This window comes from Muscardinus avellanarius (genome assembly GCF_963383645.1).
Source record: "Muscardinus avellanarius genome assembly, chromosome: 1".
Classification (NCBI taxonomy): domain Eukaryota; kingdom Metazoa; phylum Chordata; class Mammalia; order Rodentia; family Gliridae; genus Muscardinus; species Muscardinus avellanarius.
The window spans coordinates 118,510,306-118,649,187 of NC_137786.1; the positions used below are offsets into that span (position 1 = coordinate 118,510,306).

Genomic DNA, 138,882 nt, shown 5'->3' on the forward strand with positions numbered 1-138,882 from the left:
GCAAAGTGTGATTTTTCTCCAGCTGAAGCCGGTGTCCCAGATTCCTGCAGGCCTAGAATTCTCGCTCAGAATGAGTTCCTGGGCCAGGCAGGTGGAGTCTGGGAGTTCAGGGAAGCATCTTAGTCCCCATCTGCTTTCCTTGGGGGAGTCCCATGCCCCACAGCCGGCAGCCAAGTGCAGCGTGCTCTGCCTGACCCCATCCTCCCTGGAGGAGGAGCTGGAAACCAGGCCACCTCTCCCTGGCCATCGTCTTTGCTCCGCTGCCTCTTGCGCCTGTTTCTGGAGCCTTGTGGCTACCTGACCCCAAGGAATCCAGGCTCCCGCCTCCCATAAGCATGACCTTCCTCCTGCCCCTCTCCAAACCCCAGATGGCCTGCTCTCGGATAAGCTCTTATGAAAGAGGGGCAGAGAAGTAGATAAAGCTCACCTTCCAGGTACTGCCTCTTTGTCCAAATGCACACCTGGTACCTCTGCAGGGGACCTACTCCCAGAGACTTGGCTCTCAGTTGGTTAATGGTGGTGCTTTGCACTCAGCCCCACACTGCTCAGATAGACCACCACACCAGCAGGGTGCAGTGGAACATGTCTGTAATCCCTGAACTCAGGAGGTTGACACAGGAGGATTGCAGGTTCGAGGCCAGCAACTTAGGCATTCAGCTTAGTAAGGCATTCAGCAACTTAGACCCTGTTTAAAAGGAAATATGGGCTGGAGGTATAACTTGGAGGTAGAATGCCCCTGGGTTCAATTCTCAGTACACAATAAAAATGAAAAAAAGACCACCACACTGCTGGCCTGCCATTCCCGTGGCTCCCTCTGTCCTTCAAGATCTCACTGGCTCCATCTCACCTGATCTGCATTGGCTGAAAGCTCTGTACCCTACTGTGGAATAACTTAGGTCGCTTACAGTGCCCTTCTGGCATCTCCATCTTCTCCGGTGACTCCAGCAGCAGGGAAAACCAAGACCAATGGCAGGCATGTGTCAGATACTTGGAAAAATGAATGAATGTGGAAAAGACAAGCACATTAATGAATGTAAGATGTAAGCTTCCCGACGGCAAGCTGTTGCTCTCCCTGGAATGTCTTTAATGGGAAATTGTTGGCTGGGCAGGGTTACACACACTTGTAATCCCAGTACTTGGGAGGCCGAGACAGGTGGATGTCAGGTTCGGGGTCAGCCTCAGCAAGTAGTGAGACTCTCATCAACCCTGTTTCAAAATAAAAATAAAATATGGGAGGGGATGTAGTTCAGAGGTAGAATGCCCCTAAGTTCAACTTTACAAATGGACGGAAGGAAGGAAGGTTGGAAGGAAGGAATTATTATTATTTTTTGGTACTGGGATCAAACCCAGAGACATTCTACTTCTGTGGTACACCCCTAGTCCTCTTTATCTTTTATTTTGAAACAGAGCCTTGCTAAATTGCTCAATTCGAGTCTGCAATCTTCTTGTCTCAGCCTCCCAAGTACTGCATGGTGTGTACCACCATACCTTGAAAAAGCCGGGCATCAGCCGGGCGTGGTGGCGCACGCTTGTAATCCCAGCATTCGGGAGGCTGAGACCTGGAGGATCACGGTTCGCGGACAGCCTCAGCTACTTAGTGAGGCCCTCTGCAACTCAGTGAGACCCGGTTTCAAAATAAAGAATAAAAAATAGGGCAGGGGGTGTAGCTCGGAGGTCGAATGCCCCTGGGTTACATCCCCAGACCCGCAAAAAAAAAAAAAAAAAAAAAAAAAAAGCCGGGCATGATGGTGCATGCCTGTAATCCCAGTACTTGGGAGGTTGAGACAGGAGCATCACATGTTCAATGGCCAGCCTCGGCAACCTAGTGAGGCTCTCTGCATCTTAGTGGGATCCTGTTTCAAAACAAAAAAATAGAATGGAACTGGGAGTGTAGCTCAGAGGCTGTGCCCCCCGGATTCACTTCCTAGTACACACACACACACACACACACACACACACACACACACACACACACACACCTGGCAAGAGGTAATGGCAGCACGCAACAAAAGGTAGGAGAGATGCCTGGAGGCCCCACCTCTCCAAGGGCAGCTTCCCACCAGAGCTCTCTGGAAGTGGCTAGCGCCAAGTCCTCATCCAGAGCTGGTTAGAGCTGTGCAGGACCCTGTGGGCAGGGGAGGGGCCCAGGGGGACATCCTGAAACCCTCTGCCAAACATCTGCTCCTGGGGAACCTGTAGCAATTCTGTTCTCTTAGTTTGGTGATCTAATTTGGAATAATTTCCAAAGCACGTGGTGTCTCTTTCCAACATCATCTGGAACTTTAGCCTCCTGAGAGGACAGGCAGACGCGGCACCGCTGACCCATTCCTCCTCTGACCCTTGTAGGTGCTCTGGGGTGAGTGGCTGAGAACTGCGCGTGGGCCTTTAGCCAATTCGAGGGCTCCTCTGTTGGTCCCAGAGCCCCAAGCCCTCCTCCTCTCTTGTCCTCTTTCCCCTCTGCCCTGCCAGGTCACACAGCTCACAACTAACCCACCATAGCTTCACCGCAGCAAAGCGGGCAGAAAAGCACAAGTCCATGGCAGCACATGCCCGTAATCCTAGTACTTGGGAGGCTAGGAAAGGAAGATCACAGTTTTGAGGCCAACCTCAGCAACTTAGTGAGGCCCTGTACAACTCAGTGAGACTGTTTCCAAATAAAATAAGAAATTAGGACTGGGGGAAATATAACTCAAAGGTAGAATGCCCCTGGGTTCCATCCTCAGCACCACAAAAATAAATAAATAAATAAATAAATAAATAAATAAATAATAGTACAAGTTACCCACTGATCACAGAAAGTTTGGGTGAAATTTAATAATAATAATAATAATAATAATAATAATAATAATAATAATACCATAGCCGGGTGTGGTGGCTTATGCTTGTAATCCCAGCATTCGGGAGGCTGAGACCAAAGGATAGTGGCTTGCGGACAGCCTCAGCTACTTAGTGGGGCCCTCTGTAATTTAGTGAGACCCTGTTTCAAAACAAAAAATAAAAAATAGAACAGGGGGTGTAGCTCGGAGGTCCAATGCCCCTGGGTTCCATCTCCAGGCGCGCGCGTGCACACACACACACACACACACACACACACACACACACACACACACACAGATTTCAAGGCTTAATGCTTATGTACATATTATTTGAATTCTGTGTGTAGAAGGAGGGGTACTGGGGATTGAACTCAAGGCATTCTACCTCCAAGATAACCCCTAACCCTTTTTTTTTTTTTTTTTTGTGATACTTGGGAGGGAACCCAAGGACATTCTACCTCGGGTGACACCTCCAGCCCTATTTTTTTAATTTATTTTGAAAAAGGGTCTCACTGAGTTGCAAAGGGCCTCACTAAGTAGCTGAGGCTGTCCGAGAACAGCCATCCTCCCATCTCAGCCTCCCAAATGCTGGGATTACAAGCGTGCACCACCACCCCTGGCTATCCCTGGCTATCCCTGGCCCTTTTAATGTTTTATTTTGAAACAGGATCTTACCAAGTTGGTGAGAGTCTACCTAAGGTTCTGAGGCTGGCCTCGAACCTGAGATCTTCCTGTCTCAGCCTCCTAAATGCTGGGATTACAGATGTGCGCCATCGCCTTTGGCTAGCTCACTTAACTTTTATAACAGTGTTGTGAAGCAGATACTTCAGCTTCATTCTGCAGATAAGGATCAGCCGAGCCAAGCAATCTTTCTGATATCGTAATCAGGGAATAGTTGATGCAAAGCTAGAAGCCGGGTCTTCTGGCCCCCAAAGCGCACCGTGTCCTCTTGCCATGCGAGACCCTGACGCCTGGTAGGGGAGGCTCCCGCATCCCTGCCTTCAGCACGTCTTCTGTGCTGGTGTCCTCTCTCCACCCCAGCTCCCCAAGTAGCATTTAGGGAGCTTCCTGTGCAAGACAGTTATAAGCAGAGACGGCTCCTCTCTGCACTGGGAAGGCTTGAAATTGGTTTGCTTTATTTTATTTTGGCACTGGGGATTGAATCCAGGGGTATTCTACCTCCAAGCTACACCCTCAGCCCAGTTTTATTTTTATTCTGAAACAGGCTCTTCCTAGGTTGATGAGTATCTATCTCATTTGCTGAGGCTGTCTTTGAGTTTGCAATCCTCCTATCTCAGCCTCCCAATCTGATACTAGGATTACAGGCATGTACTGCCACACTCGACTTGAGATTGGTTGTGATGTGCGCACGATCATCCCATGTTGTCCAGAACGAGCAGTTTCTCGAGATGTGGAATGCAGGATCTTCAGTGCTGAAACCAGGAGTCTAGTATTATTTCACAACTCGAAGGTGGTCCTTAGATCATCAGCAGTGGCTTCCTAGGGAGCTTGATAGAAATGCCGAATCTCAGGTCTCACCCGGGCCCCCTGAGCCGGAAACTGGGCTTTAATAAGATAGCCACAAAGGCATTTTAAATACTGTAGCCATGAGACAGGAGAATCGCAGGTTCAAAGACAGCCTCAGCTACTTAGTGAGGCCCTTTACAACTTAGTGAGACTCTGTTTCAAAATAAAGAATAAAAACCAGGCTGGGGTGTAACTCAGAGGTAGACTGCCCCTGAGTTCCATGTCCAGTATTGCAAAAAAAAATAATAATCAAAAGAATAAAAACTATACCCTGGTGTGGTGGTGCAGGCCTGCAGTTCCAGTACTTGGGAAGCTTAGACAGGAGGACCACAGGTTTGAGGCCAGTCTCAGAAACTTAAATGGGTTCAGTCTGCCGGGCGTGGTGGCGCACGCTTGTAATCCCCGCGCTTGGAAGGCTGAGACAGGAGGATCACACAGGTTCGAAGCCAGCCTCAGCTACTTAGTGAGGCTCTCGGCAACTTAGTGAGACCCTGTTTCCAAATAAAGTATAAAATAGATCTGAGAGTAAAGCCCAGAGGTAAATAATAATAATAATAATAATCATCATCATCATCATCATCATCATCCTGGGTTTCACCCCTAGTACCACAAAAAAAAAAAAATGGGTTCAGTGTGTCATCTTCTGTTTACCTTCTTTGCTCTTCAGCTTGACCACGAGAAGCTAAAATTGCAGCTACAAGCAAGGTAGGAAAGACTGTTGTTTCTTTTTTTTTTAACAATTTTTTTATTGAACATAAATAGTATACATTTACACTATATTTGATGCCCTCTCCTCCCCCCCACCCCCATTTTCCCTTCCCCCCTCCCACCAATGGTTGTCCAGGTTAACCATGTCTTATTCATAATTTTACACATGCTCAGGTGTAGACCCTCATTAATCAAGATCGGCCTTTCTCCTCTCCTATCTTTCCATTAAAGCTTAGCTAGTATTTCCCCTCTAATATCTGGAGTCCCACTGGTATTCTTTGTGTTTTCTAGTTTGGGCATATTAGAGGAAACATGTGTATCTTCTCCTTCTGTGCTTGGCTGATCTCACTTAACATGATGTTCTCCAGGGCTTTCCATCTTCTTGCAAATGATATAATTTTGTTCTTCTTTATGGCTGAATAGAATTCCATTGTGTGTATTTCCCACAGTTTTGCTATCCATTCATCTGTTGATGGTGATCTGGGTTGGTTCCATATTTTGGCTATTACAAATTGTGCTGCTATGAACATATGTATGCATATGTTGCTGTATTTCTCTGAATTCAACCCCTTTGGAAAGATACCCAGGAGTGGTATAGCTGGATCATATGGTGGATCTATTCCCACCTTTCTTAGGAATCTCCACACAGATCTCCATAGTGGCTGAACTAGTTTGCACTCCCACCAACAGTGTAAAAGAGTTCCTCTTTCCCCACATCCTCGCCAGCATTTGTTGTTTGATTTCTTTATGCTTGCTACTCTGACTGGGGTTAGATGGAATCTCAGTGTAGTTTTGACTTGCATCTCCCTGATGGCCAGTGATGAAGAACATCTTTTCATGTATCTATTAGCCCTTTGTATCTCTTCTTTTGTGAAGTGTCTATTTAGTTCATTTGCCCATTTCTTGATTGGGTTGTTTGTTTTGCTAGTGTAGAGTCTTTTGAGCTCTTTGTATACTCTGGATATTAGCCCCCTATCAGAATGGTGGCTGGTAAAGATCCTTTCCCATTCTGTAGGCTTCCTCTTTAGGTTATTGATAGTTTCCTTTGATGAGAAGAAACTTTTTAGTTTGATGTTATCCCACATGTTTATTCTTGCTTTAATTTCCTGAGCTTTGGAGGTTTTGTTGAGAAAGTTACTGCCTGTGCCAATATGTTGTAGTGTTGAACCTATGTTCTCCTCTACTAACTTCACAGTCTCAGGTCTAATTTCTAAGTCTTTGATCCATCTTGAGTTGATTCCTGTGTTAGGTGAGATATAGGGGTTTAGATTCATCTTTTTACAAATGGTTAGCCAGTTCTCCCAGCACCACTTGTTGAAAAGGCTGTCTTTTCTCCAGCGTATGTGTTTGGCTCCTTTGTCAAAGATTAATTGACTAAAGATGTGTGGGTTTGTTTCTGTATCTTCTATTCTAATCCACTGGTCAGTATATCTGTTTTTGTGCCAGTACCATGCTGTTTTTACTACTATTGCTCTATAGTATAGTTTGAAGTCTGGGATTGTAATGCCTCCTGCGTGTTTCTTGTTATTGAGAATTGCTTTGGCTATTCTAGGTCTTTTCTTTCTCCATATGAAGTTCATGATTGATTTTTCTAGGTCTCTGAAGAATGTCGCTGGTATTTTAATGGGAATTGCATTGAACCTATAGATCAGTTTTGGCAGAATGGCCATTTTGATGATATTTATTCTGCCTATCCATGAGCACGGGAGATCTTTCCATCTTCCAAGGAAAGACTGTTGTTTCTGAGACTGCAGAGTGGCCGTGGACTAAAGGAGGCGCAACCCACATTTGTCAAGCTTCTCTCCATTGCAAGTCACGTGCCCAGTAGGGAGCTGGAAAGAAGGGCGCCCGGGGGAGCAGTGACAGCTCGGCCTGGAGATGAATGTGCTTGTCCATTCAGTTCGAGCCGTTTCAGACCACGTTCTGCTGTGACATCAATCCCGCCCCGACACCGAGAAATCAAACTGTCACTTTGCTCATAATACAGGGGAGTGTCTCTGACCTAGGTCAGAGACATTATTTCCCCTGGGATTTCAAAGGGCTTGGTTGCAGGTGGCTCTGACAAAAAGATCAGAATTGCAGTTAGGACAGCTCTGCGTGTGGTCCCGCGGGCGGCGACGGGGCCATGTGTGGCCCGAGTCCCTCCTCATCAGTGCTCTGGTTGGGGACCAGATTGACAGAGGAAAAAGAAAATGCTGAGTGATGTCAGGCAGGACAAATTTTCTGCTACAGCGCTCGGAACAGACAATAATGGAGATGGGAGGATGGCAAGAGTGTGGGCCAGTAGGTTGGAAGATTCTTTCACTAATAGTGGAGCAAAAATTCGAATACCTGCAGGAGTAAGCACAGCTGCTTGAGGGCCAGGTGAGGGGGTGGATTGTGGGAGCCTGGGGCACAGAAAGAGCGGGAAGGGCGTGGGGGTGGAGGCTCTTGTGAAATACTTGCTCAGTCTGGTTCTAAAAACCGCACAAACTCGTGGTTTCCGTGCCAACTGGGCACACATGTCATTGCATGCTGAGAAGTGACAGTCGGTGCTGGGTTGGATGTGCTCTGTCCACCAAGCGTGTGTTGGAAGCCTGGTCTCTGGTGTGGTCTCGTTGAAAGGTGGAGGAGCTTTTAATGGGCGCTGTCCTCAGAAGGCACTGAGGTGTTGTCACCGCTAACTAGTCCTGGTTAGTTTCTGTGACTCTGACTTGGTATGGAAGAGCAGGGCTCACCGTGCATCTCTCTCTGGCTCTCTGCCTCATCATGTTAGCTTTGTGTTAGCTTTCGGTTGCTGTGACAAAATACCAGAGAAAATCAACTTAGAGGAGAAAAGGTTTATTTTGGCTCATGGTGATTTGGGACGTTTCAGCCATGGTCACTTGCCGACCTTGATTTTATGCCCCTGGTGATGCAGAACAGAAGCCCTTGGTGAGGGGTGCCGGGAGGGAGGAGGAGGAGGAGGAGGGCAATGATAAGAAAGATGTCCAAAGGCGTGCCTCTCAAGTAGACCCCACTTTCTGGAGTTTCTGCCTTGGCCTTCCAGGAGCACTGCCAGCCTGGGTCTCTGGGGGACATTCTGAGTCCAGACTCTAACGTACCTCTCGGTCCCTCTTGCATGGACACCCGCCATGTTGCCATCCACTGTGAGGCCCTCAGCAGAGACCAAACCCAGGGAGCCTGCCCGTCTTGGACTTTCAGGTGTAATTAGTCATAAAAGAACTTCTTTTTGTCATACACTACCCATTCTTAGTGTTTCATTATAGAAGAAAACTAAGATAGAAAGGAAGGAAGAAAGGAAGGAGGGAGGGAGGGAGGGACTCACTCTGAGGCCCGACCCTCGCTGCGGTGTGGCGCTCTGCAGCAGGCCTCTGCGGAGAGCCGCAGACCAGTGGCTTCTTGTTCTTTCCTCTACAGGTGTGTGAGCTGAGACTTCTCGCCTTGAGAGCTCCTCTCACCACACCACTCTCTCCAGCCTCTCTGCTGCTCCTGCCCACAGCCATCTGCCCCCCAAAACAGCCACCGAAGCCATGCAGGCTGACCCAGCCCTCGCCTCTGCCCCCACATATGATCAGGTCTTTTTTTTTTTTTTTTGAGGTCTTGGGGAATAGAACCCAGGGGCATTCTACCTCCAAGCTACACCCCTATTTTTTATTACTTATTTTGAAACAGGGTCTAACTGAGTTGCAGAGAGCCTCACTAAGTGGTAGATGAGGTCCACGAACCGTGATCCTCCTGTCTCAGCCTCCAAAATACTAAATACTGGGATTATAAGCCTGAGCCACCACACCCGGCTTTGCCACGCTCCTTTTTTTTTTTTTTTTTTTTTTTCGGGTCTGGGGATAAAACCCAGGGGCATTTGACCTCTGAGCTACACCCCCTGCCTTATTTATTTATTTATTTATTTTTTTTTTATTTTTTGTGGTACTGGGGATAGAACCTAGGGCACTGTACCTCTGAATTATAGCCCTAGCCCTATTTTTTGGTCCTTTTTTATTTTTTATTTATTTTTATTTTATTTTTTATTTTTTGTGTTTGTGGGGATGGAACCCAGGGGCATTTGACCTCTGAGCTACATCCCCTGGCCTATTTTTTATTCTTTATTTTGTGGGGTTTTTTTGTTTTTGTTTTTTTTCTTTTCATGGTACTGGGGGTACAACCCAGAGGCTTTCTACCTCCGGGCTATACTCCCAGACACATTTTTTATATTTTATTTGGAAACAGGGTCTCACTAAGTTGCTGAGAGCCTCACTAAGTAGATGAGGCTGGCTTCGAACTTGCGCAATCCTCCTGTCTCAGCCTCCCAAGCGCGGGGATTACAAGCGTGCACCACCACGCCCGGCTTTATCTTTATTTTGAAACCGGTCCCACTGAGTTGCAGAGGGCCTCACTAAGTGGCTGAGGCTGTCCAAACTGCGATCCTCCAGGTCTCAGCCTCCCAAATGTTGGGATTACAAGCATGCACCACCATGCCTGGCTCTATTTTATATATTTATTTTTATTTTTGTGATACTGGGGGGTGGATCCTCCTGTCTCAGCCTCCCAAGTACCGGGATTACAAGCGTGTGCCACTGCACCCAGCTGGAGTTCCTTTTGTAAGGGCACACCACCCTCACAACCTAATCACCTCCCAGAGGCCCTACCCAACACACCAGCACCAAATAAATAAATAAATAGACAAACAAATAAATAAATAAAGTGCTAATGGGTAGAAGGAGGCTGTGCGGCTATGCTTCAGAAGAAAGACAATGTCTTTCAATCTTCCTGGCTCCAGTATCTTTAGGCAATTAACTTCAACCCCTCCCAACCTCATTTTCCATATTGTAATTGGGGTTGGCACCGCATGCTTCAGGGTGTGGTCATATCATATGAGGTGCTGTGTGTACAAGAATGTCTAGCACAGAGCCTTTCACAGGTTAATGTTCTAAAATACCACTTTGTAAATGAGAAGGGGTGCTCATGGGGTGCTCATGCTATTTGCAAGGTGATCATGATAGTACTCATCTTCATGTTCTCTGTTGGTGGTAGTTTATAGGAAGAGCCTCTCAAGTTGCTGAGGCTGGTCTTGAACCTGTGATCCTCCTGTTTTGGTGTAGCCTTTCAAGTACTGGGATTTTAGGCAAATGTGCCACTATTCCTGGCTCCAATAAGTGTGTGTGTGTGTGTGTGTGTGTGTGTGTGTGTGTGTGTGTGTGTTGCCTGGAATTGAATCTAGGGGCATTCTACCTCTGAGCCACACCCTAGTCCTATTTTATTTTATTTTATTTTGTATGTTTGTGGTACTGGGGTTTGAACCAGGGGAATTCTACCTCCAAGCTACACTGTCAGCCCTATTTTAATTTTATTTTGAAACAGGATCTCCATAGGTTGATGAGTCTCACTACTTACTGAGGCTGTCCTCAAACCTACTAAGATTATAGGCGTGCACCACCATGCCCAACTCTTTTGTTTTGAAACAAACTAAGTTGTAGAGGTCCTCATTAATTGCTGAGGCTGGCTGTGAACCTGTAATCCTCCTGTCTCAGCCTCCCAAGTACTAGCATTACAAACGTGTCTACGCTTGGCAATTCTCTTCTCTTTTACAAACTGAACACCGCCGTTTCCTTTCACCTTTCCCCTGGTTATCACAATCACAGTGCTAACCATCACTAAGCGAGGTCATGTTCTGTGCCAGGCACCCAATATGTAGGCGGAGTTCATCTCCATATCCTTAAAATAACTCTATTTTATGGAGGAGCAAACTGCTGAAACTTGGAGAAATAATTTGTCCAGTGCCACTCAATTAGCAAATGGCAGGAAGCAATGGGCCGAGCCTGGGTTTCTGTGACTGTGAAAAACCTGAAAAGCGCCAGGGCGCAGGATGGGCTGAAGGCAGTGGGGATCCTCGTGCGAGGTGACGGAACTTGGAAGGTCCCCTCCAGAACCGTCTTCATCATGTTGACATGTTTGGCCCCTCCTGCAGGATGACTTGAGAGTCGCCCACGAGTTCTTTCTGGCAGCTGATCTGTGCATGGCGTCGTTCTGAGTTATCGAGGACATTTCTCTGTGGATGTCTGAGTAGTTTTTGAAAAACAGTTTTAAGTCAGGAGTGGTGGCATATGCCTACAATCCCAGTACTTGGGAGGCCGAGACAGGAAGATTATAGGTTATAGGCCAGCCTTGGCAACTTAGCGAAACCCTGTTTCAAGAATAAAAGGGCCGGGCGTGGTGGCGCATGCTTGTAATACCCTAATCCCAAGCGGAGACTGGAGGATCACGCAGGTTCAAATCCAGCTGCGCTGGCTTAGGAGACCCTGTTTCAAAATATAAAATAGGTCTGGGAGTGTAGAAGGGCTTCCAGGAACCCCAGTACCACCAAAAAAAAAAAAAAAAAAAAAAAGAAAGAAAAAAAAAAGAATAAAAGGAAAGGAAAGGTCTGGGGGTGATTGGAGATAAAAATGTCCCCTAGGTATAACCCCTAGTAGGGAAGGAAGGAAGGAAGGAAGAAGGAAGGAAGGAAAAGACAGCTTTAGTGAGCTGTAATTGACAGATGAAAAATCACACATATGTAAAGTATACGATTTGTTAAGTTTGGACATACATTTATGCCTATGTAACCATCAGTATAAATAATCAAGATATTTCAACTACGTGGCATAGATACTAGTAATAAAATTCTGTGGCTCTGCTCTTCATGGAGTGTACAGGAGAGTGATTCACAAAGGACAGAGTAAGCCCATCTGTAGAACCTGTCAGCCTCTCTTGGTGCTGTGTAGGATTTATTTATTTATTTATTTATTTATTTATTTATTTTTGGTACTGGGTATTGAACTCAGAGGCATCTACCTCTAAGCTCCATCCTCAGCCCTATTTTACTTTTTATTTTGAAACAGAGCCTCACTAAATAGCTGAGGCTAGCTACAAACCCGCGATCCTCCTGTCTCAGCCTCCCAAGTACTGAAATTAAAAGCATGTGCCATTATATCTGGCTTATTCTTTGTTTTGAAACAGGGTCTCACCAGGTTACTGAGAGTCTTACTAAGTTGCGGAGGCTGGCCATAAGCCTGCAGTCTTCCTGTCTCTGCTTCCAAGTACCAGGCCCACAGGCGGGCCTTCCGTGCCTGGCTGCCGCCGCCTGGTTTTCTGGTCTATTTCTGTCGTGAGGCCGGCACTTACGTTTATTTGCAGACTGTTCAACTTCTCCGTATTCCTGTGAACCCTGTGTCTGAGTTCAAGAATAAATTTGCCATCAAGTTCTGGGGGCTGAAAAAAGAAGTGAAAGGCTGGGCATGGTGGAATATGCTTGTAACCCCAGGACTTGGGAGGCTGAGACAGGAGGATTGCAGGTTTGAGGACAGCCTCAGCTACTTAGTGAGGACTTCTGCAGCTTAGTAAGACCCTTTTTCAAAATAAGTAATAAAAAATAGGGCTGGGGGTGTAGCTCGGAGGTAGAATGCCCCTGGGTTCCATCCCCAGTACTGCAATTAAAAAAAAAAAAAAAAAAAGTAAAAGGCAACCCAAGAGACTTGGTCCTCTCACTTAGAATTCCTGGCTCAAGGCCGGGCGTGGTGGCGCACGCTTGTAATCCCCGCGCTTGGGAGGCGGAGACAGGAGGATCGCGCAGGTTCGAAGCCAGCTGCGCTGGCGTAAGAGACCCTGTTTCAAAAATATAAAATAGGTCTGGGAGTGTAGCCCGGAGGAAGAAGGGCTTCCAGGAACCCCAGTACCACCAAAAAAAAAAAAAAAAAAAAAGAATTCGTGGCTCAGCAAGGGTGAAATGAACCCCCCACCACCCGGGGTCTCCCCGATGCCCAGGAGATGGGTACCGAGTCAGTGTCCACTTCCTGCCTGCCCTTTTCTTTTTCCCTTGTGCCCAGATCCCACACCCCAAACACACATTAAAGGGAGCAGAGATACCCTAAAGAATGGTGGGTTTCAAGAGAAGGGCTCTGCATTCAAAGACAGAGGCTTGCTGTAGGATAGCCCACGTGAGCGAAATGCCATCTGTGCTCCGGAGCCGCCTAGCTCCCTCCTTCAGGTAATCTCGGTGACTTTGAGCCCCACACGTCCCGTGTCAATGTTGCAGACGCAGGTATGCACACACCTGCCTTCCTGCACTTCTACTCCCTAAGCCCTCTGCAGGCTCCATCGCGGCCCTAGTCCTCTTTCTGCTTCTGCAGCGTTTAGCCCTTAGCACCCAGAGGATTCTTGTTAAATGAATGAATGACACACTTGTCTTAAGTCTCAGCAAAGGACTGGGCTCAGCACGGCTTCACTCTGTCTCTCTGCATCCCGTATGGATCCCATATGGGATACACAAGCCGGCCACGTATGAAGTATATGATGTTGACTCTGGATGTCATGCAAACAGCCAGGGAGATGCTTACACAGTCGTCTTGACACAGGCTTTTAACTCTGCAAAGTTATGCATGGCTTGACAGAGCTTGGGGGAAGGGGGACTCTAGGAAGAGCTAAGGCTTCCACCTTCAACAGCCCCAGCCGGTGATAACGGTGATAACGAGCCAGGAGAGGACCCACATTCAGAGCAGGTGATAGCGCTGAGCAGAAAGAATGAGCTCAGGTCTCCAGTGAGCAGCCCCTGGACTCATCTCAACCTAGGAAGGAGGCCCGCGGAGCAGAGGATGCTGTGGGCCACTGGTCTTTCAGCCCCTTCCAGGCATAGCTATTTCTTCTCTTCCTCCTCCTCTTTTTTTAGTTTTGTTTGGATATGGGGGCTTAAACCCAGGAGCATTCTACCTCTGAGCTATACCCTCAGCCCTTTCTGTTCTTTATTTATTTTTATTTTTATTTTTTGAGGGTTGGGGATTGAATCCATGGGCATTCTACCTCGGAGCTACACCCCCAGCTCGATTTATTCTTATTTTGAAGCAGGGTCTCACTAAGTTGAGGAGAGCCTCACTGAGTAGCTGAGGCTGGCCGCGAACTGGATCCTCCTGTCTCAGCCTCCCAAGTACTGGGATCACAAGCATGTGCCACCATGCCCGGCTTATTCTTTCTTTCTTTCTTTTTTTGGGGGGGTCTGGGGATGGAACCCAGGGTTATTCAACCTCCTAGCTACACTCCCTGCCCTATTTTTTATTCTTTATTTTGAAACAGGGTCTCACTAAGTTGTGGAGGGCCTCACTAAGTAGCTGAGGCTGTCCACAAACTGCGATCCTTCTGTCTCAGCCTCCCGAATGCTGGGATTACAAGCGTGTGCCACCACAGCCGGCTATTCTTTATTTTGAAATAGGGTCTCACTGATTTGCTGAGACCTGGAATTTGTGATCCTCCTGTCTTGGCCTCCCAAGTACTGGGACTGTAGCACATGACACCATGCCAGGCTCAAATGCATTCCTTCAGAACAAGTGTGAAGAACCCAAATGGTTGAGGTTCCTTAGGCCACTCAAAAAGGAATCTATAAATTGGGCCTGTAATCCCAGTACTTGGGAGGCTGAGACAGGAAGATCACAAGTTTGAAACCAGTCTCCGCAACTCAGCGAGACCCTTTTACAAAATAAAAAATAAAATGACACTCAGGATGTAGGTCAGAGGTAAAATGTCCCTGAGTTCAATCCCCAACACTATACACACACAAAAAGGAATCTATATAAGAATTAGACAAAATCTGACTTAAAGTATAGACATACCTCAATTAGCATGTCTCACGCTTTTAGATTTCTGAGATCCTCCTATCTCAGCCTCCCAAGTACTGAGATCAGAGGCATGTGTCACCTTGCTTGGCTCAGAGTAAACTCTTCTGTACTTACTCTGCATCAGTCCAGATGGCAGACACCTCCCTTTGAAGTTTTCTTTGATATGGGGAACCCATCAAGTTCTGTTTCCCATTGACAGAACTGAGCTTTTGGCCCTTGTCAACAAATGCAAGGACCAAGTAAATCATAATCCAGCGGAAAACACAGTGCTGCCTGGTGCACCTCTCAGGCCTGAGGATGGAGGCAGAGCTACTGCTTGTTCAACACAGAGCCCTTTCTCCTCCTTCCCCAGCCTGCACTTTCAAAAGCCAATCACCCCACTGTAGCATTTCTCAATGAGCTCAAAGCAGATGGCTTAAGCCAAGAGAAAAAATATAGGGTTGAGTAACAAGGTAGAGATTAACCCTCAAACATTCATTAAAAAAAAAACCCTAACTGCTTTATAATTTTGAGATTAAAAGAAACATGGGGTCATAAAGAAAAGAAAAATATAAAGGACCTTATATTGCTCCCTGTAGACAGAAGGGCCTTCCTCAAAAGGCAGATGAGCCAGCCAGGTGTGGTGGCATACCTGTAATCCCAGTCCTTGGGAGTCTAAAGCAGGAAGATTACAAATTCAAGGTCAGCCTGGGTAATTTAGTTAGACCCTGTTTTGAAATGAAGAATGAAAAAAGAGCCTGGCTTGGTGGTGCGCGCTTGTAATCCTAGCATTCGGGAGGCCAAGACAGGAGGATCACAGCTCTCAGACAGCCTCAGCTACTTAGTGAGGCCCTTTGTAACTCAGTGAGACCCTGTTTCAAAATAAAGAATAATAAATAGGGCTGGGGGTGTAGCCTGTAGGTCATATGCCCCAGTACTACTAAATAAATGAATAAATAAATAAATAAGGGCTGGGGGTTTAGCTCAGTGACAGAGCACTCTCCGGTTCAATCCCCAGAACCACCACCAAAAAATAAATAAGAATAAAATAATAATAATATTAAGAAAAAGATGCTTTACATTCTTTGCATAAAGTTTCCCCAGAGACAGATGCACCTTCTAGGGACGCTGGAGGCAGCTGTGGGAGGCTCTGTTATTCTTTTTCAGTGCTTATCAAAACAGATGAAGGAGACCCAGCGTCAGGGAGTGCGATATATTTCAGGAGAAAGTCCTGTAGCATGATAGTTTTATTTTGCTTTATACTGTAGGTTGAACCCAGGAGTGTTCTACTCCCAAGCTATACCCCTAGCTCTTTTTTTTTTTTCTTTCCCTTTTTCTTTTCTTTTCTTTCTTTTTTATTTGGTATTGGGGTTTGAACCTGGGACTGTCTACCTTCAAGCTATACCCCCAGCCCTTTTTTATTTATATTTTCTATTTTTTTTTTATTTTTTGTGGTACTGGGGATGGAACTCAGGGGCATTCTATCTCCAAGATCCACCCCCAGCCCTATTTTTTATTCTTATTTTGAAACAGGGTCTCACTGAGTTGCAAAAAGCCTCACTAAGTAGCTGAGGCTGTCCGTGAACTACGATCCTCCTGTCTCAGCCTCCTGAATGCTGGGATTACAAGCGTGCGCCACCACGCCCGGCTCCCCCAGCCTTTTTTAGTCTTTATTCTGAAACAGGGTCTCACTAAATTGCTTAGGCCGTCCTCAAACCTGTGATCCTTTCTCAGCCTCCCAAGTACTGGGATGACAGCTGCGCGCCACTGTACCCGGCTTGTAGCGTAAGATGGAAAGGAAGGGACAGAATCTGTTCAGGACAGAATGTGGTGAGCCCCGACGATCTTTGAGGTGGCATCCCTTCCTGTCCACTGTCTTGCTTCCTCGAATAGGAAACAGTTAGAATTTCCTATTGTGCAGAGCGCAACAAAAAAAATGTAAACTACTTCCTATTCCTGAAGAGCTAGAAATTAGGTGGAAATATAAGATGGCTGCTGTGGTAGAGGAAGCATTCAGGCACGTGTGGGAAGAGCAGGCTGTGCAGGAGAGTGTCTAGCCTCTACTTTAGGTGGAAAGATGTTAAAGTTTTGATTTCTAAACCTAGGGGTTTTTTCTCTTTCCTCCTCTTCCTTATTCTCATCCTCCTTTTTTTTCCTTTTCTTTTCTTTTTCCTTTTCTTTTTGGTACTAGGGGTTAAACCCAGGGGCATTCTGCCTCTGAGCTATACCCCTGGCCCTTTTTATTTATATTTATATATTTACTTATTTTTTATGGCACTGGGGATGGAACCCAGGGGCATCCGACATCCGAGCAGCTATACCCCCAGCCCTCTTTTTTATTCTTTATTTTGAAACAGGGTCTCACTGAGCTGCAAAGGGCCTCACTAAGTAGCTGAGGCTGTCCACGAACCCAGATCCTCCAGTCTCAGCCTCCCGAATGCTGGGATTACAAGCGTGCACCACCACGCCCGGCTACTTATTTATTTTTTAACAGGGTCTCACTAAGTTGCTGAGGCTGGCCTCAAACCTGTAATCTTCCTATTTTAGCCTCCCAAGTTTTGGAATCACAGGCATGCTGCGCCAGAAGCCTAGAACTTGAAGAATGTGGTGGGGGAGTGGGAAACCCAAGGTGACACCATTTTTTACCAGAAACTCTTCGAGGTAAACAACCCACCTGACCAAAGTCACAAAGCAGTACATGCCCCATAGTCAAGGCTGAGCTCCCTTCATTCCTCCCCTCAGCTCTGCGGATGAGATCATGTGCCCTGGCTGTTTTGCAATGAGCCGGGCATGATGCAGCCATTCCCTGTGGTCATTATGTACACACTTCCATCCGGCTTGTACAAAAAGGAATGTCAGCCCACATCTGCATGTGTGTGTGATGCGCTCATGCAAGACTGCGTTGTCAACAGCAGCAGCACCATGGTCTGGCTCCCATGCCAATACTTTAGGAATATCAGGCTAGCAGCAGGGACTCTCCCAGAAACGGTGGCTGTGTGGTGGCAGTCCTGTGCCACAGACAATGGCCTGTGCTCTAATACCAGCCTGTCCCCATAGAGGGACTGGGATCATCCCACCTACATCCTGCCCAGAAAGGAGATCGCCCCAAGAGGATGAAACACACCAGATCTGCCCTTACTGGTAATTATTCGGAGGATGTCTGGAAGAAGAGGGTGTTGACTTTGAGGACATGACAAAGAGGACAGTGAAGGTCCTGGTCCGTGTCCAGGGCAGGGGGTGTGACAGCTCCTGCAGAGTGACATACAAAATGGTGGAGAGAAAGAGGCCGTGGACCCTACAGCTCACCCTCCAGGAGTGCTGGGCATTGTATGTCGGGCACACGGCACAAAGTCTGCTCCAGCAACTTTAAAACCATCCATAGGCTTGTCCCAGTGGTCCCATTGTTAGGAACCTATGCTGAGGACATAATCAAATGCAGTGTTCATAGAGCTGGGTGTGGGGTTCAGAGGAGAAGAGTGCTTGGCTAACATGTGCAAGGCCCTAGATTTGAATCCCAGCACTACCAAGAACAACAGCAGAAACCCCTATGGTTCCCAGAAGTTTGTGTACAAAAGCATTTATTGCCTCAAAAACACTGGCACAAATTAAATGCTCCCTGATAGGAAAGTGGCTGAGTGATTGGTTATTCCTGAATCCATACCATTGAATTGAATGATGTTAAAACAGATACCAAAGAAATTTTATTACTTGGATAAATCCCCCTGATACAGTGATAAGACTGTAAAAAAAGACTACAGAACTAGCCATATAGTGAAATCTTACTGTGCCCATGTATAAATGCATGGGTAAAAAGACTGGAAAAAAATCCATACCAAAATATTAAGAATGATTTTGTTGATTCTTATTATTTTTATCATTTTTGTACTTACTATCCACAGGTTTTTGTACTGGAGCTTGAACTCAGAAGCATTCTTTCTCTGAGTTACACCTACAGGCCTTTTTATATTTTTAATTAATTAATTTATTTATTTATTTTTGCAGTACTAGGGATTGAACCCAGGGCATTCTTCCTCCAAGCTATACCCCCAGCCCTATTTGTGTGTGTGTGTGTGTGTGTGTGTGTGTGTGTGTGTGTGTGTGTGCGCGCGCGCGCGCACGTGCACGCGTGGTACTGGGGGTGGAACCCAGGGGCTTTTCTACCTGCGGGCTATACTCCCAGACCCATTTGGGGGGGGTGTCTTGGGATGGGCATTTGACCTCTGAGCTACACCTGCTGCCCTATTTTTTATTCTTTATTTTGAAACCAGGTCTCACTGAGTTGCAGAGGGCCTCACTAAGTAGCTGAGGCTGTCCGCGAACCGTGATCCTCCAGGTCTCAGCCTCTTGAATGCTGGGATTACAAGCGTGCGCCACCACGGCCAGCTCCTAGACCCATTTTTCATACTTTATTTGGAAACAGGGTCTCACTAAGTTGCTGAGAGCCTCACTAAGTAGCTGAGGCTGGCTTTGAACCTGTGCGATCCTCCTGTCTCAGCCTTCCAAGTGCTGGGATTACAAGCGTGCGCCACCACACCCAGCTATCCTCTGGGAACTCTTACCCATCATCCCCTAGCAGAGCCAATGGCTATTTGTTCTACTTCCCAAAGACTTTTGCTCACAGCTCCATTTTAGCAAATACCGTCATGTGTTGTGATAAATGTATTTGGATGTCTCCCCACATGAGACCATATGATCGCAAGGATGAAGTCTGGTTCATTCATCTTGCTGTGCCCAGTGCCTGGCACAGAGTCATAACCCAGTGACCAGCAGACTTAAACTGGTCACCAAGTTGGGACCCAGGAGACTGCAGGAGTAGAAAGGCCAAGCAGACAGTCTTTTGTGAGACAATTGAGCTAATCTTCAGCCTCAGAGCAGCAAGAAAAAGGAGCTTTGCCAGGCATGGTGGCACACACCCTCAATCCCAATACAAGTATACTGGGAGGCTGAGACAGGAGCGTCGCAGGTTTGAAGACAGCCTCAGCAACTTAGTGAGACTTGTAGCAACTCAGTAGACCCCATTTCAAAACAAAAATGTACTTAAAAGGGTTGGAGGTATAGGTCAGAGTAGAATGCTGCTAGGTTCAATCCCCAGTATCACAAAAGGAAAGAAATAGAGGGAGAGAAAGAAGGAAAAGAGAGAAAAGCTTTGTGTGCTGCAAAACAGGTTTGTTAGCCCACAGGGGGTTCTTCCATAGATGGCTATCTTTTCAGTGGATGAATCTCTTAAGAATAGGGTGAAAACCTCCCTATTTAAGAGATGTTGGGCAGCATCTCTTGGACACTGGACGATGGACAAGATGACCCTGGCCAGGCCTGGGCTTCAGTGTGTTGTCTGAGGAATTCACTGGATGCTGCGCTTCCTCCTGGAGCCCACTGTGATTCTGCTGTGGTCCTGGGCAGGTTTCCATGTCAGCTGCACTCCAAGCCCAGATCTGCAATTTGAACCTACAGCCCTGCAGACAAAGAAGGCTGTGTTAAGAGTGGACCATTGCTTACAACCTCAGCAGGGCTCTTGGCTCCACAACACTCATTAGCTTCTAAGTTCATATAAATATATACGAGGCCTGTGGATTCCCCTGGGAGTCCCGGAGGCCCCCACAGCCAAAGCAAACTCTCTCCTCCTCTCTCTGCACCTCCTCCTGGAGCCCAGAGCCCAGTTGCTCCTGGGGAGCCCCGGTGTAGTAAGGATACTCCACAGCGGGGGCTAGCAGCTCGTTTTTGGAGTACAAAAAGTAGACCCTTAGTGTTTGGGGACCAGAGCTCTGTTCTGTCTCGCTATCCTTGTGGTGGTCCTTCATATCCTGGGTCTCTGAAGACCAGGGACTTCCCCTCTACCATCTCCTGTGGTCCAGTCCTGCATGGGGACAGCATAGCCCAGGCCAGATGGCAGGGTGGGAGGGGAAGGAAGGGAGGTGAGACCTAGGTTTATGTTCTAAAAGTGTCCTGGGTTGACTACTTAACCCAAGATCAACAGGGCCGTTGGCTTATGTGATGGGAAAAAAATTCAGAGATATAGTTAGAGTTTTATTTAGAAAAGTAAATATACATTCAAGGGAGAGTGCAGGTCACCTCAAAGGTGAGAGAACTCTTCTTTTATAGGGTTCCTTAAGGGGAAGCCAGGAGGAGCTGTGTGAGCTGATCTCAGTCCGGTGGTCACAAGGCAGTGTCCGGGGGTCTGCTCATCCTCAGGGTTCTTAAGCTGATTGTGGTCTCCATTACCTGATCAATAGATATTTATTCTTTATTTTGAAACAGGATCTCACTGAGTTGCAAAGGGCCTCACTAAGTAGCTGAGGCTGTCCGGGAACCTTGATCCTTCTGTCTCAGCCTCCCACATGCTGGGATTACAAGTGTGGGCCACCACGCCCAGCTCCAGGTTCTCATATTAAAGTTATATTTTCTACCTGTTTTTTTTTCATCCTGCATCAAAAGGACTGCCAATCTATTGACATACACAAAATAGAGAAGGAAGAACAAAAAGTAAAAACCCCTGTCATGGCGCCAACCCAGAAAATTGTGAATGAGAACATAATTAGCAGTACATGATCTTTTTTAATTCCCCAGGGATAAGCCGGGCGTGGTGGCATACCCACTCAGTGAGACCTTGTTTCAAAATAAAGAAAAAAAAATAGGGCTGGGGCTGTAGCTTGGAAGTAGAATGTCCCTGGGTTCCAACCCTAGTGCGCAAAAAAAGAAAGGAAGGAAGGAAGGAAGGAAGGAAGGAAGGAAGGAAGGAAGGAAGGAGGAAGGAAGGAAGGAAGGAAGGAAAATTTCCCCAGGGATGGGGCAGGCAAGAAGGGAGTCCTGCTGGGCCAATCCCAGAGGGCTCCTGGAGGAAGTAATTTTTAACAGAAAAAGGATGGGGCTGGGAGGGTTCCTACTGTTGGGAAGGGACAGTTGGCCACTGTCTTCTGCTCCTTCTGGTGGCAGTGTAGGGCAGTTGAGTGGCAAGAAGAAAAGCATCCCCAAAGTTCCTGAAACCCCAACCACAGTCCAGCCTCATTCCACGCTAAGGAGCTAAGTCAATTCAAGTCTAGAAGGGAAGAAGGGTTTTCAAGGAGGAGCTACACAATGAAGTCTGCTGTAGAAGCCAGCTGTGGACAGGGAGAGCCAGGGAGCGTGGCTGCCCGTGGTGCTGGCTGGCTGAGCTGGGGCGCCCTGGCCCCAGCATCAGGCTGTGATCCCACAGTGCGGTCCTGGCCAGGGGCCTGGTCCTCCTCTGCAGCCTGCTTTGTGGGGAAAGCTCGTGCACTAGCAAGTGGACGAGGGGTAGCAGATGAACTGGAAAGAGGCGATGTCGGAGGGTGGCAGATTGCAGCCCCCACCAGTGTTTACCAGCTCCCATTCTCAGGCAGAAGTGGCTCCAGGCTGTGTTCTTCATTGACTCAGCAGGTTGGTGTCCCTCAATTGGTTTAAGAAGAAGATTTCTTACGCCGAGCATGGTGGCTCACGCTTGTAATCCCAGCATTCGGGAGGCTGAGACCAAAGGATTGCAATTCGCGGACTGCCTCAGCTATTTAGTGAGGCCCTCTGCAACTTAATGAGACCCTGTTTCAAAATAAAGAATAAAAAATAGGGCAGGGTGTGTAGCTCGGAGGTCAAATGCCCTGGGTTCCATCCCCAGACCCACAAAAAAAAAAAAAGAGGGGGGATTTCTTTTCTGGTGTGGTGGTGTAGTACTTGGGAGGCTGAAGCAAGTTCAAGGCCAGTTTCAGCAATTTAGTGAGGCTATCAACAATTTAGCAAAAACCTGTATAAAAATAAACAAATAAATAAATAAAAAGGATGCAGGCTCAGAGGTAGAATGCCCCTGGGTTCAATTTCAGTAAAAAAGGCTTCCAGGGGGAGGGAATGGGATGGGGATTGGATGAGGACAAATTGGATGATGTGTGCTTGTATATCCTTTCAGATCTGGTATTCCAATGTCATGTATGATTACAATGCACCAATAATAAAACAAATAAAAAAAGGCTTCCAGCCAGGTATGGTGGCACCCACTTGTAATCTCAGCATTCGGGAGGCTGAGACAGGAGGATCATCGATTGCAGCCAGCCTCAGCTACTTAGTGAGGCTCTTTGCAACTCAGTGAGACCCTGTTTCAAAAATAAAAGAATAAAAAATAGGACTGGAGGTATAGCTCAGAGATAGAATGCCCCTGGGTTCCATCCCAGTACTAAAAAAAATAAAAATAAAAAAAAATGGCTTCCTGCTTTTGGAAAGATCCTTCCTAGGAGATAGTCTGTGTCTCTACCCTGGATCAGATGAGAGAGCCCAGCCCCTCTGCATTCGCTTCCTGTGGACCCAGGCAGTTCTCCCATTCTACAGCCACTCTCAGGGAGGCAGGTTCCCAGCCAGGGAAGAGCTTCTGCTTTCCCTCAGACCTACAGTCCAAGCCTCAGCAGCTGAGTTTGAGGGATGCCTAAAAGTCCTCAACTCAAACCCCAAGCCCAGAGGGCGTGGGTGGTTCCTTGGAGCTGCTGCTGTGATCTGCAGCTGCACTGTTACTACCCTAGAGGAGGTACCGAGTGGAGGCTACAGCACCACCCCGGACACAGCCAGACCCGCATCCATCCCAGGCCTCATTGCAGCGCTCGTGCTCGCTCCCCCATCCCCCTGGCACTTAGGATTGAATCCAGTGGCATTCTATCTATGAACTACACCTCATCTCTGTTTTATCTTTTATTTTGAAAAAGGGTCTCGCTGTGTTGCTGAGGGACCTCACTAAATTGCAGAAACTGTCCTCGAACCTGCAATCTTCCTGTCTCTGCCTCGGCCTCCCAAGCACTGGGATCACAGGCTTGCGTCACCATACATATTGCATCTGTTTAATTTGATGGGTATGAAACCTCAGATACCTTGTTTAGCTTCTCTGTTTCCTCAGCTGCCCAAAGCAAAAGATAACAACACTTTGTCATAGGATGATCTAGATTATTGATCATAATAGCTATCGTTTATTGAGTACTTACTGAGTGCTAAGAGCTGTGCTAAACACTGCCCAGTACCCCTGCATACCTGATGGGTTTTTTTTGTTGTTTTTTTTTTGTTTGGTTTTTTTTGCAGGTCTGGGGATAGAACCCAGGGGCATTTAACCTCCGAGTTACACCCCCTGCCCTATTTTTTATTCTTTATTTTGAAACCAGGTCTCACTGAGTTGCAGAGGGCCTCACTAAGTAGCTGAGGCTGTCCGTGAACCGAGATCCTCCAGGTCTCAGCCTCCCAAATGCTGGGATTACAAGCGTGCGCCACCACGCCCGGCTTATACCTGGTGTTCTGCCTGGCCACAGTAATGCCGTAACCACCCCTCCACTCAGACCCAAGTGGCCTGCAGTAGCCATGGACAGACCCCACCTTTGGTAGCAAGCTTCTGAGATGTTGAGACCCCAGTTTCTGAAAGCAAGACAAGAGCTCATTCAGGCCGGCACCTGTTCTCCTGCACCAGGGAGAGGTCCTGGCCTTTGAGTCCAAGCACAGCCTGCTCTCATCGTGTTTAAACAAGGCCAGGGAGGCAGGAAGGCGGCCTGTGGTGGGGAGGAAGGAACAGGGCTGTTTGGGATTCCTTGGAGACTCTGGGCTATGGTAACTGTCAGGCTGATACACAAGCTCTGTCAGGCCAGTAGCTCTTAGCGTTCCGGCTGCCTCCCCCGATGACCATTTATAGTCAATCTCTCTGAAGAGAGTGCTGCCCTGGGATTGGGCGAAAGAGAAGAAGTTGGAGAAGAGACACCTGGAGGTGGGGAGGCAGGCCCTAACTTCCCATGGCCAACCACCATCAACTTCCAGAACTGGGGCTCAACTGCTCCCCCTTGAGGCTGGCAAGGGAAGAACAAGCCAGTTGAGAAAGGTTGGAAGGTGGGACCAATGGCCACAAGTCAGGAGTTTTAAGGTGAATACTAGCCCAGCATGGTGGTGCACACCTGTTATCCCAATACTTGGGAGGCTGAGACAGGGGAATGGAAGGTTAGAGGCCAGCCTTGGCAATTTAGTGAGATCTTCAGCAATTAAGCAAAATCCTTTTTTTAAAATAAATAGGGCTGAGCCGGGCGTGGTGGCGCATGCTTGTAATTCCCGTGCTTGGGAGGCAGAGACAGGAGGATCGCGCAGGTTCGAAGCCAGCCGCGTGCACTGGCTTAGGAGACCCTGTTTCCAAATAAAAAATGTAAAAAATAGGTCTGGGAGTGTAGCCCGGAGGTAGAAGGGCTTCCAGAAACCCCAGTACCACCAAAAAATAAAAATAAAAATAAAAATAGATAAATAGGGCTGAGCGGGGGGTGGTGGCGCACGCTTGTAATTCCAGCATTTGGGAGGCTGAGACCGGATCACGGTTCGCAGACAGCCTCAGCTACTTAGTGAGGCCCTCTGCAACTCAGTGAGACCCAGTTTCAAAATAAAGAATAAAAAATAGGGCAGGGGGTGTAGCTCGGAGGTCAAATGCCCCTAAGTTCCATCCCCAGACTCTCAAAAATAGATAAATAAATAAATAAAAAGGGCTGGGGGCTTTGCTTGGAGGTAGAATGTCCTTGGGCTTGATCCCAAGAACAACAACAACAAATTAGATACATAAAGGTAGTCTGTCCATCCTTCCTTCCTTCCCTCCTTCCTTCTTCCTCCCTCTCTCCCTCCTTTCTTCCTTTCTTTCCTTGATGGGGTCTTGCCATATTGTCCAGACTGGCTATGAATTAATGATTTCCCCATCTCAGCCCCCAAGTAGAGGTATGTACCATCATCACATCCGGCTTTAGGGGACTCGTTATGGGACAAAGCCACATAGCTTTTTGGTAGGGAATTCTGTCCATAAGCTTTTTCCTCTCATTTTTTCTTTTATTTTTTTCCTTGCTATTTAACTGAAGATCTTTTAAAGCATATTAGAACTCACAAATCCTTGTCAGAGCATGAGAAAGGGAGAAATAGCCAGAGTGTTGACAGTCCAGTTTGGCTGGCTGTGTCACCTTAATCTTCATGTATCTGCTTGGAGAGAGGGCACCAATTCCATGGGTTCTAAGTAGCCGCTACTCCCCCTTTAGTCTCTAGAGTGATGGAAGATTAAGGGGAGGGTTTGAAGAAGGTTCCTGTGTGCATAGTTGGATAAAAAGAACACCATCTTCGAAGCCAGCTCGATGGACCTCTACCAAATCAGGAAGTTGCAAATAACGATGCTAAAAGGAGGAGAACTGGCTGGTTGCCAAGGCCACAGGGATTCAGAACTTTAAGATGGTTACCATGGACACCATGGACCAGTGTGCACCTGCCAGAATGCAGAACTGGTATTTTGTTATTATTCCAGTGTCTTAGTTAATCATGAAAGGGGCTTTAAGGGGATAAGGATAATTAGGGTCAGAAAAGGACAATGGACATTACTAAGATAAACTAGTACCAGCTATCAGGTTAGGGGGTTCACACATACTATTTTCAATTTTGTGGTACCGGGGATGGAACTGAGGGTCATTATTTTGAAACAGAGTTCCAGTAAGTTGTGAAAGGCTTTGCTAAGTTACAGTCTGGACATGAACTTATGATCCTCCTGTCTCCTCCTCCCAATTACTGGGATTACAAGTATATGCGCCATGCCTAGCTCTATTTTACTTTTTAATACTCATAACCCTGAGGGGTGAGTTTCATTTTTGTTCTGCAGAAAATAAAGGAAAGAAACCAAGGTTCCAGGAGATCGAGTAAATTGCTTAAGGTTTCAGACTTAACACATGGTGGAGCTGGGAGTCAGACTTCTTCCTACTGGCAAGCTGTTTATAGCAGCCTGTTGACATCAAGCCTTGTTTGAGAACACCCTCTTGAGAGACCCAGTGTCCTAGGAGGCCAGCTGACAGGCCGGAAGCTGCTGTGGGCTGTAAGGAGCCTTCCAGCAGCCTGGTAAAAACTAGGGGAGCGGCTCTAGCCTAAAGAGGTATCTGTTACTATCAGAACAGCTTGTCCCAAAACCAGTTTTCTAGTTCCTTTTCCTAGAGCTTTGTACAGATCATGATCCTTCCTTAATAACATCCTTTCTTCCTTGGCCAAATGAAAATCACTTGATTATGTTACTACCAGTCTGGTTAGTTTTGATACCCGATCACTTTAATGAACTTTAGGGGTTTATTATCACTTTTAGAGAATCTTTTAGTGCAAACTATGACTTCATCTTTTCACCCAAATTTATTGAGCACTTACTATTTGCCTGACACCGGATTAAACAGCTGCATAAGCAAGTGCAATGTTATGTTCAAAACATCCTGACATTTTAAGTGCTTGCTTTGCAGATAGCCACTCTTCTTCCATTGGTTTTTCTTTCATTACAAAATAAAATCAAGGCCGGGCATGGTGGCGCACGCTTGTAATTCCTGCGCTTGGGAGACAGAGACAGGAGGATCGCGCGGGTTTGAAGCCAGCCGCGCTGGCTTAAGAGACCCTGTTTTCAAATTTAAAAAAATATAAAATAGGTCTGGGAGTGTAACCCGGACATAGAAGGGTTTCCAAGAACCCCAGTACCACCAAAAATAAATAAATAAATAAATAAATAAATAAATAAATAAAATCAAGCGGGATGTGATAGCGCATGTAATGCTTGTAATCCCAGCATTCAGGAGGCGCAGACCTGAGGATCACCGTTCGCGGACAGCCTCAGCTATTTAGCAAGGCCCTTCACAACTCAGTGAGACCTGTTTCAAAAAATAAAAAGACTAAAAAATTAGGACTGGGTGTGTAGCTCTGAGGTAGAATGTCCCTGGGTTCCATTCCTAGTACCCGAACAAATAAAATAAAATCAAAACTAGGCATGGCGGCCCACGCTTGTAATCCTAGTACTTGGGAGGCTGAGACAGGAGGATCACAGGTTTGCAGCCAGGCTTAGCAATTTAGTGCAGTTTGCAGCAACTTAGTGAGACCCTGTTTCAAAATAAAGAATAAAAAATAGGACTAGGAGGTAGAATGCACCTGGTTCAATTCCTAGTACAAAAAAAACAAGGCAAAAAGAAGAAATAAAATCAAGTTAGATGTGGTGGCACATGCCTGTAAAATGGCGCTGGGGGTATAGATAGACCACCTCTGCGTTCAACCCCCAGTCCTGCAAGAAAAACAAACCAACAAATAAATAAATAAAATTAAAAAAATAATAAAACCAAGCCAGGCATGGTATGCATGTCTATAATCCCAGTGCTCAGGAGTCTGAGATAGGAGGATCACAGGTTCAAGATTAGTCTCAGTAACTTAGCAAGACCCTGTTTCAAAATAAATAAATACAATAGGCCTAGGGTATTGCTTAGAAGAAGAATGCCCCTGGGTTTAGTCCTTGGTACCACAAAAAAATAAGATCAGTGAGATTCTACTAATTGTAAAGCCTTAAGTATTGGAAAAACCAATGGAAATCTGTCTAGGGCGACAAATAGTATAATCCAGAAGGGCTTAATATCAGTAACAGGAAGGGTAACTTTTGGGAGGTATATCACTATTTTTTAATTTATTTTGTGGTACTAGAGATTGAACCTGGGGGAGTTCTAGCTCCGATTTACACCCCCAGCCCTAATTTTTTATTTTTTAATTTAAAATTTTCAAAGTAATGAGTCATTTAGAAATATCAGATAGTACATCAACAATTATTTTTTATTTTCAACAAAGTTTTAGAGGGTTCAACTAAATTGCTGAGGCTGATTGTGAACCTGCGATCCTCCTGCCTCAGTCTCCTAAGGATTGGGATTACAGGCCTGAGCCACTGCACCGGGCAATGAATTACTACTGATTTCTTCAGAAATAAAGTATTTAGTACTGGACATGGAGTAGAGAAAACACTTAAAACATGGTAGGATGGGTTGGTGTATGACTATTGCCATTATTATTATTGACAAATAAGCATTTGATGGATTAATTTTGATTTCTTTTCTTATACAACATAACATTTGGAGCCAGGCAAAGTGACACGTGCCTGTAATCCCAAGAGTTGATAAGCTGAGACAGGAGGGTGGCAGGTTCGAGGCCAGCCTCAGTAATTTATTGAGGCCCTAACTATTTATTTATTTATTTATTTATTTATTTTAATCTGCAGTAGTGGGGATGGAATCCAAAGGCATTCTATCTCCAAGCTAAACCCCCAGCCCTATTTTTTATTCTTTGTTTTGAAATAGGGTCTCACTGAGTTGCAAAGGGCCTCACTAAATAGCTGGGGCTGGCTGTGAACCGGAATTCTCCTGTTTCAGCCTCCCAAGGACTGGGATTACAAGCCTGCACCACCATATCTGGTTGAGGCCCCCAGCAATTTAGTAAGACCCTGTTTCAAAATAAAAAATAAAACAGGGCTGGGGGTATAGCTTTGGTAGTAGCTCAGTGGTAGAACGCCCTTAGGCTCAATCTTCAGTAACACACATGCATGCACACGCACGCACGCACACAGATGCACACATGCACACACCCACATATATATGTATATGTATAAAAAGAGATTTGGGCGATTTTGTCATTTCTCCATTTGACAGAGGGAATCTAGTGAGGTAACTTAAATGGCTCCAGTACAGTGATTTGGAATAAAGATACAACAATTGGGCTGAGACCCCCTGGCTTCCTCTAGCTGTGGCCTCAGGATGCACCACGTGGTCTGGTGTGCTCAGCCTCAGTGCACACCTGTTCTCATTCTCTGGAAAACCCCTCATACCCAGGCCTGGAAGCAGCAGCCTGTAGGACCCTCCCCCTGCTCCCCACACACAGCGTGGCCCGGGGCCTGGCGTCCAGTGCTTTTCTCCCTCTGCTGTGCATTCAGGTAACCAGGCAGGAAATTATAACCCCGAATATAGCTGTCACTGCTGTCTTTGTGGGCTCCTGCCACCCCTGTGCTGCATGCTTCCTTCTCCAGAGTAGAGGCCAGCTCAGCCTCCTCAGAGTTGCCCTGCCTACGCCCCTCCCCCTTTCAGGTCTATTCTACATGCATCTGTGAAACTAATCTTCTTAAAATAGCTGCCTGCTAAAACACCTCCCGTCACTCCTGGCTAGCAAACTGAACACAAACGTCTTCAACTGAAGGTTAAGACTCTCTAAGATTGGTTAATTGATTTTATTTTATTTTGTGGTACTGGGGATTAAACCTGGAGGCATTCTACCTTTGAGCTACACTCTCATCCCTATTTTTAATTCTTTATTTTGAAACAAGGTCTCACTGAGTTGCAAAGGGCCTCGCTAACTAGGTGCTGAGGCTGGCCGTGAACCTATGATCCTCTGGTCTAAGCCCCTCAAGTACTGGGATTACAAGTGTGCACCACCACGCCCAGCTCAACCCTCTAGGCTTTAGCATATGCTTTTCCAGTGGGACCCCCAAAACCACTGACTACCCTGCCCCGTCTTCGTCATTCCTTTGCTTTGGCGCGTTGGGGAACCTCTTCCCTGATGCTCCTTCCTGCTTCCAACTGTGGATCTTAGCCTCCCCTTTCTTAGCACCCAAACTCTCTCCTTCAAGGTGTAGGTACCCACTTCCACAGCTGGGGCTGATCTTGCTTGCCCCGAAACTGCCGTACTCCTTGTCTAAAGATAGTTATTTATATTATTTAGAGTTTTATCTTCCCTTGAGTGTAAGATTCTTCCTCTCTGTAAACCCCACAGCACCTCTCAGTGTCTTGCTCCCAGCCAGCACTCAATTAATTCATCCCAGGTGCCTGAAAGATCTATTCCCCGGTTCCTTTTAATGGGTTTATGTTCAATTTGCATTATTTATGTTCCTGTGTTGGATGGGCTTTAACGTTCCAAACCACCTCAAATCCTTTCTGGAAATTGGTGAGCTGTAAATCATAATCAGCTGCAAGAGTAGTCACTCGGGAGGTGTTTGTCAAGCGACTAAGTAAGCGCGTGCCCTCTCCGAGGCTGGGAGTGCGCAGGCTGCTGACTGCTCTTCCCACTCGTTTGTGCCTCTGGCCCGTGCACTCATCTGTTCTGCTGCCAGCTCTTCCTGCATCTCTGCAGGGTTCTGCTCAGTTCTGGGGCGAGCTTCTCCTGGGATGGAGCTGCCCTGCAGCGTTTAGTGGCATCGGGCTTAATGCCCTCCACCGAGCTGTGAGCTGCTTCAAGCCAGGGGCTGTGCTCTCTGCACAGTGATCCCACGTCCATGCACTCTGTGGGGCTCTGCAAATGTGCAGGAGTGCAAACCCGCACACCGCACACGGTGGTTCTCAAATTGGAGTGTGCACACATTGTACCAGCCTGAGGAAGTTACAGATTGCCGGAACCCACCCTCAGAGAGTCTCCAGCCAACAATTCCCAAGTGTAACAAATTTTCAGATGATGCTGGTCTGAGAACTACTTTGGGAAGACTACTGCTCTGGTGAGATAGACTCAGGCATTCTGTATTTATTTTATTTATTTGCTTAGCTATTATGTATTTGTGTGTGTGTGTGTGTGTGTGTGTGTTACAAAAAATGTAACCCAAGGGGTTTCTACCTCCAAAGCTATACTCTCAACTCTTTTTTTTTTTTTTTTTTTTTGCAGTGCTGGGGATGGAACCCAGTGGCATTCTACCTCCAAGCTAAGGGAGGTAAATAAATAGAGCTCCAGCCCTATTTTTTTTTTTATTCTTTATTTTGAACAGGGTCTCACTGAGTTGCAGAGGGCCTCACTAAGTAGCTGAGGCCGTCTGCGAACCACAATCCTCCTGTCTCAGCCTCCTAAATGCTGGGATTACAAGTGTGTGCCACCACGCCCCGTTCCCCCAGCTCTTTTTGATGTTTTGTTTTGAAATGGTCTTACTAAGGTGTTGCCTTACTAAGTCGCTGAAGCTGGCCTCAAATCTGTGATCCTCTTGTCTCAGCCTCCAAAGTACTGGGATCACAAGTGTGCACCACCACACCTGGCACCATTCTGTATTTAAAGGGAAAAAACTCAGTGCTACTCAGATGTAGGCTGAACATGATTAATTTGATACTTGGTACGGCCTTGATAAATATTTAGCAGGTTAAAATATTTGTTCCATCCATCTTGGTTCTACCTCCCCAAGTTTATTATAAGTTGTGGTTCCATACTAGGGCATGGAGTGCTACTCTTGCAAATACCACTGGGCAGAACTTAGGACCAGGCACTGAGTGGACACCCAGTGCACACCTGTGGCCTGACACCTGCCTTTCCTTTGCAGTGTTGCTGGCAGAGGGAAGCGGAAGAAACCTAATGCTGCCTGTTAGAGTCAATAGGAAAGCCAGGAATGGTGAATCAGTCCTGTAATCCCAGTAATTGGGAGGCTAAGACAGGAAGATTGAAGATTCACAGTCAGCCACAGCAATTTAGCAAGGCCCTGTTTCAAAATATAAAGAGCTGCAGAAAGCCTGATGTGGTGGTGCATGCTTGTTATCCCAGGACTTGGGAGACTGAGACAAAAGGTTCAAAGCCAGCCTTCACAACTTAGCGAGGCCCTCCGCAACTTAGTGAGATCCTGTTTTCATGTTTCCAAATAAGAAATAAAATCAGGCTGGAGGTTTAGTTGAGAGGCAAAATGCCTCTGGGTTCAGTGCCACACACACGCACGTAAATAAATAAATAGCTGGAGATTGAGTTCAGAGGCATTTTGCCTCTGAGCTATAGCCCTAGCCCCTTTTATTTTTTATTTTGAAACAGTGTCTTGCTAGATTACTGAGGTTAGCCTTGAACCTCTGATATTCCTGTCTCAGCCTCCCAAGTTCTGGAATTATAGGCATGTGCTACCACACCTGGCTGAAATAAATTCTTACCAGCAGGGTCTATTTTGTGATTCTGCAAGCATTTGGGAACTTATAAAAAAATAAAATCATCATTACCAGTCAGGATATCTTAACAAACATGGTAGATGTAAAAAGGATTGAAACTGCTGGGCATGGTGGCGCACGCTTGTAATCCCCGCGCTTGGGAGGCGGAGACAGGAGGATCGCGCAGGTTTGAAGCCAGCCGCGCTGGCTTCAGAGACCCTGTTTCCAAATAAAAATATAAAATAGGTCTGGGAGTGTAGCCTGGAGGCAGAAGGGCTTCCAGGAACCCCAGTAACACCAAAAAAAAAAAAAAAAAAAAAAAGGATTGAAACTACCCAGGCATAGTGGCACACATCTGTAATTTCAGTACTTGAGAGGCTGAGACAAGAGGATCACAGGTTCACAGTCAGCCTTAGCAACTTGTGAGCCTCTTAGCAACCTAGGAAGACCCTGTTTCCAAATAAATACAAAATTGGGCTGGGGGTGTAGCTGGGAGGTAGACTGCCTCTGGGTTCAATCCCTAGCATATCTCTCTCTCTCTCTCTCTCTCTCTCTCTCTCTCTCTCTCTCTCTCACACACACACACACACACACACACACACACACACACAGGGTGGTGCATGCTTGTCATCCCAGTGCTTGGGAGCCTGAGACAGGATTACACGTTCGAAGCCATTTATATGTATATAAATGTAAACTGGCAGCAGTGGCACAAACCTGTAATCCCAGTACTTGGGAGGCTGAGACAAGGAGGATCACAAGTTTGATGCCAACTTCAACAACTTAATGAGACCCTGTTTCAAAATTTAAAAAAATAATAAAAGGGTCTGGGGGGTATAGCTCAGTGGACACACACTCCTGGGTTTAATCTCCAGTACCAAAAAAAAACAGGTTTTTTCTCTTCCCCTTTGGGATAACCATTGGCAAGGGGAGTGATGCCACAATAATGAATAGACTGAAAGTGTTTGCAGGCTCTTGTGGAGGATACCTCCCTGTCCTTGCAGACGCAAGGCGCACAGCTGTCCTCTGCAGGCTGCCCTCCTCTGCCCCGCCGGCACACCTGGGCCCCTCACCAGCAACCCAGCACTTACCTCACCACCTTGTAATTGTCAGCCGCTCATCCCTTTGCTGCCAAGTGTGAGATAATTATTTGGAGATTGACGCAGGAGAGAGGAGCCAGTGTAAATTAAAACCGATGCGCACATCCATTGTAAGCACCCCTGACTGCATCCAACCAGCAGCACGTTCTCATGCGGTCATTTGGATGCTTCGCACTCTCAGACGCTTCCCACGCCCGCGCAGGGCACCACTCGCTGCCTACGGCGCAGGGGCTGTGTGGGACAGGAGGGGACGGCGTCTGTCCTCCTCACCTGCCACCTTTCTCTTCCCCCTTTCCTTAGCGCCCTGTGAGGGCGTGCCCTGTGGCAGCACAACTCTATTCTCACGGTGGACTGTTGCTCTCACACAGACCCATTGGAAATCTGGTATAAACACATTCTGGGAGGTCCACCAGCGGATAGTTTTCTTTCCTACAGAAGCAACTATTATTAAGAGTTCCTGGGGAGCCGAGTGTGGTGGTGCACGCTTGTAATCCCCACGCTTGGGAGGCGGAGACAGGAGGAACATGCAGGTTCGAAGCCAGTCTCTCTAGCTTAAGAGACCTTGTTTCCAAATAAAAATATATAAAATAGTTCTGGGAGTGTAGCCCAGACCTATTTCCATGAACCCTAGTACCACACCAAAAAAAAAAAAAAAAAAAGTTCCTGGGGAGATACTGTTTTTTTGTTTTGTCTTGTTTTTTACTAGGAAAAGGGAATTCTGCCTCTGAGCTATACCCCAATCCTGTTTTATATTTTATTTTGGAACAGGATCTCCCTAGATTGCTGAGAGACTCACGAAGTTGCTGAGGCTGGTCTTGAACCTGCCCTCCTCCTGTCTCAGCCCCCCAAGTATTGGGATGACAGGCGTGCGCCACCATGCTCAGCTGATACTAAATTTTGATAGGCTTTCCAGACAGTACTATAATCATTTTTTAAAATAATGCACATATTTAATATTTTGGCATATTTTGGGTATTCCCCACATTCTACAAATGTTTTAGAAACAAATCTGCATAACAGCTACTTAATGAACTTCTTAAGGGAACAACTGTCTTTTGTATTGGTATCCCCAATGTCTCACACAATATCCAGAACGCAGAGGTAGCTTAATGAATTATATGCAAACTAGCAATAATCATAGCTAATGTTCATTGAACACTTCCTCTGTGCCCCAAACTGCGAAGCCCTTTGTGCATGATTTTATCTAATCCTAATAACCACCACCATTTGCACAATGAATTACCAGCACTACACTTTGTAGACTGCGCTAGTTGGGGGCTCAGGAGGGAGAAAGTACTTTGCCCATGTTCTCCAACTAGAAGCAATCAAGCACATTTTGGAACCAGATAGATCTGTCTAGTTCTAAATGCGTGTGTCTTAGGGTTTCGGCCCTGAGTGTCCCCGGAGGCTGTGTGTTGAAGGTTCGGAGCACAGTGCTCAGAGGTAGGGCTTCGGGGCAATGATTGGATCGTGGCACTCTAACCTCATCATTGGATTAATCCATCGATGGGTTTATAATTTGAGGGCATTATTGGAGGTAGTAGAAACGGTAGGAGAAGGTGTGGCCTAGTCAGAGGAAGTCCTAACTGGGAGCATGCGCCTGGGGCTATATTCTGTCCCCCACACTTCTCTCTTCTCTTCTCTCCACTCTCCCCCCTCCCTCCCTCTTCCTCTCTTCCTCTCGCTATGAGGTGAACAGCTTTGCTCTGGATCAAGATTTCTGCTTCAACACAGTCCTGCAGCAACTGGGTCAGGCGACTGTGGACCGAAACCTCTGTAACTGGGAGCCAAAAGAAGCGTCTCCTCCGTTAAGCTGTTTTCCTCTGGTCTTTTGTCATAGCCCCAGAAAACTGATTAACACACTGAAAAATATAAGGTTAACAGTTGAAGCCATACCTTTTATAGTAAGTACTATAAAAGTTCAAGTAGTCTACTGGCTTTGTGAACCTATTTTTCTTTTGTGGTACTAGGAATTGAACCCAGGGGCATTCTACCTCTGAGCTACACCTACAGTCCTATTTTATTTTTATTTTTTTATTTTTTTATTTTATTATTATTATTAGTGTGTGTGTGTGTGTGTGTGTGTGTGTGTGTGTGTGTGTGTATGCATGTGGTACTGGGGATGGAGCCCAGAGGCATTCTACCTCCGAGTTACACCTCTGGTTCAATTTTTTATTCTTTTTATTTTTTGAAACAGAGTCTCACTGGGAAGGGCCTCACTAAGTAGCTGAGGCTGTCTGCGAACCACTATCCTCCGGTCTCCGCCTCCTGAATGCTGGGGTTACAAGCATGCACCACCACGCCCAGCCTTATTTTTATGTATTTAAATTTTTATTGGTGCATTATATTCATATATCATAATGGGGTAAAAAACTTGTGTGGACATACATGTACACATCACCCATTTAACCCCTACCCAATTCCCACCCCATTCCCTCCCCATCCCTCCTTCCCATGCTTGGCTTAGTGGTTGACTTCGATATGTTTAAGTACATTGTGTGCTTTAGAGATTTTCCTCTTCCCCTCTCCCATCCCCGCATTTAGGTTGTCTTGTTTGCTCCTCTATAAGATTTCCTTTTTTTATATAGAGTTCCTCTTATGACCCATTTCTCCTTAGCTTTCGCATATTAGGGAAAGCATCAGATTTCTTATTTTTTGTGACTTACTAATCTTGCTTAGCATAATGTCCTCCAGTTCCATCCATTTCCCTGAAAATGGTGTAATTGTGGGTTTTTTTATGGCTGAGTAAAATTCCACTGTGTACATATCCCACAGTTTTGTAATCCATTCATCTGTTGATGGATATCTTGGCTGGTTCCATAGTTTGGCTATGGTGAATTGTGCAGCTATGAACATAGATACACATGCATTCGTTTGGTAGTTTGGTTTCTTTTATTTTGGGTAGATACCCAACAGTGGTATTGCTGGATCAAATGGTAGGTTTGTTCCCATTCTCTGAGGATTCTCCATACTGTTTTCCAAAGTGGTTGCACTAATTTGCAATCCCACCAACAATGTCTTAGAGTTCCCACTTCACATCTTTGCCAGCATCTGTTGTTGTTTATGTTTTGAATGATGGCCATTCTAGTTGGAGTTAGGTGAAATCTCAGGGTAGTTTTGATTTGCATCTCTCTGATTGCCAGTGATGTTGAGCATTTTTTCATGCATTTATTGGCCATTTGAATTTCTTCTTTCGTGAAGTGTCTATTTAGTTCACTTGCCCATTTCTTATTGGATTTTTTTTTTAGTGTTGAGTTTCTTGAGTTCTCTGTATATTCTAGATATTAGTCCTCTATCGGAGGTGTAGGTGGCAAAAATCTTCTCCCATTCTGTTGGCTCTTGGTTGAGGTTCTTGAGTTTCCTTTGCTGAACAGAAGCTCTTCAGTTTCATGCAATCCCATGTATTGATTCTCCTTTTAATTTGTTGAGCCTTTGGGGTCTTGTTGAGAAAGTGTTTATCTGTGCCTATGTGTTGTAGTGTTGGACCTATGCCCTCTTCAAGGAGCTTCAAGGTCTCTGGTTTAATTTCCAAGTCTTTGATCCATTTTGAATTGACTCTTGTGCAGGGTGAGAAGGTGGGTTATTTTATATTTGAAACAGGGTCTCAGACTGTCTCAGTTGATGACAGTCTCACTACTTGCTAAGGCTGTCCTCAAACCTAGGATCCTCCTCTCTAAGCCTCTCATATACTGAGGTTGCAGCCATGTGCTCCTGTGCCTGGCTTCTGGCTTTGGGATTTACTGCAGAACTAAAACAATAGACCCAGTGGCACGACACATGTGAGAAAACAATGAACAACTCTCTCTCTCTCTCTCTCTCTCTCTCTCTCTCTCTCTCTCTCTCTCTCTCTCTTCTCTCTCTTCTCTCTTCTCTTTCTCTCCTGGGGATTCAGCCCAGGAACATTCTACCGCTCAGCTATACTTCTAGCCCTTTTTATTTTGAGACAGGTTCTCACTGAATTCCTGAACTAAATTGCTAAGGTTGGCCTCAAACCTGTGATCCTCCCTGACTCAGCCTCCCAAGTAGTGGGATTTATAGGATTCTCTTAGACTAGGATTAAAAAAAAATTAAACATTTCTAGTTGTACTGGGATTGAACCCAGGGGTGCTTTACCAGTGAGGCTGGCCTCCAACCTGCAATCCTCCTAGCTCAACCTCCCAAATTGTGGGATTATAGTTGTGTACCACCATACCAGTCACATCTATATTTGTTTTTTTTTTTTTGGTGGTACTGGGGTTCCTGGATGCCCTTCTACCTCCGGGCTACACTCCCAGACCTATTTTTACATTTTCATTTTGGAAACAGGGTCTCCTAAGCCAGCGCGCACGGCTGGCTTCAAACCTGCGCGATCCTCCTGTCTCTGCCTCCCAAGCGAGGGGATTACAAGCGTGCGCCACCACGCCCGGCTATATTTGTTTTTAATTGAGGAGGGGTGGGAGGGCATGGCTTAGCATAGATTATTGCCGTGGAAAACAGCTGAGAAGGATGAGGGCCCATAGACGTCCTGGGGTGGCCATTAGCTTCATTCTGGGAGCCAGAAGGTCAGCATTATGACAGGCATCTAATCCCACGGCCATCTCTGAGTGGTCCCACAGAAACGAACCCAAGGAAGAAAGGCCCAAGGATTAAAGGGAAGACCCTCCAGCCTAGAGGAGGAAAGAATTGGGGGAACTTAGAGGAGCTGTTGTTTAAAAACCAATACTTTATGCTCTCGTTACACATGAGCTTGTGATGTTCCCCCCAGTTCAGTTCCTGGTCAAGTTCCTTTTGACTGCTCCAGCCTCTCTTGGCTTTACTATTGGGCACGAAGAAAGCGGATTTCCTATTTTGCACATGGGCTGAGCCTTTTAGATGGAGAGGTAAATCTCTGGGGACAGATGCAGTCATGGCAGGAAGGCTCAGTGGAGAGAAGCTGGCAGAAGAGAAAAGGAAATTCAGAGCAAAAGATCAGATAAGAGCCCTCAGTGGAGCTCTCTCCAGGGACAGAAAATATGAGGAACTCTTGTTTGTTGGAGCCCTGGAGGCGGCGTGCGCCCGGAGAGCGGCGAGGGCGCAGTGTTCCAGACGACTGGCACGCCCGAACGTCAGCGTGCGCCGCCAGCCCGGGCCTCGCGAGCTCTGGCAGCTGCCTTTCGGAGCGATGCCTTAATGCCAATTACATTTAATGTCACTGCTCTGTACTCTCTCTGCAGATGTGTTTCATGGCAAGAGATGTTGGTTCCTAGAGAAAGCCTTCAGGGACATAACCAACATCTCCAGGGGGCTTCCTTGAGGGCCGGTGACTTCTCTGACGCTTCCCCACAGGCTCCTACGTACAGCCTCCTCCCTCCACGTCACGTGTGCGGCGCTGCCAAGGGTGACCAGGCCCTGTACGGCATGCATGCGGCATGAAAAGGGACAGGGGACCGTGGAGGCAGCATGTATTTCCAAACTTGAGCCTGGAAGCGAATCAAAAGAGTCTCTGTCTCTCTCTCTCTCTCTCTTACACACACACACACACACACACACACACACACACACACACACACACACGTGCATGTGATCCCAGAGCCATTCTTCCTCCAAACTATACCTTCAACCCTTTTAATTTATTTATTATTTGTATTTATTTATTTAGTTTGGTGGTACTGGGGATGGAACCCCTCTACCTCCGGGCTACACTTCCAGACCTATTTTTTATATGTTTATTTGAAAATAGGGTCTCTTAAGCCAGTGGGGCTTCAAACCTGCGCGAACCTCCTGTCTCCCCCTCCCAAGCCTGGGGATTACAAGTGTACGCCACCATGCCTGGCCCCTTTTTATTTTTAGTCTTTGAAAAACCAGGTCTCACCAGGTTGCTTAGAGTCTTGCTAAATTCCTGAGCCTGGCCTTGAACCTGTGAGCCTCCGGTCTCAGCCTTGCATGGACTGGGACTACAGGGTGAGTCACGCCGCTGGTGAGGAGCAGCCTTTGAGCGTTGTGTTGGTTTGGTCAGGCTGTGGTTGCAAGCTTCTGCAGGCTGGGTGGCTCCTCCCAATTCTCAGTAGAAGCCTGAGGTCCCAGTGCTGCCACGCTGACTTCCCCAGACTGCTCTGGGTTGCCCGTAGCTGTCTTCCCGTGGGCCTTCCCTCTGTGCCTTGCGTCTTAGCTCTTCCTATAAGGGAGCCAGGCATTTTGGATTGGGGCTAACCCTAGTGACATCTTTTTTTAATTTTTTGTACCAGGCTTCGAACCCAGGGGTGTTCTACCTCTGAGCTACACCTCCACCACTTTTCAGTTTTTATTTTGAAACAGGGCCTCGAGCCGGGCATGGTGGCGCACGCTTGTAATCCCCGTGCTTGGGAGGCTGAGACAGGAGGATCACACGGGTTCGAAGCCAGCCTCAGCTACTTAGTGAGGCTTTCAGCAACTTAGTGAGACCCTGTTTCCAAATAAAATATAAAATAGGTCTGGGAGTATAGCCTGGAGGTAGAAAAGCCTCTGGGTTCCACCCCCAGTACCACCAAAAATAAGAAAGAAAGAAAGAAAGAAAGAAAGAAAGAAAGAAAGAAAGAAAGAAAGCCTCGCTTCGTTGATGAGGGTCTCACTAAGTTGCTGGGGCTGGCCTTGAACCAGTGATCCTCCTGGTTCAGCCTCCGCCTCCCAAGTGCTAAGATTACAGGTGTGAAGCACTGAGCATGGAGCCTGATTGTTAGTGCTGCTGATGCTGCTGCTTCTCCTCCCCCTCTTCCCCCTCCTCCTCCTCCTTCTTTTTCTCCTGTGGTACTGGGGATTGAACCCAGGGGCATTCTACCTCCAAGCTCCACCCCAGCCCTATTTTTATTCTTTATCTTGAAACAGGGTCTCACTGGGTTGCAGAGGGCCTCACTAAGTAGCTGAGGCTGGCCGTGAACCGCGATCCTCCTATCTCAGCCTCCTGAATGCTGGGAGTACAAGCGTGCGCCACCACGCCCGGCACCTCAGCCCTGTTTATATTTTATTTCATGTTTTATTTTGAGATAGGACCTCCTCTAAGTTGCTCAGGCTGGCCTTGAATTTGCAGTCCTCTTTCCTCGGCCTCCCAACTAGGATTCTAGGCATGGGCCACTGTGCCCCGCTTGATCTGGTATTCTTTTATTTTCTCCAGGGTTTCCAAATCAGATTGCTTCAATTCAGTAAGAACTGAGAAAACTGCAAAGGTGTGTGACAGGCAGTCCCTGCCTCCCCGGAGTTCATTCATTTCGCGGGCTTCACGTGAAGCGTCTTCTGATGAAAGCTGACTTTATCTCGGGCTCTCTCTGCATGGGAGTTTCACTCCCATGCATGCCACCCGCGGGCCAAGTCAGGAGACCATGTGATGCTGTGAGGAGGCTGATGGAAGTGGGATGCAGAACCTTTTCAGGCTGCTTCGTTGTGGAGTCAGCTTCTCCCCATTCTCTTGTCGTAAGCAGGAGCAGTCTTGCATGCCAGGCTGTAAGCCGCTGGAATTGCAGATTGCGGATGCTCTTCCTTTCCGGGCAGATTTCACCCAAATGCCCCGTGCGGAGTTGACGTCGCTCTGCGGCAGCAGGCCTGCTGCGCTTTGGATCTACAGTATTCCCCAGAGGCCCTTGCGGCAAAGGCTTGTTCCCCAGACCGGCGCTATCAGGAGGCACTGGGGGCTGCACGTGCCAGGCGCTAGGACCCAGGCACTTCCTCTCTTTTGCTTTCTGGCCGCGAGGGGAGCGGTTTTGCATTGCCACTTGTTCCCACCATGATGTGCTGTTTGGGCCACAGCTCTAAAAGCAAGTGGATGAACTGTCCATGAACCAAAACCTCTAATGCTGGGAGCCAAAGTAAACTTCTCTTTAGAGTCTGATTAGCTCAGGTCTTTGCGACGGTGGCGGGAAGTGGACTAGCTGAAGTAGCAGGCACCTGGGCAGCGTGGGAAGAAGTTTAGATGCTCTGAAACCCCCACATGAGAGCTACACTCTTGTTACAGCACTTGGCAAATGCTGGGCTCCATTCCAGGTGTCCTGATGGTATTATTTAATTCTCACCATACCACATGAGGTTGTATGCAATTCTCATTCCACTTGATGGAAAGATCAGTAACTTGCCTCTAGGTAAATTGCAGAACCAAGATTTGCATTCACACAGCCTGGCTCCAGGATCAGTGTCCCTAATACAGTGTCTACACCACTTCCCTATTAGGCAGGTCACACTGCCTCCATATTTCTTCAATAACCATTTCTTGAGCATCTAGTATGTGCCCAGCACTGCACAAATTGCTGAAGATTTTGCAAGTCCTTGAATGCCCAAGAATGCCCCTGGGTTCCATCGCCCATCTGCCTTGAGGAAGGATATAGTTTGGACCCTCCAGGCGTTCATGCCAGAATGCTGGGGTGGGGTGTACAAACACACTTACAGAGGTGCAGTCAGGTCAGACTCCCTGGAGTGTCTCAGGGGACCAGTGGAGCCACAGGCAGGGTGAAGGAGTAGTGAATGTGAAAGCAGTGGTGTAACTGTTGGTGTGCAGAACAGGAAGCGCTTCAGCCTGCCTAGAAGGGAGTGCAGGAGCGGAGCAGTTACACAGGACCAGCTTGGAAAGCGAGCCAGGTCGATCCCCGAAAGTCACTTACCAAACCAACTGAAATTGAACCTAGAAAAAAAAAAGATGTTTTAGAAATGAAGTCATGAATGAGTTGGTTGGAAATAGGAAGCCAAAGGCCAGGAGCCCACTGAGAAGAGGCTCCGTGCAGATGTGTGTGTGGGGCAGGATCAGGATCAGGGTCCATGGTGTCCAGGGCAGAGTCCACAAGATCGGAGCTGGCTGGCTGGAACACCAAGGGAGACAGGCTCAAGCATGACGCCTTGGGCCGCCTCAGGAGTGACCACTTCGGTCAGAGCAGGAATTGAACTGGGAGGCGCTCTGGCAGTACAAGGAGACTTACTTTTACCTGGATGTTCTGGCCCCAGGGGAAGAGGTCCAGATGGTGGGACACCATGCACACACATGTGCGTGTACATGTGTGTTAAGAGCCGCAGAGAAGGCATAGCCAGGAGGAGCCAGCAAGGGAGCAGGACCGAGGAAATCCTAGAGAAAGGGGTGTCATGAAGCCAAGGCCAGAGTTTTAAGGAAGAGGATGCCACGAGTCGAGGTGGGGGTCGACCCCTACTTGTAGGCGGGTCTACATATCAAACGCCCCTTGGAGAATGTGCCCTGAGAACTGAGTTGTGTCTGATTCATCTCTTTTTCCAAATCTGCAGGCACTTAGTATATGAGGAAGGAGGAAATAATGGGAGCCAACATGTATTGAATGTGTGCACGGGGGTGCCAAGCACTTTGCAAGTTTGCATGGATATTTTAATCCTCACAACTACACTATTAGGTACATGTTTCCTATTTATTTATTTTTTATTCTAGTACTGGGAACTGAACCCAGGGGCACTCTACCACTAAGCTACATCCCCAACCCTTTTTGGTTTTTGAGACACAGTCTCACTAAATTGCCCAGACTGGCCTCAAACTTGAAATCCTCCTGCTTCAGTCTCCTGAGTCATTGGGATTATAGGCATGCCCACCATTCCTAGACTTATGTTAAAATAAATGTAATGCCATTCAGCCTTAAAAAAAAAAAAAAAGAACTTCTGCAATATGTGATAAAACAGATGAACCTGTGGACATGATGCTAAGTGAAATAAATTGGCCACGAAAAGACAAATAACTGTGTGATTCACTCATCTGAGGTGTCTGAAGTAGTTGAACTCAGAAACAGCAGAATGTAGCCGGGCGTGGTGGCGCACACTTGTAATCCCCGCGCTTGGGAGGCGGAGACAGGAGGATCGCGCAGGTTCCAAGCCAGCCGTGCGCGCTGGCTTAGGAGACCCTGTTTCCAAATAAAAATGTAAAAATAGGTCTGGGAGTGTAGCCCGGAGGTAGAAGGGCTTCCAGGAACCCCAGTACCACAAAAAAAAAAAAAGAAAGAAAAGAAAAGAAACAGCAGAATGGTGCTTGCCAGGGATTGGGGGGCTGGGGAAACGGGAAGCTGCCAATCAGTAGGTATAAAGTTTCAGTTTTGCAAGAGGAATGAGTTCTAGGGCTGCGCTACGCAACATCATGCCTGAAGTCAACCCAGCTGTACTGTGCGCTTTGGAACGTCTAGAGGGTAGATCTCTAGGCAAGTGTTCTTACCACGATACAGTACAAAGTACACGCTCTTCTCATCTGGATTTTCTAGCCGCGGAAAGTGAGACAGAGAGGTTAAGGGGCATGCTGTAGGCCACAGCGGTTAGTAGAGGACCTCATTTCAATTCTAAACAATCTAACACCGTTTCCCCTGCCTTTTTTTTTTTTTCTTTTTTCTTTGTGGCACTGGGAATTGAACCCAAGGGCATTCTACCTCTGAGCTACATCCCCAGCCCTATTTTATTTTTATTTTGAAACAGGGTCTGGCTAGGTTGCTGAGACTGTCCTTGAATTTGCGATGCTCTTGTCTCAGCCTCTCAAGTAGTGGGATTATAGGCCGTGCCGCCATGCCCAGCTATATCCTAGCTTTTAACAGGTAGAGGACACTGCCCTCCAACAAATGGAAGATAATAACTAAAACTGTCACCTCTCCCAGGATATCAACTGGAAGCAAACATCTTTAAGCCTTTAAGAATGACTGGTGAAGCCGGGCGTGGTGGCGCACGCTTTTAATCCCCACGCTTGGGAGGCAGAGACAGGAGGATCCTGCAGGTTTGAAGCCAGCCTCGCCGGCTTGAGACCCTGTTTCCAAATAAAAAGTATAAAATAGGTCTGGGAGTGTAGCCCGGAGGTAGAAGGGCTTCCAGGGACCCCAGTACCACCAAAAAAAAAAAAAGAATGATTGGCAAACTTATGAACATCACTGTTAGAAGTAACAGGGAGCCGGGTGTGGTGGCGCACACCTGTAATCCAGTATTAAGGCGGCTGAGACTGGAGGATCACAGTTCAGGGACAGCCTCAGCTACTTAGTGAGGCCCTGTTTCAAAATAAAGAATAAAAATAGGGCAGGGGGTGTGGCTTGGAGGTCAAATGCCCCTTCCCTTAGTTCCATCACCAGACCCGCAAAAAAAAAAAAAAAAAAAAAAATAGGGTTGGGGTATAGCTGGAGGTAGAATGCCCCTGGGTTCCACCCCCAGTACAAGGAAGAGGAGGAGAAAGAAAGAAGAGGAGGAAGAGGAGAAGGAGGAGGAGGAGGAGGAGGAGAAGGAGAAGTAGTAGTAGTAGTAGTAGTAGTAGTAGTAGTAGTAGTAGTAACAGGAAATAATAATGGGAGTTCTGCCCCCAAATTTTTCCTATACCAGCCATTGTGCGCCAGGCCCTGCCGGGCTCTCAGGCCTGAGCTGCCCTCAGGAGCTGCTGGGAGCTGTCTGCACTGGGGCAGGCCACGCTTGAGGCTGGCATGGATCCTCACCTGGGAGGGCACATGTGTGAGCTAAATAGCAGGAGGGAAACCAGCAAGACGATGGGCAGGTAACATGGTGGGCACTGATTCCTAGCATGGTGGTGGAGTTCACTGAGACCAGGGTGTGATGTTCTGCAGGATGTGTAAGGAGCACAACTCACTCCACACATTAAAACCATTAGCAGAAGCCAAGCATGAGAAGGGCACACCTGTGATCCCAAGGGCTGGAAGGCTGAGACAGGAGGATCGCAGGTTCGAAGCCAGCCTCAGCAACTTAGGCCCTGTTTCAAAATAAAAAATTAAATAGGGCTGGGGATGCAGCTTGGAGGTAGAATGCCCCTGGGTTCAATCCCCACTACCACACACACAAAATAAACAAAAATAACTAAATAAATAAGAAGAGCTGGGGTATAGCTCAGAGATAGAATGGCCCTGGGTATAATCCTCAGTATCCATCCTCTCTCCTCCCCTCAAAAATCCGTTATAAACATGGCTTCTGTCCCCAGAATATATTCACTATGCTTATCTAGAATTGGAAGAGAGGACACCTTTTAGCAAAGGTTGGGGAAAGGGGGCAGCTGTCAGAAGGCAGCAGATGGAGGAGCAGTAGAAACACCAGGCTGGAGGCAGATCTACAGGACTGACTCTCCTCCAGCTAATGACCTAGCTTTTAACACTTGGATCACCAGCAACAACAAATGTTCAGAATTCCAAAGCTGGGCATGATGGCCCACGCTTTTAACCCCAGCATTCAGGAGGCTGAGACAGTAGGATCACGGACAGCCCTGGCTATTTAGCGAGGCCCTCCACAACTTAGTGAGACCCTGTTTCAAAATAAAGAATAAATGCCGGGCGTGGTGGCGCACGCTTGTAATCCCTGTGCTTGGGAGGCTGAGACAGGAGGATCGCACAGGTTCGAAGCCAGCCTTAGCTACTTAGTGAGGCTCTCAGCAACTTGGTGAGACCCTGTTTCCAAATAAAGTATAAAATAGGTCTGGGAGTATAGCCCGGAGGTAGAAAGCCTCTGGGTTCCACCCCAGTTCCACTAAATAAATAAATAAATAGAATAAACAATAGGGCAGGGGGTGTAGCTTGGAGGTCAAAGCCCCTGGGTCCCATCCCCAGACCCGCAAGAAGAAAGAAGAAAGAAAGAAAGAAAGAAAGAAAGAAAGAAAGAAAGAAAGAAAGAAAGAAAGAAAGAAATCCAAAATTAAAGTCTTAAAAAGTTAGCCCCGAAAGGTTGCTTTAGAGGTCTATTCCATACCTCAAACCTGGAACCCTCCTGTCTCAGCCTCCCAAGTACTGGGATTACAGGTGTGCACTACTGCACCCAGCTTCCAATCACCTTTTTCTTTTCTTGTGGGTCTGGGGATGGAACTTAGGGGCATTCGACCTCAGAGCTACACCCCCTGCCCTATTTTTTTAATTCTTTATTTTGAAACAGGGTCTCACTGAGTTGCGAAGGGCCTCGCTAAGTAGCCGAGGCTGTCCGCGAACCGCGATCCTCAGGTCTCTGCCTCCCGAATGCTGAGATTACAAATGTGGGCCACCACGCCTGGCGCCTATCACCTTTTGAACATCTGTTATCCAAAGTGGTTTCTCTTGAGTTGAAAACTCTACTGAGCTCGGAGGTTTGCAGAGCTTTCTGGTAAAGGACTAGAAAGTACATGTGTGCAGCTGTAAAGGATGTGCCATTTCTGTTATGACTACTCAGCTCATCTGTGTAGCATGAGAGCACCATAGACTGTAATGAATTTAAATGTCATAAAGTCTTCATGGATCAGGAAACATTTCTCCAACAATTTTTTTGTTTTTTTGTTTTTTTTGGTACTGGAGATTGAACCTCCAAGCTACACCCTAAGCCCTATTTTATTTATTTGAGAACAGAGTCTCACTAAGTTGCAGAGAGCTTTGCTGAGTTGATGAGGCTGGCTTTGAACCTGCTTTTCTCCTGTCTCAGCTTCCCAAGTACTGAGATCACAAGCATGTACCACCCACCACACTTTGCTCGCCAACGGTTTAAAAATATAAAAATCATTCTTAGTTCCAAGTCGTACAAAATATGGGCTGGGAGTGGCAGGAAGGGGAGCTGCTAGATTTATCCCATAGGCCAGCACTGCTGTTCTGACACTACAGCTCAGGCAGCTCTCTTGCCTTTCCCCTTTTTTATAATTATAAATCCCATGCAGAAAGCCAGGCATTTGGGAGGCTGAAGGAGGATCGCAGTTTCCAGACAGTCTCAGCTGCTTAGTGAGGCCATTGCAACTCAGTGAGGCCTTGTTTCCAAAATAAAGAATAAAAATTAGGGCCGGGGGTATAGCTCGGAGGTAGAATGCCCCTGGGTTCCATCCCCAATACCGCAAAAAGAAAAAAAAAAAAAGCCACACAAAGCCTTAGAACTCTATATTCTAGTATGAAAAAGTTCTCATGAGCTGGGCGTGGTGGCGCATGCTTATAATCCCAGCATTCATGAGGCTGAGACCAGAGGATCGCGGTTCTTGGACAGCCTCAGCTACTTAGTGAGCCCCTCCGCAACATAGTGAGACCCTGTTTCAAAATAAAGAATAAAAAGTAGGTAATACTAGATGTCAACTACTAAGCCAAGCATGGGAGGGAGGGATAGGGAGAGAATGGGGTGGGGATTGGGTGGGGGCTGACTGGGAAAAGTGTGCATGTATGTCTACAAAAGTATGTATCCTACTATGATGTATGAATACAGTGCACCAATAAAAAAAAAAAAAAAAGAATAAAAAGTAGGGCAGGGGATGTAGCTCAGAGGTCGAATGCCCCTGGGTTCCATCCCAGACCTGGTTAAAAAAAAAAAGTTTTCATGACCAGCATGGTGACACATGCTTGTAATCTCAGCACTTAGGAGTCTGAGACAGGAGGGTTGCAGGTTCAAGAACAGCCTCAGCAAGTAGTGAGACTCTCCTTAACCTAGCAAGACACTGTTTCAAAATGAAAATAAAATGAAAATGGGCTGGGGTGTAGCTTGGAGGTAGTAAAGTTTTCTATTACTCTATGTATACACATAGACACCTATAACTCCATAGACAATATAATATCCTAGAAGGATATTCATAAAATAATAACAGGAATTACTTGCGGAAACAAAGGAGGTTTGAAGGGAATGGGTCAAAAGGAAGGCCTTCCTTTTAATAAATAATGAGAATATGTTAATGTATTACTCAAAACTTCTTAAAGTTTTAAATCAAGAGTTAACATGTATTTATATTAGTTTGGTGATTTTTTTTTATCATTGCTGGGGTAGTTTGATAAATTTGACTCAACTACCACAAATAAAACTCATCTAAGAGAATGGAGGAGTCTTCCAAAACCTGGGAAACCCACAAGAGAATTTCTGCTGCTGCCGAGACACACTTTTTTCCCCCCAGTACTTGGGATAGAACTTGGGGCATTCTACCTCTGAGCTAAACCCACAGCCCTATATATCCTATATATAATTTTTTATTCTTTATTTTGAAAATAGAGTCTCACTGAATTGTAAAGGGCCTCACTAAGTAGCCGAGGCCGTCCATGAACCGCGATCCTTATGTCTCAGCCTCCTAAATCCTGAGATTACAAGTGTGCATCACCATGCCCGACCCAGACACACTATTTTGTGTGTGGGGTTCTAGGGATTGAATCCAGGGGTGTTCTACCTCTGAGCTACACCCACAGCCCCATTTTATTTCTTACTTGGAAACAGGGTCTTACAAAATTGCTGCAAGCCATGCTAAGTTTCTGAGCCTGGCTTCAAACCTGTAATCCTCCTGTCTCAGCCTCCCAAATTCTGGGATTACAAGTGTTTGCCACCATGCTGGGCTCTAGACACACTTTAAAGCAGAGGCCTAGCCATGTGTGGTAGCACAAGCTTGTAATCCCAGCATGTGGGAGGCTGAGGCAGGAGGATCGCAGTTCCAAGACAGCCTCAGCTACTTAGTGAGGCCCTTTGCAACTCAGTGAGACCCTGTTTCAAAATAAAGAATAAAAAATAGGGCTGGGGGTGCAGCTCGGAGGTAGAATACGCCTGGGTTCCATCCCCAGTACCGCAAAAAAAAAAAAAAATCAGGTTGGGGGTGTAGCTTGGGGAAGAACACCCCTGGGTTCTATCTGTAGTAACACACACACACACACACACACACACACACACACACACAAACACACATGCATATACAAAAACAGAGGCCCTAGGAGTTTTTAGTTATTTTCTGTTTTGTTTTGGGTGGTGGGGTGGAATGCCTTCATTAAATTAAAATAAAATTACTCCTCTTTCTGCTGGAATACTGGTGGTCTAGGGCTTTTACATGGTCTGAGTTTGGAAACCCAGGGGACAAAGAAAATGTAAAATCAGCAGCAGCAGAGGCAGCAGCAGCAGCCTGTCCCTGGTGTCAGGGTCGCCACTCTCAGAAACCTCCGGCACATGTGGTTTCAATCACCCAGCCTGGCGCCTTCCGCCCCGGCAGAAGCCCGGCAGCTCCAGGGCTGACTTCTTTGTTTGAGAGGAGCTGGGCCCAGCCGGGGTAGCTGCCTTCACGAGAAGCTTTCTGTTCAGTCTTACTTTCTATAAAATTCCAAAAGTCACAGGGCAGCCCCCCGGGGACTGGCCGCGGGTGGCAGGCAGTGTGCTGGGGGAGCTGGGGCTGCTGGCCATCTCTGGGGAGCGCCTAACCCTGAGACCTCCCGGCCAGCGTTGTCCAAAGCAAACACCGAGCAGATGGCCCACGCAGGGCCTCTGGTGAGACTGTTTACTTTAGGAGATGGCCATCTCCCCTCTGGGAGGCTGCAGACTCCTCCACGGCCCTTTTTCTCCTTTTTCTCACTGGAGCCTCCCCTTTCTCCTTCTCAATGGAGTTCCTCCGAATTCCATATCACTTTGTGAACACAGAAAATTCAGCATTCCATCGTGAAAGGTTAATTTGGTTTTCCAGAAGAGAAGGATTGAACGGAATCTTATCTGGGCCAGGGACCTGAACATGTAAGGTTTCCTTACCCCGTCTGGAATGAAGCCAAATCCGGGCAGCTTACGTTGGCAGCCTGTGGTGTCTCAAACCAAAACTGTTAGCCAGCCCATAAGTCAGATTCTGTTTATGCAGTCACTAAAGCTATACTTTGGACCTACATTTCAGAAGGTTATTTCTATTTATTTATTTATATTTGTGGTACTGGGGGTGGAACTCAGGGGCATTGTATGTACCTCTGAGCTACACGCCCAGCCCTGTTTTTTATTCTTTGTTTTGAAACAGGGTCTCACTGAGTTGCTGAGCTGGCCTCAAACCTGCTCTTCTGTCTCAGCCTGTCCTGTCCTGGAATCCCAGCCATTCACCACCATACCTGGCTCAGAATTTACTTTCGAGGACATTTATACAACACTGGTGAGATGTCTGGCCATTTTCTTGGGTATCTGGTTGTTCTCTAGGTGAATAAGGAAATGCCACAGGATCAGAACCAGTTCATCTGCATACTGCTGCCTCGCATTCGTTGCAGCTGGTTTGCGTGAAGCCCAGCTCTCCCCTGCAGACGTCCTTTGTCACACTGCCAGCGAGCTCGCATGCTGGCTTACAAGCCTGAACATGAAACACCTGCTTAAACCCGTGCTCCCCTTGGCCTGCACACCAAGAATGACCTCATCCTCGCAGCATGTTACTGCTAAAGGAAAACTTATTCCTAACATAGGGAACCACAGAGGAGGGGAAAATCGATTCCTCCTACCCTTTCAGGTCCTCAGCTCTGTGACAAAAGATAGGCTAACAGGAGGAAAGCATACACATTTGTTAAATATAAGCTGTACTGCCATATGAGCCTTCCTGAGGAAAGTGAACACTCAGAGAAATGGTGACGCCTGAGTCTCCCTAGACAAGGTTAGATGAAGGCTGGGATTCGTGGGAAAGGGGTACTGGGCGGGAGCGGAGCTTGGCCTGTCCACTGAGATCGCCTCGGTGTCCCTCAGTCTTCAGACGAGGATGCTGCTCTGTGTGGATGTAGGGAGCGCACCCCCTCACGTGGTGTCAGACCTGCTTCAGGGGAGATCAGGGCAAAGCCTCTCTTGTGCCTGTTGTTTCTCAGATTCTTTTGGCTTGAGGTACTCAATAAGCAAGGTGCCATATGTTGGGGACTGATGGCTACCACATGGGGTTTTGTCTGTGTGTGTGTAGGGGGTATCCGGGAATGGAACCCACGGGCATTTGACCTCTGAACTACCCCCCTGCCCTATTTTGTATTTTACTTTTTTATTTTTATTTTTTTCGGTACTGGGGATAGAACCCAGGGGCATTCTACCTCCAAGCTACAGCCCAAGCCCACTTTTTATTCTTTATTTTTGAAACAGGGTCTCACTAAGTAGCTGAGGCTGTCCGCGAACCGCAATCCTCCGGTCTCAGCCTCCCAAATGCTGGGATTACAAGTGTGCGTGACCACACCTGGCTGTATTTTTATTTTGAAACAGGGTCTCATTAAGTTGTGGAGGGCCTCACTAAGTAGCTGAGGCTGTCTTCCAACCCCGATCCTCTGGTCTCAGCCTCCCGAATGCTGGGATTACAAGCGCGCACCACCACGCCCTGCTCACAGTGGGGTTTTGTAGCAGGGAAGAAAGATGAGGCTCAATCTCGAACACAAAAAGAAAAATAGAAAGCCATATGTGATGGCTCATGCTTGTAATCCCAGTACTTGGGAGACTGAGACAAGAAGATCAGAGGTGTTTTTTTGGTTTTTTGGGTTTTTTTTTTTTTTTCCAGGTCTGGGGATGGAACCCAGGGGCATTTGACCTCCGAGCTACACCCCCTGCCCTATTTTTTATTCTTTATTTTGAAACCAGGTCTCACTGAGTTGCGGAGGGCCTCACTAGCTGAGGCTGTCCATGAACCACGGTCTTCCAGGTCTCAGCCTCCTGAATGCTGGGATTACAAGTGTGCACTACCACGCCCGGCTGGATCAAAGGTTTGAGGCTGGCCTCCACAATTTAGTGAGGCCCTGTGCAATGTAGGGAGACTCTGGTTCCAAATAAGAAATAAAATTGGGCTGGGGGTATAACTTGGAGGTAGAATGCTTCTGAGATCAATCCCCAGTACAAAAAAGAAAGAAAAGGAGAAGAAAAGAAAAGAGAATTATAGCCATGGAGCAGGTTGGGGTCAGTGGATGGAAAACTACTAAGTAGGCCAGTTCTTTGCTACACTGACCAGCGGGACTTTTGCTGAAAGCAGACCAGGGTAATATACTGAGGGCGATCAGACCAAGAGCAGGGTGTTCATTCAACTGCCTCAGGGGGATTCTTGCTAAAACTGGAGTGAGAGCCAGGGCAGAGCGCAAGGCCGGCCCCAGCCACGGGAGGACTCAGTCTCTATCACCCTGCGAGCTCCTCCTGATCTGACCAATTTACTTGTCCAGCCTCATGTCCAGTCACTGGATCCTGTTGACTACATGCTAAGGTTGCTGGAAACTTCTCATTTTTCTGTGAACGTAGTTCTAGGTCACCCCAACATCGGCATGTGTCATCAATGGGCACTGATGACTCATAGAAATGGGAAACATTGGGAAATCGTAAGTTAGGAAGTGGCCGTCCCCAGGTGGATCGTACAAGTGCTTTTCTTATTTGACAGTTCCCCAGAGTAATCACTCCTTTGCTGACTCCCTTAATAGGGCTGCTGCCCACTCGCCAGCAGTGTGACCTGGCGTGGCCTAGAAGTCAGCCTGGAGGGAGAGAGGAGGCAGGGCTCTCTAGAATGCCTAAAACAATGCCATTTGGAAAGGAAAGGGTGATGAGATTTTGATTCTCCTTCCCGACTTGCTTAAACACCATCCTGGAGATACCATTGTTCTTACTTCACACTGCTTCTAACAGGAATTTTTGTTCCTTTTTAATTTTGCCAAACCCTGCCAGAGGGCAGGACAGAGCCCCAGAGCCTTGATGTGGTGGGGCCACTTCCTAGCACCTCTCAGGAGCCACAGGAGAGGAACTGACCACTGTCCACTAAAGGGCCAGTCTGAGGCTACGGGAGACTTGTATCCTGACTCCCTGTACAGGTCCCAGAGTGCCAACCTCAATCCTAAATTAATTTTCCTAGCCTCCATTTCTTTTAATACTTTCACCTCACCATCTGCATTCCTCTGAAGGGAGGCTGTCCCTCCACCCTGCTTTAACAGACTCTTTTAGCTGAGCGTGGTGGCATATGCTTAATCCCAGTACTTGGGAGGCTGAGGCAGAAGGTCCGGGTTCACGGCCAGCCTCAGCTACTTAGTTAGTCCCTCTACAACTTAGTGAGACCATGTTTCAAAATAAAGAATGAAAAACAGGGCTAGGGGTGTAGCTCGGAGGTAGAATGCCCCTGAGTTCAATCCTCAGTACCACAGAAAAAGGGGGAGACGTCGGGGTATAACTCAGAGGTAGAATGCCCCTGGGTTCAATCCTCAGTACCCCTCCACACACACACACACATAAAGGCTCTTTTCTCAGTGTGGGCAATCTTCTCTGTGGCATTGTGGCTTTGGAGGCTAAACCAGGCAGGAGAAGAAATTCAATCCTCGACTCTATAAATTGTATGTAATTCTCTCGTTTTCCAGGCCTGGAGCTTCCAAAGAGGAAAGCTGCGGCGGTGTAGGAATGAACTACGTTGAGGGACACAGACTCCATCAGACCTTCCATCCAGTCCCTGTCATGCCATTCCCTGGCTCTATTGCCTTAGGCAGCTGACTTGCCTGTCTTTGTCTCCCTTCTTAGCATTTGTAGACCGGGGCTGGCAATCATCCTTATTTTATAGGGCTGGAAGGATTGTGTAATATTCACAGACCCTTAGCAAGTGCTGGATAAGGTTAGCCACGAGCACAGATGTTCTGTACTGCTTTTCCCAAAGATTCAAATTCTTAAGTCAGGTGTGGTGGCACATGCTTGTAATATCAGAACTTGGGCTGAGACCGTCCTCCTGGAGCCCGTTAGAGGACTGCCTCAGCAAATAGTGAGACTCTCAACCTAATGAGACCCTGGTTTTGTTTTTGTTTTTGTTTTTATGTGTATGGTTTTAGGGATTCAACTCAGGGGTGTTCTACCTCAAGGCTACACCTCCAGCTGGATTTTACTTTTTATTTGGAAATGGGGTCTTGCTAAGCTGTTGAGAGCCCCGCTAACTTACTGGGGCTGGCTTCAAACCTGTGATCCCAGCCTTTCAAATGGATTATAGGCATGGACCACTACTCCAGGCTTAAGATTCAATTAAAAAAAAAAAAAAAAAAAGGTCAACCAGGTGCGGTGGCAAATGCCTGTAATACCAGTACCTGGGAAGCTGAGACGGGAAGACTTTGAAGCCAGCCTCAGCAACTTAGTGAGGCTCTCAGCAACCTAGTGAGACCTGTTTCCAAATAAGAAATAAAATTGAGCTGGGCGTGTTGACGCACGCTTGTAATCCCAGCATTTGGGAGGCTGAGACAGGGGGATCACGGTTCGTGGACCTCATCTACTACTTAGTGAGGCTCTTTGCAATTCAGTGAGACCCTGTTTCAAAATAAAGCATAAAAAATAGGGCTGGGGGTGTAGCTTGGAGGTAGACTGCCCCTGGGTTTCATTGCCAGTAACATACACACACACACACACACACATTTAAAAAGTTCTCTTTCTTCATGGTTTACTGAGAATTTTTTAAAGATTATGTGTGAATATTGAATTTGTTAAATTCTTTTTCTTGGTCTGCTGAAAAGAAGCTTTTCTCCTTTATTCTGTAAATGTAAAGAATTACAATTGATTTTTAAAATTTTATTTATTTATTTATTTATTTATTTATTTATTTATTTATTTTTGGTGATACTGGGGTTTCTGGAAGCCCTTCTACCTCCGGGCTACACTCCCAGACCTATTTTATATTTTTTTTATTTGGAAACAGAGTCTCCTAAGCCAGCGCGCGCAGCTGGCTTCGAACCTGCGCGATCCTCCTGTCTCTGCCTCCCAAGCGCAGGGATTACAAGCGTGCGCCACCACGCCTGGCTTACAATTGATTTTTTGATGCTCAATCAGCTTTACATTCTGAAGATAAAACCTACCTGGTTCATTGCATTATTCTTTAATATCTGTTACTTGATTTTATTTTATTTTATTTTATTTTAAGGGATGATTACATATATGTTCATGAGGGTAACTGGTCTGTGATTTGCTTGTGTATGTTGATAACTTTATCTGGTTTGGGGATCAGAGTAATACAGATAAAAATATGGTGGGAAGGCGCCCTCCTCTATTTTCTGAGAGACTTTGTGTAGAATGTACTTATTTCTGTACTCGGGAAGGTTTAGCTCTGATGTCTAAATGTGAGAGCGACTGCCTGTTCCTATTAGTTCTCCCTCTGTCTACAGGATAAGGCTTATTTACCAAAATGGAAAAACAGGATTCTCTCCAGAGGTGGAACAGATACAGTGTAAAAAGGTTCAAAAGAGCTGGGGATGTGGCCTAGTGGTAAAGCAAGAAAGAAAGAAGGAAGGAAGGAAAGAAAGAAAAAAAGAAAGGAAGAATCTGCTGGGTGTGGTGGCTCAGGCTTGTAATCCCAGCATTCAGGAGGCTGAGACAGGAGGATTGTGGTTCGTGGACAGCCTCAGCTACTTAGTGAGGCCCTTTGCAACTCAGTGAGACCCGGTTTCAAAATAAAGAATAAAAAATAGGACTGGGGAAGTAGCTTGGAGGTAGAATACGCCTGGTTCCATCCCCAGTACCACACACACACACACACACACACACACAGACACACACACACACAAAACTCAAAGTATATATGTATATATGTAGTGTCCAGTGAGTGTCCTGGGATATACTTGGAGTGTTTGGAATGTGTGTTTTGTGTGGTGCTGGGGTTGAACTAAGGGCCAACCTTCCTCTAAGCCACACCCTCAGCCCTACTTTATTTTTCATCTTGAAACAGGGTCTCACTAAGTTGGGGGGGGCACTAAGTTCCTGAGGCTAGCCTTGAACCTGTGCTCCTCCTGTCTCAGCCTCCTAAGTACTAGGATTAGTACTTAGTATGCGCCTTCACCCCTGGTAGAAATCAAAGTATATTTAAAGATGGAATTACATGTTTGTAGTTTTCTTACTTTTCCTTTATAGTATTTATCACGTTTACATATCTAATTATTTTTAATTTATTGCATTTAATATAATTAAGTACTTATAGTATTTTCTTTTATTCTGTGACTCTTCACACAATTATAAGCTTCGTAAGGGAAGGGACTAGTTATTATCTTCAAAGAACAGATGCTCGTGAATAGTGAATTAATGTGTGGATAGATTAATGAAATAATGCTTTCAGGTGAGCTCTCCAGAAAATTTACTGTACCTCTGAAAAAGTAATCCATTTGGCTTATGGCCACTGAGGACCTATTGGTGGCATAGGGTATATAAATGCAAAGGTGGCTATAAGAATGTCTTGCCTGAGGAGCGTCCAGTGAGACGAGATAGAGAATACACAGTAGAGAAAGCAGGAGAGAGACTACAGAAGTGTCCAGAGACTATTCTGGGAACATGGGTAAAAGAGAAATCCATGCTGCCTGGAAAAACCGTGTTTTCGGGTTCCTTGAAACAGGGAGATTCTCCAAGCCAGGAAGGTGAGGTAATAAATAGTCCAAGCAAAACGTCATGGGTGAGAACAGGAACGTGCCCTTGCTGTACCCTGCCAGCACATGTCCAGTGAGTCTTCTGGGATGGTCACTCCTGCTGGGCAGGAGTCAGTGCCGGGCCACGTCCTGAAGGACCCGCATATCTGAGGAGTCTCCGCTCCATCCTGGAGGCAGAGCTTTGTGGCTTCTCCACCCTGGCGCTCCTAAGCACAGAAGAGCAGGCACGCCCGCTGGGGACCTGGGGCGTCGCCCACAGAACCTGCCACAACCGCAGCCTTTCAAGTCTTGCTATTGTTTAGAAATGCATATGAATTCTACCCGCTACTCCTTATACTTACTTGTGTGTGTATGTACATCCAGGGCATGGTTTCCTTCCTTCCTCCCCCCCTTTCTCTCAGATTGAACTCAGGGGCATTCTATCTCCATGCAGTAACTCCAGCCCTTCTAACTTTGAAATAGGGTCTTGCTGAGTTGCTGGGGCTGGCATTAAATCTGTGACCTTCCTGTCTCAGTTTCCCAAAGGGCACAGTTTTCAATTGCCTGCCAATTCAGAAAAATGATATTCCAAGAAAATACTGATTACGTGTTTCTTGTGTAGCTCTAGATGGTCCTAACACACTGCCCATGACCTCCAGAGATACGAGCATTCCTTCACGAGAAGGAACAATAAGGAAAACACCCTTCTGTTCACTGCTGTTTCCTGGTACCTTAAATGGTATTTGACACCAAGCAGATGTTCAGTAAGTGTTTATTAAATGAACGAACGGTGAACATGACATGATACAACCAGATATTCGAAAAAGTGATCTGAGCAGAGGGCTGTTACATTATTACAGAGGCCCAGCCCAGGGGAGAGAGGACCTGGTCCTTCCAGTGTCCGCTGTCAGACAGGCCTGCATGCTGAGTGAAACGTATCCATATCACTTTATCAGTCCACTCACCTGTGACTCAGGGCCACCTTGAGGCTCAAGAGGGGCTGTGCAGTGAGAGGGGGAAATGGATCTCTTCTTGCCTCTGAACTTATCTGGAAGAATGGCAAGCCTGTCAGATGAAAGATCGTAGATAAAAGCAGAGACCTAGTGAGGGGATGGCGCATCCTCAAACCCCAGTACTTGGGAGACTGAGACAGGAGAATCGTAGGTTCAGAGTTAGCCTCAGCATCTTAGACCCTGTTTTAAAATAAAAAATAAAAAGCCAGGTGTGGTGGCGCACGCTTGTAATCCTGGTGGTTGGCAAAGAACCTCAGCTACTTAGTGAGGTCCTGTGCAACTTAATGAGACCCTGTTTCAAAATAAAGAATAAAAAATAGGGCTGGGGGTATATGTAGCTTGGAGGTAGAATGTCCCTGGGTTCCATCCCCAGTACCTCCTCACCCCACTCAGGGGGGGGGGGGAAAGCAGAGACTTTCTGGTTGAACCCAAACTAACAACCAAAAAGAAAAGGAGAGCTGTTTGAAGGGCTGGCCCCACAGTGTTTATCTAGAAGATTCCCTCTCCTAAGTCTCCCCTCGCGTGGGTCACTCCTCCCTCCTTGTTCTTTTCTTTTCTCCCTTGTGATCCAACCCTGACTGGTCCGTTCACTTCCAACCGAGCCTCCACTCTCATTCCTGCCTCTGCTTTTGCAAAGTTCCCTGTCACCTCAGACCGGAAGTCTTATTTCCTACTCTGAATGTCACCATTCATTGACTGGCATCTCCACTGGGTCCCCGTAACCTGAGACATAGCACCGAGTATGTGCGGTCTTTGAGTATTGGTTAATTCTTTCATATGTCTTATATTGGATGCCCCATGGAGGCAGGAAGCAGGAATCATGGGTTAGTCCCACTCTGGTACCTTCCACAGACTCCCTACACACTGCTTGGAGATAACACACGGTCAAGTTGCTTGTTCACTAGTGGATGCAAAATCGAGCGGTCAAGGAAATAAATCAGAATCAGCCTGCGTGCCGACCCCGCACCTCCTCACGGGGCTCACCACCAAATTCTCATGCACAAGAATCATCAGATCTCTGCTGGAGTTCTGCAGAGTTCATGGCCCAGAAAGGCCACAGCTGGAGGCCAGTGTGCTCTGCCCAGAACAGCTGATTCCAAGACTAAAACCCACAGTGGCTTTTGAGGACCACAGAAAAAATGAAAGATTTAAGCAAGTATTTTTTCTAGGGAGGCCTCAGTCTCTCGAAGGGCTTCTAAGCTGCAAACTCAGCAAAAGAGATTAAAGCAAAGACGAGCCGTGTTGGGCAGGACAGGGCTGCATTCATACAGGAAAAGTGGCTTCTTCCCGAGCATTCTGCCCTTCTTTAATGTGTTCTGAAAGTCTGGATTCACTTTCCCAAATCTGAATCAAAATAAATACAACATGCTTGGTGAATAGAAGGAAAAGATAGGACGAGGTAAGGAAGGGAGGGGAAAGGGGAAAAAAGAAAGGAAAAATAAGAATTTTTTTTTTTTGGCAGTCCTGGAGAAAAAAAATAAAAATAAGATTTTTTGGGGGGCATTCTACCTCTGAGGTATAGCACCAGCGCTATTTTCATTCTTTATTTTGAAACAGGGTCTTACTAAGTTGCAGAGGGCCTCACTAAATAGCTGAGGCTGTCCGTGAACTGTGATCCCATCCCAGCCTCCCAAATGCTGGGATTACAATCATCAGCCACCACGCCCAGCAAAATGTGATCTTTTTAAAAATCACCACAACATGTTTTCTCTTTGGGTTTCATAGGTCAAAATTAACAAAGTGACTGGCCAAAACCTCATTCCTGACCAGACTTACTGACCCGTTTCTCAGTCCCTTCCTCCCAGACGAGGTCCTAGGGGGCAGAGACCCTAACAGGACAGAAGCCCCTTCTTTTCACGGTGCCGAGCTGAGGGCTCCGCCACAGACATGCTTCCCAGCAGGAGCAGGACCGCCCTGCACACAGCTCAGGCTTCCCGAGCACAGGACGAGCTGCTCCGTCTCCTGAAGGGCTGTCCCTCTGGCTCAGGGCTGGACAGTCCTGTCCCAAGCAGAGTGGCTCTCCACGGACAGGAGCCAGCAGAGATGCTGTACCGGCTAGGGGAGTGGGACAGTGAGGACCATAGACCTCCCCTTCCACAGGAGAAGAATCATCTGTAGTAAGTAAGGCCGTGACAACTGTCCCCCAACTTACTTCTTGGTAGTTTAGGTGATGCGGGGACAGAACCACCGCAGGCGATTTCCTGCTTCTTTCTAAGTCCCATTAAGATGAAAGCCAAGGAATAAAACAGATGTAAATCCACAAGGACAAGATAGTGGGGGAGGATTGAGAGTAAAGAAATGTCAGCAAATGTTTGGCTGATGAGAGCAGATGGAAGAGAGGTAACCACTGCGCCAAACACTGGCTGAGACCATGGTGCCTATGCAAAACAGGCCAGTTCATTAAAGGACTCAAGGACTGGAAAGTACCCAGGTTCAAAAAGGGTAAACTGAGACACAGGGCTTTTTTTTGTGTGTGTGGTCCTGAGGGTGGAACCAGGGGCTTTTCTACCTCCGGGCTATACTCCCATACCTATTTTATACTTTATTTGGAGACAGGGTCTCACTAAGTTGCTGAGAGCCTCACTTAGTAGCTGCGACTGGCTTCGAACCTGTGCGATCCTCCTGTCTCAGCCTCCCAAGTACTGGGATTACAAGCATGCACCACGATGCCCGGCTGAGACACAGGGCTTAAAGCTGAGGGACCCAGTGAAAATCTGTTTTTAAAATACAGAAGTTAAAGTCGGGCGTGGTGGTGCATGCTTGTAATCCCCGTGCTTGGGAGGCTGAGACAGGAGGATCACACAGGTTCGAACCCAGCCTCAGCTACTTAGTGAGGCTCTCAGCAACTTAGTGAGACCCTGTTTCCAAATAAAATATAAAATGGGTCTGGGAGTATAGCCCGGAGGTAGAAAGCCTCTGGCTTCCACCCCTAGTACCACCAATAAATAAATAAGTAAATAAATAAATAAATAAATAAATAAATAAATAAATAAAATACATAAGTTAGGAGCTGGGTAGGTGGTGCACGCTTGTAATCCCAGTAGTTGAGAGGCTGAGATAGGAGGATCGTGGTTTGCGGCCAGCATTAGCTACTTAGTGAGGCCTCTACAACTCAGTGAGACCCTGTTTCAAAATAAAGAATAAAAAATCAGGCTGGGGGTGTAGCTCGGAGGTAGAAGACCCCTGGGCTCAATTCTCTGTATTGTACACACACAAAAAAAGGGGAAGTTAAAGTTTCTTCAGCATCCTCCACAGAGAGGCTGTGACTTCTCTGTCCTCCTAGAAGAAGTGTGGGAACCCAGACTGAAGAGACACCAGGCAACTAAAGAGCAGGACAACAGCCAGTTTGTAAACAAAGTCAGTCCTGTGGCTTCTTCTTCCTAGGCTGCTCTGTTTGCATCTTGGATGTGACCCGTTCACCCAGCTCAGAGAACAGGGCGGTCATCACCAGCATCCCACTGACAGGTGATTCAAGAATTCTCTGAGCTGGACAGGTTGGCACAGGCCTGTAATCCCAGTACTTGGGAGGCTGAGACAGGAGGATTGTAGGTTTGAGGACAGCCTCAGCAAGTAGTAAAACTCTCAGAAACTTACAGAGACCCTTTTCAAAACTTTTTTTTTTCTTTTGGGGGATTGAACCCAGGTGTATTCTACCTCCAAGCTATACCCCAGCCCTATTTTTTATTCTGTGTGTGTGTGTGTGTGTATGTGTGTGTGTGTGTATGTGTGTGTGTGTGTGTTAGTAGGGATGGAACCCAGGGGCATTCTACCTCCGAGCTACACCTCCAGACCTATTTTATATTTTATTTTGAAACAGGGTCTCACTAAGTTGCTGAGAGCCTCACTAAGTTGCTGAGGCTGGCTTTGAACCTGTAATCCTCCTGTCTCAGCCTCCCAAGTGCTGGGATTACAAGTGTGCTCCACAATGTTCAGCCAACACAAAAATTTTAAAAGGGAGCTGGGAACCGGGCGTGGTGGCACACGCTTGTAATCCCCATGCTTGGGAGGCTGAGACAGGAGGATTGCACAGGTTCGAAGCCAGCCTCAGCTACTTAGTGAGACTCTCGGCAACTTAGTGAGACCCTGTTTCCAAATAAAATATAAAATAGGTCTGGGAGTGTAGCCCGGACGTAGAAAACCCCTGGGTTCCATCCCCAGTACCAAAAAAAAAAAAAGGGAGCTGGGAGTATAGCTCAAAGGTAGAATGCCCCTTGGTTCAATCCTCAGTACCACCAAAAAATAAATAAATAAAAAAAAGGAAGAAAAACAGACGTTGACATTTGGGGATCCCATAATGAAAAGGTCTACAAAGAAGCCACTGTGCATCAGCCCTGTTTCTTTCTGGCTTCTCCATTTTTCAGCATCTCTCTACCTGCCATGAGACATATGAGGAAAGTAATAAACAGAGATGTGCAAGGAGTCCTATGATTAATATCCTAAAAAACATAGGAAGAATGTATGCTTGAAAATCAGGAGCCAGGCATGGTGGCACATGTTGTAATCCCAGCATTCGGGAGGCTGAGACCCGAGGATTACGGTTAAGGGACAGCCTCAGCTACTACTTAGTGAGGCCCTTTATAGCTCAGTGAGACCCTATTTCAAAATAAAGAATAAAAAATAGGGCTAGGGGTGTAGCTCAAAGGTACAGTGCCCCTGGGTTCCATCCCCTGTACTGGAAAAAAAAAAAAAAGAAAAGAAAAGAAAATCAGGATATCATGTAAGAGGGACAAGTAATAATAATAATAATAGCAATATTTTGAACATTTACTACATGTCCAACACATATTAAAATCAACTTATTCTCATAGTATGTTTTTGTTTTTGTTTTGGGTCTCACTGAGTTGCAAAGGGCCTCACCAAGTAGCTGAGGCTGGCTGCGAACCGTGATCCTCCTGTTTCAGCCTCCCGGATGCTGGGATTACAAGTCCGCACCACCATGCCTCGCTTCATAATATGTTTTAATACGTATTTAATGCCCATGAGCTGGATACACTTGTTTCTCCCATTCCATAGATGAGAAAACAGGTTATAAATAAAGAACTTGCCAAAGGTTACTAAGCCATCTAGACAGGAATGTATCTGGTATTTGACCCGGAGGTAGAAGGGTTCCATTTCCAGTACCAAAAAAAAAAAATTGGGGGGTACTGGAACTTGAACCCCATTCTACCTCTGAACTAAACTCCCTGGCCCTTATTATTCTTTATTTTGAAACAGAGTTATTGAGGGTCTTGCTAAATGGCTGAGACTGGCCTCAAACCTGTGGTCTCGGCCTCCCAAGTACTAGGATTACAGAAATGTACCACTGCGTTCCGCTTTCTGAAATTCGAGTGGAAGTTATATCCACCCTAACATTCTATATCCAGCAAAACCACGGATCCGGCGTGAGACTACGTGTCATGAAATTATAGCGAGAGCTACCTGTAGGAGGGAACTGGGGCCCGGTGAGTGGAGAGGCTTATTTTTACTATATACCACACTGTTCTATTGGAATGTTTTTTAAAAACCATAAACCATTTTAAGGAATGCTGATAATTTACCGGACGGGGGAACCACTCGTCTTAGGTAATAAAGCACTTGGTGATTTCCTGTTTTCCACTGCCTCTCCACCACAAGCCCGAAGCGTGCAGGATCTGCAGACGTCCGCCGGCACTGGCTTGCTGCGCTGCTGGGAATGCAAGCATTGTTTGGGAGACAATTCCCTCGCCAGACAGACCTGAGAGACCTGAGACTCATAAGTTAGGTCATCTAAATAAATGCACGACTGAACAAATGAACGAGGAACGGGAACGGGAGGCGGCCGTTTGAGTCATTTGGGTGTGGAAGAAAGGAAAGTGAGGTGCAATTACTCGACATGACAAATCCTCCCTTGCAGAGATGGTGTTTTCTGCAGGGATATACGTCCCCGGAGTAGGGAGCCACGTTGCCACGCTGGGTCTGTTCTCTCCACCTTCACGTGAGAAGCTCAAGTCTGGATTCGCCCGCTGTCTGTGTGCCGCGATTAAGCAGCATGAGCACCGGCCCAGGCTTTAATCGCCAGTATCTGTCTCTCAGAGAAAAGGGCCTCCGAGCCTTTTTCCTTGTGAGCTATGAGCTACTAAGACTGATTATAATTCCACACATATATTTGATGCAAAAAGCATATCTTTGACAAACTTAACTTTATAAGTAGTCATGTATGACAGACCTTTTCCTCTAAGAATAGGAAGTCAAGGGTGCCGACTCTCACGAGCACTACTTAACATTTTTCTGGTGCTCCTATTAAGTGGAACAGAGATATGGGTGTGGTGGCACGTGGCTGTAATCCAGTACTTGGAAGGCTGAGAGGATTGCAGCTTTAAGGCTAGTGCATGGTAACTTAGTGAGACCCTGTTTATGAATGAATGAATGAATTAATTAATTAATTAATAGGGCTGGGGTGTAGCTCAGTGGTAGAATGCCCCTGGGTTCAATCCCCAGAAACACATACATAACCACACCAAGCATATAAATATAATAAAGCTTACTGTAGTCTTTAAGAAGTTATCTAACAGTATTATCAAATTACTTAAAAAGAGTCTGTATTAAATGGATGATATGATGCACCTGACCGGCTTTTCATGAACACATCAGTAGGTACACACCCTGACCATTTTCCCCAGATGATCATAGGTTAATAGCTTTCGCCTCTTGGAGAAATAATGCCATGTTCTTTAATGTTGGACACAAATGCCATACAGGGAATTACTGGCTTTCACATTTTACCTGCTATCATCTTTGAACGTAATTTTGGTTTTTTCCCCTCTGAGATCAAGATAGCATAGCTTCTGTAAAAAATTTCCCTATGACATATTCCGGGAAAATGTCTTCACAGTGACATGAGCAGCGTTACAATTCACATCATTTGTCGAGCCCACCGATAGAGTGGAATTTGGGCTCTACCATTTATTAGCGCTGAGCCCATATCTTCTCTGAATCTTAGGTTTTGCTCTGGAAAATGAGGCAAAACCTTTTGCCACAGGGTTTCTCTGATTAAATGAAATTATATGTATGTATGGATCCATCTCTTTGAAATCTTAAAATGGGATCACAAGCTGATTTTCTCAGAATCCTTAGAAAACAAAATCAGCAATCTGTCAGCTATGTACTGTCACTGTGATCTTAGAGGAGGCGATTTCCCTGTGAAATGAAACTGCAGTGCCCCGGATGCTTCATGCCTGTTTCAGGCCTCTTCTGCCTCTCCCAGAAGTGACTGAAAAGGCAAAAGAGATGCAGTTCAAACCCATCGTCTTCTCTTTGTCATTAGCTTTGATAGGAAGATAGAGAGGGCAGGGTTAAGACGAGACTGAACGAGGCCTCAGCTGAGGATTTCAGTGACCATCATAATGCCCACTGCTCTTCACCGTCATGGGCCCCTAACAATTGACTGTTGCCCCCTTCGGTTGTAAGTCTGTCTAATTTTAATTCTCTCTGTTCAAATCTCTGCCGAAAGTAATAAAAGATTTAGATTTAGAAAGTGTCCTGGCTTTGGGAACGAGACAGAGGCTATAAATAGATATGTCAGTGCAATAGGTTGGGGTGGAATCTAGTTCTCTGAGAGTCTCAGAGTCAGAGGTGCACATGCTGCCTGATCTGTGCCCTGGCACAGGCACGCCGTCAGAGGAAGGGGGTGTGTGCACGCTCCTGCATGTGTACACACGGCTGCGTGCACAGAACATGGGGGTATGAGCGCAGTACTGAGGGCAGAATTCCAAGAGCCTCTGTCACTTCTGAATGGCCTGGGCTTTGTGGACCAGGTTAGTACCCTTCCCCTGACAATTATTGCTGGAGAAATTGAGATTAAAACCTTATTCTCAGATGGTCAACTCCCAGCCTGCAAGATAATGTAAAGCGTACATGCTGAGCGTGTGATACTGTTGACTTTTCTCCTTCCCACCACCGATACTGAGCACTTGTCAGGAAAACGGGTACCCAGCGAGGTCCCAATCCGCCTGCACTGAGGCTGGCTTGGTGACTGGCTTGCTAAGCAGTCAGGCTGCCGTTCAGTCTGTGGAATATGTCAGCCCTTATTATTTACAGATGCTCCAATTCCAAACTGTTTATCAAGACCCAAAGTAGAGCGGAGCATGGTGGCGCACACTTGTAATCCCAGTACTAGGGAGGCTGAGATAGGAAGATTGTAGGCTTACGGCCAGCCTCAACAACTTAGTGAGGCCCTGTTTTAAAATAAAGAATAGCCGGGCGTGGTGGCGCACACTTGTAATCCCCGCGCTTGGGAGGCGGAGACAGGAGGATCGCGCAGGTTCGAAGCCAGCCGCGCTGGCGTAAGAGACCCTGTTTCAAAAATATAAAATAGGTCTGGGAGTGTAGCCCGGAGGTAGAAGGGCTTCCAGGAACCCCAGTACCACCAAAAAAAAAAAAAAAAAAAGTATAAAAAATAGGGCTGGGGGTGTAGCTCGGAGGTAGAATGCCCCTGGGCTCAATCCCTGGTACCACAAAAACAACAACAAGAAAGACCCAAAGTAAACGCTGGCTTGTCTATGTAGCCATCCTGGTCATCTTAGTGATCTTCATCCTCTGAGTTCTTAGAGAGCTTTCCATCCCTCACACACCACCTGGAACCGGGTTTGCCGGGTGCCTATTTTGTTTCTCTCTTAAACTTGGGTCTCCTCATAAGCACAAGACAATGCCTCCCACCTCTGTATCCCCGGCAGCACCTCTTGCGGTACCAGGAGGGCCACTTATATATGTTGGACCTGTGTGCCCTCCTGGCCGCTCCTTTGGATGCCCGTTACGTGGCTAGCCCTCCTGTTAGTCTGTGAAATCTAGAATTAGAAGCACTGGGGAGAAGGTGTTCATTTAAAGGAAATGTTGGGGAACTCAGTAACCCTGAATATCTTATGTCAGACAATAATAAAAAATTGATACTAATAGGCCTGTCAAGATCTTAGAGCAGCCTTGCTGTGATTTCAGATTCTCAGTGAGAATGTTTCAGCAGACTAGTTTTAATAAGAAATTGGCCTGAAGCCACGGCAGTGACCCAGTTGATGCTTCCAGGGCCTAACTCAGGGTGAGATTCTGGATTACATGTGGCAGAGAGCATTCCAGGACTTTGTAATTCAGGATAAGTGACTGGCTTAGAACAAACACCTAACTTCAGGATTGAAAGGACCTAAAAGGCTCTTTTACTGATTCTTTATCCTCTCTTATCTCCTGGGACAGACTTTTGTCCCTTCTCTTATTAACTGCTTAGAGACAATACTTTGCAATATCTGAGTAATTGATTTTTTATTTTTATTTTACCTAATCAATTTTTGCAGGTCTGGGGATGGAACCTAGGGGCATTCGACCTCTGAGCTACACCCACCTTTTTTTCTTTTATTCTTTTTTTTTTTTTGGTACTGGGGATGGAACCCAAGGACTTCTACCTCTGGACTACAGTTCCAAACCTATTTTATACTTTATTTGGAAACAGGGTCTCACTAAGTTGCTGAGAGCCTCACTCAGTAGCTGAGGCTGGCTTCAAATCTGTGCGATCCTCCTTTCTCAGCCTCCCAAGTGCTGGGATCACAAGTGTGTCCCACCACGACCAGCTTTTTTATTCTTTATTTGGAAACAGGGTCTCACTAAGTAGCTGAGACTATCCACGCCTGGCTAATCGATTTTTTTTTTTTTTTTTTTTGTACTGGGAATGGAACCCAGGGGCTTTTCTACCTCTGGGTTATACTCCCAGACCTATTTTATACTTTATTTGGAAACAGGGTCTCACTAAGTTGCTGAGAGCCTCACTAAGTAGCTGAGGCTGGCTTCAAACCTGTGCAATCCTCCTGTCTCAGCCTCCCAAGCGCGGTGATTACAAGCGTGTGCCACTACGCCTGGCGATTTTTTTTTAAATAACAAATTCTGAGCGGGGTGTGGTGGTGCACACTTGTAATCCCAGTAATTGGAGGCTGAGGCAAGAGGATCAAGGCCAGCCTTTAGTGAGGCCCTCTGCAACTTAGTGAGAACCTGTTTCAGAATAAAAAATAAAAAACAGGGCTGGGAGTGTAGCTTGGAGGTAGAATGCTTCTAGGTTCAATTCCCCCCCCCAAAGTTATTAAAATAGTGTATGTTTCTATTTCCAGCATAAAGCTCCTCTCGAATACCTGATCATATTTTCTAAGATTTTCATTTTTTGTGGGTTCTTGAAAATTAACTGCATATAGCTGTATAGCTGAGAACTTAGCACATAATACCAAATAGCAGCAGAGTACTTATTCAGCTGAAATCCAAGACAATCTATAATAATTTGTCAGTTATAATCCCTGTTAGGAACAGCAAGATGAGGCCTTGGCTAATCCTCCGTAAGTAAATTCTGCCCCCTTGTGGATTAAAACATCCACAGACAGGAAAGAAATACAGTAGTTATATGGGCCAGTTCCTATCAAGGAGCCTTTAAACAATCTTTTCATTTATTTATTTATTTATTTATTTATTTATTTAATTTTTGTGGTACTGGGGGTAGAACCCAGAGGCTTTCTACCTCCGGGCTATACTCCCAGACCTGTTTTCTATTTTACTTGCAGACAGGGTCTCACTAAGTTGCTGAGAGCCTCACTAAGTAGCTGAGGCTGGCGTCGAACCTGCGCGATCCTCCTGTCTCAGCCTCCCAAGCGCGGGGATCACAAGCGTACGCCACCATGCCTGGCTATTTATTTACTTTTATAGTGCTGAGGACTGAACCCAGGGGGACATTCTACCTCTGAGCTATACTCCCACCCCTATTTTATTTCTTTAATTTGGAAACAAGGTTTTTCTAAATTGCTAAGAACCTAGCTAAGGCTGGCTTTGAACCTACAACCCTCCTGTCTCAGCCTCCCAAGGTCTGGGATTACAGGTATGCACCACCACTCCTGGCTCAACAGTCATTTAAAATCATGTAAACAATGACATAAAATCATACCTTTTTATTTCATAGTTTGCATTAATTTAATTAAGACAGTGCCTTGAATATATTAAAGAACTCAATAAATATTTCATGGTGAGAAAAGGCTTTGAATTTCATGGCCCTTGACATACTCCTACCTGAATGACCCCAGTAATGGGAAATTAACTAAATAATAAAACTCGTTCTCCTGTCAGACAGGACTGTTATCTAGTCTATGAAAGTATTAAACCCAGGCTAAGAGCGGGGCGTGGTGGCGCACGCTTGTAATCCCCGCGCTTGAGAGGCTGAGACAGGAGGATCGCGCGGGTTCGAAGCCAGCCTCAGCTACTTAGTGAGGCTCTCAGCAACTTAGTGAGACCCTGTTTCCAAATAAAATATTAAAAAGGTCTGGGAGTATAGCCCAGAGGTAGAAAGCCTCTGGGTTCCACCCCCAGTTCCACACAAAAATAAATAATAAATAAAATAAAATAAAAATAAACCCAGGCTAAGGGTATAGCTTAGTAGTAGAGTAATTGCCTAGCATGTACAAGGTCCTGGATTTGATTCATGGCACCCCCAAGCCAAACCAAACCAAACCAAACCAAAAACCCATATTAGGTCCAAATAGCATAAGTCTTTTGTGAGAGAATCACATTTCAGAACTGCCATCTGGTGGGTGAGAGGGAAGAGGCGGTCCAGCCACCCCGTGATTAGCCTTAGGATTCCCTGGCCATTGCGTGATTCATCTTTTTTTTTTTTTTCCTGAACTGGGGATGGAATCCAGGGGTTTCTACCTCTGAGCTAAACCCCAGACTTTTTTTTTTTTTTTGCAGGTGTGGGGGTAGAATCCAGGGGCATTCGACCTCCGAGCTACACCTCCTGCCTTATTATTATTATTTTTTTTTGGACACTACCAGACCTATTTTATATATATATATATATATATATATATATATATATATATATATATATATTTTTTTTTTTTTTTTTTTTTTTTGGTGGTACTGGGGTTCCTGGAAGCCCTTCTACCTCTGGGCTACACTCCCAGACCTATTTTTACATTTTTATTTGGAGATCTTCCAGTCTGTCATTTTATGGTTGAATCTATTATGCCATCTGGATCTAATTCTGCCTTTAAATATTGAAAGGCAACTACCACACAGACCTCTCCTCCGCCCTCTTCCTAATGCATACCTATACTTAGGTCAACTTCCTCATGTGACCTGTGTCTCAGATCCCATCATTGCCTGGTCTGGCCGCCGCCCTCTCAAGCCATCTCTTCTGTCAATGTCGGTCCCAGTTGTAGCATCTAAAACTGAACACAGACAGTCCAGGAGCACTAGCGTGGCTCTTCTGAAGTAGAGTGGGAGCCGAGTGTGGCGGTGCATTCTTGTAATTCCAGTACTTGAGAGGCTGAGACAGGAGGATCGCAGGTTCAAGGCCAGCCTCAGCAACCTGTGAGGCCCTTTACAACTTAGTGAGACCCTGTTTCAAAATTAAAAAATAAGCTAGGCAGCCAGGCGTGGTGGCGCACACTTGTAATCCCTGCGCTTGGGAGGCTGAGACAGGAGGATCGTGCAGGTTCGAAGCCAGCCTCAGCTACTTAGTGAGGCTCTCGGCAACTTACTGAGACCCTGTTTCAAAATAAAATATAAAATAGAGCTGGGAGTATAGTCCGGAGGTAGAAAGCCACTGGGTTCCACCTCTAGTACCAAAAAAAAAAAAAAAAAAAAAGCTAGGCATAGTGGCATACACTTATAATCCCAGTACTTGGGAGGCTGAGACAGGAGGATCACAGATTTAAGGCCAGCCTCAGCTACTTAGTGCGGCCCTCTGCAACTTAGTGAGACCCTGTTTCAAAATAAAGAATAAAAATAGGGCTGGGGATGTAGCTCAGAGGTAGAATGGCCCTGGGTTCCATCCTCAGACCTGCAAAAAATCAAACAAAAAATAAATAAATAAATAAATAAAAAACGGAGGTATCTCCATGAATGTAGCCCCAGACTCAGTCAGCCTTTCTCAGCTGCCACATCAACTAGTGAAATTCAGGCAGCCTCCAGTGGGCATGGTGCAATCCATGGGCATACCTGTAATCCTAGTACTTGGGAGGCTGAGACAGGAGGATCACAGGTTTGAGGCCAGACTCATCTACTTAGTTTCAAAATAAAAAAAAAAGTTGAGCTGCAGGTGTAGTTTGGAGGTAGAATGCCCCTGGGTTCAATCTCCAATACTGGGGGGAAAAAAACCCACTGGGGATGTAGCTCAGGGGTAGGATGCCCCTGGGTTCCAATCCCCAGTATGGAAAAAAAAAATTCTAGTAGCCTCCAACATTGCTTGGATTGTCCCTGTGTTATACTTATCTCCAGTGTAACTTAATATTTGTCTCTGTTAAGTCTCTTCTTTGTCTCAGGATTGCAGCTTGCCAGATAATTATATATCTCAAGTGTATCCAGTATGATTAGTTCTTCTACCCAGGTCTGTGCATTTAGACTTAATAAAAACAATCCTGAGCCGGGCATGGTGGCGCACACTTTTATTTTATTTATTTATTTATTTATTTATTTATTTATTTATTTATTTGGTGGTACTGGGGATGGAACCCAGGGGCCCTTTACCTCTGGGCTACACTCCCAGACCTATTTTATATTTTATTTGGAGACAGGGTCTCTTAAGCCAGCTGAGGCTGGTTTCGAACCTGCGCGATCCTCCTGTCTCAGCCTCCCAAGCGCGGGGATTACAAGCGTGTGCCACCACGCCCACCTGGCGCACGCTTTTAAACGCAGTGCTTGGGAGGCTGAGACAGGAGGATCACAAAGGTTCGAAGCCAACCTCAGCTACTAAGTGAGGCTCTCAGCAACTTAGTGAGACCCTGTTTCCAAATAAAATATAAAATAGGTCTGGGAGTATAGCCTGGAGGTAGAAAGCCCCTGGGTTCCACCCCCAGTACTACACACACAATAAAAGAATAAACATTAGGGCTGGGGGTGTAGCTTGGAGTTACATGAATTCTCTTGGGTTCCACTCCAAGTACGGTAAAATAAATAAATAAATAAATAAAGAATAATAATGAATAATGAATAATAATGAATAATGAATAAATAATGAATAAATAGGTCTGGGAATGTAGCCAGGTAGAAAGCCCTGGATTCCATCCCCAGTACCTTCCACACACAAATAAACAATAATAATAATAAATAAAGTAAAAGCCAGGCATGGTGGTACACACCAATAATCCTAGTATTTGGGAGGCTGAGACAGGAGGATTGCAGGTTTGCAGCCAGCCTCAGCTACTTAGCTAGGCCATTTGCAACTTAGTGAGATCCTGCTTCAAAATAAAGAGTAAAAAATAGGGCTGGGAGCCCAGCGTGGTGGCGTACACATGTAATCCCAGCATTCGGGAGGCTGAGACCCAAGAATCGCGTTTCACGGACAGCCTCAGCCACTTAGTGAGGCCCTATTGCAACTCAGTGAGACCCTGTTTTAAAATAAAGAATAAAAAATAAGGCAGGGGCCAGGCTTGGTGGCGCACGCTTGTAATCCCTGCGCTTGGGAGGCAGAGACAAGAGGATCGCGCAGGTTCAAAGCCAGCCGCACTGGTGTAAGAGACCCTGTTTCAAAAATATAAAATAGCCGGGCGTGGTGGCGCACGCTTGTAATCCCCGCACTTGGGAGGCAGAGACAGGAGGATCGCGCAGGTTCGAAGCCAGCCGCGCACGCTGGCTTAGGAGACCCTGTTTCCAAATAAAAATGTAAAAATAGGTCTGGGAGTGTAGCCCAGAGGTAGAAGGGCTTCCAGGAACCCCAGTACCACCAAATATATATATATATATATATATATATATATATATATATATATATATATATATATAAAAATAGGCCTGGGAGTGTCCAAAAAAAAAAAATAATAAGGCAGGAGGTGTAGCTCGGAGGTCGAATGCCCCTGGATTCTACCCCCACACCTGCAAAAAAAAAAAAAAGTCTGGGGTTTAGCTCAGAGGTAGAATACCCCTGGATTCCATCCCCAGTTCAGAAAAAAAAAAAGATGAATCACGCAATGGCCAGGGAATCCTAAGGCTAATCACGGGGTGGCTGGACCGCCTCTTCCCTCTCACCCACCAGATGGCAGACACATGCTGAGCAATTCCTGTGAAAGCTGCCCACCTCAGAATTAAACACAGCCCAGGCTGTCTGCTGAGGCTGTTGACCAGGGATGGGGGTAGGGGAAGACCACAGAAGGATCATAGAAGTCTGAGCGATCCTGGTGGCGGCTTGGAGGCTGTGGGGCTGAGGTCCAGGGAAGACTTCAGCTGGAGCTCTGGCCGAGGCTCCCTGCCTCGGCGAAGCCATTTGAATTCACGGAGGGGCGCTCCCCGTGGCTGTATTTAATTCTGGATATGGTATAAATAGAACTTGGCGCTCTGTCAAAGCACACCGCCCACCACTGTGTTCCGGTTCTTTTGGGGCCTCAACCAAATCTGGGCCTGCTTCCCTCTAGTGGCCTAACCTAGCAAATTTCATAACTGATGCTCGGCACTTATAATAAGTGCCTACTGTGTGCACTAAGTTGGGACTGTGTTCTCTAGTTGGGCCTGGGGCGCAGGGCAGGGGCCTCATTCGAGCACAGTAACATTCAGCAGGGGAGTCAGGCCCAGAGCTCCTTACAAGTTGACTCAGTGCAGTGTAAGCTGGCAGATCACTCAGCTGCTCCATCGCTGCTCTATGGGAATTGAAGAAGGACGGGTTATCACGTAACTGCTTCTGCTATAAATGAGGGCTTGAGATCTTTTACCCCGTGCCTTAGTTTGCTCATTGGTAAAACAAGTGCATGGGTTAGCCGGGCGTGGTGGCGCACGCTTGTGATCCCCGGGCTTGGGAGTCTGAGACGGGAGGATCGCACAGGTGCAAAGCCAGCCTCAGCTACTTAGTGAGGCTCTCAGCAACTTAGTGAGACCCTGTTTCCAAATATAAAATATAAAATAGGTCTGGGAGTATAGCCCGGAGGTAGAAAGCCCCTGGGTTCCAGTACCAACAACAACAAAAAAAGTGCATGGCTTAGATTCAAATTGATTTTATAAATATTTATTGAGTATCGATCTGCAGTGTATTCAAACCTAGAGAGTAAAACCAAAAGTGACAAAAATCCTATTAGTTAATTAGGAAATTGTTCTGATATGTCCAGTAAAAGAAAATGAAGGCATTCTTTCCGTGTTGATTGCCATCGTGCCCAGCTGAAATATCCCCTTTTTTTTTTTTTGTGGTGGGTTTCCTGGAAGCCCTTCTACCTCCGGGCTACACTCCCAGACCTATTTTTACATTTTATATTTGGAAACAGGGTCTCCTAAGCCAGCGCGCGCGGCTGGCTTCGAACCTGCGCGATCCTCCTGTCTCTGCCTCCCGAGCGCGGGGATTACAAGCGTGAGCCACCACGCCTGGCGAAATATCCCTTCTTAAAATCTGGTGTGTGTGTGTGTGTGTGTGTGTGTGTGTGTGTGTGTGTGTGTGTGTTACTGAGGGTGGAACCCAGGGGCATTCTACCTCTGAGCTACACCCCCAGCCCTATTTTTTATTCTTTATTTTGAAACCGGGTCTCCCTGAGTTGCAGAGGGCCTTACTGAGTAGCTGAGGCTGGCCGTGAACGCAAACCCTCCCGTCTCAGCTCGCGAATGCTGGGATTGCAAGCGCGAATGCTGGGATTGCAAGCGCGAATGCTGGGATTGCAAGCGCGAGCAAGCGTGCGCCACCACGCCCGGCTTAAATCTGTTGCCTTTTATTCAGAGCCACTAAGTGCAAGATGCTATACTAGATGACCTACATACAGTATTTCTAATATTTACAAAACCCTTGGACAGGTTAGGCTTTTCAGAAACTCTCTCATTAATTGCCTATAATTTCTCTTTAATATTGCAAAGTCCTTTGATCATCAGTAATTTCCCTTTATATTACAGTATTTGTTTAGTCATCTTTCATCCTCCTAAATACATGCTACTGGTCAGCAACAATTACTGGTGATTTAAAGGAGCTTGCAAAATAAGAAGGTTAATTTCTAAGGTTTTTTCTAGGTTGAAAAGACTTTGATTCTATAACTTCAAGAGCAGGAGTTGCTGGGCAATTTAGTGCATGTGTCCACGAGCATCTTCCTGTTGGAAAACTGCTGGTAGAAAAAAGAAAAGATCGCCGGGCGTGGTGGCGCACGCTTGTAATCCCCGCGCTTGGGAGGCGGAGACAGGAGGATCGCGCAGGTTCGAAGCCAGCCACGCTGGCTTCAGAGACCCTGTTTCCAAATAAAATATAAAATAGGTCTGGGAGTGTAGCCCGGAGGAAGAAGGGTTTCCAAAAACCCCAGTACCACCAAAAAAAAAAAAAAAAAAAAAAGAAAAAGAAAAAAAAGAAAGAAAGAAAGAAAGAAAAAAGAAGGGATCAAAACACATAATTGTTGACATGAATCATTTAATTGTTGATAAAACAAAGTAAGAGCCAGGTGTGGTGGCCCATGCCTGTAATCCCAGCTACTCTGGGCTGAGGCAGAAGGATTGCAAGGTCAGCCTGGGCAATTTAGACCCTGTTCAGAATGAGGTGCCGGGCATGGTTGCGCACACTTGTAATCCCAGTACTTGGGAGACTGAGACAGGAAGATGGCAGGTTCGTGGCCAGCCTCAGCTGCTTAGTGAGGCTCTCTGCAACTTAGTGACACCCTGTTTCAAAGTAAAGAACAAAAAATAAGGTTGGGGTATAGCTCAGAGGTAGAATTCACCAAGGTTCAATCTCCAGTATCGCAATAAATAAATAAACAAATAAATGAAATGAAAACAAAAACAAAACAAGACTGAAGATCCAACTCAGTAATAGAGGGCTTGCCTGGATTCCAAATCCAGCACTGCCCCCCCCAACCCCAAAACGAGGACAACAAAACAGTGAGGGAGGAGACCCCGGTGCTTAGGGGATGTCATGCAGGAAGTTAAAGAAGATGCGATGGCTCCTGTTAATGGAGGAGGACTTGTGTGCTTCTGGTCTTGGATGTTCCCCAGCCTTGACCTGCCCATGCCTACAGGGACCTGCATTCACTCCTTGCTGTCCTGTTTGCTCCCCATGCTTATCATCTGGTTTCTGCGCTGCTTATCAAAGTTTCTTCTTTTCCAGTTTCCTTCTGTATTGGAGCCTTGGGAACTCACACCGAGATCAAGAGAGTCGCAGAGGAAAAGGTCACTCTGCCCTGCCACCATCAACTGGGGCTTCCAGAAAAAGACACCCTGGACATCGAATGGCTGCTCACCGATAATGAAGGGAACCAAAAAGTGGCAAGTATCCGCCTGGCGAGGGTCCTCCCTCCCTTCTCCTCCGCTGTCTGCCTTCCCTCAATCTTCCTGACTTTCTCATTGGGTCTGAAAGAGCTCGAATTGCTTTTTTATATTGCTCCTATTCGACTCTATGTATAAAACTAGAGAGAAGAAAGTATATTTGGGTTGTGAGGATGAGAGGCTCTGTGTTCAGAACTACTAGGAAGCCATCTGCATTTGCCTGTGGAGGGAACCTGACAGCATCAGCTCGATCCTGTAGCTAACGGAGCAGATGCGAAGCCTGGAACCCGGGGAGGCCTGTTCTTTTTTTTTTTTTTTTTTTTTTTTCAGTACTGGGGATGGAACCCAGGGGCATTCTACTCCGAGCTACACCCCCAGCCCTATTTTTTATTCTTTCTTTTGAAACAGGGTCTCACTGGGTTGCAAAGGGCCTCACTAAGTAGCTGAGGCTGTCCGCGAGCCGCGATCCTCCAGTCTCAGCCTCCCGAATGCTGGGATTGCAAATGTGCGCCACCACGCCCGGCTGTTCTTTTTCCTCCTGAAACCATTACGATCTGCCTATGCCTCAGCTTTGTACAAGGCACGATTTATAATCCAACGATTATGTAACATGACAAACAACATCTGACACAGAGGAGCAAGTACAGAACATGAATGAAAATGCTGCACATAGAAACAGCCATACAGCCGGGCGTGGTGGCGCATGCTTGTAATCCCAGCATTTGGTTGACAGGAGGATCATGGTTCGAGGACAGCCTCAACTACTTAGTGAGACCCTTTGCAACTCAGTGAGACCCTTTGCAACTCAGTGAGACCCTGTTTCAAAATAAAGAATAAGCCGGGCTTGGTGGCACACTCTTGTAATCCCCGCACTTGGGAGGCTGAGACAGGAGGATCGTGCAGGTTCCAAGCCAGCCTCAGCTACTTAGTGAGGCTCTCAGCAACTTAGTGAGAGCCTATTTCCAAATAAAATATAAAATAGGTCTGGGAGTATAGCCTGGAGGTAGAAAGCCTCTGGGTTCCACCCCCAGTACCACAAGAAAGAAAGAAAGAAAGAAAGAAAGAAAGAAAGAAAGAAAGAAAGAAAGGGAGGGAGGGAGGGAGGGAGGGAGGGAGGGAGGGAAGGAAGGAAGGAAGGAAGGAAGGAAGGAAGGAAGGAAGAAAGGAAGGAAGGAAGGATAAAAGCCGGGCGCGGTGGCGCACGCTTGTAATCCCCGCACTTGGGAGGCTGAGACAGGAGAATCGCGCAGGTTCGAAGCCAGCCTCAGCTACTTAGTGAGGCTCTCAGCAACTTAGTGAGACCCTGTTTCCAAATAAAATATAAAATAGGTCTGGGGAGTATAGCCTGGAGGTAGAAAGCCTCTGGGTTCCACCCCCAGTACCACAAAAAAAAAAAAAAAAAAAAAAAAAAAAACTGTGTGACTTAGGACCTTGTTTAGCCTCTCTGAGCCCCATCTTCTTCATCTATGAAGTAAATGAATAAAACTGAATGAGACCAGACCAATGGTTTGTGAGCTTCTTTCTAGCTCTCAAATTCTGTCTCTCAATATGTATATATATTTAAGATAAATGAAGGGCCAGACGTGTAATTCAGTGGCAGCACTTGCCTAACATGGGTGAGGCCCTGGGTTTGATTGCCCAGCACTGCCAAAATAGATAGCTCAATAAATAAAATAAAAATTCAGCCTTTTTTTGTGTATATCCAGGAGGTGGGAAGCCACTGGGTTCCACCCCCAGTACCATCAATCAATCAATCAATCAATAATAAAATAAAAGAATAAAAAATCAGGCTGGGTGTGCGTTGGAGGTAGAATGCCCCTGGGTTCCATTTCCAGTACTCCAAAAAGAAAAATGAAAAGAAAGATGTAACTTTTCAGAGCTTTACTTCTTTCCCTGTTAAAAATGGAAAATTGTTCTTTTTTCTTCTCTGCCTATATTACTTATTTCATAATATGATTTGTGCTGGAAGAAGCTAATATTTTCACTAAAAATAAATCTCAGGACCACTGTTGAAGTTTAACCTGCTTAAAAAACTATCTCCTTTCCATTATAATTTTGATACTAATTGCCAGTTGTTCTCATAGAACATCATCGTCAAATGTCTGTCCTCTGTAGAGCAAGGTCACCTTATCTTGAACACATTTATGCCAACAACTTCTTAGTCAATCTTAGACATACTGTTCTCAGTTCTGAATGAAGCGCACAAGAGCCCATGTCTCTGTAGTAAAAATCCCGGAATGAATCTGGTAGACTCTCCTTTGACCACACCCAGCTCAGGCTCCTGAATTCTTTCTGACTAGATCTGAGGTTGGGCTTCTCCATTCTGAGCAAGTATCCTGCTCTGTCAGTTCAGTGGAATTCCCTCAGGCTTCGACTATCTTATCAACCTGGTCTACTTTCAGTGATAATCCTATCAGGTCAGTGGAGCCAGAAACTCTTACTTCTCTGGATATTTCTTAGTATTTTTCCATCCACTAACCTCCGCCCTGACCCTTAGTTATAACCCCACAGTGTCCCTGTGGGAGTCAGAAGTGAGCCCAGCCTCTTTCCCACTGCAAGACCCCTTCACAGTGGGCGCTGTCACCCCTAAATGAAATCGACCTTATCTTTTTTCTACCTCCAAGCTACACCCAGCCCAACTGTTTTTTTTTTTTTTTTTTAAAGGGTCTGGGGATGGAAACCAGGGGCATTTGACCTCCGAGCTACACCCTCTGTCCTATTTTTTTATTCTTTATTTTGAAACAGGGTCTCACTAAGTTGCAGAGGGCCTCACTAAGTAGCTGAGGCTGTCCACAAACCGTGATCCTCCTGTCTTAGCCTCCCAAATGCTGGGATTACAAGCATGCGTCACCACGCCTGGCTCCCAGTCCGATTTTTTTATCCTTTATTTTGAAACAGGGTCTTACTGAGTTACAAAGGGCCTAAGTAGCTGAGGCTCTCTGCGAACCATGATCCTCCTGTCTCAGCCTCCCGAATGCTGGGATTACAAGCGTGTGCTACCACGCCCAGCTTGCTACTTTACCATCTTTAACAAGTTATTACTGAATAATTTCCAAACTCCACACATCTTTTATGCAAGTGTTTTTATTTATTTATTTTTTGAAACAGGATCTCACTATGTTGATGAGAGTCTCACTATTTGCTGAGACTGTCCTCAGACCTGCAGTCCTTCTGTCTCAGCCTCCCAAGTATGGGATTACAAACATGCGCCATGACATCAGGCTTGTGTTTTCAATTGAACTAAAGGAAAAAAGGATTGGTGGTTGTGTAGCCAACTGAGTATAAGAGTGAGAAAGTTAATGTTGATTTTAAAAGGCCACAGATAGCTAGGCCTGGAAGTGCACGCTTGTAATCTCAGTACTTGGGAGGCTGAGAGGGAGGATCACAGGTTTGAGGACAGCCTCAGCAAGTAGTGAGACTCTCATCAACCTAGGGAGGCCCTGTTTCAAAATAAAAATAAAGGCCGGCGTGGTGGTGCACGTTTGTAATCCCCACGCTTGGGAGGCTGAGTCAGGAGGCTCGCACAGGTTCGAAGCCAGCCTCAGCTACTGAGTGAGGCTCTCAGCAACTTAGTGAGACCTTGTTTCCAAATAAAGTATAAAATAGGTCTGGGAGTATAGCCCAGAGGTAGAAAGGCTTCTGGGTTCAATCCCCAGTATGGCAAAAAAATAAAATTAAATAAATAAATAAATAAACTAAAAATAAAATAGGGCTAGAGATGTTGCTTAGAGGTAGAATGCCCCTAGGTTCAATCCCCAGTACTACAAAAATAAATAAATAATAAATAAATAAATAAATAAATAAATGGTCACTGATTGTAGAATGCCCCTGGGTTCAATCCCCAGTACATAAATAAATAAATAAATAAATAAATAAATAAATATAAAAGGTCACTGATAAGGCTTTAAGTAGTCACAATTCCCTCTTTGTCTTCAAGTGATAATCTAAAGTGAGAATGGCTATTTTTTCAATTATTCATTTTTTTTTTCTTTTTTGTGGTACTGGGGATGGAATCCAGGGAGGGGTCTTCTACCTCTGGGCTAGACCTATTTTATTAGGTTTTATTAGGTTTTTTCAGTTTTCCTCTTTTGCCAGGCTAGTGATAGGGAATGTGACACTCTCTGGAGATGACAGGCAGCAGCAATGGCAAGCCGCAGCTCCCAGGCAGCTACGGGACATTCAAGAGAAGTACCGGGCACACAGAGCACTGTCTTGCCGAGTGCAGATGTACCAGAGGAGAATCGGTCTGAGACCCCGATTCTCTGGTCTCAGACTCCCGAATTCTGGGATTACAAGTGTGCACCACCACGCCCAGCTCTGAAGTACAGTTTCTAATGAATGTGTATAACTTTCATACCATCATAGAATCAAAAAATCATATGCCAGGAGTGGTGGCATATGCTTGTAATTCCAGCATTTGGGAGGCTGAGACAGGAGGATCACACAGGTTTGAAGCCAGCCTCAGCTACTTAGTGAGGATCTCAGCAATTTAGTGAGACTCTGTTTCCAAATAAAGTATAAAATAGGTCTGGAAGTGTAGCCCGGAGGTAGAAAAGTCCCTGGGTTCCACCCTCAGTACCATAAAAAAAAATAAATAAATAAATAAATAAAATAATTAAAAAAATATGCCTGGTTGTGTAGCTAGGTAGAATGATCCTGAGTTAAATCCCCACTACCACACACACACACACACACACACACACACACACACACATCATAAACTAAGCCAAGTAAATTGGGGATTATGTGTAGATTAATACAATTACCCTTTTTGTGTGTACAGGGGACATATTCAAAGTCCCTCAGCAGATGCCAGAAGCCATCGATTATACTAAACTCAATATATGCCAAGTTTTTGCTCATGACCCGTACACAGATGCAACTGTTTCTGCCTTCACTAAGCACTTATGCACAGTGGCCATAACTTTTGCACTTTGAGATGCTACAATAGAATTAGCATTGAATTTCTTTTTCTATCTTCACCATTTTGTAAGTAAAAAATAAATTGTTCTTACCCTAGATTTTAGCAACCTCAGCACACACACACACACACACACACACACACACACACACACACACACATATATATATATATATATATATTTTTTTTTTTTTTTTTTTTTTTTTACCTTATTGAGAACTTTCCATTTTTCACTGGGAGGAAGCATTTTATGTCTTCCCTTTGGCCTATCCAAGTTGCCAGCATCACGCCTCTTGTGCTTTGGGGTCATTCTTTTTTTGGTGGTATTGGGGTTTTCTACCTCCAGGCTACACTCCCAGACCTATTTTATACTTTATTTGCAAACAGGGTCTCACTAAGTTGCTGAGAGCCTAAGTAGCAGAGGCTGGCTTTGAACCTGTGCGATCCTCCTGTCTCAGCCTCCCAGGGGCAAGGATTACAAGCCTGCGCCACCACGCCCAGCGGGGTCATTCTTAAGTAAAATAAGGGTTACCTGAATAGAAGCGCTGTGATATGCTGGATCACTCTATGATAACAAACAGCTATATAGTAGCTAATGGGTGGGTGGTCTATACTGCGTGAAGAGGTTGGAGGAAGGGATGGTTCCTGTCCCAAGCTGGGGGGAGCAAGACTGAAGGGACCTCTTCACACTACTCAGAATGGTACACAACTGAAAACTTATGAAGCCAGGCGTGGTGGCGCACCCTTGTAATTCCAGTACATGGGAGGCTGAGACAGGAGAATCACACAGGTTCGAAGCCAGCCTCAGCTACTCAGTGAGGCTTTCAGTAACTTATTGAGACCCTATTTTCAAATAAAACATAAAATAGGTCTGGAAGTATAGCCCGGAGGTAGAACATCCCCAGTACTGGATGAGGAAGAGGAGGAGGAGGAGAAGGAAGGAGGAGGATAGAAAGAAAGAAAGAAAGAAAGAAAGAAAGAAAGAAAGAAAGAAAGCAAGCAAGCAAGCTGGGTGTGGTGGCGCATGCTTGTAATCCCAGCATTCGGGAGGCTGAGACCAGAGGATCACGGTTCACGGACAGCCTAAGCTACTTAGTGAGGCCCTCTGCAACTCAGTGAGACCCGGTGTCAAAATAAAGAATAAAAAATAGGGCAGGGGGTGTAGCTCGGAGGTCAAATGCCCCGGGTTCCATCCCCAGACCCGCCAGAAAGAAAGAAAGAAAGAAAGAAAGAAAGAAAGAAAGAAAGAAAGAAAGAAAGAAAGAAAGAAAGAAAGAAAGAAAGAAAGGAAGGAAAGCAAGCAAGCCGGGCGTGGTGGCGCACGCTTGTAATCCCCACACTTGGGAGGCTGAGACAGGAGGATCGCACAAGTTTGAAGCCAGCCTCAGCTACTTAGTGAGGCTCTCAGCAACTTAGTGAGACCCTGTTTCCAAAATAAAATATAAATGGGTCTGGGAGTATAGCCCGGAGGTAGAAAGCCTCTGTGTTCCACCCAGTAACACCAAAAAAAAAAAAAAAAGAAAGAAAAAAAGAAAGAAAGAAAGAGAATTTATGAATTGTTTATTTCTGAAATTTTCCATTTCATACTTTTGGACAGCAATTGATAGCAAGTCTTGAAATCTCAGGAAGTGAAACTATGGATAAGAAGGAATTACTACATAAAGGAAGAGCCACTGGCTGAGGCTGGTAGGAGGGAAGAGGTCAAGCTCAGCCTGCTCCAAGAAATAACAGCTGATCTGTCAGTTTTGTTTTGTTTTGTTTTGTTGGTGGTGCTGAGCATTGACCCCAGGGGCATTCTACCTCTGAGCCACACCCCTAGTTTTATTTTACTTTATTTTATTTTCGGCACTGGGGGTAGAACCCAGGGGCATTTTACCTCTGAGCTATACCCCCAACCCTATTTTTATTCTTTCTTTCCAGTATTATTATTATTATTATTATTATTATTATTATTATTATTATTACAGTACTAGGGATGGAACCCAGGGGGCATTCTACCTCCAAACTATACCCCCAGCCCTATTTTCTTATTCTTTTTTTTTTCTTTTTTTTTGAGGGTTTGGGGATGGAACCCAAGGCCATTTGACTTCAGAGCTACACCCCCTGCCCTAGTTTTTAGTCTTTATTTTGAAAACGGGTCTCTCTGAGTTGCCGCGATCCTCTGGTTTCAGCCTCTGGAATGCTGGGATTGCAAGCATGCGCCACCACGCCCGGCATTCTTTATTTTGAAAGAGTCTCACTAAATTGCAAAGGGCCTCATTAAGTAACTGAGGCTGACCTTGAATCTTGATCCTCCTGTCTCAGCCTCTCAATTTTTATTTGGAAACAGGTTCTCGCTAAATTGCTAAGGCTTGCCTTAAATTTGTGATCCTTCTGTCTTAGCTTCCCAAGTACTGGGATTACTAGCACGCACCACCATGCCTAGCTGAACTGTGTGTGTGTCTGTGTGCGTGTGTGTTTGTATGCGTGCCTATGTGTGCACTGGGGACTGAACCCAGGAGCTTCCTACATCCATGCTAGACCCCAGCCCTCTTATTTTAAAATGAAAAATGATCATTATTATTATTATTATTATTATTTTGGTGGTACTGGGGGGTGGAACCTCGGGGCTTTCTACCTCCAGGCTACACTCCCAGACCCAATTTTTTTTATATTTTATTTGGAAACAGCATCTCACTAAGTTGCTGAGAACTGTACCAGTATTGGGAATTGCCTAGGAAGATTTGAGAAAGCTCTGATTATTAATATATTTCAAAAATAATTGTGTCAAAATGACAGCAGATCTGGAGAGAGAAAGGCTTGGTTCTTCTCTCCTATTGACTTGCTAATTACATGTAGCTAAGTCAATCTAAGTTTCAGTAGCTGTTTGCTTCCTGACCAAAGCCAAGCCTTTCTCTCTCCAGGTCTGCCGCCATTTTGACACAATTATTTTTGAAATATATTAATAATCAGAGCTTTCTCAAATCTTCCTAGGCCATTCCCAATACTGGTACAAGAACCTCACTAAGTAGCCGAGGATGCTGTGAACCTGCAATCCTTCAGTCTTAGCCTCCCGAGAACTGGAATTACAAATGTGCACCGCCACACACGGCTTTGTCAGGACTTTAAAACTGCTAGGGTGTTGAGTAGAGTGAGGGTGACTGACAAAAGACAGGAAGGGTTGGAACAGACGCAGCGCTGAAAGTAGGCTAACAATGACGCAAATCCCAAGTTTAGCTGTGTATTTCAATCTGAGAAAAAAAAATGTTTTCATCCCTTTTGTCTAAGATGCTCAGAGTAGGCAGGGAACATCTGGGGGTGGACAGGCAGTCTCGGGAACATTTGAATTTCCAGCCCTGATAGCATGGTCACCTAGAACCTGGCCGATGTTTTTCCTGTGTCTAGGCCATAAAAATACGACTCCATTTCGAACTTTAAGCGACCACCTCCCCCAAGGTCAGTCTGGAACACACCATAGAAGTCTTTCTTCTCTATTTTTCAGATTGAGAAATTAGAGCCGAGATGTTGCAATTTCCAAGCCTACCCTCTCATACTTCCCTTTGGCTTTGAGCAAGAAAAATCCTGATCGCAAACAAAAGGCTGGCATCCTTCTACATTCAAAGCAGTTTTACAACTGTGCACAGTCCACAGCACAGCAGAGCAGCTTCCAGAAAGCTGAGAGGGTCCATCTGTTCCTTAGATGTCCTAACAAACTGTCCTAGATCCTCCAGGAATGTCACAAGACAAACAGCCCACGGCAGCTGTCATTTGTATATTTAAATTGCTTCGTTTGTTTGCCAAGTGATTAAATAGATGTTCATTTTTCTCTCCTCACACCCCGATGAACAACTTCATCTCAGCACTCTCTCTCCTAGAATTAAAAACAAAATAAGCTGGGTATGGCGGTGCACGCTAGTAATCCCAGTACCTGGGAGGCTGAGACCGAAGGATGGAGGTTCGCGGCCAGCCTCAGCTATTTAGTGAGACCTTCGCAACTTAATGAGACTCTTTCAAAATAAAGAATAAAAAATAGGGAAGGGGGTATAAGCTTGCCTTTGAGTTCAATTCTCAGAAACAAGCCGGGCGTGGTGGCGCACGCTTGTAATCCCCGCGCTTGGGAGGCTGAGACAGGAGGATCGCACGGGTTCGAAGCCAGCCTCAGCTACTTAGTGAGGCTCTCAGCAACTTAGTGAAACCCTGTTTCCAAATAAAATAAAAAATAGGTCTGGGAGTATAGCCTGGAGGTAGAAAGCCTCTGGGTTCCACCCCCAGTACCAAAAAAAAAAAAAAATTCTCAGAAACAAACAAATATACACACACACACAAATAAATGATAAATGAGCTGGAGTATATAGCTCAGAGAATGCCTCTGGGTTCAATCCCCAATGCCAATAAATAAATAAATACAAAAAACAGGGCTGGTCAGTATAGTTGGAGATAAATTTCCCTGGGTTCAATCCCCAGTAAATCTGGGTCCGAGTTTTCTGGAGGTGAATTTTTGTTTTGTTTTGTTTTGTTTTGTTTTGTTTTGTTTTGTTTTGTTTTGTTTTGTGGTACTGGTGATTGAACCCGGGGCATTCTACACCCAAGCTGTATCCCTAGTTTATTGTTTTGTTTTTTCTTTCTTGAGGTACTAGGGATTGAACCCAGGGGCACTATACCTCTGAGCTACACTCCCAGCCCTAGTTTTTAGTCTTTTTATTTTTGAAACCGGGTCTCACTGGGTTGCAAAGGGCCTCGCCAAGAAGCTGCGCCTGCCTGCAAACCTTGATCATTCGGTCTCTGCCTCCTGCCTCCTAAATGCTGGGATTACAAGCGTGCGCCACCACGCCCGGCCCTCGTTTATTGTTGTTGTTTGCTTTTTCTTTTTTTATTCTGCAACAGAGTCTCTAGGTTGATAAGAATCTTACTACTTGCTAAGTCTGTTCTTGAAACTGAATTACTGAGATTACACACTTGGCTTGGCCTGACTTGAATTGAGGCTGTCCTTGAACCTGAGATCCTCTAGTCCCAGCCTCACAAGAACCAGGATTACAGATGTGCTCCACCATGCTCGCTTACTTCTTTTTTAAAAGTTGTCAGCTGGGCATTTGGGAGGCTGAGATGGGAGGATTGATGTTCACGGACAATCTCAGCTACTTAGTGAGGCCCTCTGCAATTTAGTGAGGCCCTGTCTCAAAATAAAGAATAATAGGGCAGGGGGTGTAACTCGGAGGTCAAATGCCCCTGGGTTCCATCCCCAGACCCGCAAATTAATTAATTAATTAATTAATTAAAAGTTGTCTTTTAGGCTTGTAATCCTAGTACTGGGGAGGAAGCTGAGACAAGAAGATTAGAGTTTTAAGGCCAGCCTCAACAAATAAGTGAGGCCCTCAGCAACTTAGAGAGACTCCATTTCAAAATAAAAGATAAAATAGGGTTAAGGATGTAGCTTGGAGGTAGAGTGCCCCTGGACTCAATTCTCAGTAACACATACACATGGTACAGAAGCTGGGAGTGTCACTCAGTAGTAGCTTGTGATTAGCATACACAAGGCCCTGGGTTCCATACCTAATACCCTCTCCCCCAAAAGGTGCAAAGAAATTCTACAAATGAGAGCAAAGAAAAGCTTCAACCTGAGCGTCTGAGTGTCATGTCAGGAAAGTTCTGATGAGAAATTAACATTGTTTTGGCCTTAACAGATTGGATAGGTTGTTTTTTTTTTTTTTTTTTTTTTTTTTTTTTTTGCGCATCTGGGGATGGAACCCAGAGGCATTTGACCTCTGAGCTATATCCCTGCCCTATTTTTTCTTCTTTATTTTGAAACAGGGTCTCACTAGGTAGCTGAGGCTGCCCGCATACCACGATCTTCCTGTCTCAGCCTCCTGAATGCTGGGATTACAAGTGTGCACCACCACGCCCAGCTTGGATAAGTTTTCTTTATGTGTAGAAATGGGACAATGCCATGAGCCAAGGCCCAGAAGACCCAGAAAACATAGCTCATTTTAACAGAAGGGAGATGGGTACCCAACTGCATCCTGCACGCACACGGAGGAGACGCCACAGCGAGGGAGGGCGGAGCTGTGGCAAAGGGCAGGTCTTCATCTAGAGATGGTGGGAGCCATTAAGGGTTTGAGCTGGAGAAGGTGGATGTGCCTTTCATGGTAAGGAGATTAACTTGGCAGCAGTGGGTGGGGTAGACTGGAGTAGACAGAAATGTACAGCAGCCAGGAAGCTGGAAGTATAAAAGTGGTGTGTTCGGGAGGCTGGGGCCGGGGATCACGTAGGCCCATGGGTGTGAGGCCAACCTGGACAGCACAGCAAAACCTCATCTCAAAGAAAAGACCAAGAAGAAACTAGAGAGCCAGGCATGGTGGCGCACGCTTGTAATCCCAGCATTTGGGAGGCTGAAGCAGGAGGATCATGATTTGAGGACAGCCTCAACTACTACTTAGTGAGGCTCTCAGCAACTTAGTGAGACCCTGTTTCAAAATAAAGAAGAAAAAATAGGACTGGCAGCCGGGCGTGGTGGGACACGCTTGTAATCCCAACACTTGGGAGGCTGAGACAGGAGGATCGCACAGGTTCGAAGCCAGCCTCAGCTACTTAGTGAGGCTCTCAGCAACTTAGTGAGACCCTGTTTCCAAATAAAGTCTAAAATAGGTCTGGGAGTGTAGCCTGGAGGTAGAAGGCCTCTGGGTTTCACCCCCAGTACTACTACTACTACTACTACTAATAATAATAATAATAATAATATAAAAATAAAAAATAAATGAGGGCACTATTAGATGAAAGTGTTTTAGTTATAGTGTTCAGTATCCGCTTACTTCTTTCTCTCCCATTCCCCCTCTTCCTCCGAGATTGCGAGCTCTTTCGTGTAGGAGCTGTGTGTTATCCTCGCTCCTGGGCATGGTACCTGACACTTGCTCAGGAAGTAGTTGCTGAAGAAAGAGTGTATGAAGAAGAGGGAGAAAACATTTTTCTCTGACAGGTGGTAAGGGCAAAGTGGATGCTGCTGCTCACAGTTCTGATGTAACAGAGTCGGACATTTCATTGGACGGCCTGGAGTCTTCTCGGAAAAGCATCTGATGAACTATACAGAGCATTACGAGACTGAGGATGGGTTAGAGGCTTAGAATGAAGCTATTTGCACAGCTGCAGCTAGACATGTGCTTGGGAGACGCCCAAATGCATGTGTGCCTTTTTTAGTGCCTTTATATGTATCTGGAATGCTACCCCCAGGCCTCTCCCTGCCTCTCCTGTCTTCTGTTTACTCTGCTCATCTCTCAAAGCCTGATTCAAATGCCACCAATTTTTTTTCTGGGACATTCTCACTGATACTGCTGTCAAGTGGTGGCGCATGCCTATAATCCCAGTGCTTGGGAGGCTGAGACCGGAGGATCGCACATTCAAGGCCAGCCTAGGTTAGCAAGAGCCTCAGCAACTTACTGAGACCCTGGTGTTTTGTTTTTGTTTTTTTTTTTTTTTTTTTTTGTAGTACTGGGGGTGGAACCCAGAGGCTTTCTACCTCCAGGCTATACTCCCAGACCCATTTTATATTTTATTTGGAAACAGGGTCTCACTAAGTTGCTGAGAGCCTCACTAAGTAGCTGAGGCTGGCTTCGAACCTGCGCGATCCTCCTGTCTCAGCCTCCCAAGCGCAGGGATTACAAGCGTGCGCCACCACGGCCGGCTTGAGACCCTGTTTTAAAATGAAAAAAAAAAAAAAAAAAAAAAGCCTGGCGTGGTGGCACATGCTTATAATCCCAGCATTTGGGAGGCTGAGACAGGAGGATTACAAGTTCTCGGCCAGCAACAGTTACTTAGTGAGGAGTCCTTTGCAACTCAGTGAGACCCTGTTTCAAAATAAAGAATAAAACATAGGGCGGGTGGGGGTATCTCGGAGGTAGAATGCCCATGGGTTCCATCCCCAGTACTGCAAAAAAAAAAAATTAAAAATTAAAAAAATAAAAAGGGCTGGGGGTGTAGCTGAAGTAGAATGGGTTCAATTCCTAGTACCAATATAAATAAACTAAATGGCACCTAAAAACACTTAGCACAAGCAGTGCAGTATATTTTGTTTTATTTTATTTTTGTGGCACTAGGAATTAAACACAGAGGCATTCTATTTCTGAATTACACCCCAGCTCTATTTTATTTTTGTTTGAAACAGGGTGTCCCTAGGTTGCTAAGTCTCGCTATACTGTCAAGTCTGTCCTTGAACCTGTGATCCTCCTGTCTCAGCCTCCCAAGTACTAGAATTACAAATGTGTGGACTCCCACCTAGATAAATGTAGTATACTTTGAAGAGATCACATGTAACAGTAGAAAGTGAAAAAATAAAAGAAGACATAAAGGGTAAAGGTAAATCTCTCCATCCCGAACCTCAGTGTCAAACATGGATACTAGTTATTGCATACCCTTCTAGAAATAGTCTATGCTCCTCCTTCTCCTTCTTCTTCTGTGGGACTGGAGACAGAACCTAGGGGCCTTCTACTCCTGGCCTGCACTCCCAGATCTATTTTTTTTTTTTTTTTTTTTTTTTTTTTTGGTGGTACTGGGGGTGGAACTCAGAAGCTTTCTACCTCCGGGCTATACTCCCAGACCTATTTTCTATTTTATTTGGAAACAGGGTCTCATTAAGTTGCTGAGAGCCTCACTAAGTAGCTGAGGCTGGCTTCGAACCTGTGCGATCCTCCTGTCTCAGCCTCCCAAGCGCTGGGATTACAAGCGTGCACCACCACGCCCGGCTTCCAGATCTATTTTATATTTTACTTCGAAACAGGGTCTCACTAAGTTTCCGAGAACCTCACTGATTTGCCTGGTCTCAAATCTGCAATCTTCCTGTCTCTGCCCCCCAAGTACTGGGAATGCAAGCGTGGTCACCTTGCCCGGCTTCGGTCTGTGCCTAACGTATGTAGAGCTGTGTGCTTGAGCGCCTTCCTCCTTCCCCAAACTTAGGTATGTGGCCTTCAGTATGTGACCTGAATGCCTAACCCATAAAATGGAGTGATTCTGAGTGTTTAATGAAATAATTGGTCCTTTATAATTAAACACCATGTAGAGAAAACGTATAGTTCTTGGAAGGAAAGATGACACCTAATCAGACGCACTGTGCTTTCTTCAGAAGAAAGGCCTCTTGGACCCTTAGACTCAGTCCACTGCGTTGGGAGCACTCCTCCTCTGGGCATCGTCCAGGAGGCCGAGAGGCACTGCTTGACCCTGTCTCGGTCTGTCTTGCAGGTCATCACTTACTCCAGCCGTCACGTCTACAACAACTTGACTGAGGAACAGAAGGGCCGAGTGGCCTTTGCTTCCAATTTCCTGGCAGGAGATGCCTCCCTGCAGATCGAGCCTCTGAAGCCCAGTGATGAGGGCAGGTATACCTGCAAGGTGAAGAATTCAGGGCGCTATGTGTGGAGCCATGTCATCTTGAAAGTCTTAGGTAAGGCAGGCTGCCAAGGTAAACGCCTGTGTCCCGGTAAGGACTCTGGGAAGCCAAATGCACCGTGGTGGGGCAGTAGTCTATGTTCAGTACTGTGTATTTAGAGATCACCCAGGCCAGTTCCCTGCAAAGAAGCATTCATGCTATCTTAGACATAATGATAAAAGAAAATACAATTTAAAAATTTCGTGGAGCCGGGCATAGTGGCACAAGCTTCTAATCTGAGCATTTGGGAGGCTGAGACCAGAGTTTCGCGGGTCGCAGACAGCCTCAGCTACTTAGTGAGGCTCTGCAACTCAGTGAGACCCTGTTTCAAAATAAAGAATAAAAAATAAGGCAGGGGGTGTAGCTTGAAGGTAGAATGCCCCTGGTTCCATCCCCAGATCCACACACAATTTTTTTTTTTTTTTTTTTTTTTGTGGTACTGGGGGTGGAACCCAGAGGCTTTCTACCTCCGGGCTATACTCCCATTACATATATTTTATTTGGAAACAGGGTCTCACTAAGTTGCTGAGAGCCTCACTAAGTAGCTGAGGCTGGCTTCGAACCTGTGCAATCCTCCTGTCTCTGCCTACCAAGCGCAGGGATTACAAGCGTGTGCCACCACACCTGGCTCACACACACAAAAAAATTTTTAATCCATGTAGTACATTACAAAATTTGAATAACCTCTAATATCTGGATAATATCTGTATATTTAATATACCTTTTTTGTGGTGCTAGGACTCAAACTCAGAGCCTCGCACATGCTAAGCAGGTGCTCTACCACTGAGCTATAGCCCTTTCCCCCTTGTTATTATCTTAAATCTCTCAGGGATGATTCAAATTCATTTCTGGTAACTGAGAGTGGTGGAGCAAGCTTGCAATCCCAGCACTTGGGAGGCTGAGACAGGAGGATTGCAATTTGCGGACAGCTTCAGCTACTACTTAGTGAGGCCCTTTGCAACTCAGTGAGACCTTGTTTCAAAATAAAGTATAAAAAATAGGGCTAGGGGTGTAGCCCAATCCCAGGACCAAATACACACATATAAAATTCATTTCTAGTTTTTGATAGCAAGAACTACTAAGTTCTACTTAATTATTTCCAATTTAACATATCAGTTTCAGTAAAATCACACTTAACTTTCCTAAAACTTCTAATAAATAAGAGTTTCTCTTCTTTAAGAAGTTATGTGGGAATTTCCGAGGCAGGTCCTAAAAATTACAACACATCCACTTGTATCAGCTACAAATGTGTGTGTGTGTGTGTGTGTGTGTGTGTGTGTGTGTGTGTAGGAGATAGGGAAGCAGGGCTGTTGAATTCTGATGCAGAAGTTGACCATAGGATGACTGGAGAAACAACTTGATAGGACATATTTTTTCCACTGAACCTGTGTTTGGAAAATCTTTGAAGCATTGCTTTTTTTTTTTTTTTTTTTTTTTTTGCAGTGAGACCATCCAAGCCCAAGTGTGAGCTGGAAGGAGAGCTGACAGAAGGAAGTGACTTGGCTCTGCAATGTGAGTCATCTTCGGGCACGAAGCCCATCATGTATTACTGGCAGCGAATCCGGGAGAAGGAGGGAGAGGACGAACATTTGCCTCCCAAATCTAGGATTGGTAAGTCAGCTTTCAAAACAGTACCATATCCATGAATTCTAAATATGCTTTGTCAGCGACTCACTATATGCTCTTAAACATAATTTTGTGTGTGGCACTGGGGATTGAACCCGGGGGCATTCTACCTCCCCCAAACACATTTTATTTCTTCTTTGGAAATAGGGTCTTTCTAGAGTGATGAGAGTCTCACTACTTGTTGAGGCTGTCCTCCAGCTTGTGATCTTCCCGTCTCAGCCTCCCAAGTACTGGTAGTACAGACATGCACCACCGTGCCTGGCTAAACTTACTCTTAAACTTTCTTCTTTTTTTTTCCATCAATAAATTAGTACACGAGCCAGGCGTGGTGGTGCTCGTTTGTAATACCAGCATTTGGGAGGCTGAGACAGGAGGATCCTGTTTTGCAGCCAGCCTCAGCTACTTAGTGAGGTCTTTGCAACTCAATGAGATCCTGTTTCAAACACTTTTTTTTGGTGGTACTGGGGGTGGAACCCAGGGGCTTTTCTACCTCCGGGCTATACTCCCAGACCTATTTTATATTTTATTTGGAAACAGGGTCTCACTAAGTTGCTGAGAGCCTCACTAAGTAGCTGAGGCTGGCTTTGAACCTGTGCGTTCCTCCTGTCTCTGCCTCCCAAGTGCGGGGATTACAAGCGTGCACCACCACGCCTGGCTGAGAGATCCTGTTTCAAAATAAAGAATAACAAGCAGGGCTGGGGGTGTAGTTTGGAGGTAGAATGCCCCTGTTGCATCCCCAGTACCACCAAAAAAAAAAAAAAATGTAAAGAAAGTCAACTTTCTTTGAATGGCATATAAAAGTAGCTAGAAAATTAGGAAGAAATATACTAAATATATCCACTATATCTAATTAACTTGTTTAGTATCCCTCAAATGTTCACAATCTTTTCTAACTTCTGAAGAGGCACTACAATTAAAAAAAAACTTACCTGTTTCCCCATGTGCCCCGAAGGGATATTTTCTCTCATTTCCTTCTTAGCACAGGCTTGGAGAATCTTTGGTCTGTGATACCCTAAATGTAATGCAGATGCTATTGCTAAGGGGATTCACCGTTGTTCCCTCTGTGCATATAGATTACAACAACCCTGGCCGAGTTCTGCTGCAGAATCTCACCATGTCATCCTCTGGACTGTACCAGTGCACAGCCGGCAACGAGGCTGGCAAGGAGAGCTGTGTGGTGCGAGTGACCGTGCAGTGTGAGTACACCAACAGTGCTTCTGTTTCACGTTCTACTTTTATTTTCGCATTGTGGTTCAGTGTAAGATATTTTAGTCATTAGCAAGAGTAGGGTTAGCCAGGCGTTTTGGCCCACGCTTGTAATCCCAGCACTGGGGAGGCTGAGACCTGAGGATCGCGGTTCGCGGACAGCCTCAGCTACTTAGTGAGGCCCTCTGCAACTCAGTGAGACCCTGTTTCAAAATAAAGAATAAAAAATAGGGCAGGGGGTGTCTCTTGGAGGTAGAATGTCCCTGGGTTCAATCCCCAATTTCAAAAGAAAAGTAGTAATAATAATTTTTTTGTGTGTGTATGAACCTAGGGGCATTATAACTCTAAGTAGATGAGGCTGTCCGCGAACCGTGATCTTACTGTCTCAGCCTCCCAAATGCTGGTATTACAAGCATGTGCCATCACAAACAGCTCTCCCCCTTTTTTTGTGGCACTGGGGATTGAACTCTGGCATTCTACCTCCAAGCTACATCCCCCGCCCTATTTTATTTTTTATTTTTCTGGAAATGGTCTCAGCCTAAGTTGCTGAGGCTGGCTTCGAACCTGTGATCCTCCCGTCTCAGCTTCCCAAGTACTAGGATCACAGTCATGTGCCATAATGCTCTGTTTGAATTTTTTTTTATGTGTGTATGGTACTGAAGATGGAACCCAGGGACATTCTACCTCCCCAGCCCTATTTTTATTCTTTATATTGAAACAGGGTCTCACTGAGTTGCGAAGGGCCTCACTAAGTAGCTGCAGCTGTCTACAAACCATGATCCTCCTGTCTCAGCCTCCCAAATGCTGGGATTACAAGCCACCACGCCCAGCTCAGCTTGAAAATAAAATTTTCTAAAGGACTGGGGAAAGCTGGGTGTGGTGGTGCATGTTTGTAATCCCAGTACTTGGGAGGCTGAGAAAGGAGGATCACAGGTTCATAGCCAGCCTCAGCTACTTAGAACCTCTGAAACTTAGTGAGACCGTTTCAAAATAAAGAATAAAAAGATAAAAAGATAGGGCTGGGGTTGTAGCTCCGAGGTAGAATGCCCCTGGGTTCCAACCCCAGGAGTAATGTGCAAAAAAAAGGACTGGAAGGCCGGGCGTGGTGGCGCACGCTTGTAATCCCCGCGCTTGGGAGGCAGAGACAGGAGGATCGCGCAGGTTCGAAGCCAGCCGTGCGCGCTGGCTTAGGAGACCCTGTTTCCAAATAAAAAAGTATAAAAAATAGGTCTGGGAGTGTAGCCCGGAGGTAGAAGGGCTTCCAGGAACCCCAGTACCACAAAAAAAAAAAAAAAAAAAAAAAAAGGACTGGAGACATAACTCTGTGGTAGAGTGCCTGCTTATCATGCGTAAGAGCCTGGGTTCAATCCCCAGTATCACCCCCACCCCCAAAAAAGAACAGAAGAACATTAGCTTTGAGCTAATCACCCCATGTATTTCAAACTCAGCTGCCAGTAAATAACTTGTTGTGTAGTATCTTGGACATATTACTTAACCTGTCCATGTTTCTAAATCTGTAAGACAGCCTAATAGTAACTACCTCATAGAGTTGTAAACATTAAGTAACACATGTGCTTACTGATACCTATGAACTGTGCCTAACAGTGGATATTATTTTTCATAATCAATTTCTTTCTTTTTTACTTCTTTCTTTCTTTTTTAATTTTTAAATTTTTAATTAAAAAATTTTTTTGAGCTGAGCGTGGTAGTGCACGCTTGTAATCTCCACGCTTGGGAGGCGGAGACAGGAGGATCGCACAGGTTCGAAGCCAGCAAGCCAGCGGCGCTGATTTAAGAGACCCTGTTTTCAAAAATAAAAAAGTATTAAATAGGTCTGGGAGTGTAGCCCGGAGGTAGAAGGGCTTCCAGGAAAAAAAAAAAAAAAATTTTTTTTTGCAGCACTGGGGATGGAAGCAGGGGGCATTCTACCTTTAAGCTATACCTCCAGCCCACTTTTTTTCTTTATTTTGAAACGGTCTCACTGAGTTGCAAAGAGCCTCACTAAGGAGCTGAGGCTGGCACGAACTGTGATCTTCCTGACTCAATCTCCTTAATGCTGGGGTTACAAGTGGGTGCCACCACACCCGGCTTTTTTTTTAATTATTATTATTATTGATGAGAGTCTTACTACTTAATGAGGCTGTCCTCAAACTTGAAATTCTCCTGACTCAGCCTCCCAAATTACCAAACCCAGCTAATTTATAACTTAAGACTTTGAACCAAAGTTCATGTCCTCAAGCCATGCTAGCAGAAAGAATTTATTTAATGCAATACATAGAATGCTGGGCTCTTACTTTCAAGATTGAATCTTGAAAAAATACAAGATAAGCCAAGTTAAAAGACAAAACCAGCTGAGTGGGGCGTGGTGGTGCACACTTGTAATCCCGGCACTTGGGAGGCTGAGACTGGAGGATCACGCAGGTTTGAAGCCAGCCTCAGCTGGTTTAAGAGACCCTGTTTCCAAATAAAATATAAAATAGTTCTGGGAGTGTAGCCCTGAGGTAGAAGGCCCCTGGGTTACATCCCCAGTACCACCAAACAAACAAACAAACAAAAAAACATAAGCCAAGCCGGGCGTGGTGGTGAATGCTTGTAATCCCAGCTTTTGGGAGGCTGAGACTAGAGGATCAAGGTTCAAGGACAGCCTCAGCTACTTAGTGAGGCCCTCTGCAACTTAGTGAGAACCCATTTCAAAAAAAAAAAAAAAAAGCTGGGCATGGTGGCACACGCTTGTAATCCCCGCGCTTGGGAGGCTGAGACAGGAGGATCGCACAGGTTCGAAGCCAGCCTCAGCTATTTAGTGAGGCTCTCAGCAACTTAGTGAGACCCTGTTTCCAAATAAAATATTTTTTAAAAAGGTCTGGGAGTATAGCCCGGAAGTAGAAAGCCTCTGGGTTCCATCCCAGTACCACCAAAGGAATGAAAAATTAAAAAAATAAAAAACAAAACAAACCGAGTTTCTTATCTCTGAGTTTCCACGGGTCAGAAATTCAGGATAGGTTCGCCCGCGGTCTGGCTCACCGCGTCCTCGGGAGGGGTCGCAGCAAGATGTCCGCACTGCTGCGGTCAGCACGAGGTTGACCGGCTTGACCGCTGCTGCCCGTCGGCCTTGGAAGTGGCTGGGTCACGTGGCTTGGGCTGGCCGCCTCAGCTCCTCAGCAGCGGGCCTCTGCAAGGCTCCTAGCAAACCGCTGATTCTCACAGACAGTGACTAAGAGTCTTCTCAGACCCATAGATGCAAGAGTCGAGAGAAGGCGCCGTGCTTTTTTTTTCTGTCAAAGCCTCAGAGGTGACGCACGGCCACGTCCACAGTATCCTAGTCATTAGAATTGAGTCATAAGTGCAACCCACACTCAGGAAGGAGAACAAAGCCCCGCCTCTCGTGGACCTGTTTTAAACTACCAGAGTACAAAGTCAAAAGCATATAAATATATTGTACTGGTATTGGGAAGAGGGTTTAAAATGTATTAATGTGTCAATACTGGGAAAGATGTCCAATCTTGAAATATGTCTTCTTTACTAAGAAAGCCAGGGTTAGCTAACATGTCCTTGCATTCCTAAGAACAATTTAACACATTTTGGGGGAGAAGACGAAAGGTAAAAGCCTGTGTCTGGAGACAGAGATGCCTCCCCCTCAGGCCATAAATCTGGGCCTGTGTTTGGAGACAGAGATGTCTCCCCCTTTAGGCCATAAATTCGGCTGGAGAGATAACAGAAGCAGAGCTGGGGTTGGAGATAAGGGGTAACATGATCTCCAAAAATCAGAGGGACCTGCTGGACTTAGACAGGATAAAAAGTCAGTAAGTAAACTGGAGTTCTTTGGCATTTTCATTCGAATTCCCTCCTGTGCCCCCCTCCGGCACAGGGCTGTAACTATCTCTATATTTCTATCTTTTTAATAAACTTCTTTAAATCTTCAGCAGCGATGAATACTTATTCTTAGCTTAGGACAAGAATCCACGGTTTTTCTGTTTGTCTGTCTGTGTGATAGTGGGGGGGATTACTTCTCCACACACACACACCACACACATCCCCCCCCCAACCTATCCCCTGCAACATATATGTTAAAGGGTGTTTTTTTTTTCAAATCAGTGAGAAGATAGCTAAACCAGAATGGACACAGAATGTCATAAAAATATAATTTTCAAAATGGTAAACTCCTCTGACAAATTAAAGATTTTATTTAATTCATTACTTGGGCTGGAGATGTAGCTCAGGGGTAGAATGTTTACCTAGCATGCATAATACCCTGGGTTCAATACCTAGCACCAGAAAAACAAACAAGATAATATTTTATTACTTAAAAGAAAAGATAGTATAATATTAAAATAGTTCTAGCTGGGCATGTTGGTGCATGCTTGTAATCCCGGTACCTGGGAGGTTGAGACAGGACCAGCTTTAGCACTTTAGTGAGGCCCTGTTTCAAAAATAAAATTAAAATAGGGTTGGGGATGTAGCTTAGAAGTAGAATTCCATGGGTTCATTCCTAGGGGCTTTTATTTTTTAGAAAATAATAAAATTAAATTAAAAAAATTAAGAGCTGGGCAGCATGGTGGCCAATGCTTGTAATCCTAGTACTTGGGAGACTGAAACAGAAGGATTGCAGGTTCATGTCCATCCTAAGCTACTTAGTGAGGCCCTCCACAATTTAGTGACACCCTGTTTCAAAAATAAAGAATAAGCCGGGTGTTGTGGTACATGCTTATAATCCCAGCATCTGGGAGGCTGAGACAGGAGGATCGCAGTTCATGAACAGCCTCAGCTACTTAGTGAGGCCCTTTGCAACTCAGTGGACCCTGTTTCAAAATAAAGAATAAAAAATAGGGCTGGGGTGTAGCTAGAGGTAGAATGACCCTGGGTTCCAGCCCTAGTACTACAAAAATAAATAAATATATTTAATAAAAAGTAGGGCTGGGGGTGTAGCTCAGAGGTAGAATGCCTGGGGTTCGATCCCCAAAACTGCAAAAATAAATTGATTCCAAAAATAATTTGAGAAGTTAGGAATAGAGACAATTTAACAAAGAGATGTTAAACTGGGCATGCTAGCACATGCTTGTAATCCCAGTATTTTGAAGGCTGAGACAGAAGGATCACAGGTTCACTGCCAGCCTCAGCAACTTAGCGAGGCCATCTGTAACTTAATGAAACCTGTTTCAAAATAGAGGAATAAAATAGGGCTGCGGGTGTAGCTCAGTAAAATGCTCCTGGGTTTCATCTCCAGTAAAACACACACACACACACACACACACACACACACACACACACACACGATGTAAAATTGCTGGGTTAAGCATCAAACTGGCTAATGTTCCACAGACACACACAGGATGTTTAGGGTCACTTGTTAACTGGAAGTGGACAACTGGACAGAGAGGTCTACAAGTTGCCCATGCAGAACTCTAAATTATTAAGCACTGTATTTTTTTTCTATTTCCAAGCTGTAGGTAATTTTTCTTAGAATTTTAACAGTTATTTCACAGAAAAAGAAATACTAGGCCAGGCATGGTGGCACATGCTTTTATTCCCAGCATTTGAGAGGAGGAGAGAGGAGGATTATGGTTTAAGGACAGCCTCAGCCACTTACTGAGGCCCTTTGCAACTCAGTGAGACCCTGTTTCAAAATAAAGAATAAAAAATAGGGCTGGGGGTGTAGCTCAGAGGTAGAGTGCCCCTGGGTTCAATTCCTGGTACCGCAAAAAAAAAAAAAGTATATATATTTTATTAAAAAAATATACATAAGCCGGGCATGGTGGCGCATGTTTGTAATCCCAGCGCTTGGGAGGCTGAGACAGGAGGACTGCATAGGTTCGAAGCCAGCCTCAGCTACTGAGTGAGGCTCTCTGCAACTTAGTGAGACCCTGTTTCCAAATATAAAATAGGTCTGGGAGTATAACCCGGGGATAGAAAGCCCCTGAGTTCCACCCCCAGTACCAAAAACAAACAAACAAACAAAAAAAAAACCGACAAAACAAAAACATATACTTTGTAGATTTTATTTTTATTTTTTTAATTTATCTTTGCAGTACTAGGGAATTGAACCTAGGGGATTATACTTCTGAGCTCACCTTCAGCTCTATTTTATTCTTTCTTTCTTTCTTTTTTTTTTTTTTTCGGGTCTGGAGATGGAACCCAGGCATTCTACCTCCAAGCTACACCCTTTGCCCTATTTTTATATTCTTTGTTTTGAAACAAGGTCTCATTAAGTTGCAGAGGGCCTCACTAAGTAGCTGAGGCTGTCTGCGAACCGTGATCTTCCAGTCTCAGCCTCCAGAATGCTGGGATTACAAGCGTGTGCCACCACGCCCGGCTATTCTTTAATTTGAAACAGGGTCTAACTAAGTTGCAGAGAGCTTCACTAAGTAGCTGAGGCTGTCCACAAACCTGAGGCTGGCTGTGATCCTCAAGTCTCAACCTCCCAAGTACAGGAATTACAAGCATGGGCCACCACGCCCAGTTTTACTTTGTAGATATTTATTTATTTATTTATTTATTTATTTATTTATTTATTTATATGTGGTAGTGGGGATGGAACCCAGTGGAATTCTACCACCAAGCTATACCCCCAGCCCTATTTTTTATTCTTTATTTTGAAACAGGGTCTCACTGAGTTGCAAAGGGCCTCACTAAGTAGTAGCTGAGGCTGTCCTCGAACCGCCATCCTCCTGTCTCCGCCTCCCAAACTGGAAATATAAGCATTCACCACCATGCCTGACTAACTTTGTAGATTTTAAAATGCATATATAAGCCAGGCGTGGTGGAGCATGCTTGTAATCCCCGTGCTTGGGAGGCCGAGACAGGAGGATCGTGCAGATTTGGAGCCAGCCTTGCTGGTTTATGACATCGTTTCCAAATAAAAATATTAAAAAAAAAGGTCTGGGCCGGGCGTGGTGGGGCACGCTTGTAATCCCCGCGCTTGGGAGGCAGAGACAGGAGGATCGCGCAGGTTCAAAGCCAGCCGCGCGTGCTGGCTTAGGAGACCCTGTTTCCAAATAAAAATGTAAAAATAGGTCTGGGAGTGTAGCCCGGAGGTAGAAGGGCTTCCAGGAACCCCAGTACCACCAAAAAAAAAAAAAAGTATACATAAACCAGGTATTATGGCACATGTCTGTAATCCCATGAGAGGCTAAGATAGGAGAATTGCAGGTTCAAGCCCAACCTCAGCAATTTATCAAGACTATTTTTCAAAATAAAAAATAAAAACAGGGTGTGGTGACACACACTTGTAATTCCAGCATTTGGGAGGTTGAGACAGGAGGATGTTGGTTTTAAGACAGCCTCAGCTCCTTACTGAGGCCCTTTGCAATTCAGTGAGACCCTATTTCAAAATAGAGAATAAAAAATAGGGCTGGGGGTATAGCTTGGAGGTAGAATGCCTTTGGGTTCCATCCCCAGTATTGATAAATAAATAAATAAATAAATAAATAAATAAATAAATAAATGGTAAATACACCCATATAATAATCTACATCATTATTAAGAACCTATCACTACCTCTTATTTCTTTTCTTTTTTTTTTCCTGTAGTACTGAAGATTGAACTGGGGTCATTTTACCTCTGAACTACACACCCTCAAGCCCTTGTTTTACTTTTAATTTTGAAACAGGGCCACACTAAATTGCAGAGGGTGATCTAGAACCTGAAATCCTTGGTGTCATTCTTCCAAGTATTGGGATTACAAGTGTGTGCCACCATAACTGGCTTTGTATTTTGAAACAAGGTTTCACTAAATTGCAGAGGGCCTCTCTAGTTAGCTGAGGCTGGCCTTGAACTCTCCACCTTCCTATCTCAGCCTCCCAAGTACTGGGATTAGGAGTGTGCACCACCATACCCAGCTTCCCCAGTCCTTTTTATTTTATTTTATTTTTTTTTTTTGGGTGGTACTGGGGTTCCTGGAAGCCCTTGTACCTCCGGGCTACACTCCCAGACCTATTTTTACATTTTTATTTGGAAACAGGGTCTCCTAAACCAGCGCGCGGGGCTGGCTTCGAACCTACGCGATCCTCCTGTCTGCCTCCCAAGCGCGGGGATTACAAGCGTGCGCCACCACGCCCGGCGTCCTTTTTATTTTTTTGGTCCTGGCTTTTGAACCCAGCGGCATTCTACCTTCAAGCTATACCCCCGGCCTGATTTTATTTTCTATTTGGAAACAGGGTCTCACTAGGTTGCTGAGAACCTCGTTAAACTGCTAAGGCTGACTTTGAACAAGTGATCCTCCTGTCGCAGTCTCCCAAGTACTGGGATTACAAGTATGCACCACCACGCCTGGTGCTTTTTATTTTAATTAATTAATTAATCTATTTATTTATTATTTTGGTGGTGCTGGGGTTCCTGGAAACCCTTCTACCTCCAGGCTACACTCCCAAACCTATTTTTATACTTTTTTATTTGGAAACAGGGTCTCTCAAGCCAGTGCGGCTGGCTTCCACCCTGCGTGATCCTCCTATCTTCGCCTCCCAAGCACAGGGATTATAAGCGTGCGCCACCATGCCTGGCTATTTTTATTGTTTTAAATAAATCTTTACATTTAAAAATTGTTTTAAATAAAATTTATCCTCCCTCTTATCCCCTCAGATATGTCACCTTCATTGCTCCTCTATAGGGTCCTCCTTCATCTAGAGTTTCTCCTCTCCTGTTACCCGTTTCTCCCTAATTTTTTTAAATTTTTTTTGAGACAAGGTCTCACTAAATTTACCAGGCTAGTCTCCACCTGTGTTCCTCCTGCCTCAGCCTCCTAGTAGCTGGGATTACAGGCCTGCCACCCTATCCAGCCAGGGCTTACGTTTTGAGTTCGTGTGTTTCCTAGCTTATATTTGTCTTTACTGTTGTTTCTGCTTCTGAGAAAACAGACGTGCAAAGCATCGGCATGGTCGCAGGAGCAGTGACAGGCATTGTGGCTGGAGCCCTGCTGATTTTCCTCTTGGTGTGGCTGCTGATCCGAAGAAAAGACAAAAAGAGATATGAGGAAGAAGAGAGACCTAATGAAATCCGGTGAGCCCCCAAGTCCCACTCCTACTGGGCCTCCCTGCTAGAGTCGGTCCACAGAGACAACTCAGCAGAAATACCCGCTGTCCTCTACGCCAGGAATCTGTTTAAAGATTATGCCAATGGGTAGGAAGTTGCAGCTTAGGGACAGAAAGTCTGGTTTCCTGGACTTGTGAAACTTTCCTTAACAGAGAGGTAAAAATTCAACTTTACATTATTTTTTATTATTATTATTATTATTATTATTATTATTACTTTTGTAGAATTGGAGATTGGACCCAGGGAGTTTCTACCTCTTAGCTACACCCCAAATCTATTTATTACTTATATATTTATTTATTTTTTATTTCTGGTAGTACTGGGGATGGAACCCAGGGGCCTTCTACCTCTGAACTACACCTCCAGACTTACTGTTATAGGATTTCACTAAGCTGCTGAGGCTCCTTTGCCATCCTGTCTCAGCCTCCCAAGTACTGGGATTACGGGCGTGTGTCACCATGCCTTGCTTCTATATTCTTTCTTTCTTTCTTTCTTTCTTTCTTTCTTTCTTTCTTTCTTTCTTTCTTTCTTTCTTCTTTTTTGCGGTAATGGGGATGGAACCCAGGGGCATTCTACCTCTGATCTACACCCCCAGCCCTATTTTTTTTTCATTCTTTTTCTTTTTCTTTTCTTTTTTTGCAGGTCTGGAGATGGAACCCAGAGGCATTTGACCTCCGAGCTACACCCCCTGCCCTATTTTTTATTCTTTATTTTGAAACAGGGTCTCACTGAGTTGCAAAGGGCCTCACTAAGTAGCTGAGGCTGTCCTCGAACTGTGATCCTAGGGTCTCAGCCTCCTGAATGCTGGGATTACAAGCGTGTGCCACCACGCCTGGCCATTATTTCTGATTCACTTCTGCTTATAAATGGCATACAATAAAGGATGGGTATAACCTACAGGCCATGGAAGGGTTTACATATATGAACTCTGAATCAGGGCATGTGCTATCTAAATTATCTCATGGTGAGATGTGTCCTCCCAGTATGAAAGAGTGGCCATCTATAGGCTAACAAAACAAATGTCTACCTGAGCCACTAATTAAGAAGTCTCCTCCTCCTCCTCCTCCTCCTCCTCCTCCTCCTCCTCCTCCTCCTCCTCCTCCTCCTCCTCCTCCTTTTGTGGGCATTCGACCTCCAAGCTACACCCCCTGTCCTGTCCTGTTTTTTATTCTTTATTTTGAAACCGGGTTTCACTGAGTTGCAGAGGGCCTCACTAAGTAGCTGAGGCTGTCTGCAAACCATGATCCTCCTGTGACACCACGCCCGGCTTAATTAAGTCTTGAGAAATAAGGTTTTGTTCCTAACGGGCTGCCTTCTGATGGTAATATTTGAGGGTTACAGCTTGGAGAACTTGTTGGGAAACCTCAGAAGGACATAATCGTAGCGGAAACATGCCGGTTCTAAAGTTTCCTTTTGTTGTTTTCCTGTTCAGAGAAGACGCGGAAGCCCCCAAAGCCCGCCTGGTGAAACCCAGCTCCTCCTCCTCAGGCTCCCGGAGTTCGCACTCTGGCTCCTCCTCCACGCGATCCACAGCAAATAGTGCCTCGCGCAGCCAGCGGACACTGTCAACCGAAGCAGCACCCCAGCCAGGGCTGGGCCCCCAGCCGTACTGCCTGGGGGGGCCAGAAGGGAGAGGTTCTGAGCCAAAGAAAGCCCATCCTGCCACGCTGACCAAAGCAGAAGCCACGCCCAGCATGATTCCTGGCCAGAGCAGAGCCTTCCAGACGGTCTGAATTAGAGTGGACCTGACTCCGTGCTTCCCTAGGAGCCAGGATCTTAGGACTCCTCTAGTCACTGGAGCTTAGTCACCAGCCACACAACCCCTCCAACCTTATAGGTAGCAGTGAACCTCGACCACACGGAACAGATTCCGAAGAGCACGCTCCTTGTGTGACAGCAGATGGAAGGATGGAGGCTGATCATCTCCAAAAGGGTGTCTCTGTGCGTCCTCAGACCAGTGTGAGGGAGCAGGAGTCCACCCCTTCCTATTTGTTACCAGGACCTGTGGTGAGAGGTGGGGCTCTCGCTTGGACGTTTTGTACCGGTGCTTCAATTCACCATGACCAAGAAGAAACGAGGCACTGTTCCTAAGTTTTCTATGCACTTCTGCAAACCTACTGGATTATTGTGATTATTCAGATAGTCAAACAGAACCCACAGCCTTATATTACACCTATCTGCACCATGTACCAGGCCAACCGCTTCTAACAAACTCCAAAAAAGAAAACTCGTCTCTTCTACTCTGACTTGACTTTATGTGTCATAAAACTCGGACATTAATTATAGGAGAAGTTAAAGCAATGAGAGATGGATAAGAGTGACTGAGTTTCTCCTCCTTCTCCTCCTCCTCCTCCTCCTCCTCCTCCTCCTCCTCCTCCTCCTCCTCCTCCTTCTTCCTATAGATTGAGACCTGAAATAGCTGAAAAAGAAGTCCAAACTGTGTGACCAAGATTTGTGGAAATCTTTCCATGTTAATGGTCAGAAGATTGCTAACAAGCATCAGAAATATATACTTGCACACTCATGAATTTTCCCTCAGATCAGATCCTGCCAAGGACTTCCCTGATGGGTATCCCTGGAAGAAGCAAACATTCACTACCTGTCACTTACCTATGTCCTTAGAAAGAAGGGTTCTAAAGAAAATAAGATGTAGGGATGTGGAATGACCACCTGACATACCATTCTGCTCTCTTCTTTCTTAGAACTTGTGAAACCAGTGTTTCAAGCCTTGCTGGTTTAGAAAGAGAGATTAGATTCATTTTCTCCTAATAAGAAAGGAAGGTTAGTGCTGCACTGAACTTGGACCTTCTCCTATTTCTTTCATTTTAGAAGGAGTGAATGTAGGACTTTTGATGATTCTAGGCCTTAAAACCATCAAAAAGAATAGATATCCAACATTTACTAGTGGCATTGTCAGTATATGCCATAACCCTCCTAAGAGGCAACAGAGAGAAATTCAGTATTTTCCCAGCTTCAGCTTCCAAAGAAGTCTGACTCTGGGCTGGAAGAAAAGGGAACGTTTGGGGAAGAGATGGCAAGACTAATGAGTGGTAGAAGAGGGCTAACCCAGTGCCTGTTCATATTTTTGTTGTCAGCCTCTTGGGAAGAATTATCAGAAAGGATTCTCCAGGAAAGCTATGGAGAGAGCTGATGCATGGGAGAAGGATGTTTGAGAAATAGTAATCATTTAGGAAGCAGCAGCCTCCGAGAGAGTAACCTGCTTTTTAATAGTTTTGACTACTAAGATACCTGTGCCAAAATGCAGACCCTGAAATAGCCCTTCAAGGAACTAACACAAATGTCAGCTGGTCGCCACTGGCAGAGCTGGAGCAACAGCTAGAGGACAGGAAAAGTAACATTGGGCATGCTGATGAAAGCCGTCTCTAAAACACGCATCACATACTTCAAGGAAAAGCTTCACCTGGGATTTTACCCATTTCCCTGGTTCTTAATTCCTATATTTACTTCTCACAATAGTGTCCTCTCATAATATAAAAGCTTTTCCTTTTTAAATATTATATATATATTTTTTGTGGTACTGAAGATGGAACCCAGGGGCTTTCTACCTCTGGGCTATAATCTCAGACTTATATTTTATAGCTGAGGCTGGCTTTGAACCTGTGCGATCCTCCTGTTTCAGCCTCCCAAGCGCTGGGATTACAAGCATGCACCACCATGCCCAGCTAGCTTTTTCTTCTTACGGTCCCTAGGAGTTTACCCTTGGGTGAGAGAGTTTGGTTTTTGATGATACTGTGGCTGAAACTTGGGGCCTTGCACATCTTAAAGTTTTAACCTGAATTTTCTCTTCTTCTAAAAAAGGTAGAAAATACAACATTAAGAAAGTAATATAAAGAATGTCTGGTATTAGTTTAATTTAAGAGAACTGGCATATTTGAATGCTTCTCCCACTGCTATCTCATCGTAAGATATAAAACCTTTTACTCTGATTACACTGTCTCTCCTCTGGAACCGTGGTATCCAGGCAACATATCTCTTGCCGTGTAATTCTGAGAGTTCTCGTCCCTAGAGTACCTGAGCCGTGCTAGTGCACTATGGAGGCTGCAGCTGTGTCATCACTAGCAATTCGCCCTTATTATTTACTGCCTTTGAACCCAAGGTTTCCTGCCTGTAATCTGGAATCAATCCCTTTTGCATGAAAACGTTTCAATTATTTAAACATGTTAGTTATCTGAAGACTAGAATACCATTGAATATCCAAGTTATTTTGGAAACCCACTCAGAATGGAAATCTGCAACAAATTCACAGGACACATTATACCAAGAACAAAGAGATTCTAAGGAACTGGAGATTCTGAGAGCTTAGGTGTTGGAGTCTTAACAGTGACACTGCACTTCTCTGAGTCAGGCATTGGGTTCCCATGTGATATAGTTTCTGGGCTTAAGATAAAGTTAGAGCCACTACTGGTTCCAAACTGAATTCCACTGACTTTGCAAATCAAATAAAATTGATTATTTAGTGAAAATACAAAACAGGATAAAGTAACTAAATGGTCAAATTAAAAAAAGTCTGTAGGAAGAAAATGCAGATGGAATGATGTGGATTTTTAGAAATAACCATTTCAATAAAATATATTAACCAAATTTAAATTTGGAGAAGAATGAAGTTGTTACATTGTATAAAAATTATTTCAGAGTTGCTATATATATTTTTTTCTTTTTTGTTCATTTCTGGAGTTAAACTGGTTTTTGTTTCAATTTTTACTTCTAAGTTGCCTTGTTCTTGGGACTGTTTGAGCATCACAAAATAAATATTTATTATAGATAAATCTATCAGCAATTAAAAATAAAAAGTAAAGGTGATAGTGTTGAAGAGGCTGGAGTTCATATAACCTGCACTGGAAATTTATTTCTCAGCTTACTGCCAACAGAAGAACAGGAAGGACTCAGACTGAATATGATATATTATTTATTGATTACAGTCACAAATACATCATGGGATACCAAAAAGTGACAGAGTTGCCGTCCTTAAGGATTTAGTGAAAATTAACAAATAATAATTACCAATCAAATATTTTGTGCCAAAGTAAAGTATTGACAGAGAAGCACACGCTAAGGAATTCAAATAAATCTGAAAAGAGAGCCAGGCATGGTGGTGCATGCTTGTAATACCAGTACCTGAGAGGTTAGACAGGAGGAGGATCCCGATCCTCCTGAGACCATCCTCAGCTACTTAGTGAGGCTGTCTGATATTTATTTATTTATTTATTTATTTATTTATTTATTTATTTATTTATTTATTTATGTGGTCCCAGGGATGGAACCCAGGGGTATTCTACCTCCGAGCTACACCTTCAGCCCTATTTTTTTTATTCTTTATTTTGAAACAGGGTCTCACTAAGTTGCAGAGGGCCTAAGTAGCTGAGGCTGTCCGAGAACCACAATCCTCCTGTCTCAGTCTCCCAAATCCTGAGATTACAACTCTGTGCCATCACACCTGGCAGGCTGTCTTGTTAAGACAGCCTATTTCAAAATAAAGAATAAAAAAATAGAACTAGGGGTATAGTTCATAGATAGAAGGCCCCTGGGTTCAAATCCTAGTAACACAGCAGGGCTTGGTGGCGCACACTTGTAATCCCCGCGCTTGGGAGGCTAAGACAGGAGGATCGCACACGTTTGAAGCCAGCCTCAGCTACTTAGTGAGGCTATCAGCAACTTAATGAGACCCTGTTTCCAAATAAAATATAAAATATGTCTGGGAGTTATGGCTCGGAGGTAGAAAAGCCCCTAGGTTCCACCCCCAATACCACACACACACAAAAAAAAATCCTAGTAACACAAAAAAATCCTAGTAACACACACAGACACACACACACACACACACTATCTGAAAAGAGAAGTACACAAGAGATTCATGAAAACCTGAAGAAAAAAACTGCAGTGGTCCAGCTGGGTGTGGTGGCACACACTTGTAATCCCACCATTTGGGAGGCTGAGACAGAAGGATCATGGTTCGCAGACAGCCTCAGCCTCTTAGGCCCTAAATAATTTAGTGAGACCCCTTTTCAAAAAATAAAGAATGCTGGGCGTGGTGGCGCACGCTTGTAATCCCCGCGCTTGGGAGGCTGAGACAGGAGGATCACACAGGTTCGAAGTCAGCCTCAGCTACTTAGTGAGGCTTTCATTCAGCAACCTAGTGAGACCCTGTTTCCAAATAAAATATAAAAAAAGTCTGGGAGTATAGCTCGGAGGTAGAAAGCCTCTGGGTTCCACCCCCAGTACCACAAAAAAAAAATAAAATAAAATAAAAATAAAGAATAAAGCTGGGTATGGTGGCTCATGCTTGTAATCCCAGCATTCACGAGGCTGAGACCGGAAAAATCACGATTCATCGACAGTCTCAGCTACTTAATAAGGCCCTCTGCAACTCAGTGAGACCTGGTTTCAAAATAAAGAATAAAAAATAGGGCAGGGGGTGTAGCTCGGAGGTTGAATGCCCCTGGCTTCCATCCCCAGACCCCCCCACACACAAAAAAAACCCTTCAGAGGTCCATTATAATAGCAATAATGGTAATTATCACTTACTGAAATATTATCAGGTGCCAGGCATTTGACTAAGTACCATATTTTCTCAATTTGATGTCCACACCATCCCTATGAGATGTTCATATCATCTCATCATCTCACAAATGAGAAAATTGGCCGGGCGTGGTGGCGCACGCTTGTAATCCCCGCGCTTGAAAGGCTGAAACAGGAGGATCGCACAGGTTCAAAGCCAGCCTCAGCTACTTGGTGAGGCTCTCAGCAACTTAGTGAGACCCTGTTTCCAAATAAAATATAAAAAAGGTTTGGCAGTATAGCCTGGAGGTAGAAAGCCTCTGGGTTCCACCCCCAGTACCACCAAAAAAAAAAAAAAAAAAAAAAAGAAAGAAAACTGAAGCTCACAGTGGCCAAGTCAGCAGCAGAGGTAGAATTTGAACCCAGCCATTTTGCCGGTGTATTCCATCATCACTTCCAGATCCTGGCTAGCTGCCAGTTTCATTATGAAATCCTCAGACCTTTATGGGTGTCCCCTTTCCTTTGCTTTCTTCCTTGCCCTAAAGCTTTTCCCCATACCTGGGATACACACACCTCAGTCACACAGGAAGTCCAAATTGTTTACAGAATTCCCTTGCTCTGCAAATTAGGGTAAATTCACAACTTTATAATTGCCTATGATATTTCTATATTAAAATAATGGGCCAGGCGTGGTGGCACACGCTTGTAATCCCAGCATTCGGGAGGCTGAGACCAGAGGATCGCAGTTCGCAGACAGCTTTAGCTACTTAGTGAGGCCCTCTGCAACTTAGTGAGACCCTGTTTCAAAATAAATTAAAAAAAATAGGGCAGGGGGTATAGCTCAGAGGTCAAATGCCCCTGGGTTCCATCCCCAGACCAGCAAAAATAAATAATAAAGTAATAATGAGCTTAGATCATATAATACATACCATCTTTGGGGTTTTTTTTCTTGGGGGAGGGTGCTGGGGATAGAACCCAGGGGCTTTCCAACTTCGGGCTATACCCTCAGACCTATTTTATATTTTATTTGGAAACAGGGTCTCACTAAGTAGCTGAGGCTGGCTTCGAACCTGTGTGATCCTCCTGTCTCAGCCTCCCAAGTACTGGGATTACAAACATCCGCCATCACTCCCAATCTTTGATGAATTTAGTTAAGCACAGTTTATCTGGAACACACCAAGTTAAGAAATTAAGCCTTTTAAGCCAGGCTTGGGAGCACACACTGGTAATCCCAGTACTTGGGAGACTCAGACAGGAGGATCACAGGTTTGCAGCCAGCCTCAGCTACTTAGTGAGGCCCTCTGCAACTTAGTGAGATCCTATTTCAAAAACTAAGGAGTAACGCCGTGTGTGGTGGCTCACACTTGCAATCCCCGCGCTTGGGAGGCTGAGACAGGAGGATCGCGTAGGTTCAAAGCCAGCAGCGCTGGCCTAAAAGACCCTGTTTCCAAATTAAAAAAATATAAAATAGGTCTGGGAGTGTAGCCTGGAAGCAGAAAAGTTTCCAGGAACCCCAGTACCACCTAAATAAATAAATAAATAAATAGATAGATAAATAAATCAGCTCGGAGGTACAATGTCCCTGGGTTCCATTCCCAGTACTGAAAAAGAAAAAAGAAAAAAAAAAGAATAAAAAATAGCAAGAATAGCTGGGCTTGGTGACTTACACTTGTAATCTCTGTACTGAGACAGGAGGATTGAAGGTTTGAGAACAGCTTCAGCATGTAGTAAAACTGATCAACCTAGTGAGACCCTGTTTTAAAAAAAAGGAGCCGGCTTGGTGGCAGTTTGAAATCCCAGCATTCGGGAGGCTGAGACTGGAGGATCACGGTTTGCAGACAGCCTCAGCTACTTAGTGAGGCCCTCTGCAACTCAGTGAGACCCTGTTTCAAAATAAAGAAGATTGGGCAGGAGTGTACCTCAGAGGTCAAATGCCTCCGGGTTCCATCCCCAAACCTGCACACACACAAAAAAAGTGGTGAGACTCTCATTAACCTACTGAGACCCTGTTTCAAAATAAAAAATAAAAAAGGGCTAGGGGTGCAGCATTTGGGGGGCTGAGACAGGAGGATCGCGGTTCGCGGACAGCCTCAGCTACATAGTGAGGTCCTCTGCAACTCAGTGAGACCCTGTTTCAAAAATAAATAATAAAAAATTGGGCAGGGGCTATAGCTTGGAGATAAAATGCCTCTGGGTTCCATCCCCAGACCTAAAAAAAAAAAAAAAAAGGGCTAGGGGTGTAGTTTGGAGGTAGAATGCTCCTGGGTTCAGCCCCCAGTACCACAAAAAAAGAAAGAAAAGAATCCCAGGGATAAACAGAAGGAATTGAATTGACAAGCAAAGGACAAGAAAATTTTACATATTATGATAGCTTTATTCAGTCCTTACAAATCTGAAGGCAGTGCTTCCTGGAAAGAGAATACTGACACTATATCCAGACTGAATTAAAACTCCAGGTTCCACAATCTGATTTGTGGTTTGGCTTAATTATTTAACCTTTTAGTTCCTTCTTGAATATATACTTCATATCTTGAATAAATGTGATTTTGAAACCCTTTGAGTCATAGAAGTGGAAAAAGCCACAGACATATCTTCAACTTTTAAAATATAAACTCTAAATCATTCCATTTAATATTTTAATATTTATTTTGGTACTGAAGATTGACCCCAGGGGCATTTTACCTCTGACCTACAACCTCTAGCCCTATTTTTTTTTTTTTTTTTGGTGGCACTAGGGGTGGAACCCAGACCAGAGGCTTTCTACCTCCGGGCTATACTCCCAGACCTATTTTATATTTTATTAGAAACAGGGTCTCACTAAGTTGCCGAGAGCCTAAGTAGCTGAGGCTGGCTTCGAACCTGTGTGATCCTCCTGTCTCAGCCTCCCAAGCTCAGGGATTACTTTTTTTTTTTTTTTTTTAATTTTGAAACATGGTCTTGCTAGGTCATTGAGAGCCTCACTTAATTACTGAGGCTGGCTTTGAACCTGAAAGGCTCTTGTCACAGACATGCACCGCTATGCCCAGTTCAACAAAAATAAATACCAACATAAAAATAAGTACCACAAACTGGGCCTGGTGGTGCATGCTTGTAATCCCAGCATTTAGGAGGCTGAGACAGGAGAACTGCGGTTCGAAGATAGCCTTAGCTGCTACTTAGTGAGGCCCTTTGCAACTCAGTGAGACCCTGTTTCAAAATAAATAATAAAATATAGGGCTGGAGGTGTAGTTTGGAGGTAGAATGCACCTGGGTTCCATCCCCAGTACACATAAAAAAAAAGTAGCACAAAAATAAATAAATCATTCCATTTAATGAGAATACATTGCAAGTCCTAAACACTTTTGCTTATCTTTTGTGGTACTAGAGATTAACCTAGAAGTATTCTACCCCTGATTTCAACCTCCAGTCCTTTTTATTTTTTGGTGGTGGTACTGAGAATTGAACCCTGGGGAATTCTACCTCTGAGCTAAACCCCCAGCCCTATATTTTTATTCTAAAACAGGGGGTTACTGGGTTGACGAGTCTCATTACTCACCAAAGCTATCCTCCAACCTGTGATTCTACTGTCTCAGCCTCTCAAATACTGGGATTCCAAGCATGTGCCACCAGGCCTTGCTTTTATTTTGAAACAGGGTCTCCCTAAATTGCTGAGGGTGAGCTTGAATTTGCTATCCTCCAGTCTCATCTTCCCAAGTACTGGGATTACCAGCATGTACTATTACACTCTGCTCCTAGAACATATGGAGTGACCAGAAACAGGCTTGGGAACTTAGGACTTTTGACTGGGAAATAGGATAATGATTTTTCACAGTGCTGTGGACTAAACCTACAGTCAAGAACTTAAGATATGCTGGGCAAACACTCTACCAGTGAATTACACCCCATCTGTTTTGTTCTTAAAAAATCACTGCTAATCCCAGTATTTGGGAGGCTGAGACAGGAGGATCGCGGTTCACAGCCTCAGCTACTTAGTGAGGCCTGTGCAACTCAGTGAGACCCTGTTTCAAAATAAAGAATAAAAAAAATCGGTGGGGGTGTAGCTCAGAGGTAGAATGCCCCTGGGTTCCAACCCTAGCACCGAAAAAAAAAAAAAAAAAAAAAAATCACTCCTATTGGGCAGTGATAGCTCGGATTCCCAAATCAGTGGATTTGGGTCCCAGGTTCTATTTCCTGCTAATTCAATTATTTTGTTTTGTGGTACTAGAATTGTGCCATGGTGTCGTACACCTCTGAGCTAAACTCTAGCCCTTTTATTTTGAGACAGGGTCTTACTAAGTTGCCCAACAATGGTTGGCACATGGGATCCTCTTGTCTCATTTTCCCAAGTGCTGGGATTAGAGTGTGTGCCACAATGCTCATTACCAGCTGGTGTATTTATTAAAAGAAAATAGAGCCGGGTGTGGTGGCACACGCTTGTAATCCTAGCATTTGGGAGGCTGAGACAGGAGGATCACGGTTCACGGACAGCCTCAGCTACTTAGTGAGGTCCTCCACAACTTAGTGAGACCCTGTTTCAAAATAAAGAATAAAAAATAGGGCAGGGGGTGTAGCTCGGAGGTCAAATGCCTCTGGGTTACATCACCAGACCCACAAAAAAAAAAAAAGAAAAGAAAGAAAAGAAAGAAAATGTAGATAGAGCTGGGCATAGAGGCGCATGCTTGTAATCCCCGTGCTTGGGAGGCTGAGACAGGAGGATCGCACAGGTTCAAAGCCAGCCTTCAGCAACCTAGTGAGGCTCTTAGCAACTTAGTGAGACCCTGTTTCTTTCTTTTTTTTTTGTGGTACTGGGGTTCCTGGAAGCCCTTCTATCTCCGGACTACACTCCCAGACCTATTTTTACATTTTTATTTGGAAACAGGGTCTCCTAAGCCAGCGCGCGCGGCTGGCTTCGAACCTGCGCGATCCTCCTGTCTCTGCCTCCCAAGCGCAGGGATTACAAGCGTGCGCCACCACGCCCGGCGAGACCCTGTTTCTAAATAAAATATAAAATAGGTCTGGGAGTATAGCCTGGAGGTAGAAAGCCTCTGGGTTCCACCTCCAGTACCACCAAAAAAAAAAAAAAATAGAGCCGCTCATGGTAGCACATGCTTGCAATCCCAGTACTTGGGCAGATGAGACAGGAGAATCACAGGCTAACAGTCAGCCTCAGCTATTTATTATTTATTTATTTAGCAGGTCTGGGGATGGAACCCAGGGACATTCTACCTCAGAGCTACACCCCCAGCCCTATTTTTTATTATTTTGAAACAGAGTCTCACTGAGTAGCTGAGGCTGTCCACAAACTGCGATCCTCTGGTCTCAGCCTCCTGAATGCTTAGCCCCAGCTATTTAGTGAGGCCCTCTGCAACTTAGTGAGACCCTGTTTTATTTTTTTGCGGGTCTGGGGATGGAACCCAGGGGCATTTGACCTCCGAGCTACACCCCCCTGCCCTATTTTTAATTCTTTATTTTGAAACCGGGTCTCACTGGGTTGCAGAGGGCCTCACTAAGTAGCTGAGGCTGTCCGCGAACCGTGATCCTCCAGGTCTCAGCCTCCCGAATGCTGGGATTGCAAGCGTGCGCCACCACGCCCGGCAACCCTGTTTTAAAATAAAGGATAAAGCCGGGCATGGTGGCACACGCTTGTAATCCCCTGGCTTGGGAGGCTGAGACAGGAGGATTGTGCAGGTTTGAAGCCAACCTCAGCTGGTTTAAGAGACTCTGTTTCCAAATAAAATATAAAATAGGTCTGTGAGTGTAGCCCCCGGGTTCCATTCCCAATACCACAAAAAATAAAATAAAATAAAATAAAATAAAATAAAATAAAATGAAAACTAGGGCTGTGAGTTTAGCTAGAAGGAACAATTCACCTGGGTTCAATCCCCAGGACCACCACCAGAAAAAAAAAAGTATGTAGTTTAGAAAGTGATTACAAAAATGCAAAATACAGGATGTGGTTTAGAAAGTACACTAGTTAAATCCAGACTTCCAGCTCTTGAGTGTTAAGAGTACAGATAACAAAGAAATTGAAAGAAGTGGCCTATAATATACATCTTTCTTCTAAAGTCAGAGTTAAGATCATTTTTAGAAAGGAAATGGGGCACCCGGCGTGGTGGTGCACACTTATAATCCCCACGCTTGTGAGGCAGAAACAGGAGGATCGCGCAGGTTCGAAGCTAGCCTCTATGGTTTAAGAGACCCTGTTTCCAAGTAAAAATATAAAATAGGTCTGGGAATGTAGCTCGGAGGTGTAGGAGGGTTCCATCTCCAGTACCACCAAGGGGGAAAAAAATGCAGGGCTTGGTGGCGCACGCTTGTAATTCCCACACTTGGGAGGCTGAGACAGGAGGATCACACAGGTTTGAAGCCAGCCTCAGCTACTCAGTGAGGCTCTCAGCAACTCAGTGAGACCCTGTTTCAAAATAAAGAAAAGAAAAATAAGGCTGGGAATGTAGCTAGGAGGTAGAATGCCCCTGGGGCTCCATCCCCTGTACAGAAGGGGGGAAAAAATGAGAACAGGGTGTGGTGTCCTTTGCTTGTAATCCCAGTACTTGGGAGGCTGAGACAGGAGTTACCCTCAGCCTCAGCTCCTTAGCAAGACCCTCCACAACTTAGTGAGATCTTTTTTTCAAAATAAAAAATAAAAAATAGGGCTGAGGATGTAGCTCACAGTATAAAAATAAATGACACAGTATATATAAAGCTAGGTTCAGAGACCATGTGCTCCAGCTTCTAAGGAGATGGGAGGCAGAAGGATCATTTAAGCTTGGAGTTTGAGACCAGCATTGGTAATTTGAGACCATTTAAGAAAAAATGCCTGGCATTTTTTCTTAAAAATGTGGGGCATACCTGTAATCCTAGCACTTGGGAAGCTGAGACAGGAGTATGACACAGGTTGGAGGACAACCTCAACAACCCAACTAGACTCTCAGCAATCTACCAAGGCCCTGTTTCAAAACAAAATAAAACAAAAATAAATAAATAAAATAAAATCGGGTTGAGGGTGCAGGTCAGGCAGGGTACAATGTCCCTTGAGTTCAAACACCCCCCCACCCCCACGATTTGACTCCAGTGTAACCAGCTATTTATTTTCTACAAATAACTTTTTTTTTTTTTTTTTTTTTTGCGGGTCTGGGGATGGAACCCAGAGGAATTCCACCTCTGAGCGACACCCCCTGCCCTATTTTTTATTCTTTATTTTGAAACAGGGCCTCACTAAGTAGCTGAGGCTGTCTGTGAACCGTGATCCTCCCGAATGCTGGGATTACAAGAGTGAGCCACCATGCCCGGCTACAAATAATATTTCTGAACCTCATTTTTTTTTTTTTTCCCCTGAATAGGGGGATGAAGAACATATACCTCTTAGAATGTTTTGTTAAATAGGACAACAAGCCGGGTGTGGTGGCGCACACTTGTAATGCCAGTACTTGGGAGGCTGAGACAGAAGGATTGTCGGTTCACGACCAGGCCCCAGGTACTTAGTGAGCCCCTCCGCAACTTAGTGAAACCCTTTTCCAAATAAAGAACAAAAAATAGGGCTGGGGGTGTAGTTCAGAGGTTCCATTCGAGCCTCCATCCCCGAGTTCCATCCCCAGTAGTTAAAAAAAAAGACAACAAATGAAAGCACTTTGCGGCTCTCCCTCGTTCCTTTTTTTTTTTTTTTTTTTTTTGGCGGGTCTGGGGATGGAACCCAGAGGCATTTGACCTCCGATCTACACCCCCTGCCCTATTTTTTTTATTCTTTATTTTGAAACAGGGTCTACTAAGTTGTGGAGGGCCTAAGTAGCTGAGCTGTCTCCCTCGTTCCTAAATAAACCTCTTTGTCTCTGGGAAACAAAAAGCACTCTTTGTACAAAATTAACTTATCGAGGGGTAGAGAGGGGCTAGGTATACACCTCCCATGGATTCCAAGACATTCCCGGTCCCCACACACTAGCAAATGTGAAAACATTCTTCATGTTTGAGTCTGTCCCTAGGCTCTGACAAGGACAAGGTGTCCCCAATATGATGGCCTTACTAGCATGGTCTGGAGCCTTTCCAATTCCAGCTACTAAAAGATCTGTTCGGTCTTAAAAAAAAGTCCTTCACTTATCTGTGCCTATTTACCAACCAAACAGAAGAGTTATCCTGCCCGTTTGAAAGGACATGTGTAAAGAACAGGTTTAGAATGAGGAGGCCCCAAATGCCGGCTTCTATGCACCAGAATTTAACATTCCCGGCGGTGGGGTCAGCCTCACTCCTGCTTTTCTCTGCATGGTCTGTCGTTCAGTTTTGACAAAAGTCAAGGCAGGAAAGACATTACCTCATGTTGCGGAAAATAAAAAACACAGGAAATCGAAATCAAGGACACAGAGCCACCGGAACCTAGGAGTGCTAGCCTTGGGTGAAAAGACACGCTACATTTTAAACATTTACTTAAGAAATGACAGGGCCGTGGACGAGCGGGTTGGCTGAGCCCGCGGGGGAGGGCGCCGCGGCGGCTCGGGGCGAGTCTGGCCACGGACTTCGCCCACAAATTCGCGTCCTGGGGGAGTCTGAGAAGCGGAAAAATAAGCCAGACCTGGCGGCGGCGTCGTGATGGCTCCCCTAACCCCAAACGCGGGTGCCCCGAGTGGCATCGTGAGGCCGGAACAGTCGCGCCGAGCCCTCGGGGTCGGGCCTAGCCAAAGAGGTGCTAGGTACAAAACGTGGGTGCACGGGATCTGGGGGTTCGGCCAAAAGGCCGTCTGGAATACGGCGGCGGGGGATGGGGCATGAGCAAGGAGCACCGGGGGGGAGGGGAGCAACAACCTTCGCGGCCATTTTGTCCTCGCTCCACTTCCGTCTTCCCCTCGCGGGCTCGGAGCCGGGCCCCTCCCCGCAGGCTCGGGCTCCCCCGGCCCCAGTCCGCGCGGGCCGCGATCGCCGCTGGCGCCGCCGCTATTGGTTGGCCTCCCGTGAGCCCGCCCCGCTCTCGCCTCCTCCTTCCGCCCCCCGCCCGCGCTGGCTGACGCGCATGCGTAGGAGCGGGCGCTCCCCTCCCCCCCGCCTGGCGTGACGGAGGACTCCCGCGCGCGGGCTCCTACGGCCCCACCCTCCCTTTCCCCCCGGCCCCTCGGAGAGCGGGGGCGAGCCTGAAAGTTCCAGAACGCTGCGGAGGTGCGTCATCGAGAGGCGGGGCGAGCTGGGGGCGGGCGGGGGCGAGGCCCGAGGAGCTGATCCGCGCTCGCCATTGGGGGATGCGGAGAAAGCTCGGCATCCATTGGCTGAGGAGGCGGTGATGGGCAGCGGCCAGGGCGGGTCCCTTCTGGAAGGTTCTGAGACAGGGTATAAGAGACAGGGTGGCGGGCGGAAACCGGTCTCATTGAACGCCGCCGCAACTTCTCAGGTTTGTGTGATCTCTTCACGAGCAGAGTCGGGCCTACACACAAGGTAGGCCTTAAATTTGCGCGTCCTCGTTAGTCGTGTGAGTGCGTGCAGTCCGGGTGGCCGGGGGTCCGGGGCGCCCGCGGGGCATCTGGAGGCCCGCGCGTCACGGGTGGCTCTAGGCCTAAGGGAGCGGTGCGGCGGCCCCGGAGCCGCGGGCGGGAGGCGGGAGCGCAGGCTGGTGCCCGCCCGGGAACGCGGGACGCCCCGTGCCCGCGTGGTGGGCCAGGGTGTCTCTTCGGCGCCCGCGCGGGGCGGTGGGCCAGCTCTGCCCCGGCTCCGTTCTTTGTGCAGCGGGCCGGTGCTCAAGGCGCTCCTGGCATTGGGCCAGGGCGGAGATGCTGCCTGGGGTGGTTTAAGAAAGGGCCGGCGCCTGTGGGGGGGGCGAGCGGCGCACAGGGCACCTTTCAGGGTGGCGGCCACGTGCTCAGCGTCGCAGGCGCTTAGGGCAGATGGCTGTCTGGCGGCCCGGGGCGGGCTCTGCCAGCGTTGGCACAGCAACCTGCGCTGCAGCACTGCGGCTCTGATTTGTCCGCGTGGCTTTTGGGGAAGTTGGGCTAATATCTGAACGGTTTCCCTACTTGGATAGCTTAAGCAAAAGCAAAGGTTCAAAATTGCATAACTGGGCTGCAGAAGCATGCTCTTTATTCGTCTTTTTCAGCCAAAATGTCTAAAGGACCTGCAGTTGGCATTGATCTTGGCACCACCTACTCATGCGTGGGTGTTTTCCAGCATGGGAAAGTGGAGATAATTGCCAATGATCAGGGAAACCGAACCACCCCAAGCTATGTTGCATTTACTGACACCGAACGACTGATTGGGGATGCTGCGAAGAATCAGGTTGCAATGAACCCCACCAACACGGTTTTTGGTAAGTCTCTAAAGTGGATAAGTTTTGAGGACTAGGGAGCAGAAAGTGTTAACTATGTGAATCAGCTGAAAAACTTATCCCCAAAACGGGAGCTTGAAGAATCGTGGAGTTTGCATCCATTAACTGCTTGGGTAAAATTTTCAGAGCAGCACAAAATAAAGGCTATTGCTGCTAACGTAGGGGGCTTCTTGGCCTGCTGGGGATAAGGCCTGGGGTTCATTTTGATTGGGAAAGACAAGTAAAAATTTTGCTTTATTTTTACAGATGCCAAGCGTCTGATTGGACGTAGATTTGATGATGCTGTTGTACAGTCTGATATGAAGCATTGGCCTTTCATGGTGGTGAATGATGCTGGCAGGCCCAAGGTTCAAGTAGAATACAAAGGAGAGACCAAGAGTTTCTACCCAGAGGAAGTGTCCTCCATGGTTCTGACAAAGATGAAGGAAATTGCAGAAGCCTACCTTGGAAAGGTGAGTTATTTGACTTGACTATATGACTTAGGGTTGTTATAGGGGCAGCAATCCATTAGCATTTTACAAATAATGTAATTTCATTGGTGTAGGAATTGAGTACATTGAAAAGATTTGTTCGTGTCTGACAACACCTTGGCATTAATCTGATCTTTACCTCCTTATTCATAGACTGTTACCAATGCTGTGGTCACAGTGCCAGCTTATTTCAATGACTCTCAACGCCAGGCAACAAAAGATGCTGGAACAATTGCTGGTCTCAATGTACTTAGGATTATCAATGAACCAACTGCTGCTGCTATTGCTTATGGCTTGGACAAGAAGGTACCATATCTTTAGAATACAAATTTGGGTTGAAGTTAAATTTGAGCCATCAGTAGTTCACATATAATTTCTTGTTTTTTTTTAATGACAGGTTGGAGCTGAAAGAAATGTGCTGATTTTCGATTTAGGGGGTGGCACTTTTGATGTGTCAATTCTCACTATTGAGGATGGAATTTTTGAGGTCAAATCAACAGCTGGAGACACTCATTTAGGTGGAGAAGACTTTGACAACAGGATGGTTAATCATTTTATTGCGGAGTTCAAGCGCAAGCATAAGAAGGACATCAGTGAGAACAAAAGAGCCGTCCGACGTCTCCGCACTGCTTGTGAACGAGCTAAGCGCACCCTCTCTTCCAGCACCCAAGCCAGTATTGAGATTGATTCTCTCTATGAAGGAATCGACTTCTATACCTCCATTACCCGTGCTCGATTTGAAGAGTTAAATGCTGACTTGTTCCGTGGCACCCTGGATCCTGTAGAAAAAGCCCTTCGAGATGCCAAACTAGACAAGTCACAGATCCATGATATTGTCTTGGTGGGAGGCTCCACTCGTATCCCTAAGATTCAGAAGCTTCTGCAAGATTTCTTCAATGGAAAAGAACTGAATAAGAGCATCAACCCTGACGAGGCTGTTGCTTATGGTGCAGGTAATGTCACTTTCTTAAGCAGTTAGGATGCAGTAGTAGGCAGCCTCTTGGAGAGGCCCAAGCTTGACCCGCTGTGATGATGGATTCCAAAACCATTCGTAGTTTCCACCAGAATTTCTGTGTTGGCTAGTTCCTTCCTTGGATGTCTGAGCGAACTAGATGGGTAATGAGGTGATTTTTTTAGTTTGTTTTTGTCTTAATCAATTTTTCTCTTTTAGCTGTACAGGCAGCTATTCTATCTGGAGACAAGTCTGAAAATGTTCAAGATTTGCTGCTCTTGGATGTCACTCCTCTTTCCCTTGGTATTGAAACTGCTGGTGGAGTCATGACTGTCCTCATCAAGCGCAATACTACCATTCCTACAAAGCAGACACAGACCTTCACAACCTATTCTGACAACCAGCCTGGTGTGCTCATTCAGGTGAGCTTGTACTTTTTACTTACAGAGGTTATAAGATTAGGGATGTCTTAATTCGCTGTGATGATGGATTCCAAAACCATTCGTAGTTTCCACCAGAAACTTCTGTGTTGGCCAGTTCCTTCCTTGGATGTCTGAGCGAATATAACTCCCTAGTGAACATCTTAATACATAAACCATAACTCTTGGTAATAGTTTGCTTTTTTTAATCAAGGTATATGAAGGTGAACGTGCCATGACTAAGGATAACAACCTGCTCGGGAAGTTTGAACTCACAGGCATACCTCCTGCCCCCCGTGGTGTTCCTCAGATTGAAGTCACCTTTGACATTGATGCCAATGGCATCCTGAATGTGTCTGCTGTAGATAAGAGTACAGGAAAAGAGAACAAGATTACCATCACAAATGACAAGGGTAAGTCTGGGCAGATGAATATTGCTTTTCTGGCCTTCAGGTTTCTAAGGCCTCTATCCAGCCAGAGGATGGATGGCTTTACTGTATTTGGAGACATTCCATCATAGGTAACTTAAGTGGTCCTTGTGGCCTCCACTCAAAACGTTTTGTTACTTTGCAGGCCGTTTGAGCAAGGAGGACATTGAACGCATGGTCCAGGAAGCTGAGAAGTACAAGGCTGAAGATGAGAAGCAGAGGGACAAGGTGTCATCTAAGAACTCACTGGAATCCTATGCTTTCAACATGAAAGCAACTGTGGAAGATGAGAAACTTCAAGGCAAGATCAATGATGAAGACAAACAGAAGATTCTTGATAAGTGTAATGAAATCATCAACTGGCTGGACAAGAACCAGGTTGGTAATTTTCTTGCTCAGTGGGAGGGAAGAGAATAGACAAAGGGTCACAGTGATGAAAGGTCCAAACATTCGCAGTTTCCACCAGAATTCAAGATGATGGCAATTTACCTTCCTTGGATGTCTGAGTGACCCAAGAATGATTTCCAGGAACCAGGGGAATCTTGGTCTTGTGAAATAAAGTAGTAGTTAGTTCAGGCTTTACCAGTTATTGGATTGTTTTTAGTCTTAGGATAATAAAGGTATTTTAAAGTAACAGCTTTTTTTTTCCCCTTCAGACGGCAGAGAAGGAAGAATTTGAACACCAGCAGAAAGAGCTTGAGAAAGTCTGCAACCCCATCATCACTAAGCTGTACCAGAGTGCTGGTGGCATGCCAGGAGGAATGCCTGGAGGCTTCCCTGGTGGAGGCGCTCCTCCATCTGGAGGTGCTTCCTCAGGGCCCACCATTGAAGAGGTTGATTAATTCAGCCCAAGTATAGATGTAGCATTGTTCCACACAGAAATACATTGAAGGGCCCACATTAGCAAATTCTGTGGCAGTTAGTTGGGCTGCTATGGTAAATTACTGGCCATTTTCAATACTTGAATATGGAACATGTTCACAGGGAAAGCAAATAACATTGCACTTTATATGCACTGTATTGTAAGTGGAAATTGCAATGTCTTAATAAAACTATTTAAAATTGGCACCACATAATTGGTCTGATTGATTTTTAAATAGGCCTAGGAAGTGTAGTGAGCCTGTGGTGGACTGTTGATGGGATGGGTTGGCAGCTTTGGGGAACTGGCTTGTAATGTATTTTTTAATTAAGATCTGAAGGCAGGATTGGGTTGCAAAACAAGCATCCCACCATTATAAAAACCTCAGGAGGCCTGAGTCACTAAGAGCTTTTGGCTCTTGCATTGGGCGTTAAACCCAGGGTCATTATGTCAGATACAGCCTCAACTTTTAATTTGGAGATTGTTTGAAAGTTTTTGCCTCCCAAGTATTGTGTGATATACTGGGGATTAATCCCAGGGGTATTCTGTCTTTAGTTTTTCTACTATATGACAGCATGTCTCTTAAAATAGCAGAGGGCCTCTGCCTGCCAACCTGTAATATTCTCTGGTGCAGGCCTGCCACCTAGTGGTCAGGTTGGAGTCCCAACAGTAAAGTGCAAGTACTACATATCACTATTTCTGCATCCCTGGAGTAGCCCAACTGACTACTCAGCCAGGCCCAGTTTAAATGGGTAAGATTTGCTTTTTCATAGTATAGAATTTATGAAAAGTGAGGCATGAGTAAATTTTGTGGGAATTAAGTAATGGAAAATATTCAGAAAAATCTCTGGTCCAGATGGTAGTGGTGCTAAACCTAATCAATGAAACATTTCAAGGGGTAAATTTAATTTCAGACTGGGGGCAGGGTGGTCATTAGTTTGATAGTGGAGGTAAACCTAGGGGGCCAGTTACTCTGACCCTCTTAATTTTAAACTTTCCCAAATAACTGGTTAGGGATGTGTGCCACCATTTCCCCCTTCAGCTATTGATACTGGGGCTGAGAAAGTGACAAAAGCACAGTGGTCTTGTCTGATTTCAATCTTAACATGGGACATCTGGGATGTTTTCTGCCAGGATTTTTGTGTGTGGCACTGGGAATAAACCAATGAGCACTCTGCCTGTAAACCACATCCCTGTTTTCTGGGAGTGGAATCCAAGGAGGCTGTCTCAAGGGCATACTTTAAGACCTGTTGTTTGAATTTTAGTATTTGCTGAGGCAGTCCTCCAAACTATTCTGCCTGCTTCCAAATCCTGGGATGACAAAATAAGCTTATAACCTGTTGGCCTAGTATACATGGCAATTTTAATGACAGCATTTAGTTTGATTTGGTTTAGTTCTGGAGATTGAACTTAATGTGTATTCCTATCTGATCTACATCCCCATCCTATTTGGGGTTTCTATTGTGGTTTGGGGATTAAACCTTAAGGGATATCCACTGAGCTATACTGCATATGTATGTATGTATGTATGTATGTATATATATGCAGTATATATATGTTGCTAGTAGGTACTGGGGATAAAAATCCAGGGGCAGTCTACCTCAGCTACACCTGTGGCCCTATTTTTTTTTTTTTTATTTAAAAACGGGGTCTTGCCGGGTGTGGTGGCGCATGCTTGTAATCCCCGCACTTGGGAGGCTGAGACATGATCGCATGGGTTCGAAGCCAACTCAGCTATTTAGTGAGGCTCTCAGCAACTTAGACCCTGTTTCCAAATAAAAGTGGGAGTATAGCCCGGAGGTAGAAAGCCTCTGGGTTCCACCCCCAGTACCACCAAAAAATAAAAATTACAAGCTTGTGCCACTATGCCTGGCCCTATTATGTTTTGACTTAGGGTCTCAGTAAGTTGCTGAGGGGTTTCACCAAGTTGCAGAGGGTCGCCTCCAACCTATGATCCTCTTCTCTGCCTCCCAAGCACAAATTGCTCATCCCCCCCCCCCCCCCTTGTGTTGGTGATTGAAGGGAAGGGCATTCTACATCCAAGCTATACCCCTTATAAACAAGGTCTTCCTAAATTGCGCTGACTGAACCTCCAATCCACCTGTCTCAGACTTAAGTACTGGGGTGAGGGGTGTGTGTGACCACCCAGTTCCTTTTTTTTTTTTTTTTTTTTTTTTTTTTTTGCGGGTCTGGGGATGGAACCCGGGGCATTTGACCCCCGAGCTACAGCCCCTGCCCTATTTTTTATTCTTTATTTTGAAACCGGGTCTCACTGAGTTGCAGAGGCCTCACTAAGTAGCTGAGGCTGTCCGCGAACCGCGATCCTCCAGATCTCAGCCTCCTGAATGCTGGGATTACAAGCGTGCGCCACCACGACCGGCTTCACCCAGTTCCTTTCTAAGACCCCTAACACATTGGCTTTACTTTTTTTTTTTTTTTGTTGGACTGAGAATTGTCTACCTTCATCTACACTCCCAGCCTAATTTTATACTTTGGGGTTGATTGCAGTCATAAACCACCATACTTGGCTTATTTTTATTTTTGAAACATCTTGCTAAACTGATGAGGCTGGCCTTGAGCCTGTGATCATCCTGTGTTAGCCTTCCAAGTACTGAGATCACAGGCCTGCACCACCAAAGCAGCACATTGCCTTTTTCAGAACTATTTGTAGCTGTGCCTTTTGCTGTTATAAGCAGGTGGGGAGTTAAGGGTCTCAGTGCCTTGCTTCTGTTTCTAATTAGGGTCCTGCTGTGTACTGTTCCCTAAATGAAGAAATATATACTTATACTGAGCTAGTAATGTTAGGGATTAGCCTGGCGTGGTGCATGCCTGTATATCCAGTACTTAGCTGACACTAGAGGATTTTCCTTTTTTTTTTTTTTTTGAAGCTGGAGATTGAACCCAGGGCCATTTTACATCTGAGCCCTATATCCCCAGCCCTATTTTCCTTTTTTTAAATAGGGTTTCACTAGGTTACTGAGAGTCTCTACTTGCTGAGGCTGTCCTTGACCCTGTAATACTCCCAAAGTCTTAGCCTCCCAAATAACTAGGATTATAGACATGTGCTATCACACCCAGTGACACTGGAGAATCACAGGTTTGAGGTTCAAAAACTTAGCAAGGCCCTTAATAATTTAGTGTTGCATAATTAATACAGGAGAGCCCTGGAAAATGTATTTGAAATTGTTAAGGAAAGTTTAGAAGATGTAGGGAATGTAAAAATAGATATAGGACCATCACTTTCCACTCTATTAATCTAGTGGTACTGGGGATGGAACCCAGAAACATCTACCTCTGAGCTACACCCCCAGCCCTATTTTTTTATTTTGAAACAGGGTCTCACTAAGTTGCAGAGCACCCGGTTGCAAACCCAGATCCTCCTGTTTCAGCTTCCCAAATGCTGGGATTACAAACATGAGCCACCATGCCTGGCTTATTTTTTGTGGCACTGAAGGGTGGAACCCAGGGACATTCTACTTCCAAGCTATACTCCTAGCCCTATTTGTATTCTTTATTTCAAAACAGGGTCTCACTAAGTAGCTGAGGCTGGCTGTGAATCCTGTCTCAGCCTAAGTACTGGGATTACAGGTGTGTGCCATGACACCTGGTTATCCACTCAATTTATCTATTTTTGGTGATGGGGATTGAAACCTTGCGGCATTCTACCTCATAGCTACATTCTCACCCCTTTTTATTTTTTACTTAGAAACCAAGTCTCATCAAGTTACTGAAAGCCTAATGAATTGCTGAGGCTCAGGCCTCAAACTTGTGATCTTCCTTTTTCAGCCTCCCAAATACTGGGATGACAAGCTTGTGTCAATACCACTCAGTTCTCTCAACAGTCTTCTAAGGGAAGGATGACTGGATGAGCTAGGAGTATATGCATAAACATTGGATGACAACTATTTTACTTTTTTCCCCCTTAGTAATACTGGGAATAAACCCAGGGGCATTCTCTACCTCCAAGCTACACCCTAGGCCAATTTTATTTATTTTTGGTGGTACTGGGGTGGAACCCAGAGGCTTTCTACCTCCAGGCTATACTCTCCAGACTTATTTTATATATTTTATTTGGAAACAGGGTCTCATTAAGTTGCTGAGAGCCTCACTAAGTAGCTGAGGCTGGCTTCGAACCTGTGCAGTCCTCCTGTCTCAGCCTCCCAAGCACAGGGATTACAAGTGTGCGCCACCACGCCTGGCTTATTTTTTATTTAGAAACGGTCTCACTAGGTTGTGAGAGGAAATGTGGCTTAGGTGGCTGGGTTTTTGTTTTTGTTTTAATTATGTATTTTATTTTTTATTGGTACAGGATAGTTTTTTTTTTTTTTTTTTTTCGGGTCTGGGAATAGAACCCAGGGGCACTCAACCTCTGAGCTACCCCCCCCCCGCCCTATATTTTATTCTTTACTTGGAAGCAGGGTCTCACTAAGTTGCAGAGGACCTCACTAAGTAGTTGAGGGTCTCAGCCTCCCAAATGCTGGGATTACAAGCATGAGCCACCACGCCCGGCTTGGTACACTATAGTTTCATATCATAATGTGGATCATATTGACAATGGCATATATTCACACAGTACTTGGTGCCCCCCCCGCATGTTTTTCTTCCCCCCAACAATGAGTGTCCAGATTGATCATGCTACAGTTACACTTATACACATATTCTAATGTAGCTACTCCATTAATCAACCTCAGCCTTCTTCCTTTCCTACCCTTGTTTTTGTTTTGTGTTTGTGCACAGGGCACCACTGGATTGCAATGTGAGGACCAAATATTGGTTTAATCCCCATGTCTAATTTTTAAGAGGTACCTGCTGGTTTGTGCAGAACTTGGCATTAACATGGTGATGGGCTTTTTTTTTTTTAATACAGGGCCTTGTGCATATTAGGCAAGTACTCTACCACTGAGTCACATCCCTGGCCTGAGTGTGGTTATCTGTCTATCTATCTATCTATCTATCTATCTATCAATCATCTATCTATCTATCTATCTATCTATATTTAGTGAAACCAGCAATTGGTTTCACTACTTGCTGAGGCTGTCCTCGAACCTGTGATCTTCCTGTCTCAGCCTTCCAAGTCCTGGATTACAAGCGTGTGCCACCATGCCCGGCAATTATTAAATTTTTTAACTACTAAAGGAATATTGTGTTTTTTTTTTTTTTTTTCTCCTTGTGGTAATGGGGATTGTACCCAGGGGCATTCTATCTCCTTGCTACACTCCAGCCCTTCTTTAAAAAAAGAAAAATGTTTTTTTTGTTTTGTTTTGTTTTGTTTTTTGGTTTGGAAACAGGGTCTCAATAGGTTGCTAAGAGTTTTGCTACATTGCTGAAGCTGCCCTTAAACCTGCAATCCTCTTGTTTCAGCTTCTCAAGTACTGGGATTACAAATGTGTGCCCCCATGCCTGGCATAATTTTTGTTATAGGATAAAGTCATTCTCAATAATAAATCATTTGTTACAAGTCATTTGTTATAAAATGTTATTTGCTTGTCATAAAATCATTCTCAACAATATTTATTTATTTATTTATTTACTTATAACTACTAAAGGAATTTTTTTTTCTTGCAGTACTGGGGATTGAATCCAGGGACATTTTACCTCTGAGCTACACCCCTCAGCCCTGTTTTATTATTTATTTATTTATTTATTTATTTATTTATTTATTTATTTATTTTGCAGTACTGTGGATGGAACCCAAGGGTATTCTACCTCTGAGCTACACCCCCAGCCCTATTTTTAATTCTTCGTATTGAAACAGGGGTCTCAACTGAGTTCAAAGGACCTCACTAAATAGCTGAGGCTGTCTGTGAACTGTGATCCTCCTGTCTCAGCCTCCCAAATACTGGGATTACAAGTGTGCACCACTGTGCCCTGGTTTATTCTTTATTTTGAAACAGGGTCCCACTAAGTTGCGGAGGGCCTCACAAGTTGCTGAGGCTGGCTGCAAACCTACAATCCTCCTATTTCAGTCCCCAAAGTACTGAGATTACTGGTGTACACCACCACGCCCGGCTCAACAATATCTACTTTTTTGGGGGTGGGGGTACTGGGGGTGGAACCCAGAGGCTTTCTACCTCTGGGCTATACTCCCAGACCTTTTTTTCTTTTCTTTTTTTTTTTTTTTGTGGTACTGGGGGTGGAACCCAGAGGCTTTCTACCTCCAGGCTATGCTCCCAGACCTTTTTTATATTTTATTTGGAAACAGGGTCTCACTAAGTTGCTGAAATCCTCACTAAGTAGCTGAGGCTGGCTTCGAACCTGTGCGATCCTCCAGTCTCAGCCTCCCAAGCACGGGGATTACAAGTGTGCGCCACCACGCCAGGCAGTATCTATTTATATACTTGAAATAATGTAAGAAAAAAGATAATTCCTGTAAATCATCTTTTGCTCAAACAATATTCAATAAGTGCCTATCATGTCCCAGGCCTTAGACTTTGTTTCCTAGGAAAAGCTGTATTTTTGATTCAGTTAAGATAAAAGGAGTGATTGGTGGGGCTTAGAAAAGGAGAATGTTCACTTCTGTGTGTCAATTTAACATTGGTGTAAGGACATATTTGTCCACTAGGTGGCAGAAGCTAGTCATAAAGAGAACACCAGAGATACCTAGAGAAGCTGCTGGAACGTTTTGTTTTTGGGTTTGTTTTTTTTTTTTTTTTTTTTTTTTGGTCAGTGGCTGTGATTTTTGCTTCACAAATTGCCTAACTAGAAGCACAGCAAAAGAGGAACTCAGCCAGCCCGCCCCAAATATGTTCATGTTCTAAGCATTCCCAGCTGAGCATATGCCCTGCTAGAGGTGGGGTAGGATTTGAGTAGAGATTTCAGGGTACTTGGCAGTGGGTATGGTGGGGGATACAGAGCTTGTATTAATTTTTGTGTGTGTGGTACTGGAGCACCAGTATCACTGGTGGTGACTTGGGCATCCTGTCCCTGAGCTACATCTCCAGCCCTTTATTTTTTTTCATTTTGAAGCAGGGTCTTGCTAAGCTGTGCTGTCAGGTTAGCCTTGAACTTGCTATCCTACTATCTCAGACTTCCCAGCTGTAGAGATTACAGGCGTGGACCACCATGCCCAGCAGGGAACATAGAGCCTTGAAATGGGGATGGGGTGGGCGGAGCCCGCAGCGGTGAAGAAACGACAGTGGGAAGGGTCTGTGTTTTTCCTGATCCCTGGCTTGGTCTTGCCGTTTAGGTTCCCATGTTATTTATGTTATTTCCTCCATCCTCTCAGCTACTTATGTTTTTTCTTTCTTTTTTCTTTTCTTTTTTTTTTTTTTTCCGCTACTGGGGATGGAACCCAGGGGCATTCTACCTCCGAGCTACATTCCCAGCCCTATTTTTTATTCTTTATTTGGAAACAGGGTCTCACTGAGTTGCAAAGGGCCTCACTAAGTAGCTGAGGCTGTCCGCAAACCATGATCTTCCTGTTTCGGCCTCCCAAATACTGCAAATACTGGGATTACAAGTGTGTGCCACCATGCCCAGCTCAACTACTTCTTGAATGTCCCTTTTTTTCTTTTTTCTTTTTCTTTTGCAGGTCTGGATATGGAACCCAGGGGCATAAGACCTCTGAGCCACACACCCTGTCCTGTTCTTTATTTTGAAAAAGGGTCTCACTAAGTAGTAGCTGAGGCTGTCTGCAAACCGAGAACCTCCCATCTCAGCCTCCCAAATGCTGGAATTACAAGTATGTGCCACCATGCCCGGCTTCTTTTTTTTATTTTCTCTCTTTTTCTTTTGTGATACTGGAGATGAACCCAGAGGCATTCTACCTCTGAGCTATACCCCCAGCCTGATTTTATTTTTATTTTTATTATTTATTTATATTTTGCGGTACTGGGGATGGATCCCAAGGGCATTGTGCCTCCAAGCTACACCCCCAGCCCTATTTAAAAATTTTCTCTTTTGTCTTTTTATTTTTGAAACAGGGTCTCACTGAGTTGCGAAGGGCCTATGTAGCTGAGGCTGTTCACAAACCGCGATCCTCCAGTCTCAGCTTCCTGAATGCTGGCTTTATTTTTATTAATTAATTAGTTAATTTTTTGCAGTACTGGGGATGGAACCCAGGGGCATTTTACCTCTGAGCTACACCCCCAACCCTATTTTTTATTCTTTATTTTGAAATAGGATCTCAGTGAGTTGCATGCAGAGGGCCTCACTAAGTAGTTGAGGTTGTCCTTGAAGCACAGTCCTCCTGTCTCAGCTTCCCAAATGCTGGAATTACAAGCGTGCACCACCATGCCTGGTTTTTATTTTTATTTTATTTATTTATTTATTTTTGGTGGTACTGGGGATGGAACCCTTCTACCTCCGGGCTACACTCCCAAACCTATTTTATATTTTATTTGGAAACGGTCTCTTAGGCCAACAAGGCTGGCTTTGAACCTGCGTGATCCTCCTGTCTCTGCCTCCCACGTGTGGGGATTACAAGTGCACGCCACCATGCCCGGCTTTTATTTTTAGTTTTGAGTCAGGGTCTTGCTAGGTTGATGAGAGTCTTATTACCTACTGAGGTTGTCCTCGAACCCTTCTGTTTCTGCCAAGTACAAGTCCCAGGCATGCACCACCATGCCTGGCTTGAGATATCTTTTTGTGTGTGTGTGTGGTACCAGAGATGGAACCCAAGAGCATTCTACCTTCAAGCTACACCCCCCAGCTCTATTTTTTATTCTTTTCTTGAAACAGAGTCTCACTGAGTTGCACAGGGCCTCACTAAGTAGTAGCTGAGGCTGTCCCCGAACCGTGATCCTCCTGTCTCAGTCTACTAAATGCTGGATTACAAGTGTGTGCCACCACGCCCAGCACAAGAGATCTTTTTTTTTTAAATGCTTGAGATATGATTCTCATACCATGCAACTTGCTCATTTGAAGTGCACAAGTCAGTATTTTTAGTTTGCTCACAGAGATGTGCAACATAGTTGATTTAAAGCGAAATAGTCATGCCAAGCAAATCTCATACCCACTGCCTCTCTAACCCTCTCCCCTAATCTTGGACATCATCAGTGTTCTTTCTTTCTTTCTTTCTTTCTTTCTTTCTTTCTTTCTTTCTTTCTTTCTTTCTCTCCTTCTCTCTTCCTCTCTTTTTTTTTGTGTGTGTGTGTTTCTGGGAATGGAACCCAGGGACCTTCTAATTCCAGGCTACACCCCAGACCTATTTAATATTTTATTTGGAAACAAAGTCTCAATAAGTTGCTGAGAGCTTCTCTAAGCTGCTGAGGCTGGCTGGCTTCAAACCTGTAATCATCCTGTCTCAGCCTCCCGAGTACTGGGATTATAGGCACACTCCACCATGCCCAGTTTCATCATTCTACTTTCTGTCTCAAAAGAGCTGTTCATTCTGGACATTTCTTTTTTTCTTTATTCTTTTTTTTTTTTTTTTTTTTTTGGTGGTACTGAGGATGGGACCCAGAGATCTTCTACCTCCAGGCTATACCCTCAGACCTATTTTATATTTTTATTTGGAAACCGGGTCTCACTAAGTCGTTGAGAGCCTCACTAAGTAGCTGAGGCTGGCTCCAAACTTGCTATCCTCCTGTCTCAGCCTCCCAAGCGCTGGGATTACAAGCGTGCTCTACCATGCCAGGCTCATTCTGGACTTTTCATATAACCACAATCATACAATACATAGCCTTTTGTGACTGACTGACTCTGTGTGTGTGTGTGTGTGTGTGTGTGTGTGTGTGTGTGTGTGTGTTGCTGGGGATTGAACCCAGGGCATTCTACCTCTGAGTTATGAGTTACATCCTCAGCTTTGTTTTATTTTTTTATTTGGAAACAAGAGTCTCACTAAGTTTCCGAGGCTGGCTTTTAACTTGAGATCCTCCTGTCTCAGCCTTCCAAGTGCTGGGATTATAAGTGTGTGCCACCATGTCCAACTAGCTTAATTTCATTTAATGACTGAGTGTTTTCATTTTGTTTATCCATCGGTGAATGCACAGTGGCTGCAGAGCTGGCTCCTTCAGCTCCAGCCAAGGGGTTGAGGAAGTGGGGGGGCAGAAAGAGGGGGAAGCTGCTGCTCTATTATGGTAATTTGAATAGAAAAAGAAGACAGAAGCCTGACTTGGTTGCACATGCTTTAATCCCAGCATTCAGGAGGCTGAGACTGGAGGATCCTGGTGAGACCCTGTTTCCAAGTAAAGAATAAAAAATAGGACTGGGAATGTAGCTCCGAGGTAGAATGCCCCTGGATTCCATCCCCAGTATCAAAAAAAAAAAAGAAAAGAAAAGAAAAGAAAAGAAAAGAGAAAGAAAGAAGGAAGGAAAGAAAGAAAGAAAGAAAGAAAGAAAGAAAGAAAGAAAGAAAGAAAGAAAAGAGGGGGTGGGAGAGAGAGGGCACCAAGTATAGTTTTGGGGTTTTTTTTGGTGGTACTGGGGGTGGAACCCAGAGGCTTTCTACCTCTGGGCTATACTCCCAGACCTATTTTATATTTTATTTGGAAACAGGGTCTCACTAAGTTGCTGAGAGCCTCACTAAGTAGCTGAGGCTGGCTTCGAACCTGCGCGCTCCTCCTGTCTCAGCCTCCCAAGTGCAGGGATTACAAGTGTGTGCCAACATGCCTGGTGTTCAGTCAGCCCTATTTTTAATTTTTACTTTTTAAAAAATTCTTGGTGGTATTAGGGGTGGAACCCAGGGGCTTTTCTACTTCCAGGCTATAATCCCAGACCTATTTCATACTTTATTTGGAAACAGGGTCTCACTAAGTTGTTGAGAGCCTCACTAAGTAGCTGAGGCTGGCTTTGAACCTGTGCGATCCTCCTGTCTCAGCCTCCCAAGCGCTGGGATTACAAGCGTGCGCCACCAAACCCTGCTTTAAATTTTACTTTGAAATAAGGTCTTGCTCGATTGATAGTACTCTCATTATTTGCTAAGGCTTTCCTCAAACCTGTTGTTCTTCAGTCTCAGCCTCCCAAGTGCTGGGACCACAGGTATGTGCCACCACACCTGGCTCCAATTTGACCTTTTATAAGAACACCACTCCTGTTAGATAAGGGCCTGACCTAAAGTCCTCCTTGTAACCTGACTACCTCTGTAAAGATTTTACATCCAAATACAGTCACATTCTGCAGTCCTAGAGTTAGGACCTCAGCGCATCTTCTTGGGGTGGGGGTACAATTCAACTAACAGCAGTCATTCCCTGTTCTTGCTGGAAGGAACACCCTCCCCAGCTCTTGCACGAAAACAGAAAACAAACTCTACACACAATCCAAATATCTGCTTTATTTTTTTTTTAATTGAGGATTGAATTCTTCCTTTTTTTTTTTTTTTTTTTGGTAGTATTGGGGGTGGAACCCAGAGACTTTCTACCTCCAGACTATACCCCCAGATCTATTTTTATATTTTATTTGGAAAAAAGGGTCTCACTAAGTAGCTGAGGCTGGCTTCAAACCTGCGCGATCCTCCTGTCTCAGCCTCCCAAGCACAGGGATTACAAGCGTGCGCCACCACGACCGGCCAAATTTTTCCTGTTTTTTGAAACAAGGTCTCAGCTGGGCAAGGTGGCACACACTTGTAATCCCCATACTTGGGAAGCTGAGACAGGAGGATTACAGGTCTGTAGCCAGCCTCAGCAATTTCTTGAGGCTTTCAGGAAGTTGGTGAAACCCTGGTTCAAAATAAAAGAATTAAATGGGCTGGGGATGTAGCTTGGAATTAGAATGCTCTTGGGCTCAATCTCCAGCACCCCACTCAAAATTAAAATATGGTCTCACTGAGACTCTAAGGCCAACCTTGAAGCTGGAATCCTGTCTCAGTCTTCCAAGTACTGGGATTACAGGTGTATGCCACTGCACCTGGCTCAAATACCTTTTTTTTTTTTTTTTTTTTTTGGCGGGTCTGGGGATGAAACAAACCCAGGGGCATTCGACCTCTGAGCTACAGCCCCTGCCCTATGTTTTATTCTTTAATTTGAAATAGGGTCTCACTGAGTTGCAGAGGGCCTCACTAGGTAGTTGAGGCTGTCAGCGAACCCCTCCCGAATGCTGGGATTACAAGCGTGCACCATCACGCCCGCGAAATACCTGTTCTTTAGGGAACAACAAAAAGGCTTTTTTAATTTTAGCCATTCTTTGAGGCCACTCCCTCAGCCAGCCATCCGCTCTCTCCCTTTTCCAGCACCCCTTCACCGTCTTTCTGAATTCCCAAACAATGCCTAATTCTATTATTCCCGGTGATTTCCCCAGGGATAGCAGTTTATTTCTGTCATCAAGTCTCTGATGAAATCTTTAGCCATGAAATGTTTAGTCCAATCCCAACAAATCGCGCAGAGTGTTAACATGTCACAAGCGGTCCGCGGCCTGCATTACGTGGTAATTTGGAAGCGAGGGAAGTGATAATATAGGACCGGCCTGCCTTTGTGAGCTCGCATTAATGCTGTGGCTGGTGCTGTCAATTGACAGCCCATCGATTTGGGCTAATAGTGCGCGGAGGAGGCAGAAAGGGGGCGAGGCAGGGAATAAAGGATATCGACGTCCGGCCGCCGGGCTCCCGGCCGCTTTTAATCTATTACCGCCCTCGCCTAATGCAACTTCCGCGTCAGCTGCATTTGCTGCCACCGGCTCTGCCTGCAGCGCGGAGCTGTGCGGCCAGCGGGATGCCACCCCCAGAGTGGCTCAAAGTTCCCCAGTATTGATTCTTTGATGCTCTGGGGTGTGAATTATAATTATTTCATTAAGCCCTTTAATGGGTATCAACCATGAACCTTCCCCAGCCCAGGCTGGGAGGCCGGGGCAAGGTTCGCCTCTAATCTGCGTTCATCTCCTTGCCACCAATTGTCCTGCTCTCGACCTTGATTTTTTTCTGTCCTATTATCGCGTCTAAGGTTTTAGTGGGAAGCAGGTCGATCTGCTCCCAGAGAGGAACTGGGAAGAGGAGTTGGCTGATTTGGGGAGAAGCGGAGGGGAGGCCACAGCTGAGCAGATTGCCGCGCTGAGGGACTAGCTAATCACCCGGCACACCGGCTTGCGTGAGCGTGCAGCGAGGTGACTCCGGAGACCCGACCACAAAGCAGGGCATCCTGCAGCCGCTTGTGCGGCTTGGAGTCCTGTCCTCTCGGGATGATTCCACCCTCTGTCATTCTTCATTATCTTGGGCCTTCATGCATCTTAAACTCCAGGAAGGGCGGGAAGAATGAACACGTGGATAGAGGGCAATCCAGAGCGCTGGGCAGTCCCTGGGAAGGCAGGACCCAGGCGGGGGGTGGAGGAGGGTTTCCCAGAGGAGCCGGCTCTAGGCCAGTCCTAAAGAACAAGGAGAGAAAGAGGAATCAGAGAGGGCCTACCAATCCGTGGAAACAGCGTGTCTCGAAGGCCTGGAAGTGCAGGAGGACTGGCACATTGGTTATGGGGCACTTTATCTAGCCAAATAAGGCTCTCACTTTGTATGAGATGGGAAAACTCCTTTCCCCAACCTAGCATGCTTCCTCCCGCCCTGGGGATTGAACCAGGGGCATTCTATCTTCAAGGTATACCCATAGCCCTTTGTGTATGTGTGTGTGGTGCTGGGGATGGAACACAGGGGCATTCTACCTTTGACCTACACCTCCAGCCCTCTTTTATTTTCATTTGGAAACAGGGGCTCAGTAAATTGCTGAGAGTCTAACTAAATTGCCCAGGCTGGTTTTGAATCAGCGATCCTCCTGTCTCAGCCTCCCAAGTACTGGGATTACAAACTTGTGCCACCATTTTGAAACAGTGTCTTACTAAATTACCGAGTGTCTCCCTATATTTCTGAGGCTGGTCTTGAACCCGCCATCCTCCTGTCTCAGCCTCCCAAGTACTGGATTACAAATGTGTGCCATCTCCCTCAGCCAGCTTTCTTGTCTTCTAACCACCTCTCGTTGCTTTCTCTCTTCCTTTTTCTGTAGTAGGGATTGAACCCAGGGATACTTTATCACTTAGCTACATCCCCAACACTTCTGCTGCTGGTGTGTGTGTGTGTGTGTGTGTGTGTGTGTGTGTGTGTGTGTGTGTGTGATGCTGGGGATAAAATCCAGGGATAGAAACTTTAAGCTATACTTCCAGCCCTATTTTATTTATTTTATTTTTTATTTGGTACCAGGATCTTACAAAATTGGTAAGGGCCTTGCTAAATTACCAAGGCTAGCTTTGAACCTGCAATCCTCCTGTCTCAGCCTCCCAAATACTGGGATCACTGGCAAGCACCGCCACATCTGGCTCCCCAACCTTATTTATTTATTTATTTATTTATTTATTTATTTATTTCAGGTCTAGGGATGGAACCCAGGGGCATTTGACCTCTGAGCTACACTCCCTGCCCTGTTATTATTCTTTATTTTGAAACTGGGTCTCACTAAGTTGTGGAGGGCCTCACTAAGTAGCTGAGGCTGTCCGCGAGCCACGATTCTCCAGTCTCAGCCTCCCGAATGCTGGGATTACAAGCGTGCGCCACCACACCCAGCTCTTTTTATTTATTTTGAGACAGGGTCTCACTTAGTTGCCTAGGTTGACCTCGAACTTACAATCCTCCCACCTCAGCCTCCCAAGTAACTGGGATTACAGGGGTGATTGCCACAACCTACCACAATCTTATTCTTACCTTGTTGCTTTGGCCAGGACCAGCACTAAGATGCTGAATATCCTGGCCTGTTTCCATTCTTAGTGGCAATCATTTACTAGCCCATAAGTATGCTGTGGCCTCTGGATTTTCATAGACTTCTTTTGTTTGGCATGTGGGGGGTGGGTACTGGGGAGTGAACCCAGTGGTATCCTGCCTCTAAGCTACACCCTTAGCCTGATTTTATTATTTATTTATTTATTTATTTATTTATTTATTTATTTATTTTGTGTAGTCCTGGGGATTCAACCCAGGGACATTTTACTTCCATGCTGCTGCCATGATAAGAGGCCTCACACAGGCTCAAAAGCACTGCAGGCCAGGTGTTGTGACACACAATTATTATCCCAATACTTGGGAAGCTGAAACAGGAGGATTGCAAATTCTTGGCCAGCCACAGTTACTTAGTGAGGCCCTCTGCAAATTAGTGAGACTTTGTTTCAAAATAAAGAGTATAAAATAGGGCTGTGCCAGGCGTGTTGGCTCACACTTATAATCCCTGCGCTTGGGAGGCTGAGTCAGGAGGATCACATAGGTTCGAAGCCAGCCTCAGCTACTTAGTGAGGTTCTCAGCAACTTACCTGAGCGGCCTACAGCCTAAGGCAAAGCTTTAGGTAAAGTTTAAGAACTTCTGCAGTAAAATGATTCAGTAGAAAAGGGGCTAAGATGGCGCCTGGAGGAAGCTACGAAGGCGTGGTTTCCCCATTCATTATGGGTGGGGAGACTGAGCAGTTTTTCCCTTTTTACTTCCACACACATGAATGGCTCATGTACTGGCCTGGGATTGGCTGTGAACTACATGCTCGTGATCTTTATTCTGATAGGCTAGGCTATTTCCCATGGGAATTCCCCTCGTGGTTTTGTGTTATATATATATGATTGCTTGAAGAGGAATAAACGAGATCTTGCTTGACTTGACTCCTGGCTCATGTGTGTGTGTGTGTGTGTGTGTGTGTGTTCGAGCCGTTAGCACCCCACCTTCCTGATCAGCCCCGCACCACTGACAGCGGGCAGGACCCCCGTCAACTTAGTGAGAGCCTGTTTCCAAATAAAATATAACATAGGTCTTGGAGTATAGCCCGGAGGTAGAATGCCTCTGGGTTCCACCCCTAGTACCACACACACACACACACACACACACACACAAACACACACACACAAATAGGGCTGAGAGTGTAGCTCCGAGGTAGAATGCCCTTGGATTCCATTCCCAATACCACAAAAAAAAAAAAAAAGCAATGCTACCAACCAACAAACCATAGGTGGAGACCTTCAAAACAGAGAGCCAGTCAACCAACCAATTGTGCATGTACACATACATGCATGTACCAAAGAACCCACTATCATGAATAATCACAATGCACTGGCGTAAATGAACCCAAAACAAAACTTTTTTCTCTATAAGCTGATTATCTCGGGTATATGTGTGTGTGTGTGTGTGTGTGTGTGTGTGTGTGTGTGTGTGTGTGTGTGTTACTGGGCTGGCTGCAAACTGTGATCCTCCTGTCTGTTAAAAAAAAAAAGTACCCGGGCATGGTGGCACACGCTTGTAATCCCAGCACTTGGGAGGCTGAGACAGGAGGATCACACAGGTTCAAAGCCAGCCTCAGCTACTTAGTGAGGCTCTCAGCAACTTAGTGAGACCCTGTTTCCAAATAAAATACAAAATAGGTCTGGGAGTATAGCCCGGAGGTAGAAAGCCTCTGGGTTCCACTCCCAGTGCCACACACACACACAAAAGTGCACTTGCAGAATTTGCAGAGCTAAAGCAATTAATTAGAAATCTTTTAGCCGGACGTGGAGGCGCACGCTTGTAATCCCCGCGCTTGGGAGGCGAAGACAGATTGCGCAGGTTCAAAGTCAGCTGCGCTGGCTTAAGAGGCCCTGTTTCCATAAAAAAGTATAAAATAGGTCTGGGAGTGGAGCTCGGAAGTAGAAGGGTTTCTTTTATCTAGCCAAGCATGATGGCACATGCTTGTAATCCCACTACTTGGGAGGCTGAAGCAGGAGGGTCCTGGGTTCTCCGCACTTAGTGAGGCCCTCTGCAAGTTAGTGAGAACTTGTTTCAAAATAAAACGATAGGGCTGAAGCCGGGCGTGGTGGCGCATGCCTGTAATCCCTGCTCTTGGGAGGCTGAGACAGGAGGATCGCACAGGTTCGAAGCCAGCCTCAGCTACTTAGTGAAGCTTTCAGCAACTTTGTGAGACCCTGTTTCCAAATAAAATATTAAAAAGGACTGGGAGTATAGCCCAGAGGTGGAAAGCCCCTGGGTTCCACCCCCAGTACCACCAAAAAAAAAAAAAAAAAAAAAAAAGCAAAAGAAAAAAAAATAGGGCTGAGGGTGTAGCTCAGAGGTAAAATACCCTTGGGTTCCATGTCCAATACTGAAAAAAAAAAAGACATATTTTATTTATCCCTTATTTTACCCAAACTCAGAGAATTAACTGGCTTCTTGGATATTTTATTTCACTTAATAAATATATCTCTTTTAGGGTATTGGGGATTAAATTCAGGGGCAGTCTGCCTCTGAGCTACACCCACAATCCTTTTTAGTTTTTATTCTTAAACAGGGTCTCACTAAGCTGGGTGTGGTGGCATATCCTTGTAACCCCAGGACTTGAGAGGCTGAGACCGGAGGATCACAGGCTCTTGGCCAGCCTCAGCCACTTGTGTGGCCCTCCACAACTGAGTGAAACTCTGTTTCAA

At 45.6% G+C, this 138,882-nt stretch overlaps 2 protein-coding genes across 4 annotated transcripts; both read left to right on the top strand.

Moving 5' to 3' along the window:
* Positions 1 to 10,835: 10,835 nt before the first annotated feature.
* On the top strand, positions 10,836 to 103,426 carry CLMP (CXADR like cell adhesion molecule; the record flags this gene model as incomplete). The annotated part of the gene is made up of 8 exons (XM_080715391.1): positions 10,836 to 10,926; positions 13,051 to 13,104; positions 75,374 to 75,531; positions 89,654 to 89,855; positions 91,284 to 91,451; positions 92,540 to 92,662; positions 101,519 to 101,660; positions 103,126 to 103,426. The coding sequence occupies 8 exons, from the start codon at positions 10,836 to 10,838 to the stop codon at positions 103,424 to 103,426; spliced, it is 1,239 nt and encodes a 412-aa protein (XP_080571517.1).
* Positions 103,427 to 118,244: 14,818 nt separating this feature from the next.
* HSPA8 (heat shock protein family A (Hsp70) member 8) lies at positions 118,245 to 121,593 on the top strand (the record flags this gene model as incomplete). Of its 3 annotated transcripts, none has more annotated exons than XM_080704892.1 (8): positions 118,245 to 118,464; positions 118,729 to 118,934; positions 119,106 to 119,258; positions 119,350 to 119,905; positions 120,124 to 120,326; positions 120,538 to 120,736; positions 120,897 to 121,129; positions 121,408 to 121,593. In XM_080704892.1, the coding sequence occupies 8 exons, from the start codon at positions 118,260 to 118,262 to the stop codon at positions 121,591 to 121,593; spliced, it is 1,941 nt and encodes a 646-aa protein (XP_080561018.1). The 3 variants fall into 3 exon arrangements, with proteins under 3 accessions (XP_080561018.1, XP_080561019.1, XP_080561020.1); XM_080704893.1 differs by having other exon boundaries at positions 118,260 to 118,464; positions 119,163 to 119,258; XM_080704894.1 differs by lacking the exon at positions 120,897 to 121,129 and having other exon boundaries at positions 118,260 to 118,464; positions 120,538 to 120,619; positions 121,508 to 121,593.
* Positions 121,594 to 138,882: the final 17,289 nt, after the last annotated feature.